The 144,179-nt window shown below is 46.0% G+C and overlaps 1 protein-coding gene and 1 long non-coding RNA gene across 2 annotated transcripts; both read right to left on the bottom strand.

The window, feature by feature from the left end:
* Positions 1 to 24,558: 24,558 nt before the first annotated feature.
* Positions 24,559 to 80,035, bottom strand: LOC141082652 (uncharacterized). The gene is made up of 6 exons (XM_073566603.1): positions 78,938 to 80,035; positions 77,180 to 77,488; positions 72,876 to 72,995; positions 72,627 to 72,658; positions 24,821 to 25,118; positions 24,559 to 24,626 (listed from the first exon to the last, which is right to left on the bottom strand). Exons 1-6 carry the CDS (start codon positions 79,257 to 79,259, stop codon positions 24,559 to 24,561), a joined length of 1,149 nt encoding a protein of 382 aa, XP_073422704.1. The 5' UTR covers positions 79,260 to 80,035.
* Positions 80,036 to 133,274: 53,239 nt separating this feature from the next.
* Positions 133,275 to 135,249, bottom strand: LOC141082718 (uncharacterized). Its single transcript, XR_012230555.1, has 3 exons — positions 135,180 to 135,249; positions 134,703 to 135,038; positions 133,275 to 133,573 (listed from the first exon to the last, which is right to left on the bottom strand). It is a non-coding gene; the product is annotated as an uncharacterized lncRNA (long non-coding RNA).
* Between the last annotated feature and the right edge of the window lie 8,930 nt (positions 135,250 to 144,179).

Consider the following 144,179-nt stretch of genomic DNA (forward strand, 5'->3'; position numbering starts at 1 on the left):
GGTGGCACGTCAACGGGAAAAGGTTGTGCCCCGGTGGCACGCCAACGGGTAAAGGTTGTGCTCCAGTGGCACGCCAACGGGTAAATGGTGTGCTTCGGTGGCACATCAACAGGAAAAGTGTGCTCCGGTGGCACGCCAACGGGTAAAGGTTGTGCTTCGGTGGCACGCCAACGGGTAAAGGTTGTGCTTTGGTGGCACGCCAACGGGTAAAGGGTGTGCTCCGGTGGCACGCCAACTTGAAAAGGATGTGCTCCGGTGGCACGCCAACGGGAAAAGGATGTGCTCCGGTGGCATGCCAACGGGAAAAGGGTGCGCTTCGGTGGCACACCAACGGGGAAAGGATGCGCTTCGGTGGCACGTCAATGGTAAAAGGATGTGCTCCGGTGGCACACCAGTGGCCAAAGAGTGGACCTTGGAGGCAGGATAAAAGTCCAAGATGAGTACCCCAGTGGTATGTAAAAAGTGCACGCCCCATGGCAGAATAAAAAGCCCAAGATTGGTGCCCCGGTGGTAGGCAAGCAGGCCAGAGCACCCCGGTGTCAGGATGAAAAGCCCAAGATGGGCGGCTCCGGTGGTAAGCAAAAATGCCAAGTATTGGGCCCTTCTGGTGGGCCAAGGGACATGGTGTCCTCCGGTAGCACGCCAATGGGAAATTGCTCTGATGGCACAACGGGAAAAGGGTGTGCTCCGGTGGCACGCCAATGTGTGCACCGGTGGCACGCCATCGGGGAAAGGATGTGCTTCGGTGGCACGTCAACGGGAAAAGAATGTGCTCCGATGGCACGTCAACGGGAAAAGGGTGCGCTCATTTGGCACGTCAACGGGAAAAGTTTGTGCTCCGGTGGCACTCCAGTGGGAAAAGGGTGTGCTCCGGTGGCAAGCCCACGGGTAAATGATGTGCTTCGATGGCACGCCAACGGGAAAAAGATGTGCTCCGGTGGCACGTCAATTGGAAAAGGATGTGCTCCGGTGGCACCAACGGGGAAAGGATGTGCTTTGGTGCCACGCCAACGGGAAATGGGTGTGCCACCATGGGAAAAGGGTGTGCATCGGTGGCACGCCAACGGGAAAATGGTGTGCTCCGGTGGCACGCCAACGGGAAAAGGGTGTGCTCCGGTTGCATGCCAACGGGGAAAAGATGTGCTTTGGCCTTTTTGTCTACCACTGGGGCCGTCCATCCTGGGATTTTTAGCTTGCTACTGGGGTGCACTTTTTGCGTACCACCGGGGTACCAATCTTGGACTTTTTATCCTGCCTCCAAGGTTCACGCTTTGGCCATTGGCGTGCCACCGTAGCACATCCTTTTCCCGTTGACGTTCCACCGAAGCACATCCTTTCCCCGATGACGTGCCACCGGAGCCACGCCTCTTGAGCACGCCAAGGGGGAAAGGATGTGCTTCGATGGCACGCCGACGGAGAAAGGTTGCGCGTCGGTGGCAATCAAAACTGCTAAGTATTGGTCCCTTCTGGCGGGCCAGTGGGAGATGGTGTGCTCCGGTGGCACGCCAACGGGAAAAAAAAGATCGGGTGGCACAACAACTGGAAAAAGGTTGCGCTCCGGTGGCACGCCAACGGGGAAAGGATGTGCTACGGTGGCACGTCAACTGGAAAAAGATGTGCTCCGGTGGCACGCCAACGGGAAAAGGATGTGCGCCGATGGCACGCCGACGGAGAAAGGTTGCATGTCGGTGGCAAGTCAACAGGAAAAGGATGTACTCTGTTGGCACGCCAACGGGAAAAGGGTGCGCTCTGCAGGCACGCCAAAGGGAAAAGGATGTGCTCCGGTGACACGTCAACGGGAAAAGGATGTGCTCCGGTGGCACGCCAACAGGGAAAGGATGTGCTCCGGTGGCACATTAATGGGAAAAGGGTGTGCTCCGGTGGCACGACAACAGGTAAAGGGTGTGCTCCGGTGGCACGACAACGGGTAAAGGGTGTGCTCCGGTGGCACGCCAACGGGGAAAGGATGTGCTTCGGTGGCACGCCAAAGGGAAAAGGGTGTGTTCCGATGGCACGCCAATGGCCAAAGAGTGCACCTTGGAGGCAGGATAAAAAGTGCAAGATGTCTACCCCGGTGGTACGTAGAAAGTGCACCCCAGTAGCAAGCTAAAAATCCCAGGATGGAAGGCACCAGTGGTAGGCAAAAAGGACAGACTGTCATCCCAGTGGCGGAATAAAAATCCCAAGTTGGGTGCCCCGATGGAAGGCAAAAATTGCACTCTGGTACCAAGTTAAAATGCCCAGGTGGGGTGAGCCTGGTCATAAGCAACAAGGTCAAAAAATGCACCCTGGTAGCAAGCTAAAAAGTCCAAGATGGGTGCACCGGTGGAAGGCAAGAGGCCAAACGGCACACCCCGGTGGCAGAATAAAAAGCCAATGGGTGCCCTGGTGGTAAGCAAACAGGCGAAACAGCACCCCGGTGTCAGGCTGAAAAGTCCAAAATGGGCGCCTCGGTGGTAAGCAAAACTGCGAAGTATTGGTCCCTTCTGGCGGGCCAGTGGGAGATGGTGTGCTCCGGTAGCACGCCAATGGGAAAAGGGTGTGTTCCGGTGGCACGCCAATGGCCAAAGAGTGCACCTTGGAGGCAGGATAAAAGTCCAAGATGGGTACCCCAGTGGTACGTAAAAAATGCACGCCCCGGTGGCAGAATTAAAAGCCCAAGATTGGTGCCCCGGTGGTAGGCAAGCAGGCCAGAGAGCACCCCGGTGTCAGGCTGAAAAGCCCAAGATGGGCGACTCCGGTGGTAAGCAAAAATGCCAAGTATTGGGCCCTTCTGGTGGGCCAACGGGACATGGTGTGCTCCGGTAGCACGCCAACGGGAAAGTGTGCTCTGGTGGCACAACGGGAAAAGGGTGCGCTCCGGTGGCACGCCAACGGGAAAAGGGTGTGCTACGGTGGCACGCCAATGGGTAAAGCGTGTGCTCCGCTGGCATGCCAACGGTAAAAGGGTGTGCTCCAGTGGCACGCCAACAGAGGATGTGCTTCGGTGGCACAACAATGGGTAAAAGATGTGCTCCGGTGGCACGCCAACGGGAAAAGGGTGTGCTCCGATGGCACGCCAACTGAAAAAGCATGTGCTACGGTGGCACGCCAACGGTAAAATGGTCACAAATCTTGGGCTTTTTATTCTGCCACCGAAGGGTGCACTTTTTATGTACTATTGAGGTCCCCATCTTGGATTTTTTATCTTGCCTCCAAGTTGCACTCTTTGGCCGTTGGCGTGCCCACTGGAACACACCCTTTTCCTGTTGACGTGCTACCGGAGCACACCATCTCCCATTGACCCACCAGAAGGGACCAATACTTGGCAGTTTTGTTTACCACCGAGGCGCCCATTTTGGACTTTTCAGCCTGACACTGGGGTGCTCTCTGGCCTGTTTGCTTACCACCAGGGCATCCATTGGATTTTTATTCTGCCACTGGGGCTTGCCATTTGGCCTCTTGCCTTCCACCGGTCCACCCATCTTGGACTTTTTAGCTTGCTACCAGTGTGCATTTTTTGGGCATTTTGCTTATGACCAGGCTTGCCCCACTTGGGCATTTTAGCTTGGTATTGGAGTGCAGTTTTTGCCTTCCATCGGGGCACCCAACTAGGGCTTTTTATTCCGCCACCGGGATGACTTTGGCATTTTTGCCTACCACTGGGACCGTCCATCCTGGGATTTTCAGCTTGCTACTGGGGTGCACTTTTTGCGTACCACCGGGGTACCCATCTTGGATTTTTTATCCTGCCTCCAAAATGCACTCTTTGACCGTTGGCGTGCCACCGGAACACACCTTTTTCCCATTGACGTGCCACCGAAGCACATCCTTTCCCCGTTGGCGTGCCACCGGAGCCACGCCTCCGGAGCACACCCTTTACCCGTTGGCACGCCAACGGGAAAAGTGTGTGCTCCGGTGGCACGCCAACGGGCAAAGTATGTGCTTCGGTGGGACGTCACCTGGAAAAACATGTGCTCTGGTAGCACGCCAACGGGAAAAGGTTGTGCTCCGGTGGCACACCAATGGAAAATGTGCACCCTGGAGGCAGGCTTAAAATGGGCGGCTTCGGTGGTAAGCCAAAATTCCAAGTATTGGGCCCTTCTGGCGGACCAACGGGATATGGTGTGCTCCGGTAGCACGCCAATGGGAAAGAGTGCTCTGGTGGCACAACAACTGGAAAAGGGTGCGCTCCGGTCGCACGCCAATGGGAAAAGGGTGTGCCCCGGTGGCACACAAACAGGGAAAGGATGTGCTCCGGTAGTACACCAATGGTAAAAGGGTGTGCACCGGTGGCACGCCAGCGGGAAAAGGGTGTGCCACCACGGGAAAAATGGTGTGCTCCGGTGGCATGCCACTGGCCAAAGAGTGCACCTTGGAGGCAGGATAAAAAGGTCCAAAATGGGTACCCCAGTGGTACGTAAAAAGTGCTTGTCCCGGTGGCAGAATAAAAAGCCCAAGATTGGTGCCCCGGTGGTAGGCAAACAGGCCAGAGGGCATCCCGGAGTCAGGCTGAAAAAGCCCAAGATGGGCGGCTCCGGTGGTAAGCAAAAATGCCAAGTATTGGGCCCTTCTGGCGGTCCACCGAGACATGTTCCCCAGTGGTACGTAAAAAGTGCACGCCCCGGTGGCAGAATAAAAAGCCCAAGATTTGTGACCCGCTGATAGACAAACAGGCCAGAGAGCACCCCGGTGTCACACTGAAAAACCCAAGATGGGTGGCTGTGGTGGTAAGCAAAAATGCCAAGTATTGGGCCCTTCTGGCAGTCCAACGAAACATGGTGTGCTCTGGTAGCATGCCAACGAAAAAGGATGCGCTTCGGTGGCACGCCAACAGGGAAAGGATGCGCTTCGGTGGCACGCCAACAGGGAAAGGATGCGCTTCGGTGGCACACCAACAGGTAAAGGGTGTGCTCCGGTGGCACGCCAACGGGAAAAGGGTGTGCTCTGGTGGGATGCCAACGGGGAAAGGATTTGCTTCGGTGGCACGTCAACGGGAAAAGGATGTGCTCTGTTGGCACACCAACGGGAAAATGGTATGCTCCGGTGGCACGCCAACAGGGAAAGGATGTGCTTCGGTGGCACGTCAATGGGAAAAGGATGTGCTTCGGTGGCACGTCAACGGGAAAAGGATGTGTTCTGGTTGCACACCAACGGTAAAAGGGTATGCTCCGTTGGCACAACAACGGGAAAAGGGTGTGCTGCGGTGGCACACCAACGAGGAAAGGATGTGTTTCTGTGGCACGTCAGCGACAAAAGGATGTGCGCCAATGGCCGAAGAGTGCACCTTGGAGGTAGGATGAAAAGTCCAAGATGGGTACCCTGGTGGTACGTAAAAAGTGCACCCCAGTGGCAAGCTAAAAATCCCTGGATGGACAGCACCAGTGGTAGGCAAAAACACCAACCAGTCATTCCGGTGGCGGAATAAAAAGCCTAAGTTGGGTGCCCCGATGCATGGCAAAAATTGCACTCTGGTACCAAGCTAAAATGCCCAGGTGGGGCGAGCCTGGTCATAAGCAAAAAGGCCAAAATATGCACCCTGGTAGCAAGTTAAAAAGTACAAGATGGGTGTACCGGTGGAAGGCAAGATGCCAAACGGCACGCCCTAGTGGCAGAATAAAAAGCCAATGGGTGCCCTGGTGGTAAGCAAACAGGCCAGAGAGCACCCCGGTGTCAGGCTGAAAAGTCCAAAATGGGCGCCTCGTTGGTTTTGTTTTCTGTTTTATTTATTGAGAATTATTGGCAACATGACAGCGATGCAGTCAATCCAACAATGCAGGCGTAATACAGCACAAGTATACAATACAGTGTTCAGAGGACCATGCCGGTCTCAAGAATGGTTATGAAAAAGCTAAAGATTGACCAAGTCTACAGGGATGTAAACACCCACTCCGCCGTCAGAACATCGTTACCATGAAGAACGATCAATTCTTACTTGTTATTAACTCATAAATATACGTTTGGAACAGAACTGGTGCCCCGATGTTCAATTATAAACCTCATGAAACAATTGACTTAGTAGGAACCAAATCAGGGCCTAAAGAAAGGGGTGAAAAAAACCACAGGAGTGTACCAATAGAACAGATGGGGGCGTTAGGGAGTCGAGGGGCGGGGGAAGTTGGTGGGAGGTCCGTAGACACGCTGCTTAAGTTTAAGATTCAAGATGTAGGGTCAGGCGTAATCATAGAAATGAATTTTTCTGATTTCCTGTACGACACCCAAGGAGTCCAGACCTGGGAGAAGGCAGAAAAGCTATGTGTAGAAAGTGCTACCAATTCTTCAGAAAGATAAAGTTGGTCAATTTTAGCTAAACTGGCTCAAGCTTGGAATATTAGACGTATTCCAAAATGTAGGTAGGAGGAGCTTGCCAGCTGTAAGTATGAAGGAGGCCAGTTTAGATATGGCTTTATTATTTGGAACAATTGGAAGATTGAGGAAAACATGTTCCGGTGTGAATTTTATATGGGTACGTACTACCTCATTCAAAACCTGGGATACCGTGTGCCAAACTTTTTGTATGGTGTGACAGGACCACCAGATATGTAGATATGACCCTCTGTCCTTCTCGCATCTCCAACACGAGTCCGCAAGGTGGGAAGCCATTTGTGCAGCATGAGGGGTGTTGTATACCAGTGAGTCAATATTTTATAGCTATTTTCTTGAGCTCTCACAGTGTGAAGGGCCATATGAAAATTTATATATTTGGTTAGTTTGGGAGTCAGAAAGAGTGACCTAACGCTCCTTCCCATCTTCGCACAAAGGCTCTTTTTTGAGAAACTTGCTGTACAAGCAACATATTATAGAGGGCGGAGAAAACTTTTTTCGGGGTTTTTGTTTGGGAGCACAGTGTTTCAAAAGTGGTTAAAGGTCGTGTAATGTCGCCATTTATCATGGCTTGGCGTAGCGACTTCCTTAGAGATTCATAATGTAAGAAGGTATAATTAGACATTGTGGGTAGTGCTTTCATATCTTGAAAGGGTATAATAGTCCCCTCTTTATATAACTGATCCAATAGAGGTGACTTATCTGTTGATGTAGGTTTCACCAATCCCGCTGCCATGACATCCGAAACCTTAGCAAGTGGCGAGGGGGTCGGCGCTAAATAAAATGCCACTGACTTCCAGCATTTAATCGCCGCTCTAGTAAGGAGATTCGGGAAGGTAATTTTAGGTGTCGCTGCAGGAGAGAGGATAACAGAGCGCAGTTGAGTCGGAGCCATCTCCTCTTCAATATTGAGCCAGGGTTTCTCTCCAGTCTTCCTGACTCATTCGACAGTCCTTGATAGGACAGCAGCCAAATAGTAAGTGCGAATATTAGGGGCTCCCATGCCACCTTTCCCTCTGGGCAATGAGAGTGTATGTGAGTTAAGTCTCGGCCTATGTTTATTCCAAATATACTTAAAGATAGAACAATTGATCTGGGCTAGGAACGACCTAGGCAAATCTATAGGCAGCATCTGAAATAGATAGATTAATTTAGGCATGAGGATGCTCTTGATCAGGTTTTTTCTGCCCATCCAAGATAGGTAAGAGGCCCTCCATCTTTTAGTCTGGTCTGCAACTAAACTAAGAAGCGGTTTATAATTTAAATTGAATAAGTCTTTAAAGGACGGACTAATTTTAATACCCAGATACTTTATATAATTGCCCGGCCAGTGGAAGGGGAGTTGTGACTTAAAATCATTTATAGTGCTAGCAGATATATGTATGCCCAGTGCTTCGGATTTAGATGGGTTAATTTTGAAATTAGACAGCCGTATCTCTCTAGAATCCGCATAAGGGCTGGTATGCCTCTGTGGGGACAAGTCATAGTGACAAATCATCAGCAAAGGCCATGGTTTTATGCGTTAAACCCCGTATGGACACCCCCTCTATGTCTTTGCATAAATTTAAAGCTTTGGTAAGCGGCTCCATCACCATTATGAATAATAACTGCGAGAGAGGGCATCCCTGCCTTGTTCCATTATGAATCTCAAATGAGTTGGTAAGGGAGTTATTAAGTTTAATTCTTGCTGTGGGGTGAGAATACATTTGCAATATTGCCGCTACCAGCAGAGGGGGAAAATTAAAGCTAAGAAGGGTTTCCTGCAAGAAGGTCCAATCCACTCTGTCGAATGCTTTTTCCGCGTCTGTGCCTAGTAGCACCAAGGGTATCCTATGGAAATCAGAATATTGCATCAAATGTAGAACTCTACATTTTCCTTGCCCTCTCTACCTCTAATGAAGCCGGAGATCAGTTTAGGTAAATACTCCGCAATGCGCCTCGCGAGCATACTGGCATAGATTTTTAGATCTACATTCAGTAAGGAAATGGAATAAATAGGTAATAGACCTATTAATGTGGAGGCCAGCCAATCAACGATTGTAATGGCCATAAAGAGATGATCAATAATATATATAGTATATCATGATCCACATAGTATGCCAGGACAGTATAGGAAAAACTGCATATTTGATAGAAAATACCCAAAGAAACCAGCAGTCAAAAATCCATAAAATACAATATTTTATTGAATAGTACTAAAAGAGATTGTTTTTGTGGACATACAGTGCATGGAAAAGGAGGAACAGCAAATGTAAAACATAATGGTCAAAGACCAACCACACTGCAGACACAGCACCAGGGGACAGTACTATGCATGATAATAATAATAGGTCAGGGACATATGAAGAATAATGCTATTGTAGCAAGGAGTGTTTTTTAAAAAAACATCACCATATAGCAAGTGCTGCTGCTCTTATATAGACTAAAGAAGTTCCCTGACAGATGGAAAATCACATCATATCTCAACCGATGCTGAAGAGCATCGCAATTAAAATAGCTAATAGCTAGATACATGTACCTGGAAGCAGTGGTGGCAGTGGGGTCGATCCGCTCCCGATGCGCGTTTCGGAGCCAAAGGACTCCTTCCTCAGGAAATGGGTCTGTAGTTACTACAAAGTTCTGGGTCCTTGCCTTCCTTGTAGATTAGAGAAATATGAGCTTCCAGGGATGTCACGGGGTCCTTCTCTGGTATCACACAATCAACAGCAAGCGAAGAGTGAACAATTCCAAGACCTTTATTCAGGCAAAAATACGAAAAGGTCCATATTCAGTCCACCACACAAAGGATAAGATAGTCCAGAATAAGAATGCAGTCCAGTATCAGGATAAAATGTCCAGGGAAACGAGATTCTAAAACTCTAGCACCAGAGGATAAAATGGGCCCTTCTCTCTGAAGTGCTGTCTGAACACGATCTTGTCCACACCGGCACTGACTTGTCCAGCTGCTGTTCTCTCCACCCCCTTCCTTGTCCAGGGGTAGTCAAATCAGTTGGGGTGGTTTCCAGGCCTCCCAGAGGAGAACAAAGGGCCTTAGTGATTAATGCACTACAGAGGGTCATCAAGAGACATACAGTGAGGCTGTAGACTTACAATGTAATAAGAAAAACACTATGAAAATAACTGAAATAGAAAAATAGGAATATACAAAAAATGATATCCACACAACATCACACCATCACAACCCCCCCCCCCCCCCCATAATAAGTGAGCACGCCATGAAGTCTACACAGACCTCTGGCCTGCTCACTTTAGTCCACATTGCTCAGTTATTTATAGTTCCTTGTACAGTGGCAGGGGTAGGTCGGTCTGGGGAGCCTATGGTTGTTGTCGAGACAGTCCATCGGCGTTCTGGTGTTAGCTTTCCCGCTTGTATTGGAGGGAGAAGCTGTAGGGTTGTAAGGACAAGCTCCACCGCAGCAATCTTCCATTGTCCCCTGATACGCGATTCAGCCATGTGAGGGGGTTGTGGTCTGTAACAATTGTAAAGTCTCTGCCATACAAGTAGGGCTGCAATTTTTTTAGCGCCCATACGATGGCAAGGCACTCCTTTTCAATAGTGGCATAGGCAACTTCCCGATCCAGTAGTTTCCGACTGGCAAAAGCAACAGGATGTTCTCCGGCGGCGTTCACTTGGCTAAGTACTGCCCCAATCCCAAAGGTGGATGCATCTGTCTGCACGAGGAACCTGCGTTTATAATCCGGGGCAGCCAAGACAGGAGCAGTACGAGTGCAGTCTTTAATGCTGAAAAGGCATCCTCGCATGCCGTCGTCCACGTCACATTCCTAGGCATGTTCTTGCGGGTCAGGTCGGTTAGGGGCTTGGCCAAGGTGTTGAAGTTAGAAACAAATTTGCGATAGTAACCAGCAGTTCCTAAAAATGCAAGTACCTGCTTTTTAGTCTGGGGTCTACACCAGTTGCTAATGGCTTCCACCTTGGCAGGCTCAGGCCTTAGTGTCCCACCCCCTACTCTATGCCCGAGGTACTGCACCTCAGCCATCCCTATTTGGCACTTATCAGGGCGAATGGTCAGTCCTGCAGTAAGGATACAGTCCAGCACTATGCCCAAGTATTTAAGATGTTCCTCCCAGGTTGTGCTAAAAATGGCAATGTCGTCTAAGTAAGCACAGGCAAAGTCCTGACATTGTTGTAACAGTCGATCCACCAGTCTCTGGAAAGTAGCGGGGGCAGTTTTCATCCCAAAGGGCATTCCCAGGAACTCATAAAGCCCAAATGGAGTAATGAAGGCTGAGCGCTCCCGAGCATCCTCCGTTAGGGGTATCTGCCGGTACCCCTTGCTCAAGTCTAACGTCACAAATTGGGCACTGGCCAGACGATCCAATAGATCATCAATCCTGGGCATGGGATAAGCATCACTCTTGGTGGCATCATTTAGTCATCTGTAATCAATGCAGAATCGTGTTGTACCATCCTTCTTGGGTACCAGGACGACAGGAGAGGCCCAAGAACTGTGAGATGGCTGAGTAACTCCCAGTTGTTTCATCTCCAGTTCGTTCTTTATCATGCCTTGAACAGGATCTGGAACCCGGTAGGCAGCCTGCTGGATGGGGCGTTGTCCGGGGGTATCCACATGGTGGCTGATGAGAGTAGTCTTCCCCGGCTTTGAGGAGAAAGCAGCAGCCCTCGGTCTTAGTATGGCGACAATATCGTCCTTTTGTATATCCGATAAATGGGAGCCCAGGGGCACTTGTTCCAGTGATCCTCCCGATTGGGCAACCTGGAGGACATCTGGGAGATACTCGTCGGCGGTATCACTAGGGGGGTGGCAGACAGCTAGAACAGGCAGAGATCGGTCGTAGTCTTCAGCATGTTAATGTGGACGGTTTTCTGTCGTCGACCACTAGAGTCCAGGGCAATAACATAGTGTCATTAATTTTCTTGACAACCTGATAAGGGCCTTCCCACACTGCTTGAAGCTTGTTGGCAGGAGAAGCAGTAATCATGAGCACTTGCTGTCCTTCCATAAATTCCCCGTTCCTGGCATTACGGTCATACCAGGTTTTTTGTCTGGACTGGGCCATTCGCTGATGTTCTTTAGCGAAGGTAGCTAGCTGGGCGAGACGGTCTCTGAGCTCTAGAACATAGCGAATGATGGGCATTCCGGTATCTGAGATGTCTCCCTCCAAATGTTCTTTCAGAAGAGTGAGAGGCCCACGGACCTTCCGGCTAAACAGTAGTTCGAAGGGAGAGAACCCTGTGGACTCTTGGGGAACCTCCCGATAGGCGAAGAGGAGATGTGGCAGGTACTTTTCCCAGTCTTTTTCAGCGTCAACAAAAGCCCTCAGCATATTTTTTAGGGTTCCATTAAAGTGTTCACATAGTCCGTTGGTCTGCGGGTGGTATGGGGTGGTGCGAATGGCTCGAACACCACAGGTATGCCTTAGGGACTGGACTAGATCTGAAATGAACTGAGTGCCTTGATCCGATAATATTTCACTAGGAAACTCTACCCGGGTAAAGATGGTAACAAGGGCCTCGGCCACCATTACTGCTGTAATACTGGACAGGGCCACAGCTTCAGGATACCTAGTGGCATAGTCCAGCACGGTCAGGATATATTTTTTCCCCGACCTGCTGGGGTGGGCAAGAGGACCTATGATGTTAACGGCTACACGTTGAAATGGTTCCTCAATTATGGGCAGGGATTGCAGGGGTACCTTATGTCGAGCTCCTGGATGCCGCATTCGCTGGCACACATCGCAGGTGCGGCAATAATGGGCTACCGACTGCGAGACGCCCGGCCAGTAAAAACTTTGGGCGAGTCTCTTTTCAGTCCTTTTTCTCCCTTGATGCCCAGCCAAGGGGATATCATGGGCCAGTTGAAGTAGCTGTGCCCTGTACTTCTGAGGGACAATGAGTTGCCTGGTCGTTGTGTCAGGGTTGCCCTGGTCACTGCCCTTTGTTACACGATAATACAGTCCGTTTTCTCAAGTGAAGCCATCCCCATTATCTCCCATGTACCCAGTTTCTGCCTTTCGCCTAAGGGCTGCTAAGGTAGTGTCACCCTCTATTTCTCTCCTAAACTCCTCTCTGTCCCAAGACTCTCCCATTGTAGTAGCAGCAAACGTATTGCTTACCGACTCTGATGCGGTTCGTGGTGGTTGCTCCCCGGTGGGGTCCGGATGACGTAGTGCTTGAAGGGCCTGTAGTCGGGTGACTGCTCCCACAAATTGGCACTGTAACTCCCCAATGTCGTTCCCAAGGAGGATATCTGCAGGAAGGCCTCCCATAACTCCAATCCAACACAGTTTTTCTCCACAACCATAATCCACACGCACAGAAGCTCGCTGTATATATTTGCGGGCACCCCCCGCCAGGACAATGGGAATTCCCGGACCTTGGCAAATTGTCTCGGGTCGAACCACACGGGGGTCAGCGATAGTCAAGAATGCCCCCGTGTCTCTAAATCCTGACACTTTGTATCCATCAATAAAGACATCCTGCAGGTGGCGTTGCCGTTGCTCTGAGTAGCTAAAGGACAGAGGCCGGAGTCCGTACACTCCAGGAGGGGTATCTATGGTGCCGTGGTCAGTGATCCACTCTGGTGGGGATGGTGGTAGCTCTTCCTCAGGTGTGGTGGAATGTACAAGATGCACTGGATGAGGTGGGGCTCCCTCCGAATTCTGGAGGGACAGCCAGACTGCAAATGTCCAGTGTAGTGAAACCTCCACCAGGGGGAGCTGGTGAGGGAAGAGAGGTTACACCCTAAGAGCAGCAACCCTGAGTAACAGCACAGGTAAGGAGAGAGAATAGTCAGACGAACAGAGTCAGAAACTAGCAGGAGCAGACGTACCAGAAAGAGCAGCAATACACGTAGTCAAAATACCAAAGCCGAGAGTCAGAAAGCCAGAACATGAGCACGGGGTCCAAAACGTGAGATGAAATACATGGTCGGGGTACAAGCCAGGGAGTCAGATGCCAGAGAGGGAACGTAACAGCAGAGACGAATACCAAGAGACGGGGTCAGAAATCAGTCCGGGTCATACACGTGAATATCAGTCAAAGGCAGGAGGATCACCAGGGTACAAGGGTCAGCGGCTCTAAACTGCAAGCTTGAGCTATCACTAACACTGGTCAGCAGGCTGTGAGGGATTGAAATAGCCCAGCTAGCTCCAGAATGAGGCTGAGATTAACCCCCGCATGACCAGTCCGGAGTGAAGACAGCAGAAGATAAACTCCGGACTGGACCATGACAGTACCCCCCTCTCAATGGGGGGCCACTGGATCCCCAGGCTTTCCTGGATGACGAGCGTGAAAGGCCCGGACCAACTGATCCGCATGGACTGAACGCGCCGGCACCCATGACCGATCCTCAGGACCGTATCCTTTCCAATGGACCAAGTACTGAAGTGAACGACGGAGCATGCGAGAATCCACCACCTGTTCCACCTCGTACTCGGTCTGCCCATCTACCATAACAGGCGGCGGGTGCGAGAGAGACTCGTCAGAGGAAGTCACCGACGGCTTCAGAAGCGCTTTATGGAACACATTAGGAATCCGTAATGACTGAGGCAACCGCAGGCGAAAAACCACAGGATTAATCACCTCTAGGATCTCATACGGACCAATAAACTTGGGACCCAACTTAGCAGAGGGAATTCTCAACCTTATGTTTTTGGTGGATAACCATACCTTATCCCCCACCTGATAAGTCGGCCCCACTGAGCGTCGTTTATCCGCAAAAAACTTATATTTGCCCTGAGCCTCCCCAATGTTTCTCTGAACCTCCCTCCAAACCTCCTCCAACCGCAAAAAGGCTGAATCAGCCCCTGGACACTCCGAATCTAGTCTGGAGAATTCACCAAAATGAGGGTGAAACCCATAGTTGCAGATGAAAGGAGAAGTACCAGTAGACTGATTGACACGATTATTGAAGGCGAATTCCGCCATCGGTATCACAGAGCACCAATCATCCTGTCTGGATGTGACAAGACACCGCAGGATCTGCTCTAAAGACTGATTGGTCCTTTCCGTCTGACCATTGGTCTCGGGATGGTAGGCCGATGAAAAGGTCAGACTGATAGGCCGATGAAAAGGTCAGACTGATGCCCAGCCTTTTACAAAAAGCTCTCCAGAATTTTGACACGAATTGCACCCCTCTATCAGACACCACACTGACAGGCACACCATGCAACCGAATCACATGCTCAATGAATAGCTTAGATAGAGTCTCAGCATTAGGAAGGCCCGTTAAGGGTACAAAATGTGCTTGTTTACTGAACCTATCCACAACTACCCAGATCACGGTTTTGCCATTAGAGGGTGGGAGATCGGTGATAAAATCCATGGACAGGTGAGTCCACGGTCTATCCGGAATTGGCAGTGGCACCAATTCCCCGGCCGGCCGGTTGTGGGAGGCTTTAGCACGGGCACAAGTTTCACAGGAGGACACAAAACCAGTGACGTCAGAAGTCAACGAGGGCCACCAGAACAGCCTAGTGATGGCTTTACGAGTAGCCGAGATTCCTGGATGCCCACTCAGAGCTGAGTCGTGGAACTCCCGAAGCACCCTTAACCGATACTTGACAGGCACAAAGCTTATTTTCAGGTATGGATGGGGGAGCAAGAGATTGGGCCTCACGAATCTCCTCCAATCTCTGGGACACCAAAGCCACCACCACCCCGCACTGAAGAATGGAGGAAGGAGGCTCCGGAGGCGATACCGGATCTAGGCTGCGAGACAAGGCATCCGCCTTCACATTCTTGGAACCTGGTCTGAAAGTGATGGAAAACTGAAATCGGGGAAAAAAAGTGACCACCTTGCCTGTCTCGGAGTCAGACGTTTGGCGGATTCGATGTAAGACAGATTCTTGTGATCTGTAATGACGGTGATACGATGGACAGCCCCCTCCAAAAAATGCCTCCATTCTTCAAAAGCCAATTTAATGGCCAACAACTCTCGGTTACCCACATCATAATTCCTTTCAGCAGAGGAAAATCTTTTAGAAAAGAAGGCACAGGGTCTTAAGTTTGTTAATGTGGTGGGCCCCTGGGACAACACAGCCCCCACTCCCACCTCAGAGGCATCCACTTCTACGAATGGTTTAGACAAGTAAGGTTGTACCAGTACTGGAGCAGTCATGAATCGTTCTTTTAACAAAGAAAACGCCGCCACAGCTGGAGCTGACCAGTTTTTAAGATCCGCTCCCTTTTGGGTGAGATCAGTGAGGAGTTTGACCACTTGAGAGAACCCCTTGATGAATTTTCTGTAATAATTGGTGAAATCCAGAAATCGCTGAAGACCCTTGAGATCTCTGGGTTGCACCCAATCCACAATGGCCTGTACCTTCCTAGGGTCCATACGAAACCCCTCAGCGGACAGGATGACCCCTAGAAAGGACACTTCTTGAGTAAAAAATGAACACTTCTCCAATTTGGCAAAGAGTGAGTTCTCCCTGAGCCTCTGGAGAACCACATGAAGATGACCCATATGACTTTGTCTATCAGAAGAATATATAAGTATATCGTCAAGATAAACAACTACAAAACGTCCAATAAGATCAGGAAAAAACATGGTTAATGAAATTCTGGAATACCGCTGGTGCGGTAGTCAAACCGAAGGGCATAACCAAATTTTCAAACAGACCCTCAGAGGTGAGAAACGCAGTTTTCCATTCATCCCCCTCCCGCATACGGATGAGATTGTATGCTCCCCTGAGGTCCAACTTAGAGAACCACCTGTCCCCCGACGATTGTACAAATCAGATATCAGTGGGAGAGGGTAAGCGTTTCTTATGGTTATTTTATTCAGTTCTCGAAAATCGAGGCATGGGCGTAAACCACCATCCTTTTTTACAAAAAAGAACCCCGCTGCCACGGGAGAGACCGATGGCCGTATATGCCCTTTACGGAGGCTCTCAGAGATATACTCCTTCATAGCAGCCCGCTCAGGGCCGGAGAGATTGTACAGCCGGGCTTTGGGCAATTTGGCACCGGGAACAAGATCCACGGCACAATCGAATGGGCGGTGTGGTGGTAGAACCTCAGCCTCCTTTTCGGAGAACACATCCTTAAAGCCCTTTAGGTACTCCGGAATACCCTCCAGGTTGACGGATGACATAGACACAGTAGCAAGACAATTTTCAGAACACCCAGGTCCCCATTTAACAATATCCCGGGACCCCCAGTCAATAACTGGGTTATGCCGTTGCAACCAGGGAAACCCTAACACCAGACCAGCAGGGAGGTTATCCAAAACAAAGCATGACATGCGCTCCTGGTGTAGGGCCCCCACCCTGAGGGTAAATTCTTTAGAACTGAAATGGAGACCATCCTTAGTGAGAGGTGTAGAATCAATAGCCACAATTTTTAAGGGAGTCCCCCACCTAACTCCCTAATCTACAGCGAGCCACCAGCTTAGTCAATCAGGTTCAGGGATGACCCACAGTCTACAAGAGCCGAAGTATGGAAAAAGCCATTCTCAACACCAAGTTCCACCTTTAGCAGTACTCTTGAAAAGGAAGAAAAAGGTACCTTAGAGTCTGGGTGACCTCCACGATTATCACCCAGACTCAGCCGCTTGTTAGTCGGAGGACAGGAGGGGCAGTCTTTTTTCCAATGTCCTGGATCTCCGCAGTAAAAACACAATTTTCCATCACGTCGCCGTCTCCTCTCTCCTGGGGGTTGGTGGCTCCCACCTCCATAGGTTTAGATGGAAGCAAAACATCAGGGTTAGCAGGGAAAAACGGAAACCCTCGCTGAGTAACACCTCTTTCCCGCAGTCTCCAATCTATACGGATAGCCTGACTCATAGCCTCAATGAACTGGGAGGTGGATGGAGAGCCAGAGCGTCCTTCAAGCAATCCGACAGTCCCTTCCTGAACAGACATCTCAGTGCAGAGTCGTCCCAGGACACCTCAGTGGACCATCGACGGAATTCGGAGCTGTACCATTCGGCTGAGTGCTTCCCTTGCCCCAGACCCAAAATAGTGTCCTCTGCCACCCTAACACGGTCCGGTTCGTCATAGATAGGTACTTTGAGGCCCTAGGACTTATCTACCGACATCCGTTCAGGGGCAGTAGGGGGCAATGAAAAAGCCCAGGATTGGGGACCCTCCCTAAGTAAGGAGATAACAATCCTCACCCGCTGAGTCTCATCCCCAGACGATCGGGGTCTAAGAGAAAACCATAATCTACAACTCTCCTTGAATATATGAAATTTATCTTTTTCGCCAGAAAATGTGTCAGGAAGTTTAACTGAGGGTTCAGGAGAGTGCAAAATAACATCTACAGTCACCTGGCGGACAAACAATATGAGAGGTGTTTCCCTGCATGGTCTTAATAGTCTCAGTCAATTCTCTCTGTAAGTGGGTCTGAGACATGACATGGGACTGATGATTCACAGAAAAGTCCTGCGCCATCTGCGTCAAACTGGACACTTGATCTGCCAAGTTATGCAGCAGATCCATGGCCAAAGCAAAAAAAATGCAAAATCCCGTTTAAATGTGGGTTAGTGATAATGTAGTGAAACCTCCACCAGGGGGAGCTGGTGAGTGAAGAGAGGTTACACCCTAAGAGCAGCAACCCTGAGTAACAGCACAGGTGCCACAGGTAAGGAGAGAGAATAGTCAGACGAACCGAGTCAGAAACTAGCAGGAGCAGACGTACCAGAAAGAGCAGCAATACACGTAGTCAAAATACCAAAGCCGAGAGTCAGAAATCCAGAACATGAGCACGGGGTCCAAAATGTGAGACGAAATACATGGTCGGGGTACAAGCCAGGGAGTCAGATGCCAGAGAGGGAACATAACAGCAGAGACGAATACCAAGAGACGGGGTCAGAAATCAGTCTGGGTCATACACGTGAATATCAGTCAAAGGCAGGAGGATCACCAGGGTACAAGGGTCAGCGGCTCTAAACTGCAAGCTTGAGCTATCACTAACACTGGTCAGCAGGCTGTGAGGGATTGAAATAGCCCAGCTAGCTCCAGAACGAGGCTGAGGAGATTAACCCCCGCATGACCAGTCCGGAGTGAAGACAGCAGAAGATAAACTCCGGACTGGACCATGACATCCAGGTTGCCCACACCCATAACACCTCTCTGTGATACCCCCAGGTCGTGGACGGAACTGTTGGGGCCTAGGATTGTGAGGCGTGATTGTCATTGGCTTGCGACTAGGTGGAAGGGCAGATATAATTGGAGGGGGACGGGGTGCGGGAGCAGGCCGTGGTTCACTGTCCAGAAGCCTCCTCCATTGCGGCTGGATAGTAAGGGCTTCATCGGCCAGGGCTGCAGCTCTATCCACGGTACACAGCGTGCGCTCCTGGACCCATTCCCGTACCTCTGCAGGGCACTTGGCAAGAAATTGTTCTATAAGGAACGCCTGTATAACATCTTCCACAGTAAAGGCGTTTTCTGCTTCCAGCCATCTCTGACATGCCTTGGACATCTTATGTGCATACATCCTAAACAACCCCCCCTGTGGTGCATGGGAGGTCTCGGAACTTGGCCCTATATGAGTCAGGGGTGATAGCATGGTAATCCAGGATAGTCCGCTTAACAATGTTATAATCCCGATTCCGAGGTGCATCATTGGTTCGGTAAGCCTCCGCCATGCTTCCGTTCAGGAGCCCCACTAACAAACGCATCCAGCTAGAGTGGGGCACCTCCATCACCGCACACTGCTGCTCAAAGTCTTTGAAGAACCCCTCCACATCTCCAGAAGCCTCATCAAATGGCTTAAACTCTGTCCGGGTGATCTGTACAGGCTCCCGGATTGTTTGGGTTACACTCCACATTGTGTTACTCCCTTTTTCAAGCTCCATTGCTTCCTGTCTCCGCTGTGCCCGGCGGGCAGCCTCCTCCTTGTATTCCTGAGAGACGCCGGGGCCCTGAACCGCCATCTCTTCTTCATACCACACCAACCACTGGCTTTTCTGGATGGGGATCCCTGTCTCCAGTGCTCGTCCTTCAGACATCTGGGAGGAGGTGGCCGGGCTAGCGCCCACCAGTAGATCGATTAAGGCCTCTTTAGTCAGTCCCTGGTAGTTCAGGCCAGGTCTCTGGCTCTCCTGTAAACTGCATACAGTCCAATTTCTGTACTCTGGGTGGTTCTCCATTGGGTTACGCTCTGTTGATCCCACTGCTGCCACCAGTTGTCACAGGGTCCTCTGATATCACACAATCAACAGAGCAAGCGAAGAGTGAACAATTCCAAGACCTTTATTCAGGCAAAAATATGAAAAGGTCCATATTCAGTCTACCACACAAAGGATAAGATAGTCCAGAATAAGAATGCAGTCCAGTATCAGGATAAAATGTCCAGGGAAACGAGATTCCAAAACTCTAGCACCAGAGGATAAAATGGGTCCTTCTCTCTCTGAAGTGCTGTCTGAACACGATCCTGTCCACACCGGAACTGACTTGTCCAGCTGCTGTTCTCTCCACCCCCTTCCTTGTCCAGGGGTAGTCAAACCAGTTAGGGCGGTTTCCAGGCCTCCCAGAGGAGAACAAAGGGCCTTAGAGATTAATGCACTACAGGGGGTCATCAAGAGACAGATACAGTGAGGCTGTAGACTTACAATGTAATAAAAACACTATGAAAATAACTGAAATAGAAAAATAGGAATATACAAAAAATGATATCCACATAACATCACACCATCACAAGGGATTGGGGAGGGAAGGAGTTACCTTGGAGTATTTCATTACAAAGATTAAGTAAGAGAGGTTCTAGGGCCTCAGAAAAGGTTTTATAATAGCAGGAATTCCATCGGGGCTGGGGGCCTTCCCTGAGGGACTTCGAAAGAGTGGATCGGACCTCCCCCCGGGTGAAGGGCCTAGTGAGGAATTTTTGTTCTTCTGATGAAAGTTTGTGGAGATTAAGGCTAGCTAAAAAGGACTGCATTTCTGCTTGTTTTCGTAACCGCCATCTCTTCTTCATACCACACCAACCACTGGCTTTTCTGGATGGGGATCCCTGTCTCCAGTGCTCGTCCTTCAGACATCTGGGAGGAGGTGGCCGGGCTAGCGCCCACCAGTAGATCGATTAAGGCCTCTTTAGTCAGTCCCTGGTAGTTCAGGCCAGGTCTCTGGCTCTCCTGTAAACTGCATACAGTCCAATTTCTGTACTCTGGGTGGTTCTCCATTGGGTTACGCTCTGTTGATCCCACTGCTGCCACCAGTTGTCACAGGGTCCTCTGATATCACACAATCAACAGAGCAAGCGAAGAGTGAACAATTCCAAGACCTTTATTCAGGCAAAAATATGAAAAGGTCCATATTCAGTCTACCACACAAAGGATAAGATAGTCCAGAATAAGAATGCAGTCCAGTATCAGGATAAAATGTCCAGGTAAACGAGATTCCAAAACTCTAGCACCAGAGGATAAAATGGGTCCTTCTCTCTCTGAAGTGCTGTCTGAACACGATCCTGTCCACACCAGAACTGACTTGTCCAGCTGCTGTTCTCTCCACCCCCTTCCTTGTCCAGGGGTAGTCAAACCAGTTAGGGCGGTTTCCAGGCCTCCCAGAGGAGAACAAAGGGCCTTAGAGATTAATGCACTACAGGGGGTCATCAAGAGACAGATACAGTGAGGCTGTAGACTTACAATGTAATAAAAACACTATGAAAATAACTGAAATAGAAAAATAGGAATATACAAAAAATGATATCCACATAACATCACACCATCACAAGGGATTGGGGAGGGAAGGAGTTACCTTGGAGTATTTCATTACAAAGATTAAGTAAGAGAGGTTCTAGGGCCTCAGAAAAGGTTTTATAATAGCAGGAATTCCATCGGGGCCGGGGGCCTTCCCTGAGGGACTTCGAAAGAGTGGATCGGACCTCCCCCCGGGTGAAGGGCCTAGTGAGGAATTTTTGTTCTTCTGATGTAAGTTTGTGGAAATTAAGGCTAGCTAAAAAGGACTGCATTTCTGCTTGTTTTCGTAACCTGTCCGCGTCAGATTCATCAGGTTTCAAATTGTAAAGGCTTGAATAATATTTTACGAATTCCTGTGAAATTTGGCCAGTGTCAGATGTTTTACTGCCACTGGAGGTTTTCAGGGAGTGAATAAAAGTCTTAGCTTGTCTAACTTTGATTAATGACATCATAAGTCTAGAGGCCTTATCTCCATGTACATACATACGATTTCTCCAACTAATGTACTGCTTTGCGGACTGCTTATTCAGCAGATCCTTTAGTTGTAAGCGCTTGGCTGTCAGTGCCTCCAGATTCTGACGCAGTAAGGTTCTTTTATGTTGTTTTTCTAAATTAACTATCTCTTCTTAAACAATGTTTTTATTAAAGTTTTTAGTAACAAACATACACATGTATACATACATATGGGAGACATTGCCATAAGTCTCCATGAATAATGCATGTCAGAGAATATATTCACATCTGCCACAACATGTGGTGTGTGATATAGGTAGGGGAACGATAAACAAAAAAACCCCAAAAAAACAGTGTATCATGTTAATAGTACCGGTATGCCATATAGAAGTACATATGAGTCACAAGAAATAGTAAGGAAAAAATTGTAAGATGTTTAAGTTATAAATATATCATCAATTTTTGGTTTCAGTGTTGTCCACATGTTCCATCTATCTCCGAATGCCTTTATTGACAGATTGTTAATATAATATATTTTCTCGTAAGTACAATGTTTGTCAACTAACATAATCAAAGTTATAATATCAGGTGGTTGCATATTGTTCCAACCCTTCGCTATTAAATATGTAGCTGACATTAAGATATGTGCTATTCAGAATTTTTCTTTTTTAAATCTGTGGATGCCTATGAGTAACATAGCCAATATTGGGCATGGGTGAATGTAGCGCTTACATATGAATGAGATCAAGTCAAAAACTCAGCCAAAATGTTCCCAGGGAAGGACATTTCCAGAAGACATGGGACAAATCTGCTGGTGTGCCACAGTTTCTCCAGCATAGGCCCGAGTTGCCGGTTCCAAAGTACTTTAATCTATTAGGGGTAAGATAAAATCTGTGAACAAGTTTAAAGTGAGTTTCTAGGATATTCATACATTTAGTAGCTTTGGTTGCAATTTTTAAGGAGGCTATCCAGTGGGGCATGGATATCTGTTTTTGTAGGGTGACTTCCCACTTCTCAAAATATCCCTTATATGAAAAGGTGTGTTTATTAGTCAGAATAGTGTAGAAAGGTTTTAAAAAAACTTTTATGCCTAGGGGGCGGATTTCTGAAAAAGTTGCATATACTGTGATTAAACATAATAGTTCTACAGTTTTTTTTGTGTTTATTGTATTCCTCTTTGAGTAAAAGATATGACATGTATTCAGTGTTAGGAACCCCAAATTTAAATTTGATCATCTCAAAGGGCATGACTTTGTTGTTTTGTAACAAGTCATCTATATGAGTAATAGAAAATTTAGCCCAGTTATTAAGCAGAGGTCTCCAAGAGGCTCTAATGGGCAACAAATAAGGGATTCTTAGATAATAGGGATAGGTGTTATATTTCTTTTTATATAAATGAGCCCAGCGGACAATTGGATTTCCAATATTTTGTATCTCCCTCTTGTGAAGCAAATAGTAAGAGATATAGAGTAATGGTTCCCCATTAGGCCACGTTCTATGTCTGGCCATTCCAGACCCTCCTGATTTTTAAACCAGAGTTTAGTAAGCTCCGCTACAGTGGCGAAATAGTATGCTTCCAAATCCGGAAGAGCCACCCCTATAATAATCTTTATTTTTTATATAGCACTAACATATTCCGCAGCGCTTTACAGTTTGCACACATTTTCATCACTGTCCCCGATGGGGCTCACAATCTAAATTCCCTATCAGTATGTCATTGGAGTGTGGGAGGAAACCGGAGTGCCCGGAGGAAACCCACGCAAACACGGGGAGAACATACAAACTCCTTGCAGATGTTGTCCTTGGTGGGATTCGAACCACTGAGCCACTGTGCTGCCCTTAAATTAACTATCTCTTCATAAAGATCTTGTATTGCCTTTTTGCGCTGTTTGTTGAGGTGAGAAGCTATAGAAATTAGTTCCCCTCTGACCACTGCTTTGTGAGCCTCCCAATCATTGGAAAGCTCACCTCTGGAGAAACATTATTCTTAAAATAGTCTGTTAGAATGTTTCTGATTCGTTTGTTAGTGTCTGAGGTTAGAAAATGAATCATTTAGCCTCCATGAGCGATACCCGGAATGGGGTTTTGAAGTTGAAAACCGTACTGCAACTATCGAGTGGTCCGAGTGTACTGAGGGAAGAATTTCTGCTTTAAATAGGTTCGGCAACAGAGATCTTGGTAGGAAAATATAATCGATTCTGTGGTAGGAATTATGGGGATGGTAGAAAAAAGTGTAGCTAAGGTCATTAGGGTGCATATGTCGCCACACATCTATTAATGAAAGACTATGCAGGGATTTCTTTGTCCTGATAATATTTTGGTATGAAATCTGACTTTTTTTGTGGACGAGTCCAAGATTGGGTCTAGAGGTATATTAAGGTCCCCTCCAAGAAGTGGTATGCCCTCTAAGAACGAGCGGAATTGATTTAGTTTGGATGTAATCCATTTGATTTGTTTTTTGTTGGGGGCGTATAAGTTGGCAATAGTGACCAAGATTCCTGCCAGTAGGACTTTTATAAAAATATATCTCCCCTCTGGGTCAACCAGTGAGTCAGATAGTAAAAAAGAAGTATTCTTGTCAAATGCAATTGACACCCCTCTAGAACTCTTCTGGGGGCAAGTTGCGTGGTACCACTGGTTGTAATATGAATTATCAAAGGAGGCAAGTTTCTCAATTTGAAAGTGCGTTTCTTGTAAAAGAAGAATATTAAAATTTTCAACCAATTCAGTGTCAGTGCTCTTGGGATAGGTGAATTTAAGCCATGCGTGTTAAAGCTTGCTAATTTTAGAGTACTTTGATTAGCTTCCATATAAATTGAAGTGAGTGTGCGGACCTTTGTTCTGCAGTGTGACTTCACAGGACCAACCCGGGGAGGACGTGGGCAAAAACAAGGGGTAATTGGAGTATAGTGGTATTAAGTTTACTTTAACTGGGGTAGTGCACTGATCAATGCCAGTGCAAATAATAGCATAAACCATGTTGATTTGAGACAATTAACATTCCAAAAGGGGGGGAAGTGATTATGATGACGCCAGTGTCACAGGCCTCATGTATAAACACCTCTTTCCCATCTCTTGGAGCAATGCCTGCCCCCTCACTCACAGTCAAGATATATCAAAGTGGATCGAGCAGGCCCCCCGAGAAAGGAAGCAACAATAAACTGTACTGAGTAGTGCTCTACTCACACATGAGGTCCATGAAATCCGCCATAGATATCGATTGATGCCGCAGTTTGACCTTTCTACCTGAAACGAAAATTAGAACACAAAAAGAATACACAGGTATACAATAAAGTCAAACTAAGCAGCCTCCAGATGACTATCGTTGCTGATCGGCCATATCCAACAGGCAGTTCCCATGTCATGGACAAGTCCTTGTCTTAGGCCATCAGCTCGTCAGTTTTCATCCGGATAAATAGATTTTGGCTTTGCTGCTTTACGCCGGTTTCGAGTGGACTTTGCTGATTGGACCAGATTCCAAGGCTCGGGCCAGGACAGAGGGTGCAGTGAAGGAACTGGATGGTATACCTCTATAGCTGGATACTTTTCCAGAACTATCCCCAGCTCTTTGCACGCCTCTTGGATTTCTGCTGAGTTCCTGGCCTGGATGCGTTTGTCCTTGGAAGTTATTGCAATGCCAAATGGGTACAACCAGCGGTATTGGTATTGGTTATGGCGCAAAGCCTCAGTGAAGGGTTTTATAAGATGTCTCTTATTTAATGTCGATGCTGTTAGGTCCTGAAAGATCAAGATTGGGGAATCCTCAAATGTTATATTTTCTGCTTCCCTTGAACGTCTTATTATTAAATCCTTAGTACGATAATCCAAAAAACGGCAAATGACATCCCGGGGAGGGTCTCCCATTTTGGGTCTTGGTTTTAACGACCTATGTGCCCTTACTATCTCAAATTGTGAGGAGTCGTCTTGAGACAAGTTTAGAAAATATTTCAATCAAGGTTGTGGACAGCGCTTCAGCTAGGACAGCTAGGATGCCCTTTATCCGCAAGTTATTCCTTTCTCTATTCTCATGATCCTCAAGGATAGAATATATTTGGTTGATATGTTCTCCTTGGCTCTGTGAGCAAGCTATAACCTCATTGGTTTGCTGGACTATGGTAGAATTGGATGCCTCGAGCGTGTCCACCCTGTGGCCTATTTGTGAGATTTCTTGCTTAATGACGGATAAGTCTTTGACCGCCGGTTCAAGAGATTTATTAAGTATCCTCTTTATGAAGGATCCAGAGACAGGTTGGTCTTCAAGAGATTTAGTAAGTATCCTCTTTATGAAGGATCTAGAGACAGGTTGGTCTCCCATGCTACCATTGTCCTCCATATCGCTTACTATATCTGATTCAGAGTCGCCTTGAGAGTGCTGATCCATTTGCACTAGAGGTTTGGATTTAGTTGCGGTGGATTTAGTTTGTTTTTAATTAAGGAATTTATTCATATCCACTTGAGTTAGAGAAACTTTAGATCCACAAGAAACTGATGTGGATCTACCAATCTTGACCATCTTTAGACGTTGAAATTCAGCGATATCGGGTAGAAATTTTAGCTACATTCACATTCCCCCCCCGTATAAATTTTCATGAAGGTAGTCACATTTTTAAAGGATGCGCAAGTAGTTAGGTTCGTCCTTTATTTTGAGATAGATGGATGCTAATCTTCAAAGTGACCACTTGGTGTCACTATTATCTCAGCAATGAGTCTGATTCTAAAGAGAGTGTCCTGAATCTTTTTCTGCTTTCCTGGGACCTCTAGTCTGAGAAGAAAAACACTCAGAGTAAAAAAAAACGAGGGATAACTTCAGGACATACAGTGTCCCCTTTCTTCCCCAATCTCCTTTGCCTTTATGGCCTCTCCTGTTTCTCTCCCTTCCTTCCTTCTCCTCCTCCCCTCCTTCAGACCCAGACCCTGTTTTTGATGTCTTCAGTGAATTATATTTTTATTGTATATTTTCTCTCCCTCCTTCCCGTCTCCCCCTCTCTTCAGCCACAACTCTGGGTGCGATTTTATCTCAGAGCCAGTTTGTGCTGTGCTCCCAGCTTCAGCCCCCAGCGTTGCCTCTCCCTGCAATATGGAGCCGGCCAGGGGCTGGAAAAAGACCAGAATGTCACCAACGTCCCCGGGTCTCGCTTGGGTAGCTTCAGATCCCGGTGACATGCAGCCAGGGAAGTCAGGAGCAGGAGAAGAATTCACCACACTCCCCAGCAGATGTATGTAATGAGTGCTGCCGGCCAGTGGCTGTCAGCACATGTGAGGAGGCGAGGGAGGGGTGCAATGTGACGGAGTCAGGCTGCTGTCTCCTGTTCATTGCTCCAATGCCCGGGTTTCTCAGACAACTAATGAGGGGGAAGTGCGGTCACTCAACAGGGATGGGGAGGGGAGGGAAAGTGTCCAACAGTCTCCTCAAACGGTACTTCTGTGACTTTGAATGTCTTTCCTCCACAGCAGCTCACTGTATGAAGATGGCGTCTGTCCTCTTTTCACTGGCACCTGGGACTTGGCCAGCTCTTAAATCTGGGCAGCCGCTTTTCCCTCTTGTACAATTTTAAGCTTCTGGAGGAGCAGGATGGGTTCTGGACACTATTGGTGTTCAATTTATAGCCAAGGGGTCATTTCCCTCTTGATAATCCTTTAGCTTCAGCAGGAGCACCTGGTAGACATGTCTTGTCTCAAGCTCAGCCGGCGCCTCGGTGGTAAGCAAAACTGCCAAGTATTGGGCCCTTCTGGCGGGCCAGTAGGAGATAGTGAGCTCCGGTACCACGCCAACAGGAAACTGTGTGTTCCGGTGGCACGCCAATGGTCAAAGAGTGCACCTTGGAGGCAGGACAAAAACTCTAAGATGGGTACCACAGTGGTACTTAAAAAGTGCACGCCCCGGTGGCAGAATAAAAATCCCAAGATTGGTGCCCCGGTGGTAGGCGAACAGGCTAGAGAGCACCCCGATGTCAGGCTGAAAGATGGGCGGCTCCGGTGGTAAGCAAAAATGCCAAATATTGGGACCTTCTGGCGTGCGAACGGGACATGGTGTGCTCCGGTAGCACGCCAACGGGAAAGAGTGTGCTCTGGTGGCACAACTGGAAAAGGATGTGCTCTGATGGCACACCCAACGGATAAAGGTTGTGCTCCCCGACGGCACGCCAATGGTGGAAGGATGTGCTTCGGTGGCACATCAACGGGAAAAGGATGTGCTTCGGTGGCATGCCAACGGGAAAAGGGTGCGCTCCGGTAGCACGCCAATAGGGAAAGGATGTGCTTCGGTGGCATGTCAACGTGAAAAGGATGGACTCCGGTGGCACGCCAACGGGAAAAGGGTGTGCTCCAGTGGCACGCCAATGGGAAAAGGGTGTGCTCCAGTGGCACGTCAACGGGGAAAGGATGTTTGATGGCACGTCAACGGGAAAAGGATGTGCTCTGGGGGCATGACAATAGGATCAGGGTGTGCTCCGGTGGCACGGGAAAAGGGTGTGCTCCGGTGGCATGCCAGTGGGAAAAGGATGTGCTTCGGTGGCACTTCAACGGGAAAAAGATGTGCTCCAGTGGCACGCCAATGGGAAAAGGGTGTGGTCCGGCGTCACGCCAACGGGGAAAGGATGTGCTTCGGCTAGAGAGCACCCCGATGTCAGGCTGAAAAGCCCAAGATGGGCGGCTCCGGTGGTAAGCAAAAATGCCAAATATTGGGACCTGGCGTGCGAACGGAACATGGTGTGCTCTGGTAGCATGCCAACGGGAAAGAGTGCTCTGGTGGCACAATTGGAAAAGGGTGTGCTCCGATGGCACACCCAACGGATAAAGGGTGTGCTCCCCGATGGCACGCCAACGGTGGAAGGATGTGCTTCGGTGGCACATCAACGGGAAAAGGGTGTGCTCCAGTGGCACGCCAACGGAAAAAGGGTGTGCTCCGGTGGCACGCCAACGGGAAAAGGGTGTGCTCCGGTGGCACGCCATTAGGGAAAGGATGTGCTTCAGCGGCATGCCAACGGGAAAAGGTTGGTCCGGCGTCACGCCAATGGGGAAAGGATGTGCTTCAGTGGCACATCAAAGGGAAAAGGATGTGCTCCGGTGGCCCGCCAACAGGGAAAGGATGTGCTTCGTTGGCACGTCAACGGGAAAAGGATGTGCTTCGTTGGCACGCCAACGGGAAAAGGATGTGTTCCGGTGGCACGTCAACGGGAAAAGAGTGCATCTTGAAGGCAGGATAAAAAGTCCAAGATGGGTACCCCAATGGTACGTACAAAGTGCATGCCCCAGTGGCAGAATAAAAAGCCCAAGATAGGTGCCCCTGTGGTAGGCACCCCGGTGTCAGGCTGAAAAGCTCAAGATGGGCGGCTCCAGTGGTAAGGTAAAATGCCAAGTATTGGGCCCTTCTGGTGGGCAAATGGGACATGGTGTGCTCCGGTAGCACGCCAATGGGAAAGAGTGCTCTGGTGGCACAATGCGAAAAGGGTGTGCTCCGGTGGCACACCAACTGTTAAAGGTTGTGCTTTGGTGGCACGCCAATGGAAAAAGGGTGTGCTCCGGTGGCATGCCAATGGTGAAAGGATGTGCTTCGGTGGCACGTCAATGGGGGAAGGATGTGCTCCGGTGGCACGCCAGCGGGAAAAGGGTGTGCTCCATTGGCACACCAACGGGTAAAGGGTGTGTTCCGGTGGCATGCCAATGGCCAAAGAGTGCACCTTGGAGGCAGGATAAAAGTCCAAGATGGGTACCCCAATGTTAAGTAAAAGTGCACGCCCCGGTTGCAGAATAAAAATCCCAAGATTGGTGCCCTGGAGGTAGGCAAACAGGCCAGAAAGCACCCCGGTGTCAGGCTGAAAAACTCAAGATGGGCGGCTTCGGTGGTAAGGTAAAATGCCAAGTATTGGACCTTTCTGGCGGGCCAACGGGACATGGTGTGCTCCGGTAGCACGCCAACAGGAAAGAGTGCTCTGGTGGCACAACTGGAAAAGGGTGATCCGGTCACACACCCAACGTGCTCCCCGATGGCATGCCAACGGTGGAAGGATGTGCTTCGGTGGCACATCAACGGGAAAAGGATGTGCTCCGGTGGCACGCCAACGGGAAAAGGGTGTGCTCCGGTGGCACGCTAACGGAAAGGATGTGCTTTGGTGGCATGTCAACGGGAAAAGGGTGTGCTCCGGTGGCACGCTAACAGGGAAAGGATGTGCTTCGGTGGCACGCCAACGGGAAAAAGGTGTGCTCCAGTGGCACGCTAGCGGGGAAAAGATGTGCTTCGGTGGCACGCCAACGGGAAAAGGGTGTATTCCGGTGGCACACCAATGGCCAAAGAGTGCACCTTGGAGGCAGGATAAAAAGTCCAAGATGGGTACCCCAGTAGTATGCAAAAAGTGCACCCCAGTAACAAGCTAAAAATCCCAGGATGGACAGCACCAGTGGTAGTCAAAAAGGCCAAACAGTCATCCCGGTGGTGGAATAAAAAGCCCAAGTTGGGTGCCCTGATGGAAGGCAAAAATTGCACTCAGGTACCAAGCTAAACTGCCCAGGTGGGGTGAGCCTGGTCATGAGCCATAAGGCCAAAAAATGCACCCTGGTAGCAAGCTAAAAAGTCCAAGATGGGTGCACCGGTGGAAGGCAAGTGGCCAAATGGCACGACCCAGTGGCAGAATAAAAAGCAAGCAGACTAGAGAGCACCCCGGTGTCATGCTGAAAAGTCCAAAATGGGCGCCTCGGTGGTAAGCAAAACTGCCAAGTATTGGGCCCTTCTGGCGGGCCAATGGGGGCTGGTGTGCACGCCAACGGGAAAAGGGTGTGTTCTGGTGGCACGCCAATGGCCAAAGAGTGCACCTTGGAGGCAGGATAAAAAGTCCAAGCCGGGTACCCCGGGACGTAAAAAGTGCACGCCCGGTGGCAGAATTAAAAGCCCAAGACTGGTGCCCCGGTTGTAGGCAAACAGGCCAGAGAGCACCCCGGTGTCAGGCTGAAAAGACCAAGATGGACGGCTCCGGTGGTAAGCAAAAATGCCAAGTATTGGGCCCTTTTGGCAGGCTAACGTGACATGGTGTGCTCCGGTAGCACGCCAACGGGAAAGAGTGTTCTATGGTGGCACAACTGGAAAAGGGTGTGCTCCGGTGGCACGCCAATGAGTAAAGGGTGTGCTCCGGTGGCACGTCAGTGGGAAAAGGGTGTGCTCCGGTGGCATGCCAATGGGCAAAGAGTGTGCTTTGGTGGCACACCAACGGGTAAAGGGTGTGCTCCGGTGGCACGCCAACGGGGAAAGGATGTGCTTCGGTGGTGCGCCAATGGGAAAAGGGTGTGCTCCGGTGGCATGCCAATGGGTAAGGGATGTGGTTCGGTGGCACGCCAACGGGTAAAGGGTGTGCTCCGGTGGTATGCCAACGGGAAAAAGGTGTGCTCCGGTGGCGCGCCAACGGGGAAAGGATGTGCTTCGGTGGCACGTTAACGGGAAAAAGATGTGCTCTGGTGGCCCCCCACGGGAAAAGGGTGTGCTCCGGTGGCGCGCCAACGGGGAAAGGATGTGCTTCGGTGGCACACCAACGGGAAAAGGGTGTGTTCCGGTGGCACGCCATTGGCCAAAGAGTGCACCTTGGAGGCAGGTTAAAAAGTCGAAGATGGGTACCCCGGTGGTACGTAAAAAGTGCACCCCAGTAGCAAGCTAAAAATCCCTGTATGGACGGCACCAGTGGTAGGCAAAAACGCCAAACAGTAATCCCGGTGGCGGAATAAAAAGCCGAAGTTGGGTGCCCTGATGAAATAATAATAATCTTTATATAGCGCCAACATTTTCCGTAGCGCTTTACAGTTTAGCAGTTTCAAAACAAGTCATAGCTAGCAACGTTAACAATACAATAATTAAAGCAAAATAAGACGACCCTGCTCGTGAGATCTTACAATCTACAATGCGGTGGGGGAGATACAAAGTACAGGTATGTATTTACAATGGTGTATTTAGAATAATGGTCCAACCATCTTGAGGGAGTGGGGGATGGATGGATATAGTGAACGGGCTACTCATGCACACTTACACATAGAATGATTTTGATTAGTGAACGTGATAGGCCGCTCTGAACAAATGTGTTTTGACAGAGCGCCTAAAGCTATGCAAATTGTGGATAGTCCTAATTTCTTGGGGTAGAGCATGCCAGAGGATTGGCGCAGCGCGGGAGAAGTCTTGGAGTCGGGAGTGGGAGGTACGGATTAGTAGAAGAGACAGAAGATTTGGCACTGCTCCTTAACCCCTAAGCAGTTCCATGACTGCTATTCAAGTCCAAAATTACACACCTGGACCGACCGCCAAACTACCGTCCGAACGGGTGCTCAATCCAGAAAAGCAAGCATGTAATCTGATTATGTACAAAAGAGAAAAAAAGTGATGGCACTCACCGTTCTGTCGTGAAAATTCTTTATTGATTAAAAGGCATTGGCACAGGAGGAACGTACAGAGTGGACGATTGCCGTTTCACGCACTTGCACTTCAACGGGTCCTGAGGTTGGAATGCAGGTAGGTGGAAATTTAGAAGCACACACGTGGACGCTGGAATGCAGGTAGGTGGAAATTTAGAAGCACACACATGGACACACCTGATTTCCAACTCATACTCCCCCAATGGAGTGAAACATGTGAACAAATTAATCAAACACAGAATTAAAAACGCAAGTTAAAAAAACCTCTATCATAATAAAATATGGAAATACAAACACTGAGCAGTTCCTACAAAAACACCGCCATATCTATTTTCTCATTTAACCCTAAAGGTCCTGTGGCATTCGTTCGTAGAATCCACTTAGATTCTCTTTGTAAGAGAATTCTATGATGGTTTGCCCCTTGGGTTGGCTGTGATACTTTTTCTACACCTGCGAACCGCAGCGACTTTTTTAACATGCTCTATCAGACAAGGGGCCCCTTTTCCTGAAAATGCTCTCTAAATCTAACATACAATGGACGAATAGTTTTTCCCAAATAATAAACACAAGGAGAGAAGATGACATACACAACGTGAGTTGTTTTACAAGAAATAAAATTCTGGACCTCATGCTGAATTGTTCCAATTTTGAGAGATTTTCCTGTCAATTTAAAGGGGCAGTTCTTGCACTTGTAATTGCCTACAGGACTGTTCAGACCTAGCCATTTTTTTATCACTTTTATATCTGTTACAGACAAGAAGATCTTTCAAGTTTTTACTTCGACGACTCGCAAAGGACCTCTCTTGACAATATCCGTTAAATCCTTGTCCCTCTCTAATAAATACCAATTCTTTCTGATGACACTCCTGATGTAATTGTCCATTGGACTGGAAAAGTGAAACGTTTTTTATTTTTTTCTGCAGCAAGGTTTTTATCTGCAACTGTGTGAGAGGCATTCAAGTTATCAACATGGGACATTGGTGTTATCTAGAACTGCACTAGGATAACCTCTATTCTCAAAGCGTTTTTTCAAAGCCTGTGCTTGTTTTTGATAACCAGCATGTGTGCTGTTAAATCTCTTCAATTTCAGGAATTGTGCATACGTAAGGGAGTTTTTCACATAATATGGATGTGCACTATCAAAATGCAAGAGACTATTAGTGGCAGATGGTTTCCGATAAATTTTTGTGTGCAAGGACCCATCATGTAACAACAAATTAATGTCTAGGAATTTCAGACATTGCCCATTGCGGTCCCCTCTGTTTGTACCAAGTGTCATCAAATTGAAACGCATTGTGGGTGAGGATAAATGACAAACTCTCAAAAATAAAATTCACCATCTCAGGATCTTTTCCTGTGCTGCCAACAATGTGTCTAATAGACTCAACCCCCTGACTATGTGGAATTCTGGTATAAAGGCTCTCAATATCGATCAAGGCCATGCAGAAATTATCCTGCCAATCAAAATCTTTTATGATGTTAATAAAGTCTCTGAAATCTTTAACGTATGGGGGGATTTCTCGGAGTAGAGGGCGTAGCAACCAATCTATGTACTGGGATAGGGGCTCTGTGAGTGACCCTATCCCAGACACGATGGCGTGACCTGGGGGCATGTTTGAGATTTATGCACCTTAGGGATGTGGTACCAGTGAGGTTTTCGTGGAAAATCGGGTATTAACTTCTCCGCTCTTTGTTTTGATAAAACATTCCTCTCCACATATTTGCGCAAAAGAGATAGTAAATTTTCTTTGAACCTATTCGTTGGGTCTAATTTCAATACCAAATATGTTTGGGTATTAAGTAACTGTCTCTTTGCTTCTGCCACATAAAATTCTTTTGTGAGGAGGACATTACCTCCGTTGTCCGCTGAGTGAACTTCAACATCAGACCAACTTTGGATTTCTGTTATTGCTTTTTCCTCTCTTGCAGACAAATTTGGAGAAGAGTGTTGATAAATAACAGCTTCCATGTCCTTAATTACTTGTGCCTCAAAGACATCCACTACATTACCAGGAGAAATTGGTGGCATATAGGTGGATCTACATCCTCCCATAAACGGTAGAACCTTAATTTCTTCCTCATTAATTGTATCCCCTTCTGTTGTATTTAACTCTAACAATTTAATGGCATCATCTCTGATGTCTGCTAAGAAACCCAGAGGACTGATTACACAGGGAACTTCACCTGGGGGGGAAAAATTGTTAGCATTAGTGGAAACAAAAGATGTATTTTTCTTAATGCTTTAAACAGATCAATTTTAAAGTCCAACATATTAAATTCGGTCGGTATACAAAAATTCAATATTTTTTCAAAATCGCTAGGTGCGAGTCACTCAATTCATGATCAGTCAGATTAATGACAGAATTCTCTAGTAAATCACTAGACACTACGGTCTCCAAGAGACCTGTTTTCTCTTTTTCCAATTGCTGCTGGTGCCTTCTCCTCCCTCTGCGCACCCTGCGCCTAAAGGGTTACTGGATGGTGCTTTGCATTGCAGGGTTTCCCTGCTATCAGATGAAATAATCGGATCCTCATTTGCACTCGAGTCACAGTCTGTAGTTAAATAATCCCTCTTGCCTGTTTGCCGTGTCTTGAATTTTCCTTTGAAGTTGTGTTTCTTCTAGGAGCGATTATTGCCTGCCAATGTTTTACCTTTAGGCTACGTTCACACGTCGTGGTTTATTCGTGTTTTCGCGGTGGTTTTAAACGCGCGATTTCGCGGTGAAAACGCAAAAAATAAGCATCCCATGCATTCCTATGGGATTCCGCAATGCTGTGCTAATGCTGCATTTTTTTCCAAGGCAGAATCGCTTCGCGGTAAAAAACGCAGCATGCTCATTAATTTAGCAGAATCGCGGCGATCCTGCACCCATAGGAATGCATTGTTCTGCTTACTTTCCACATGTGGCTGTGCACACCATGCGAAAAGTAAGCAGAACATTTGTGGATGGTACACACGATCCAGAGGAGGGGAGACTCTCCTCGGGGCTGTGGGTACCATATCCCTGTAAAAAATAGAATTAGAATAAAAAATATTGTTATTCTTACCTTTCGGCGTCCCGCGCAGCCTTCCCGCCCCTCTCCACGCTCCCGGTCCCAGTAATCCTTTGTGAGAAGGACGTCGCTATCTCGCGGGAGCATGACGTCGCGCGGTCATTCGCGATGATGTCTCGGGAGCGCGACGTCTCGCGGTCATTCGCGATCATTCGCGATGACGTCGTGGAAGCGCGAATTCTCGCGGTCTAGGAACAACGTAGGAACGCTCCACTGCTACTGTTAGTTGTGTGGTTAAGATCAGGGATCTGCAATCTGCATAGTGACCAGCCTCTCTGGTTTTCTGGGACTTAGCTTTTTGTTGTTCCTCCTCGGTGAGCTTTTTGTTGTTCCTCCTCGGTGACCCATTCATAACACAGAACACAGCACAAACACACTCTGGTCACCACACAATGCCAAGGGTGAAAGTATGACGGGGATGGGAGCGTCCTGAGGCTATAAGAAGCCTCTCCCAGAACCAGGGAGAGGCCACAATCATAGCCCCAGGGTTGCAGGTAAGCCTGCACTGGGATCACAACCTTTAACCCCAGAAATGCCAGTCATCAGCACTGTTTCCAGACATTAACCCCACGTGTGCGAGTCAGACCCGCACTGAGATCATGACAGTACTCCCCTCTCAACGGGGGGCCTCTGGACCCCCAGGCTTGCTCGGGTACTTAGCATGGAAAGCCCGCACCAGGCGATCATGCATCAACCGGGTCGATACGCAGGACCTGTCTTCCAGTCTGTACCCCATCCAATGAACCAGGTACAGTACCAACCGCCGTACCAACCTGGAATCTACGATATGACCAACCTCGTACTCCACCTGCCCCTCGACCAAAACAGGAGGAGCAGCGGACTCGGAGTCTCCCCGGACTGCTTCAGAAGGTTTCAGTAGAGATTTGTGGAAGACATTGGGGATCGAAGGCATAGCCTATACGCCACTGGTTTGATTTTTTTCCACAATCTTGTATGGGCCAATGAATTTGGGCCCCAAATTGGCTGAAGGAAACTTCAACTTAATGTTTCACGTGGAGAGCCAAACCTTGTCTCCAACCTGAAACGTGGGCCCTGGTGTTCGTTTCCTGTCCGCAAAAAACATACCTGTCCTGAGACCTAGATATACTCCGCTGAACTTCTGCCCACATATTCTGTAATCGCTGAACAGAGCCCTCAGCCCCGGGACACCCCGAGTCCATACGAGAAAACTCACCAAAATGAGGACTGAACCCATAATTGATCAAAAAAGGAGTCCAACCCGTGGATTGACTCACCCAACTATTGAAGGCAAATTCAGCCAACGGCAGTGCATCGCACCAGTCATTCTGTCGAGCAGAGGTTAGACACCTGAGGATCTGTTCCAGGGACTGGTTAGTGCGCTCCGTCTGACCATTGATCTCAGGATGGTATGCAGACAAAAAGGACAGGTATCCCTAATTTTTTGCAGAAAGCATGCCAAAACTTAGCCACAAACTGCACACCACGATCAGACACCACATTCAGGGGTACCCCATGCAACCGGATGACATGCTGCACAAACAACCTGGACAACGTCTCAGTTGATGGTAGCGCGGACAGGGGTACAAAATGAGCCTGCTTAGAAAACCTGTCCACCATTACCCATACAACTGTATTAAGATAAAATAAGATAATCCTTTAATCGTCCCACCATGGGGAAATTCAGAGCATTACAGCAGCAAGGCAGGAACAAGTACAGATGCCATTGACAGTAGGTAGGTACATATACGAAAAAAAAAAAGATAACCGGACTATCACAACTTTGGATCTATCAGTTCACTGTTTGGATCGTTCTCCGTTTTGGACAGTGCTGGTTATACAGCCTAACTGCAGCAGGAAGAAAGGACTTTCGATAGCGCTCCCTCTCACATTTAGGATGAAGTAGCCGGTCACTGACAGTACTGCACATCTTTGTCACGGTCTCATGCATGGGATGGGAATCATTCTGCACCATGTAGCTCACCTTGGCCAGTATCCTCCTGTCGCCTACTTCCTGAACTGAATCAAGGGGGCCCTTCTAATCAGTTTGTCCAGCCTATTCCTGTCCGTGGTTGATATGCCACGACTAGAGTTGAGCGAAACGGGTCAAAAAATTTCAAAAGTCGCCGACTTTTGGTAAAGTCGTGTTTCATGAAACGAAACCCGACCCTAGGGTGAGTTCGGCCATGATCTCGGCGACTTTAGCGCCAAAGTCGCGTTTCAAAAGTTTGTTTTCCGCCCTTTTTCAGCCAATCAGGATCCACGGACACTGGACAACGTGATGACATAGGCAGGGGTCACCACCATCTTTGAGAAGGGCATGCAAGTGATTGGCTTGCTTTGGGGGGCGTCACAGGGGGAATAAAAGGGCGTGCACGCCGACCGCCATGTTACTCATGCTGATCTCAGAATAGGGAGAGCTGCTGCTGATTCTGTAGGGAGAGCGTTAGGCAGGGAAGACACCAAAAACTGCTTCTGCTGCTAGCGATTTTGCCTGTACAACACACCAGTCACTGTGTGTGCAGTGCAAGTGGAGGCTATATTTTGCTGGATCAGCTGTGTTTGTTGTTAGGCTGCCTTATAAGGCTTCCTGATGGCTACATTGCTGTTTTCCAACTGCTCTGCAAACTGCTTTTTTAAAAGCAATCCAAATTTTTTTTTTTGTCCTGGTGAGGTACTGAGCGTGCATTTTTTCACACCATACAGCGGTGTACGCTCACACGGTACCGTGTAACGGCTGTTATCACGGCCACAGTGAATATATCTGTGTGACTCTGTAAGAATAAGTCGAGGACATGTTCCGTTCTTACAGACCTCCACCTTATAGTTTTGTCTGTTTTTCAAACAGTTAAGTATATTTGCTGTTTGATCACATTCAAAACTATAGAGAGACAGCGTGTGTCAGTCCGTATACTTAAAAAACACGGAGCTTGACAATTTTACAGACACCGGACAGCGGTGTACGTGCACGCTCCTCTCTCAGTACCGTGTAACGGCTGTTATCACGGCCTCAGTGAAGCTATCTGTGTGTGACGCTGTAAGAATAAGTCGAGGACATGTTCCGTTCTTACAGACCTACACTTTAGGGAAATTCCTATTCTGCCCAATTCTATATACACCTTGTAGTTTGTCATACACTAGCCAATTTCTGCCTGTGACATAGTGGTGTGATATTCACTGGGCCTCACACAATCCAACAGTGTCCACAAGTGTGTTCAGAAATTCTACATCTCCCCTGTCCTATATACACCTTGTACCTTGTTTTACATTACTATATAGTTTTGTGGGATTTTGTGTACATTTTTACCAAAAATGAGGAAGGCTGGTGGAAGAGGCCGTGGAATTGGGCGGGGGTTGCCAGCTGGTAATGATGGTGTTGGTGGTGGATCTGATGGTAGTGGCAAAAGCAAAATAGGACCGAATGCAGGAGGTGTTGAGCCTGCGTCATTGGCTCCACAAGGCCTCGAAGGCTTAGTTTTCTAGGAGTTGGCAAACCGCTTTTAAAACCAGAGCTTCAGGAAAAGTTTTGGCTTACATTGCTGACTCAGCCTCCAGCTCTATCGCCTCCTCTTCTGAAGTTGTAAAAAATAAAAGCACTAAGTCGTCATTGGAGGCTCATGTTCATGAACCACACCTTTCCTTGTGTCCTTCACCCCAACCAAGATTGAAGGATGATGCAGGCCTTACAACTGATTACTCCATGGAGCTGTTTTCACATACCATGCCTGGGTTATCAAGTGAAATGGTGAATTACCCAGGCCAAGATGAATCTGACATGGAGTGCACTGATGCACAGCCACTGATAGATGATTCTGCTGGTACATTCAGTCAGAGCACTACATTGTCCTCGCAGTGTAATGAGCCAGATTCTGACCCTGATTAGACTTAGGTGCCCCTTTCCGCATACTATACCACCATACACGGTGACACAGAGGAAGGTGCACATGACATTGAAGAGGAGGTGATGGATGACCCAGTTGTTGACCCAGATTGGCATCCATTGGGGGAAGAGGGTGCTGCTTCCAATAGCTCAGATGAGGAGCATCCACAGCAGACATCGACATCGCAACAGCTGTTATCTGGCAGGCCCGGAGCACTCCAAAGACAGGTTCCAAACATCAAAAGAGTTGCTGGACAGCTTGTCCAGACGGTCAAAATAGCACAGCGTGCTAGGCCGCAAAATGTCTGCCAAAGTAGGAAGAGTGCAGTGTGGCACTTTTTTGAACAAAATCCTCATGATCAGGCCAAGGTTATCTGTAAGAAGTGCGCAAAGACCTTTAGCTGAGGGAAAAATCTGAAAAATTTGAATACCAGTTGCATGCTTAGACATTTAACCAGCATGCACTTGCAAGCATGGACACAACACCAAACCTCAAGTACCACATGTGCAACTGATCACAAAGAAGGTAGTCAGCAATGCTACATTGTTTCCCCCATTGTAAGCCCACCGGTTAGCACAGCAGCAAATGTTGAGGTGTCGTTGCAAGGCCAAAGCAGTCAGGGAATCCCACTGTTATATCAACGAAAGACTGAATCTAGGCCATCAGAAAGAACACCAACTCCATCACCATCAACCCTCTCTCAGTCCGCCCTGTCCACTGCTAGTTCCACCATATGCAGCTCTCAAGTCCAGCTCACCCTCCCAGAGACTGAGTAGGTCAAGAAAGTACTGTCTCTCATCCGCGTACACTGGGTTTGAACGCCCACATTGCCAAACTAATCTCGTTAGAGATGATGCCCTATCGGTTGGTGGAAAGCGCAGCTTTCCGCGAACTCATGGCCTATGCAGTACCATGCTATGACCTACCCAGTCGCCACTTCTCTCGCAAAGCCATCCCAGCCCTCCACCATCATGTGAAAGACCGCATTGTCCATGCACTCAAGTAGTCAGTGAGTGGAAAGGTGCACCTCACAACAGGTGGATGGTCCAGTCGGCATGGCCAGGGCCATTAAGTGTCCATCACTGCGCACTGGGTTAATGTGGATGCAGGGTCCACGGGACAGCGGTGGTGGGACAGTGCTGCCTAGCCCACGGTGTAGGAAACAGTTGGCTGTAGGCATTCGACCCTCCTCCAGAAGCGAAAGCTCGTCCACAGAGCGCAGTCGTAGGAGCACTCCATCTGCAGCTGCCACTGTTGCACATGAGGTGTCCCCCTATCGAGCAGCTAGTGGAAAGCGTCAGCAGGCTGTGTTGCAGATTATGTGTTTGGGCGACAGACACACCGCGGAGGTGCTGGCCGAGTACTTTCAGCGACAATCTGAGTCATGGCTGGGCAGTATACATCTTGAGGCATGCAAGGTAGTTAGTGATAATGGCCATAATTTTGTGGCAGCCATAGCCCTTTCAAAACTCAGCCACATACCTTGCTTGGCTCACACCTTGAACCTGGTGGTGCAGTGCTTCCTCAACAATTATCCAGAGTTAGCAGCCCTGCTCCAGAAGGTGCGAAGACTGCGCACACATCCGCTGGTCGCCTGTACACTCCATTCGTATGCAGAAGCTGCAGCGATTGCTCCACCTTCCCAACCACTGCCTCATTATCGACATTGCAACAAGGTGGAACTCCACCCTGCACATGGATGAGCGGCTGTGCGAACAGAGGCAGGCCATAATGCATTTGTGGGAGGATTCACGGCCAGGCACTTTGAGAGCAGACATGGAGTTGACAGGTGTGCAGTGGTCGAAGCTGAAAGACCTCTGTAAAGTCCTTCAGTGTTTTGAGGAATGCACACAGCTGGTAAGCGCAGACGACGCCATCCTAAGCATGAGCATCCCACTTATGTGTCTGCTCATGCAAACTTTGACGCACCTTAAGGAGCAGGCGTCTGCAGCCAATGTTGAAGAGGAGGAGGGAATCCTTGATAACATTCAGCCATTGTCTGCTCAGGGACCTCTCCTGGATGAGGTGGAGGAAGAAGAGGATGATGATGGGGATGATTACTTAGGGGAGGAGGATGCATCTCGTGGGGCAAGTGAAAATGTTGGCGTGGCAAGGTCTGGTACAGGGTTTGTGCGTGACTGGAGGGATGTGGATTTGCCAGAAAGTGCTCCAACCAGCACTCGCAGTGCATCATTGACACCGGGAACATTGGCCCACATGTCAGATTATGCCTTGCAGATCCTAAAAAGGGACCCCCGCATTGCCAAAATGATGAACGATGATGTCTACTGGTTGGCCAGCATCCTGGATCCACGCTATAAAGGCAAATTACAAAACATCATGCCATACGAGAACCTTGACCTAATATTGGCTAATAGACAAGCAACTCTGGTAAACCGGTTGGTTGAGGCATTCCCAGCACACAGCAGCGGTGATGGTTCTCACACGAGCCGTACGGGCCGGGGTCAGCTTGGCAGAGGTGTTCGTGGTGCACACAGCAGAAGTGGCGTTGGAGACGGGTTTCATGACAATGTTGTGGACTGATTTTTCAAGTACCGCTCACACAACTGGTAATACTGATTCCAAATGGAAAGTGACAGGAGACAGCAGTTGTCAACTATGGTTACAAACTACTTTTCCTCCCATATCGATGTTCTCCCACACAGGTCATTCCCCTTTGACTATTGGGCCGCTAAACTGGACACCTGGCCTGAATTGGCACAATATGCCTTACAGGAGCTTGCTTGCCCAGCTGCAAGTGTGCTATCGGAAAGATTCTTCAGTGCAGCTGGATCAATCCTGACAGAAAAAAGGACCCGTCTGTCAACCCAAAATGTGGATGATCTAACCTTCATTACAATGAACCAAGTATGGGTTTCCAAGGATTTTGTCCCACCTTCCCTTGATGACACATAGGTTGCCAAAAAAATGGCTTGCTTTGGTCCTATTTCGCCTTTTGCAGCAGCTGAATGTCCCACATCAACTTATGCCACTTTGTAAACCGCCCTAACTGGGCTGCCCCCCCCCATGGCTGGGGTCACCACCTAGCGCACGAAACCGTGCGAGTGCCATTGCCCTGGACAGGTGGGTTGGCCGACTCTTGGGCGTGGGCACTGGCACAGGGTCCCTCATAGTGCAATCAAGTGTCTGACGGTGGTGGTGTACACCCGCCGTCAGACACACCGCCGTACTGAGGGGCCCAGTGCCAGTATCGACGCCCACGAGTGTGCCCCCCTTGCTTGGGCAGGGCCCCAGCATTTGCAATGTTTACCTCTCCCTGCTCCTCCGCTGTGTAGTCTGGGCTGTCAAATCCTTCACTGGGAGTGCCACTACAAATTGAACTGAAAGATGATGGTTAAGATGTAGCTATGCCCTGTCCTGCTGGCTGGGCTCTAGCTCTAGATGATCAATGGCTTCCATTTCTTATGGACGTCGACTCACAATGACATGCAGTGGTGGTTTATCATCAGCTTTCACAGTTTTCCTACTCACAAATGTGTGACATTCCGGCGCACATTTTAAAATGTGCCTTCTCATGCCAATCAAATAGAATCGCCTACGGCCTGTGGCTTCTGTCTTTTGCACTCCAAAGTTACGTGACAGATCATGATAGCCAGTGAGAACCATGTTTACATCGCTCCCTGTGATAAAAATTTGATTGAGATGTGTAACAGTGAAGGAATCAACGGAAGTGCGATACAGCAAGACTTTATTCACAAAAAAATGTTTTCACTGTCTCAACACAAATTAATTGATGGTCAGCATCGCCTATGAGAATTGTGACGGAAGTTTTTACCGTGAATTGTAATTCCTAGATTTCTGCAATCACTAGCCTTTATGTCAGTAATTGTATGCATCTCATTTCCTATTGCGAAGAGGCTGGACTGTATTACTGAGGCAGAAATATATATATTAAGATTTAAAAATAACACCAAAAGTATATAGTTGTGTACGCCTCAAATGCATTTCCTTTTTTCCACTTTTTAGATTGCTGTGTAATCCATACTGAGAACACGGAGATTTTGCATGTTTAAACTATGCTATATATACCTGCTATCCAGTGATAAAGTACCCTTTCTCAACTTTGTACAATCTGGTCAAATCCATACTGGGTCTGAGAACATCTGAGTCTGCCTCCTGATCGATAGACATATATTTTTAATGTGTAAACTAGGCTACATATATAGGTGTTATCCGGTGAAACTACCCTTTATCAACTTTCTACAATGTTGAATCCATACTTGGGCTGAGAACGACTGCCGAGCTGTTAAGCAAGCTACAGCACCTGTGGTTTGGACACGTAATTTTTTCAGGAATGACGGTTAGGCCTAACTCCGGAATCGCGGTTGACCTGAACTTACTGGGAAATCATCGTTCATTCGCGCGGAATAATCTGAATCCCAGATCCCCATCACTAACGGAGTTCAGCAGGTTATCTGCACCTGTAAGCGACAAAAGCTGGTCCTTTCAGTGTAGTGTGCATGCAGCCCTGGACATGTGCGGGAATGCTAGACCTGTTATTGCTCGATCTCACGTGCCAGAGCCTTGCTTATCCCTCTAGTAAGCTTAACGCGTACTGCGGGGGCATGCCGGAGTCTCGGTTGTTAACGAAATAAAGCTGAGAAATCGCTAGCACAACTACAAACACATACCACACCACACACAGAATCGACAAAGCTTTCAAAGTGCATCTTTTCTTTAGGTGGCATGGTTGTGGTTTCCCGGGTGGAGTCCAATTAAGCCACAGGCTCCACTCCTGGTGGTGCCCTTTTGGACATTCCTTTAAGGTTCAGCTTTGCAATCATACTGCCCCCCGGAAAGCAAAAACTTTGCCTTCATGGACGCTGTTTTGAGGTTTGTGGGAATAACGCCGCCCGATCAGCAGTCGGCATATGGGTCGCCCTCCCAGGGCTGTGGGGTACTCGGTACCGGGCCGGTGTCAGTGGGATGTGTCACAGCAGCGGTGACCCGGACGGTGGCCCTGGGCGCCCATGTAAATGGCGTGGTATAATGGTAAAGAGTTTATATAGATAGTTTGATGCCACCTGTGGTGTTCGGCAACATAAATGTTAGGCCGACGCTGCATGCAGATCCTCTGGGACTGATGGTTGTGAGTTCATTTTCCCCTTCATCACTGAGGCCCGAGGAACTCCCTCTTCTGGTAAGGAGAGGTAGTGAGTCTGATTATCAGACACCTGAGATTAATGATGATGACTGGCTGAGTGGAGTCACAGACTGGATATAAGGCTGCTTACGCCCATTTTCCCTGCAGGTGATTTCTCTGTGGTATCCTTGGAGTCCAGTCTGAATTCCTGCTCTGCTAAAGCTAAGTTTTCTTCCTTTTTGCATTTGTGCCTTGCTTTGTTTTTTCTGGATTTCAGCCATTCCCTGCTGGGGTGAGCTGAACTCCTTAGCTCTGTCTCCTGAAAATACCAGAGTGCTGATTTAGTTTTGAAGCTTAGTTGCTTCAGGGCCTTTTTCCATTTCAGCTTGCTGGCCTATGTTTTTGATAGGGTTTTTTGCCGATTGCAGACAGCAGCTTTCCTTTCCTTTCCTGTTTAGATTAGATTGGGCCCCAACGTTTGCTCAGCCTATCTTTCTATCTGTGTCAGTGTTTTTTCATCTTGCTTCACCGTCATTATATGTTGGGGGCTGCCTTTTACTTTGGGGTCTGCTCTGGGGCAGTTTAGATTTCCCTTTCTATCTTTAGGCTATATAGTTCTCCGGCTATGTTCGAGGGTTCTAGGGCACCGTAGGTACCCCCCACGGCTACTGTTAGTTGTGTTGATAGGTTCAGGGGTCTGCAATCGGATAGTTGCCAGCTCCTCTGGTTTTCTGGACGTAGCTTCTATTTTTGTGTCTGCCTCCTACGGTCACTCAATCATAACAGATGGTGTTGTGCAGCAAAGATGGTGAAGCTCCCCACAGGTGGAGCTGGAGTCCCAGGGAAGTGTAGATGTAGTGATGGGGGAAAGGCACAGGCGGTGTAGGTGCGGTACCCAGATGTGGTGCTGGAATAACTGTAGGACACCAGAGCGTGCAGTTCCAAAGCTTTACTCACAGTCTGCGGGTTACACAGATGCCTGCCTCCGTGCTGTGTCCTCCGGGTCAGGACCTCAGCCAACCTCAGGGACCAAAATGGAAAGCTCCCTTCCAACACTCCGCCAACATGTACCTTTCTGAACGTCTCCTTTCTAGCACTTGTGGGGGAAGCACTCACAGGACCGTGGTTCACTGAAGCGCCTCCTAACAGATGTTCCTCAGACTTTACTTGTATGGCAGACAGCTGTAGCCTTTTCCTTCTGGCTCCCACACGTCGATGCTGGGGCCTCCGAGCCTTAGTTGGGTACAGAGCATTTATAGCTGCTACTTCCCCCGGTTTCTGCTGCAGGAACGTCAGTGTCCCTACAAACTCGGAGACCGGAATCGGGACCATGCGCTCCAGCTAGGAGTGAGCCTTAACTCTGCTCATCCTCCAGCTCCCCTTCTCACGTCCACACACTTCCCCTTCCCTGCACAGAGTGCCCTAACTTACCTCCTCCCGACCACAGAGCAGCTCCTCAGCAGTCAGGTTCAGAGGTCTCCCTGCTAGCCTGGAGTGGGAAATGCGTTGTGTGTTGGTTTCACTGCTAGAGAGATCCTTTGTTGCTCACAAGCTTGACAACACACTCCCTAGGAGGAAGGTAATGCCACTGTGGCGACCGTACTCTTGGGGACGCCACAAGTGCCCTGAGGCCCAGCCACTGCTGGATGATGCTGCTGGTACATTGACCCAGACCTCTACATTCCCCTCGCACTCTACACTGCCAGAATCTGACCCAGAGGAAACTCGGGTTCCCCTTCCCACATACTATACCACCTTGCACGGTGACAAAGAGGAAGGTGCAGATGAAAGTGCAGGTTCCTTGAGCAGGTGGGGGTGGCATACTCATGGGCGATGGCACTGGCACAGGGCACCGCATAGTATGCAAAAGTGTCTCTGCCGGTGGGAGGACCTAAACAGCCAAGAGCAGTTAGATGGAAGATGGGGATGACGAGTTCAGAGTAGTGCTGGGATTCCCTAGCAAGGAGACTTATGTAATTGTTTTCAATGTTGGGACAGCAATTTTTGGGGAGCACTATACTCTGGTGAATGATATATGGGGCCCATCATACACTGGAGCATTCCAAAGGTGGACATCAGACACTGGAGCAGCATTTACAGGGCCCATTATACACTAGAGCAGTAGAAATGGAGCATTATTTGGGCCCATAAGACAGTGGAGCTTCATCCATTGGGACCAACATATACTGTAGCATTATGTGGAGCTCATCATATACGGTTTGAAACATATGGGATCAATGATTCCATATGGAGAAATATATGGGCCTCATTACTCTATAGCGCACTAAGCGCTGGCCATAATACTGTATGTAGTTATATACTGTCCGTTTTTGGAGGTATTGGAGAATTTAAAATGGATATCAGTCATGAGATGTAAGAAGTGAAGTATTTTTCATTGTACTATACTGCTATTTCTCTGCCGTTTTGGAGCATCATGAGTTGTGGTATGTGTTAAAGGGGCGCTCTTTGGCCCTGGGCCCACGAAAACCTGGAGCTAGCCCTACCCCCCCACAACTGTAGCCAAATAACCCCCATTTTTCAGTGCGTAACTAGTATTATGAAGTAAATTAAGGTTGACAAGCTTAAGTAATAAGAATTGATGCTTTTGGCATTCAAATGGGCACTGTAGGTGTGTTTCCTGTCCTCTCACTGCCGACTTTAATTCCCCATTGACTTACATTGGGTTTCGTGTTTCGGTCGGACCCCCAACTTTTCCCTATAGTTGGCCGATTTTCATGAAACGAAACTCGACCCTAAAAAACCAAAAGTCGCTCAACTCTAGCCACGACCCCAGCACGCCACACCAAAGAAGATGACTGATGCCACATCAGAGTTGAAGGATGCGAGGAGTACCCCCCTAACTCCGAAGGCTCTCAGCCTTCTGAGCAGATAAAGCCTACTGTGGCCCTTCCTGTACACTGCATCCAAGTGATGGGCCCAGTCAAGCTTATTGAGGATCACACCAAGGTACTTATAGGTGTCGACTATCTCAATGTCATTTCCCTGAATGTTCACCACTACTGGTGGATTTTTTCCATTGCGAAAGTCCACCACTAATTCCTTGGTCTTCCTGGAAATAATCCTAAGGTGGTTCCTCTGACACCACTCCACAAAAGCTTGGTTAGTATCTCTGTACTCTTTCATCTCCTTTGATGAGGCCTACTATTGCAGAGTCATCAGAATACTTCTGCAAGTAGCAGCTAGATGAGTTGCACTTAAAATCTGCAGTGTACAGTGTGAAGAGAAAAGGGGCAAGAACTACCTTGAGGTGCCCCTGTATTGCAGATCACCGTGTCTGATACACTGTCCCAAACCTTTACAAACTGAGGTCGGTTCGTGAGGTAGTTAAGGATCCAGGTGGAGAGTTGGAGGTCCACGCCAACAAGGCCCAGCTTGTCTCAGTAGACCTGGCTGTATGGTATGAAAAGCACTAGAGAAATCGAAGAACATTATTCTCAGTGTTCCCTGGTTTCTCCAGGTGATAGAGAGTCCTATCTAGAAGGTGCATCATCCACACCAATGCCCGGCCTGTAGGCAAACTGGAGAGGGTCCATATCCGAGCTCACTAGTGGACGGAGACGTGTGAGAACCAATCTCTCTAGTACCTTCATCAGGTGTGATGTCAATGCTACAGGTCTATAGTCATTAAGGTCTTTCGGATAAGGTTTCTTCGGAACTGGTACCACACACGATAATTTCCATAGTTGTGGTACTATACCTATTCTCATGCTCATATTGAACAGATATGTAATGATCTCACTCAGCTGGTGTCTGCAGGTTCTGATTAGCCTTGCACTGATGCCGTCAGGACCTGCAGCCTTCAAAACTCCATTACCCTTAGATGGAGGGAGATTGGTAACAAAATACATGGATAAGTGAGTCCATGGTCTTTCGGGCACTGCCAAGGGCATCAGCTCCCCTGCCGGCCGGCTTTGAGAGCTTTTAGAACGAGCGCAGACCCCACAACCAGCAATTAATTTTTTTATGTCCAAACCAAGGGTAGGCCACCGAAAGATCCTAGCCACTGCCAGATGTGTGGCTGAAAGGGTGAGCACTCAGCTTGGATTCATGGAACTCCTGCAAGAGTTTCAGACGAAGTTGCTCTGGGACAAACAACTTCCCCTCTGGCTTTGCCGCCGTGACCCATGACTGGGCCCCCTGAATCTCCCATTCCAATTCAGATAAGACCTCAGCTATCACAACCCCAGGGTGAAGAATGGAGGACGGTGGCTCGGGGCGACACCGGCTGAAAACTGCGCGATAAGGCGTTAGCCTTGACATTCTTAGACAATGGATGAAATGTAATCGTAAACTGAAAACGGGGGAAAAAAAGTGACCAACAGGCCTGTCTGGGCGTTCGTCTTTTAGCAGACTCAATGTATGATAAATTTTTGTGATCCGTGATCACCGTAATGGGGTGACTGGCCCCCTCCAAAAAGTGCCTCCTTTCTTCAAACGCCAATTTGACCGCAAGAAGCTCTCTATTGCCTACGTCGTAATTTATTTCCGCAGCAGAGAACTTCTTGGAAAAGAAAGCACATGGCCTGCGGTTGGTTAGAGTGGCAGGCCCTTGGAACAACATCGCCCCCACCCCCACCTCAGAGGCGTCCACTTCCACGACGAATGGTTTGGACGGATCTGGCTGTACTAACACGGGAGCAGACATAAAGCTTCTTTTCAGGGTCGCAAAGGCCTCTTTTGCGAGCGAGGACCAGTTTCTCACATCTGCATGTTTACCAGTAAGATCTGTGAGTGGTTTGACCACCTGTAAAAACCCCCGAATAAATTTGCGGTAATAATTGGCGAACCCCAAGACGCACTGAAGACCCTTAAGGTCTCAGAGTTGCACCCAATCCGCAATGGCCTGCTCCTTGGGGTCCATGCGAAAACCCTCACAGGACACAATCCCAAAAAAAGACAATTGTTAAACAAAAAACACATTTCTCCAATTTGGCATACAGTTGATTTTCCCTCAGTCTTTGGAGAACGGTTTGTACATGATTCAGATGAGATTGACTGTCGGGAGAGTATATCAGAATAAGTAAATGACAACAAAATGACCAATGAGATCCGAGAATACCACGTTGATGAAATTCTGAAATATGGCTGGGGCATTGGTAAGACCAAACGGCATGACTAAATTTTCAAACAGTCCCTCGGTCATGAGGAACGCGGTTTTCCATTCATCCCCCTCCCGGACCCTTATCAAATTATATGCCCCCCGAAGATCCAGTTTGGAGAACCATTTTGCCCCTGAAAGTTGGTTACACAAATCGGGAATCAATGGAAGGGGGTACGTATTTCGTACAGTAATCTTGTTGAGCTCACGAAAATCGAGGCAGGGACGTAAACCACCATCTTTTTTCTTTTCAAAAAAAACCCTGCCGCCACTGGTGAGACTGAGGGACATATGTGTCCTTTGCGAAGACTCTCATCAATGTAATCTTTCATGGCCAAGCGCTCAGGGCCAGATAAATAAACCCCTTACTGTCTATGGACGTGCACAGTCCGTCATGGCAGGAGGTAACTTTCAGCACCATGACGGACTCTGCACGTCCTGCCTTAGAACTGTTACTGTGTGTAAACACAGTTTCAGTTCAGTGCAGACAGCTGTCTATGACAGCTGAGAGGCACGGCAAGGGGAGCAGGGACCTAGTTAACACCTTCAGTGAACACCATAAAAAAAAACACAAAAAAGTAGCACATTTTACTTTTGCAAAGCGGTATCATCATACCGCTTGGAAAAAGTGCAATAACACGCGATCAAAAAGACGGATATAAATAAACATGGTACCGCTGAAAACGTCATCTTGTCCCGCAAAAAACGAGCCACAATACAGCATCATCAGACGAAAAATAAAAATGTTATAGCTCGCAGAATAAAGTGATGCAAAAATAATTATTTTTTTCTATAAATGTTTTTATTGTGTAAAAAACACCAAAACATAAAAAAAAGATAAATGAGATATCGCTGTAATCGTAGTGACCTGAAGAATAAAGCTGCCTTACTAAGGCAAAGTGACTTGAAATGTGATGTGGTCCCTAAAAAAAATGGTTTTGTAAATTTTGTTGTAAAAATAAGAAATCGCTGGTCAAATTTTAACCCTTATAACGTCCTAACAAAAAAAATTTTTGGTTCCAAAATTGTGCTGATGTAAAGTAGACATGTGGGAAATGTTATTTATTAACTATTTTTTATGACATATCTCTCTGATTTAAGGGCATAAAAACTAAAAGTTTGAAAATTGCAAAATTTTAAAAATTTTCGCAATATTTCCGCTTTTTTCATAAATAAACGCAAGTCATATCCAAGAAATTTTACCATTAACATGAAGTACAATATGTCCTCCTGACGTGGAGGTTGCTCTCCCTGAGTTGAATCACCCTATTACAATTCTCCCTATAAGAAGGAAGAATAAGTAAGAAGTTCATTGAGTCCCTTGGGGTGTACTGTCTGTAGGGAGAAAATCCAAAATGTTTCTCTTTGAAGGATTTGTTTGTCCCAGTCACCACCCCTTTGATTTTTTGGAATCTTTTCAATACCCATGAAACTGACAGCCCTTACATCCCCATTATGGGCCTGATTAATATGGTTAGCCACTGGTGTGTCCCGTTTATTTAGGATGTCTCTATGGTGCTCTCCTATTCTTACTCTGAGCTCTCTCTTTGTTTTACCAATATATTCTAGACCACATCTGCGGGTCATCTTATATACAATTCCTACCGACCTACAATTGATGAATTGATGGATGGAAAATGTCTTTCCTGTGACATTTCTGTGGAATATCTTATCTTGTACGATCGATGTACAATATTTGCAGTTGCCACATTTGAAGCACCCTTTGGGTTGGGTACCAAGCCATGTATAATTGGTGGAGGTATTAGAGGTAAAATGGCTGCGGACCAATCTATTCTTGATAGAGCAACCTTTTCTGTACGTTATTTGTGGAGTTCTAGGTATGATCCCCAGGAGATCCTGGTCCATACGAAGAATTGGCCAGTGTCGTTTAATGATCTCCTTAAGGTCATTGGCTCCATTTGAGTATTTTGTTAGAAACCTAATCATCTCTTCATCTGTATCTTTTGGAGTTGGAATTAACAGATCTTTTCTGTCTCTAGCTATTGAGGTTTTATAAGCCTTTTAAAGGATGTTATCAGGATACCCACGTTCTTGGAACCGGGACCTCAAATCATCAGCTTGCCTTTTGAAATCACTCTGGTTAGAGCAGTTCCTTTTCATCCGTAGGTATTGCCCCTTGGGAATACCTTTTTTTAAGGGGGACTGGATGGCTAGATTCCCATCTTAAAAGAGAATTAGAGGAGGCAGGTTTTCTATAAGTCTTAGTTGTGTCATGATCTCAGTGCGGGTTTGACTCGCACACGTGGGGTTAATGTTTGGAACCAGTGCTGATGACTGGCATTTCTGGGGTTAAAGGTTGTGATCCTGATGCAGGCTTACCTGCACACCTGGGGCTATGATTGTGGCCTCTCCCTGGTTCTGGGGAGGCTTCTTATAGCTTCAGGACGCTCCCATCCCTGTCAGTTATACTCTTGCCCTTGGCATTGTGTGGTGACCCCTGAGTGTGTTAGTGCTGTGTTCTGGTTACTTGATTCTCTGTGTATGACTCGGTCTGCTCTCTGGATATCGCTTTAGATTCTGCCTGGTACCTCCTATGTCTGTTTGGTTTTGATCTCTGCTTGGCCCTGATTATCGGCTCTGTCTCATCCCTGGTACTGTACTGTGATCCTGTGTATGACCTTTGGCTTTGTCTGACCTCCCGTCTGTTTGTCCCTCCTGTACTCCGTTTGCCCGTACTGTTGTTACCTCCATTTTGCCTGACTCTGAGTTGTTGTATGGTGTCCTGTCATATCTGAAAGCAGGACGCTAAGCCACGCCCCCTTGCAGTCACATGACCATAGGTCCCGTGCAAGCGTGCTCATTTTCAGTGTCCGCAGGTCCCGTGCCTCTTTACTTTCCAGCGCTGACTGGACCCTGACACTATTAGCTTGTAGCACGCATTGTCACCTCTGCTTCCCTGCTCCCCAGGTAACTCTTAGCACTGCTTCTGTACTCAGGACACGCGCACTGGCTCTATGAGCAAGTGTAGTGCGGTGTCTCTGACATTATAACTGACCATTTCAGTTTTTTTTTTTGTTTTTTTTCTGAAGAAAAAAAAAAAAAAAAAAAAGTGTGTTATCCTCATGGATCCCATACAACCCTTGGCTGATCAGGTCAAGCACCTGACCCAAATGTTCCATAAGCTCAATGTGGAACAACACACGATGGCCCAGACCCAGCAACAGTTGGTGGTTACTGTGCAGGGGGCTGTCGATGCAGGGGCTTCTGGTGCTGGGGGTAGGGATGTGTCATTAGCGTCCCCCGAATCTCCGGTCAAATTACCAGACCTTTTCTCAGGGGATAAAAAAGAGTTCAGGTCTTTCAGAGATGGATGCAAGCTTTTTTTTTCTCTAAGGCCCCGCTCCTCCGGGGATGAGTTCCAGAGGGTGGGGGTCATTATTTCCCTACTTCGGGGGGCTCCGCAAGCATGGGCTTTCTCTCTGTCTTCCTCTGCTCCTGAACGTATGTCAGTGAACGCATTCTTTGAGGCCCTCGGGCACATTTATGATGAACCTGACCGAGTGCGATTGGCAGAGGACATGTTGATGAGTGTCTGTCAGGGAAAACACTCAGCTGAGTGGTTTTGTTCTGAGTTCCGCCGCTGGGCGGCAGAGGTCTCTTGGAGCGACGCCGCACTCCGAGGACTCTTTCGCAGAGGCTTGTCCGAGTGGCTGCAGGATGCCTTGGCGTTACATCCCCCACCTAACTCTCTCGAGGACGCCATGACCCAGGCCATCCGGATGGACCGCAGGCTGCGGGCCAGAGGGGTGATGCAGGTGGATACTCCATTATTCCCCAGTGGAAAAGAGATTGCCCCTGAGCCCATGGATGTAGGCGCCCTCTCCCTGAAGGATACGGAGAGGAAACGCCGGAAGGACATGCAGTTATGCTTTTACTGCGGTAAAACGGGACATTGGAAAAGGGAGTGCCCGAATTGCCCGTCTTCAAACCCGGTCGGCAGGAAACGACTAGGTCTGGGTAGTCAACGGGGAGGCTGCTCAGACCCTCAGGTACCATTTTCCTCATTTTCTAAAGTAGTACTGCCTGTGGAACTGTTTGTGGATGGTAGTTCTTTTTCCTCTACAGCCTTCGTGGACTGCGGATCATCTATTAATCTTATTGACTCCCAATTGGTCACACACTGCAAGATAGGGACAGTTAGGCTCAAGGTTCCGATCAAGGTGATGGCCATTGACTCATCTCCCCTCACTAAGGAGGGAATTTGCTTTATGTCTGATGTGTTTTCACTCAGAGTGGGCGCTACTCATGTGGAAAAAATAAGTTGTTTTGTGCTGGACAATCTACCTGCAGGGTTGGTGTTGGGCATGCCCTGGTTACAACACCATAACCCAGTTATTAACTGGAAAACGGGGGAGATTGTACAATGGGGGTTTAATGATTTTGAGTTGTATGTTAAATCCGCACTGCTGGTTGAACCTGTTAAATCAGTGTCTGTATCATCTGTCGAGCTGGAAGGTATTCCGGAATGCCTGAAGGACTTCGAAGATGTATTCTCCGAAAGCGAGGCCGAGACGTTACCGCCACATAGACCCTTTGACTGCGCTATTGAGCTGGTCCCGGGGGCTAAATTACCCAAAACCCGTCTGTTTAATTTGTCCGGTCCTGAGCACTTGGCTGTGAAGGAGTACATTACTGAAAGTCTGCGCAAAGGACACATACGTCCTTCAGTCTCACCTGTGGCGGCAGGTTTCTTTTTTGTAAAGAAAAAAGATGGCGGGTTACGTCCCTGTCTCGACTTCCGGGAGCTTAATCAAATTACTGTACGGAATACGTACCCCCTTCCGTTGATTCCCGATTTATGTAACCAACTATCAGGGACAAAGTGGTTTTCTAAACTGGACCTTCGGGGGGCATATAATTTGATAAGGGTCCGTGAGGGGGATGAATGGAAAACCGCGTTCCTCACGACGGAGGGACTATTTGAAAATTTAGTCATGCCGTTTGGTCTTACCAACGCCCCTGCCATATTTCAGAATTTCATCAACGTGGTATTCTCGGATCTCATTGGTCGTTTTGTCGTTATCTACTTAGATGATATTTTGATATATTCCCCCGACAAGTATTCTCATTTGGAACATGTACGAACTGTGCTCCAAAGGCTGAGAGAAAATCATTTGTGTGCCAAATTGGAAAAATGTGTATTCTTTGTACAAGAGTTGTCCTTTTTGGGGTTAATTGTATCCGGTGAGGGTTTTCGCATGGACCCCAAGAAGGTGCAGGCCATTGCGGATTGGGTGCAACCCCGAGATCTTAAGGGTCTTCAGCGCTTCTTGGGGTTCGCCAATTATTACCGCAAATTTATCCGGGGGTTTTCGCAAGTGGTCAAACCTCTCACGGATCTAACATGCAAAGGTGCGGATGTGAGAAATTGGTCCTCGCTCGCAAAAGAGGCCTTTGCGACCCTGAAAAAATGTTTTATGTCTGCTCCTGTGTTAGTGCAGCCAGATCCGTCCAAACCATTCGTCGTGGAAGTGGACGCCTCTGAGGTGGGGGTGGGGGCGGTGTTGTCCCAAGGGCCTGCCACTCTAACCAACCTCAGGCCATGTGCTTTCTTTTCCAAGAAGTTCTCTGCTGCGGAAAGAAATTACGACGTAGGCAATAGAGAGCTTCTTGCGGTCAAATTGGCATTTGAAGAATGGAGGCACTTTTTGGAGGGGGCCAGTCACCCGGTTACGGTGATCACGGATCACAAAAATTTGTCGTACATTGAATCTGCTAAAAGACTAACGCCCAGACAAGCCCATTGGTCACTTTTTTTTTCCCGTTTTCAGTTTACGATTACATTTCGTCCAGGGTCTAAGAATGTCAAGGCTGACGCCTTATCACGCAGTTTTCAGCCGGTGTCGCCCCCTGAGCCACCGTCCTCTATTCTTCACCCTGGGGTTGTGATAGCAGAGGTCTCATCTGAATTGGAACGGGAGATTCAGGGGGCCCAGTCGCAGGCCTCGGCGGCCAAGCCAGAGGGGAAGTTGTTTGTCCCAGAGCAACTTCGCCTGAAGCTCTTGCAGGAGTTCCATGAATCCAAGCTGAGTGCTCACCCTGGTATTTCAGCCACACGTCTGGCGGTGGCTAGGATCTTTTGGTGGCCTACCCTTGGTTCGGACATAAAAAAATTCATTGCTGGTTGTGGGGTCTGCGCTCGTTCTAAAAGCTCTCATAGCCGGCTGGCAGGGGAGCTGATACCCTTGGCAGTGCCCGAGAGGCCATGGACTCACTTGTCCATGGATTTTGTTACCAATCTCCCTCCATCTAAGGGTAATACAGTGGTATGGGTAGTGGTGGACAGGTTTTCTAAGCAGGCTCATTTCGTACCCCTGTCCGCACTACTGTCAGCTGAGACTTTGTCCAGGTTGTTTGTGCAGCATGTGATCCGGTTGCATGGGGTACCCCTGAATGTGGTGTCTGATCGTGGTGTGCAGTTTGTGGCTAAGTTTTGGCGTGCTTTCTGCAAAAAATTAGGTATGTCTCTGTCCTTTTCGTCTGCATACCATCCTGAGAGCAATGGGCAGACGGAGCGCACTAACCAGTCCCTGGAACAGATCCTCAGGTGCCTAACCTCTGCTAGACAGAGTGACTGGTGCGATGCACTGCCGTTGGCTGAATTTGCCTTCAATAGTCGGGTGAGTCAATCCACTGGTAGGTCCCCTTTCTTGATTAACTATGGGTTCAGTCCTCATTTTGGTGAGTTTTCTCGTCTGGATTCGAGGTGCCCCGGGGCTGAGGACTCTGTTCAGCGGTTAAAAGATACATGGGCAGAAGTCCAGCGGCATATATCCAGGTCTCAAGGCAGGTATAAGTTTTTCGCGGACAGGAAACGAACACCTGGTCCCACGTTTCAGGTTGGAGAGAAAGTTTGGCTCTCCACGCGAAACATTAAGTTAAAGATTCCGTCAGCCAAGTTAGGACCCAAATTCATTGGCCCGTACAAGATTGTGGAAAAAATCAATCCAGTGGCGTATAGGCTGTGCCTTCCACCCTATTTCAAGATCCCTAACGTCTTCCACAAATCTCTACTGAAACCTTTTGAAGCAGTCCGGGGAGACTCAGAGTCTGCTGCTTCTCCTGTTTTGGTCGAGGGGCAGGTGGAGTACGAGGTTGGTCTTATCGTAGATTCCAGGTTGGTACGGCGGTCGGTACAGTACCTGGTTCATTGGAAGGGGTATGGACCGGAGGACAGGCCCTGGGTACCGGCCCGGTTGATGAATGCTGATCGCCTGGTACGGGCTTTCCATGCTAAGTTCCCGGGCAAGCCTGGGGGTCCAGAGGCCCCCCGTTGAGAGGGGGGTACTGTCATGATCTCAGTGCGGGTTTGACTCGCACACGTGGGGTTAATGTTTGGAACCAGTGCTGATGACTGGCATTTCTGGGGTTAAAGGTTGTGATCCTGATGCAGGCTTACCTGCACACCTGGGGCTATGATTGTGGCCTCTCCCTGGTTCTGGGGAGGCTTCTTATAGCTTCAGGATGCTCCCATCCCTGTCAGTTATACTTTCGCCCTTGGCATTGTGTGGTGACCCCTGAGTGTGTTAGTGCTGTGTTCTGGTTGCTTGATTCTCTGTGTATGACTCGGTCTGTTCCCTGGATATCGCTTTGGATTCTGCCTGGTACCTCCTATGTCTGTTTGGTTTTGATCTCTGCTTGGCCCTGATTATCCGCTCTGTCTCATCCCTGGTACTGTACTGTGATCCTGTGTATGACCTTTGGCTTTGTCTGACCTCCCGTCTGTGTGTCCCTCCTGTACTCTGTTTGCCCGTACTGTTGTGACCTCCGTTTTGCCTGACTCTGAGTTGTACTGTCATATCTGAAAGCAGGACGCTAAGCCACGCCCCATTGCAGTCACGTGACCATAGGTCCCGTGCAAGCTTGTTCATTGTCAGTGTCCGCAGGTCCCGTGCCTCTTTACTTTCCAGCGCTGACGGGACCCTGACACTATTAGCTTGTAGCACGCATTGTCACCTTTGCTGCCCTGCTCCCCAGGTAACTCTTAGCACTGCTTCTGTACTCAGGACACTCGCACTGGCTCTATGAGCAAGTGTAGTGCGGTGTCTCTGACAAAAATAATTTACAATTATTTTTGAAACTCAAAAATTTAGATCGATCCCCAAAAAATACATCAGGTGTAGGGATCTTTGGTTCAACAGCATGCGAACGAGCAAGGTAGGCGGAAATTCCCCGCACTTCCGCAGCGAGCTGCTCCACACTATCAGACAATTGCTTTATCTCCATTGAGAGAGAAAAAAATTCCTACGGCCTCAGAGATATAGAGGAATGAATATACACACACTTTTTTTTTTTTTTTTTAAACACAATTCTTTCCTGCTATTGAGTACCCTAGGATCTGCGGTATGGCGGGTGATTCTGTTATGATTGAGTCACCGTAGGAGGCAAAAAACAGAAATGCTAGCTAAGTCCAGAAAACCAGAGAAGTTGGCAGCTATCGGATTGCAGACCCCTGAACCTATCAACACAACTAGCAGTAGCCGTGGGGGGTTCCTACGATGCCCTAGACCCCTCGATCACAGCCGGAGAATTAAATAGGCCTAAAGAAAGAAAGGGGAAATCTAAACTGCCCCAGAGCAGACCCCAAAGCAATAGGCAGCCCCCAACATATAATGACGGTGAAGCAGATGAAAATACTAACACAGACAGAAAGATAGACAGATCAAAGAGAGGCCCAGGCTAACTAGATAGAAAAGGACAGGAAGGCTGCTGTCTGCAATCCGTGAAAAACCCTATGAAAATAAGAGCCAACAGACTGACAGTGAAAAAGGCCCTGAAGACGCTAGGCTTCAAAAAAGCTATGTCAGTACTCAGGAATATACTGAAGACAGAGCTACAGGCAAAAGGAGATTCAGCTCACCCCAGCAGGGAATGGCAGAATACTGAAAAGCAAGGAAAACAAACAACAAAACCAAAAGCTAACAGGCAAAACAGAAAACTTAGCTTGAGAGGAGCAGGAATCAGACTGGTGTCCTAGAAGTCCACAGAGAAATCACCCGCAGGGCAGAAGGGCGTCGGCAGCCTTATATCCAGTCCGTGACTCCACTCAGCCAGTCATCCTCATTAGACTCAGGTGCCTGATAATCAGGCTCATTACCTTCCTTTACCAGAATAGGGAGTTCACCAGACCCCAGTGACGAAGGGGAAAATGAACTCACAACATATCGGGTTACTAAGCGCTAAAGTGCTATTGATAGTGCCATATTGTGCGTCACCTTACCCATATAGGGTCCTGAGGAGCCTCTCTGCTGCCCGACGCGTTTCGCCCTGCTGGGCTTCTTCGCACTTTAGTGGTTCCCTGACTATAGATAGTAGGTGAGTGGCTTGATATAATGGGAGTATAGGTAAAAGACTATTACTTTTCTTCACCTTCGTGAAGTGAACAACTCTGGGTTATGTTTTTGCCCTCACTTTTGAATTGATTGGTGACAATGGCACGAGTTGTTCCCAGATGAATTTATAAGTAAAGGTGTGCTGTATACAACGTTTATATAAAATTTGACTCCCATTCCACTCTCCCCTATGTCTTAATTAGGGTGTGACAAATTTTTCTCCCCCTTTCTTTAGGGGTATAATATTGATAGGTGCTCCATACCTTGTACCTGATTTGCCCCTCTAACATGTCTCCACCTTGATATTGACTCATTTTGTATAATATATATTTTTTTGTAAGAAATGTGTAATAAAATTGAATATTTTTTACTGATAAATGTGACTTTGAAAAGTAGTCTTTGTTGGGTTTGTCTGACTCCGATATTCTATGAAGGTTTCCACGTTTATGGGGAGTTACCCATTAATTTTGATGTTCTGAACAACATCACTCTTAGCAGGTATGAGCATAATTGTGTTACGGGTACCTATGCAATGTGATAGAGTTTTGTCTAGGGCGCAACGTCAGGGGTTCAGAAGGCGTAATAAGCTGTGTTTTTTCTGTGGAGATGCCTCTCATATTATTTCTGTCTGCCCTAAATGAGAGAAACGTTTTGCACACACATTTGCTGTGGGTGGTGTATAACCTAAGTTTCTTCTGGCAGTTACTCTGATTTGTGCTCCCTGTCCACATTTTCCACTAAGGCTTTTGTGGATTCAGGAGCGGCTCTGAACCTGATGGACTTGGATTTTGCTAAACGTTGTGGGTTTCCTATGACACCTCTGCGGACACCTATCCCTTTGAGGGGTATTGATGCTACTCCTTTGGCGAAGAATAAACCTCAGTTTTGGACCAAGGTGGTAATGTGGGTCGCCCCAGACCATCAAGAAAATTGCAGATTTTTGGTGTTGCATAATTTGTATGATACCATTGTTCTGTGGTTTCCCTGGTTGCAAATCCATAATCCAGTTTTGGATTGGAAATCTGTGTCTGTGGTGAGTTGGGGTTGTCGGTGTGCTCTTAGTGACACTCCTGTTTTCTCCACCTCTCCCCAGTCGCATGATGCTCCTGACTATTTGGCTGATTTTTATGATGTATTTAGTGAGAATAAGTTTGCGTCTTTGCCTCCTCATAGGAGTTATGACTGTGCAATTGAGCTGAGCCCTGGGTGTAAATTTCCCAAGGGTCGACTTTTCAATTTATCTGTACCCGAGCATGAGGCTATGCGATCTTATATTAAGGAGTCGTTGGAGAAGGGTCATATTAGACCATCCTCTTCACCCTTGGGTGCTGGGTTTTTTTTCGTGGCCAAGAAAGATGGTTCATTAAGGCCTTGTATTGACTATCGTTCCTTCAACAAAATTACTGTTAAATATAAGTATCCGTTACCCCTGATTTCCGATCTATTCTCCAGAGTTAAAGGTGCTTGCTGGTTTACCAAGCTTGACCTCAGGGGGCGTATAATCTTATTTGCATTAAGCATAGGGATGAATGGAAGACGGCGTTTAATACTCCGGACGACATTTTGAGTACCTGGTGATGCCTTTTGGGCTCACTAATGCCCCTTCTGTCTTCCAGTGCTTCATGAATGTTATTTTCCGCGACTTTGTGGATAAATTTTTGATCATCTATCTGGATGATATTTTGATCTTTTCCAGGGATTGGGACTCTCATGTGGAACATGTTCGGACTGTGTTCCGGATTTTGAGGGAGAATTCCCTGTATGTTAAGGGATCGAAATGCCTTTTTGGTGTACAGAGGATTTCATTTTTGGGATTTATTTTGTCTCTATCAACTATTGAAATGGACCCGGCCAAGGTACAGGCCATTTATGACTGGGTTCAGCCCACTTCTTTGAAGGCCCTCCAGAAGTTTTTGGGTTTTGCTAATTTTTATCGTAAATTTATAGCTAATTTTTCTGGTATTGCCAAAACATTGACTGATTTGACTAAGAAGGGTGCTGATGTGCTGAATTGGTCTCCAGAGGCTGTTTCTTCCTTTCAGGAGCTGAAGCGGAGGTTCGCTTCTGCTACGGTTTTGCGGCAACCTGATGTCTCACTCCTGTTTCAGGTAGAGGTGGACGCTTCTGAGATTGGTGCAGGAGCTGTTTTGTCCCAAAAAATCCGGTAACATCTAAAATGAATCCCTGTGCTTTCTTTTCCCGAAAGTTCTCCCCATCTGAACGCAACTATGATGTGTGGAATCGGGAACTGTTAGCCATGAAATGGGCATTTGAGGAGTGAAGACATTGGTTGGAGGGAGCTAGACATCAAGTTGTGGTCCTCACTGACCACAAGAATTTGATTTACCTTGAGTCGGCCAAACGCTTGAATCCTAGACAGGCTAGGTGGGCCTTGTTTTTCACACGTTTTTTGATTTTGTGGTCTCTTTTCTTCCATGCACTAAGAATGTCAAGGCAGACGCCCTCTCTAGGAGTTTCTTTGCTGATTCTTCTATTGTGACCAAGCCTGCTACCATCTTAGGTGAGGGGGTAGTTCTTTCTGCCATCTCGCCCGATTTGAGACGTGCTCTGGAAGAGTTTCAGGAGGACAAACCTGAGCCTTGTCCCATTGGAAAATTGTATGTTCCTGACCAGTGGAGGAAGAGAGTAATGTCTGAAGTTCATTGCTCTGCATTGGCTGGTCATTCCGGTATTTTTGGTACTTGAGATTTGGTGAGTCGGTCTTTTTGGTGGCCCGCCTTATCTCGTGATGTCAGGAATTTTGTACAGTCCTGTGGGACTTGCTCCCGGTCTAAACCTTGTTCTCGCTCTAGTGGGTTGTTGATGCCTTTGCCGGTGCCCAGGAGGCCATGGACCCATATTTTAATGGATTTTATTTCTGATCTGCCTGTCTCCCAGAGAATGACTGTTATCTGGGTGATTTGTGATAGATTCTCTAAGATGGTCCATCTTGTACCACTCCCTAAGTTGCCATCTTCCTCAGAGTTGTTGCTCTTGTTTTTGCAACAAGTGGTTCGCTTGCATGGGATTCCTGAGAACATTGTATCTGACAGAGGAGTTCAGTTTGTCTCTAGATTTTGGAGGACTTTTTGTTCCAAGCTGGGAATTCAGTTGTCCTTCTCCTCTGCATTTCACCCTCAGACCAATGGGCAGATGGAGAGAACAAACCAGACTTTGGAGTCTTATTTGAGATGTTTTATCTCTGCTGATCAGGATGATTGGGTCTCATTTTTGCCCTTGGCCGAATTTGCCTTAAATAATAGAGCTACTTCTGCCACTTTGATGTTACCTTTTTTTTGTAACTTTGGGTTTCATCCTCGATTCTCTTCAGGGCAGGTGGAGTCTTCTGCCTGCCCAGGTGTTGACACTGTGGTGGAGAGAATGCACCAGATTTGGGACCATGTGGTGGATAAGTTGTCTCTCTCCCAGGAAAAGGCCCAGCGGTTTTCCAACCGGCATAGGACCATTGGTCCCCGGTTTAAGGTGCGTGATATGGTTTGGTTGTCATCAAAGAATATCTCTATGAAGGTGGCTTCTCCAAAGTTTAAACCTAGATTTATTGGACCTTACAAGATTTTGGAGATTCTTAATCCGGTCTCTCTTCGATTGGCTCTTCCCGTTACATTTAAGATCCATAACGTGTTTCATAAGTCTCTGTTGAAGAGGTTTGTTCAGCCAGTAGTTCCTGTGGTGGCACCTCCTGACCCTGTATTGGTTGAAGGTAATGTGGAATATGAGGTTGAGAAGATACTGGATTCTCGTCTGGCTAGACGGAGACTCCAGTATTTGGTTAAGTGGAAGGGTTATGGCCAGGAGGATAGTTCTTGGGTCTCTGCATCTGATATTCATGTCCAAAGATTGGTTCGTGCTTTTCATCGGGCCCATCCTGATCGGCCTGGTGGCGTGGATGAGGGTTCGGTAACCCGTCCTCAAGGGGGAGGTACTGTTGTGAGCTCATTTTCTCGTTAACCTTTGATGTCTGATGAACTCCCTCTGCTGGTGAAAGGAGGTGGTGAAACTAATTTGGATGGGAGAGACCTGTCACCTGAACAGGTGGATTGCGATTGGACATCTGGAATCTCTGCGTGGATATAAGGCAGCCGATGCCCTGTAGGGTTGCTGGTGATTTCTCTGCTCTGAGCTCTGGCCTCCAGTTCAGTTCCTGTCTTCTAAAGCTAAGTTTTGCTCTGTTATTGTTCCATGAGATTTTGTCTGATTTGCTTAGTTTTGTGTTCAGCCAGCCCCGGCTGGGGCTTTGCTGAATTTCCATTTTTGTCCCTGATTGGTTAAATCTCTTTTGCTCTGTCTTCAGAATATATCGGAGTGCTGATATAGGGATTTTGAAGTCTAGTGACTTCAGGGCTGTTTTTCCTATCAGACGTGTTGGGACATTTTTGGTAGGGTTTTTGCGGATTGCCGCCAGCATCTTTTCTGTCCTTTCCTATCTAGTTAGTTGGGCCCCATCATTTGCTCTGCCTGTCTTTCTGTCTGTGTGTGTGTTTTCATCTGTTTTCACCGACAATACATGTTGTGGGCTGTCTATTGCTTTGGGGTCTGCTCTGGGGCAGTTTAGATTTCCCCTTTCTTTCTTTAGGCTTATTTAGTTCTCCGGCTGTGAAGAGGCATCTAGGACCACTGTAGGAACGCTCCACGGCTACTGTTAGTTGTTGTGAATAGGATCAGGGGTCTGCAATCCGCTAGGTACCAGTCTCTCCGGTTTTCTGGACTTAGCTTGCATTTTTGTTTTTTCCTCCTCCGGTGACTCATTCATAACAGGAAACATCACTTAGCTTTGCTCTGTTGCGTACGCTCCTAGCAACAGAGCTCACCACCTGCGTGCATCTTCTCCATCCGGATCCATCACCAAAACCGGATCCATCATCATAGTGCAGCCTTGGAGCAGAGTCCACCACCAGTTGCAGCTGCCCAATAAACAGAGTCCCAAGGATGAGTCCAGCTTCTGCCAAAAAGTCTAGCATGCTCGAGTCCAACTTTTCTGCCACGAAGTCAGCCATGCTTGAGTCCAGCTTTCAGCAACCAAGTCCAGCATGCTGAGTGCAACTCTCACCATAGTCGCCACTCCACCAAGCAATGCAAGCACTTCCTGCTGACACCATAAACTGCAACTCCACCACGCCATGCCAGCCCTTCTTGCAGACTCCAACGACGAACTCCACCAATCCATGCCAGCACTCCTTGCAGACTTCATAGCTGACTCAACCCCTCTGGCCGAGCTGCACAGGACTCATGTTCAGCTCCCTCCCTCACCCAGACTTACTTGAAAATGGCTCACAATATCACCAACAACTGATTGTACACCTGACACTCTTTTATAGAGCCTCACACCTGATTTGTAATTATGTGCACTTTAAAACTAAAATGTGATACCACTCACCTCCACCGGGGCAACTTAGAATGAACGACACCACGTGTAATAATTCTAATGGCCACAGGGGGCAATCACACCACTTTGGCACAAGCCAAAGGAAAAAAAGTTCACTTTGTGCATTTAAAACTGTCAGATCCACTTCAGATCATGACATCTCCGATGACCAGATTGGCTTTGTAGGGGGACATCAGGCGGCGGATGGAACGAGGAGAGTTTTGAATTTACTTAAAAGGGCAAATCTATCCAATACTACATCGGCGTTTCTGGCGTTGGATACAGAAAAGGCCTTTGACAGGCTGAATTGGTCTTACCTGGAAGCAACCTTAACTAAATTAGGCTTTAGTCAAGGATTCTTGTCATCGGTCTTTGCATTATATTCTGCCCCAACCGCCAGAATTTATGCTAATAATTGCCTCTCAAACCCGTTCCCCATTTCGAACGGAACAAGACAGGGGTGCTCTTTGTCATCCTTGCTCTTTGCATTAGCAATAGAGCCACTGGCTCAAAAGATCAGATCCAATAAGAATATTGCAGGATTTGATTTCCCCTCCCGTCATTTTAAAATTGGACTATTTGCCGACGCCCTCTTTTTGACCCTACAGGACCACTTGAATTCCATCAGAGCACTTGCTGCAGACTTGGAAATGTTTTCAAGGGCCTCTTATTTCAAGATTAACTCTCACAAGTCGAAATTCTTGACCCTCAACATGACTAAGACGGAAATCTAGGAGCTAAAGAGAAGTACTGAGTTTGCCTGGGAAGATAAAGGGTTAGTTTATCTTGGAATCACCTTAGCTAGTTCTATCCAAGCAACTGTCAAAGCAAATCTAAGTGGGATCCTTGCAACTGTCTCTCAGGATATTTCCTTTTTCAGGCAAATTGAACTCTCTATGTTTGGTAGGGTGATGGTTGTGAAATCCATCATTCTGCCCAAAATACTCTATTTTTTCTGACGCTCTCGATCACTCTCCCATTTCAATCCATGCAAAATTTGCAAAATCTACTAAAATCATTCGTGTGGAATGACAGGAGGCCTAGGGTGTCAGCAGAAACTCTATATAAACATAAGAGCATAGGAGGTATGAGCATGCCTAAAGGTACTGTCACACTTAGCGATGCACTAGCGATCCTGACCAGCGATATGATGCGGTCAGGATCGCTGGTGCATCGCTAAGTGGTCGCTAGTGAGCTGCCACTCAGGCAGATCTCACCAGCGACATAGCAGGGGTCGGGGGTCGCTACTTACCTGTCAGACGAGGTGATCCTGACGTCCTCCACCCGCATCCACACATCGCTCGTCGGCGCCACAGGAAGCCCAGCAGGAAGCGCCCGACGAGAAACGGCCCAGGCCGTTCTCGCGCAATCAGCGATAATCAGCGGGGGAGCCGGTCGGAGGTAAATATCAGACATTGCGATATCGCTAGCAATATCGCTATAACGTCACAAAACCAGTGACGTTACAGCGATATTGCTAGCGATATCGCTTAGTGTGACAAGCCCTTAACTTACATGCATACTACTCGGCCTTATTAATTAAGCAGAGCTGGTATTGGCTCAACAATAAACAAAAAAAATCCGTTTTGGTTTTACCTGGAGAGGTACATAAGTAAATTTGGCTCTCTAAAAAAATTGCTTTTCTATTTCTTGTTTCAAGAGCCTCGAAAGGTATCTTCCCATCCTATTTTCAGTCCCATCATTTCTGCGTGGAGATCACTGATCAAACCATATAAAAAATTTAACAATGTTGAACAGGCCTTGAAGTTTCCGCTTTGTGTAGTGGCTTTAATATTTGACTTGCCTCTCTCAGAAATCTGGACTAATTTAGGTTTTAAAAAAATAAAAAAACATACACAATGGGTCTACTTTTCTCACATTCAGCGAATTAAAAGCCAAATATAATGTCCCTTCCTCTGAATTTATCCCTTTCTTAATGCTGAAAGATAAGGTACAAAAAATCCTATTAGGCAAAGCATTTAATTATGAAATTGTGTCTTCACTGCGGTGCAGCCTAAATAATAAAAATACCTGGATCTTAAGGAATATATACTCCTCTTTCAACAGAGATGAACTCTCTTGCAAGAACATATATTTAACCCCTTCACGACCAATGACGCCACATAGGCGTCATGAAAACTGGTACCAATCTGACCAGTGATGCCTATGTGGCGTCATGACTTTAAAGCCCCCCTGCGGGTCGGGTGACCTAAGTCACTGAAAGGTCACCCAACCCGCAGATACAGGGGGCTTTGTACTTCACCACGGGGGGCGTGGCTTCGCCCCCACGTGGCTATGATCGCTCTGATTGGCTGTTAAAAGTGAAACAGCTAATCAGAGTGATAGTAATATTTCATCAATGAAAATTGATGAAATATTACAATCCAGCCATGTCCGACGCTGCTGTAGCATCGGACATGGCTGGTGACACCCATCCAACCCCCCCCACGGTTAACAGGGGCGATCTACCCCCGCCACTGAATGACAGTGGCGATGTGTCATCAACTGCCCCCCCGCCTTCCCTCCACTCCCCCGCCTTCCGATCGTCCCCCCTCCCACCCCCCGGTACTCACCGAGTGCCACTATGGCTCCCGGTGTCCCGCGGTCCCAGACCATGGGCGCTGCCATATTGGAAAGTGGCGGGCGCAATGCGCCCGCCGGCTGCAATTTCCTTTCATTCATTTTGATCACTGTGATAAACTTTCACAGTGATCAAAATAGAATGAAAAGTAAATAAACCTCCGTTTATCACCCCCATAGGCAGGAACAACTAATAAAATAAGGAAATTATTTTTATTTCTATTTATCCATTAGGGTTAGGGTTGGAACGAGGGTTAGGGTTGGAAAGAGGGTTAGGGTTAGGGTTGGAAATAGGGTTAGGGTTAGGGTTGGAAATAGGGTTAGGGTTGAAATTAGGGTTAGGGTTGGAATTAGGGTTAGGGCGGAATTAGGGTTAGGGTTGGAATTAGGGTTAGGGTTGGAATTAAAGTTAGAATTAGGGTTAGGGTTGGAATTAGGGTTTGGGTTGGAATAAGGGTTAGGCTTGTGGTTAGGGTTATGGTTAGGGTTGGGATTAGGGTTAAGGGTGTGTTGGGGTTAGGGTTATGGTTAGGGTTGGGATTAGAGATGTGTTGGGGTTAGGGCTGTGGTTAGCGGTGTGTTGGGGTTTAGGGTTGAAGTTAGAATTGAGGGGTTTCCACTGTTTAGGCACATCAGCGGGTCTCCAAATGCGACATGGTGCAACCATTGATTCCAGCCAATTTTGCGTTCAAAAAGTCAAACGGTGCTCCCTCCCTTCCAAGCCCTGGCGTCTGCCCAAACAGTGGTTTACCTCAACATATGGGATATCAGCGTACTCAGGAAAAATTGCACAATAACTTTGGGGGTCTAATTTCTCCTGGTATCCTTGGGAAAATAAAAAATTGGGGGCTAAAAAATTATTTTTGTGGAAAATTTTTTTTTTTTAATCTTCACGTCTGCGTTATAAACTTCTGTGAAGCACTTGGGGGTTCAAAGTGCTCACCAGGCATCTAGATAAGTTCCTTGGGGGGGTCTAGTTTCCAAAATGGGGTCACTTGTGGGGGGGTTTCTATTGTTTAGGCACATCAGGGGCTCTGCAAACGTAACGACGACCGCAGACCATTCCATCAAAGTCTGCATTTCAAAACGTCACTACTTCCATTCCAAGCCCTTACGTGTGCCAAATCAATGGTTTCCCCCCATATATGGGGTACCAGCGTACTCAGGACAAACTGGACAACAACTTTTGGGGTCCAATTTATCCTGCTACCCTTGTGAAAAAAAAATTGCTGGCTAAAAATCATTTTTTTTGAGGAAAAAATTTTTTTTTTTATTTTCACGGTTCTGCGTCATAAGCTTCTGTGAAGCACTTGGGGGTTCAAGGTGCTCACCACACATCTAGATAAGTTCTTTGGGGGTCTAGTTTCCAAAATGGGGTCACTTGTGGGGGGTTCCACAGTTTAGGTACATCAGGGGCTCTGCAAATGTAACATGATGCCCGCAGACCATTCCATCAAAGTCAGCATTTCATAATGTCACTACTTCCCTTCCGAGCCCTGACGTGCACCCAAACAGTGTTCCCCACCCACATATCGGGTACCGGCGTACTCAGGACAAACTGGACAACAACTTTTGGGGTCCAATTTATCCTGGTACCCTTGTGAAATTTTTTTTATTTTCACGGGTCTGCGTTATAAACTTTTGTGAAGCACTTGGGGGTTCAAAGTGCTCACTATGCATCTAGATAAGTTACTTAGGGGGTCTAGTTTCCAAAATGGGGTCATTTGTGGGGGAGCTCCAATGTTTAGGTACACAGGGGCTCTCCAAACACGACATGGTGTCCACTAACGATTAAAAGTAACTTGCATTTCAAAAAGTCAAATGGCGCTCCTTCCCTTCTGAGCATTGCCATGCGCCTAAACAGTGGTTCGCCCCCACATATGGGGTACCAGCGTACTCAGGACAAACTGGACAACAACTTTTGTGGTCCAAGTTCTCCTGTTAGCCTTGTGAAAATTAAAAATAGCGTGCTAAATAATTATTTTTGAGGAAAAAAAATTATTTTTTATTTTCACTGCTCTGTGTAAACTTTTGTGAAGCTCTTTGGGGTTCAAAGTGCTCACTACACATCTAGATAAGTTCCATAAGGGGTCTAGTTTCCAAAATGGGGTCACTTGTGGGGGAGCTCCAATGTTTAGGTGCACAGGGGCTCTCCAAACGTGACATGGTGTCCGATAACGATTGGAGCTAATTTTCCATTTAAAAGTTTTTTACAGATCAATTTGTGAAGCACCTGGGGGTTCAAAGTGATCATTATGCATCTAGATAAGTTCCTTGGGGGGGTCTAGTTTCCAAAATGCGGTCACTTGTGGGGGAGCTCCAATGTTTAGGCACACAGGGGCTCTCCAAACGCGACATGGCAACCGCTACCAGCATATTTTCCATTCAAAAAATCAAATGGCGCTCCTTCCCTTCTGAGCCCTGCCGTGCGCCCAAACAGTGGTTTATGACCACATATGAGGTATCGGTGTACTCAGGAGAAATTGCCCAACAAATTTTAGGATCCATTATATCCTGTTGCCCATGTAAAAATGAAAAGATTGATGCTAAAAGAAAATTTTTGTTGAAAAAATTAAAATGTCCATTTTTTGTTGCTTTAGTTCTTGTGAAACACCTGAAGGGTTAATAATCTTCTTCAATGTAGTTTTGAGTAGCTTGAGGGGTGCAGTTTTTAGAATGGTGTCACTTTTGGGTATTTTCTGCCATATAGACCCCTCAAAGTGACTTCAAATGTGAGGTGGTCCCTAAAAAAAATGGTTTTGTAAATTTTGTTGTAAAAATGAGAAATCGCTGGTCAACTTTTAACCCTTATAACTTCCTAACAAAAAATATTTTGTTTCCAAAATTGTGATGATGTAAAGTAAACATGTGGAAAATGTTATTCAGTAACTATTTTGTGTCACATAACTCTCTGGTTTAACAGAATAAAAATTCAAAATTTGAAAATTGCAAAATTTTCTAAATTTTTGCCAAATTTCTGATTTTTTCACAAAAACGCAAAAATTATCGACCTAAATTTACCTCTAACATGAAGCCCAATATGTCACGAAAAAACACTCTCAGAATCGCTAGGATCCGTTGAAGCGTTCCTGAGTTATTACCTCATAAAGGGACACTGGTCAGAATTGCAAAAAATGGCCAGGTCATTAAGGTCAAAATAGGCTTGGTCATGAAGGGGTTAAGGAGATGGGAGACCGACTTTGGGACTGTTGTTCCGATTGAGCAATGGGACATCACCATAAAAAATATGTATAAATCTACCATATCAATGACTCTTCACGAGTCTTATTTCAAACTACTTACCAGGTGGTATCTCACACCTATCAGACTCTCCCACATTAACCAGGCCCACTCCCCCCATTGTTGGGAGAGGATGCGGACAGCAGGGGAATCTTTACCACATCTTTTGGTGTTGCCCGAAACTAAAATGTCTGTGGCTCCAGGTTTCTCATCATATTGACTCCTTTACAGACAATTTTACCCTGACTCCCCAAAAAGCATTGCTTTCTTTGGACTTGGATCAATTACCCTCGTCGGTGAGACAGGTAGTTATTCACATCCTTTCAGTAGTTAAATATAACTTGGCTTACTTTTGGAAGAACCCTCCTAAATTTTCAGATATCCTAGACAAAATCTACCAACATAATGCTATCGAATGGAGGTTTGCAGTTAGTAACAATAATATTCTCGCCTATACTAATAAGTGTAATGTCTGGAACAGTAAATTTGGACGAGTTTAAATTTCTCTCATGCACCTCCTTAAGTGATTGGACTAGACCACCCTCAAGCATCTCCTCCTTAAAGGTACAGCATTATTGTGCCTCTTATTGACATTAGTATTTTGTATACTTATTAATGTATGCTTTGTTACAAGGGTTCTCTATTTTTTATGACCCTTACCCTTCCTATGTGCATTTACCCTTTCCCCCTCCCTTTTTTTTGTTCCCCCTCCCTATCCACCTTCCAGTTTTATAAAAACATTAATAAAAATACTTAAATACAAATACTGAGGTAAAAATCTGACCCAATACTGAGCATATGAATGTGACCTTACAGAAATTAATAAAATAACTAATTCTGAAAGAAAAAAAAATGGACTAGGAGTCTGTCAGTCAATGTGTGATGACACCTGTAACCAGAATCGTGCAATCTGAGAAGATTTCCAATCCAAAAGATTGTGATATGCTAACCACATGACAGACAAGACATTATGTTTTCTTTATGGTGTGCCGGAACAGCAGCCCCTCACAATGACCACCACCCTGGCCACCTCACACATACACACTTATTACGCTTTTTACAATCCGTTCTCTTGAGTAGCATTTATAAGTGTTATGTATTGTTTATGTTGTATAAATTACTGCTTATAGTGCCACTTTTTACCAAATTTTGATTCAAAAAAGGCTTTTTACTTTTCTAAGAATAGCTCTTTCCATTAGTTTGTTTGGACCTAGAGTTCGGGAATTTTCTGTTTGTTTACCAATACAGTATAAGTAAAGACGTCAGCTCAGGGAACAAAACATGGTATATGGAACATGGAAACATGGAAATTGGGAAATGTTAACACAAGCAAAACATTTTTTTACAAGTTTCAACATTTTTTTTCACCAGTTACATAAAACAGCCATACACGTTTAGTATAGTCGTCATCATACTGACCTGGGGAATCATACTGCCAGGTCAGCTTTACCAGTTACCAATAGATTCACAGGATATAGTCCTTCAGCCATGCCAGTTATCTTTGACCACTTTACAAGAGCCTTGAGTGCTGACCCTTACCCGATATCACCCTTGGCTCTTCTATTGTTTAGCAGCTCTCGGCGATGTTACATATGCATCATGCCATAATGATGATGTCAGGCTTGTTAAATAAATGAGGAGCCAGTGATGTCACGAAACAATAGGTGGTTTTCAGCGCTTCCATCAAGTGGGCACTGATTTGGATGATGGACCAGTTGCTGCAAATGAATTCATCACAACTATAGCGACAGCACCAAAAAATTGTGATTTGTGCGATTGTGCCTTCTCCCCTCTACTCACCAGACACTCATATACAATAACACTGGTGATCAGTAGAAGAAGAGGAATACAAAAAATAATGTCAGCTGAGACACAATTTTTGGGTTCAATCAGCATAATCAATGTCGGGTTATCCTTTGGATCACAACTTGATGACACATGCAGAGAACAGAATGTTTAAAAAGAGAAAAATAGTTGTTAAATTAAATATTTTTTATTAGACAATACTTCACAATACATTATTCAATTCTTTTCATTCAGATAATATCTTTGGATTTCACTGTTGAGGTTAATTTTTGAGTCCAGAAAGTTGATTTATATTTAGCTCAGTATAGACTATTTCATTCTGGAGAAAAAAGAAAAACGTAAATTAGTAATCTTGTCTTATATCTTTCAGTTTGATAAAATATTGTGCTAGCTTTAGTACACCCTACTGACTCTGGGCTTGTGTGAAGGCTTATCATGTCCACGTAGAACATCTAGATTTAAACTCTTTAAAATCACAACCATAACTTTAACAAAATATTTAGTTTAGTCCTCATCCAAATTGCTTTGTTCCTAATTTTGTTGGACCCAATACATTTGCAGCAAAAACTCAGTTGCACAATTAAAAATACACGTGCCCCAGTCCAAATCTTGCACATCAGACTCTAGTTACGCCACTTGTGATGAGTGAATTTTTTTTTGTAACCAAATCTGCATAATTTTGCAAAGAAATTTAAGTTGCCATTATTTGCCACAAAATAATTATAAAAAGGATTCCAAAGCCTCTAATTGCCCTGGAAACAATGTGTATATGTTACAGTGTTTGCCAACTAGGTGTCCCTCCCTGTCCATGCCTCACAAACAAAGTGACTCTCCTTTTTCTCTCTCCTTATCAGTTGCAAGTAAATAATTATCTTCTCTTTACACTCTAATCTTCTTCACTGCTGTGCTGTCACCCAATATCTGTATTGTCTATTATGTACTTTATGGCTTTCTCTCCCTATATCTATGGCAACACTGTGAACTGTGATATCCTCTCACTATCCAGATTCACCATAAAATCTCTACTGCATTTCCCATTTTTGCTTTTATACTGACTGATCAAATTAATTCCTTCATCTCTATAAAGAATTTATTTTATGATCACATATTGAGGAATTAGCTAATGAATGCACCATCCTTCCATGACGTGGTTATGTTGACAGCTCCTCTAAGTACTGAATGTTGTTATTCTAGTAGAAGAACCCAAAATGCTTTCATCTTTTGGTCCTTCCCTCTGCTGCAAAATCAGCTTATTAGTATGTGGTTGTCAAATATTAGAGATGGTCCACGACTCAACGTAGTCTCTGTGAAGGCAATAGTTTTGGTGCACTCTTCTATTTTACAGAATATATGATGTTTACCTCAGTTACAGGTTTCTTGGGAGTTTTATTTGCTACAATATAAAAAAAAAAATAATGAATGAAGACAATTTGCAGATAGGGTTAAGTTTAGTTGTGAAATGTATTCCAAGGGGTCTATTAGTTGGTACGTTCGTAAGTATGTTCAAGACTTAATATTCACAAATTCTGCGGAAGGCAAGTTTTGGAAAAATGGATGTCACTGATGGGCAGTAGAAGGCACCTGTTGTGGAAAATTTGTTCCTATGTTACCTGTCAGCTTCAGAGTCCTGCTAAGATGAAGAAGCAAAGTCATCACCAATAAAGTCCCAGCAGTCACCACTGGTATCAGGAAGCTTTGGCATTTCGAGATAACATTTTCACTGAGCTCATCTGTAAAATATCAAAAACATGAAAATTTGAAGATGAAAATTCATTTTTTAAATACAAATACCATTTTTCTTTGTAGATTTTACCTAACATTATCCTCATCAAGTTGAACCAAAACAAACAACATTCTAATATGGTCCTGATTTCATCAACATTCTCTTTAGAGCTCACAATAGGGATGATTTCAACAGCATCAAATGGTTTCAGATATCCAACATTCACAGTCTAAGTACGGTGTGTGGACAAGGTCTCCTGACCTGAACGGTCTCTACAGCATTCGAGTATATAGTATGACACTGTTGAGTTTGAATTAGGAAACACATTGCTAGTCTGAACTTTTTTACTTATACTCATACTGTGAATGTTGGATGTGTGAAATCATACACAGACACATTCGATTAGGAAAAACCTTGATTAGTAAAGTGCAAACATGGTCAGATTCATCCAAATTTTGAATGAAATTATATAATCTTTCTAACATTGGACTTGTAAAGCAAAATAATGTATAAACCAGAAACTTTCTCCACTAAAATTTCCATATCTCATCATTGCTAAATTGCACAGATCCATTCAATCCCACCATCCAACACAACAGACACTCTCACAAGTCACTTATTCATCTGCTCACTCTTTCTATCCTCCTAGTTGTAGAGAGATATCTCTCCCAACCCCGGCCCCCCATGTTATAGCAAGTCAAACCCTCCACATCCTACACTCAGAAACCCCTCTAATCTTATTAATATTCTCTGCATGCCTTCTGTCTCTTTTAATTGTGCCCTTTGGAATTCTCATTCAGTGTGTAATAAACATGACTTCTTCCTTTCTGATTCTCTTAACCTTCTGGCTCTAACTGAAACCTGGATCCAGCAGTCAGACACCACTGCTCCTGCTGCTCTTTCATATAGTGGACTACACTTCTCTCATACCCCAAGATCGAACAACAGAGCAGGTGGAGGTATTGGTCTGCTTCCATCACCCTAATGTACCTTTCAGATTATCCCTGAAGTACCCTCACTTGTCTTCCCTTCTTTTTGAGGTCCATGCTATCAGACTGTACATCCCCTTCTCCATGCGAGTGGCAGTGGTATATCGACCTCCGTACCGCTCCAATCAGTTCCTGGATCACTTTGCTACCTGACTTTTACATTTTCTCTCCTGTGACATCCCCAACCTTGTCTTGGGAGACTTCAACATGCCCATTGCTTTTCCCCTCTTCCCATCTGCTATTCACCTTTTATCTCTAACCTCCTCCTTTGGCCTTTCGCAGCTTACTAACTCTCCTACGCAAGAAGACGGAAATTCCCTTGATCTGGTCTTCTCCTGGCTTTGCTCAGTGGATGATTTCAGAAACTCCCCTCTCCCGCTCTCTGACCACAACCTTCTTTCATTCTCCATCAAGAACTACCAGGCCGCTAAGGTCACCCCCACTGTCCATACTTATAGTAATATAAAGGCCATTAACACCCAGAAACTTATGAAGGACTTGCAGTCATCATTGGCCCCTAGCATTATAATGAAACACTGCAAAGTGCCCTGGATGAAGCTGCACCTCCTATACATAAAACAACTTTGCACAGACGGCAACAACCCTGGTACACGCTGCAAACACGTTTCCTAGAGCAATGCTCCAGGTGCGCCAAACACTTGTGGAGAAAATTCAATCTACCCGAAGATTTCATCCATTATAAGTTTATGTTTTAAAACATACAACACTGCCCTTCACCTCTCCAAACAAACCTATTTCAACACCCTCATCACCTCACTCTCCAATAACCCTAAATGTCTCTTTGACACTTTTCATTCCCTACTCAATCCAAGAGTGCATGTACCAACCACAGATATTCGAACTGACGATCTGGCCAATTACTTCAAAGAAAATATTGACCATATCCGACAGGAAATTTTCTCCCAATCCCCTCATACAATGCACTGTCCTCCTTCTCCTCCTGCGTCTAGCTCACTCTCTGATTTTGGACCAGTCACAGAAGAAGAAGTGATCAGGCTCCTTGCATCTTCTTGCCCTACTACTTGCGCCAGTGACCCTATTCCCTCACATCTCTTCTAGTCCCTTTCCCCTGTGGTCACCAGTCACCTAACAAAAATATTCAACCTCCCTCTCTCTCTCTTCCGGTATCTTTCCCTCCTAATTTTAGCATGCCATCATACATACATTACTTTAAAAAATCCCTCGACCAAAACTGTGCTGCTAACTATAGACCTGTCTCTAATCTTCCCTTTATCTCTAAACTCTTCGAACGCCTTGTCCACTCCAGTCTTATCCGCTATCTCTCAGATAACTCTCTTCTCAACCCTTTTCAATTCGGTTTCTGCTCTTTACACACTACTGAAACTGCCCTCACTAAAGTCTTTAATGATCTACTAACAGCTAAATCTAATGGTCACTATTCCATGCTAATTCTCCTACATGTCTCTGCAGCATTCGACACTGTGGATGACCAGCTCCTCCTCATTATGCTCAGCACCATTGGCCTCAAGGACACTGTTTTCTCCTGGTTCTCCTCCTACCTCTCTGATCTCTCCTTCACTGTATCTTTCTGATCTCTCCTTCACTGTATCTTTTGCTGTCCCCTCCTCCTATCATCTTCCCCTTACTGTTGGGGATCTTCAAGGGTCAGTCCAGGCTCCCTCATTTGCTCCTTGTATACTGCCCCTAATGGACAAACAATCAGTATATTTGGTTTCCAGTTCCATCTCTATGCTGATGACACCCAATTATACACCTCTCCTGACATCACCCCTGCCTTTCTAGAAAACACCTGTGATTGTCTTACCGCTGTCTCCAACGTCTTGTCCTCCCTCTATCTAAAACTAAATCTGCCAAAAACAACTTGTGTTTCCTCCCTCTACTAACCTACCTATGCCTGACATTGCGATTTTCATTTGTGGTTCTGCCATTACTCCCCAGCAAAATTTCTGCTGTCTTGGGGTCATACTTGATTCAGAGCTTTCATTCACCCCTACATCCGATCACTGGCTCGCTCTTGTCATCTGCACCTCAAAAACCTTTCTAGAATTCGACGCTTTCTTACTATCGACTCTGCAAAAACTCATACTGTTTCTCTTATTCAGTCTTGTCTGGATTATTGAAATTCTCTACTAATCGGTCTCCCTCTTACCAAACTCTCCCCTCTCCAATCTGTCTTGAATGCTGCAGCCAGGATCATATTCCTCACCATCCATTACACCGATGCCTCTACCTTGTGCTAGTCATTACACTGGTTACCCATCCACTCCAGAATTCAGTATAAACTTATTACCCTGACCCACAAAGCACTCCACGGCTCAGCGCCACCCTACATCTCCCTCATTTCAGTCTACCACCTTACCCATGCCCTCCATTCTACTAAGGACCTGTGGTTAAGATCCTCAATAATCAGAACCTCTCACTTCCGTCTCCAAGACTTTTCACGTGATGCGCCGATTTTATGGAATGCACTACCCAGGTTAATTTGATTAATTCCCAATACCTACAGTTTTAAGCGTGCACTAAAAATGCATTTCTTCAGACTGGCCTACCACCTCAACACATTAATCTAACTATCCCTGTGTTGACTATTCAAAATTTTTACCATAACCAGGTTCTTTGCATCATGTTCTTGTACGCCTTATGCATTTAATAGCCCTCTGTGTCTGTACTTTTACATATTCTGGCTGACAACTGGTTCATTCAGCATTACATGAAAACCCGATTCCTTACATTATGGCTGGTCCTAACAACGAAAGCAATTGTTACCATTCACCTTTCGTCTCTCCCCTATTTCTTTATAGACTGTAAGTGTAAGCTTGCGAGCAGGGCCCTCAGTCCTCTTAGTATCTGTTGATCTATGTGTTTATTGTTATGCTTAATGTCTATTGTCTGTACAAATCCCCTCTAAAAAGTAAATTGCTGCGGAATATGTTGGTGCTTTAGAAATAAAATTATTATTACTATTGTTTATTATTTAATAGTTACAATTTACAAACTTTTTATCAGTCTACGATCTTGCTAATTTATGGTTTGGGGGATAGATCTTGGTTAAAGTTGGCAGTTATAAAGGTCCCATTATTGCAAGTAATTAGAAATAAACATATTCTAATCATACTATGAGAGGACTTGAAGATTCTAAAATCTTAGCATATTTAGTAATGTGATTTTATGACTTTATTTTTCTTGGATTTGATCTTACCTACATCTTGTACTCTCCAGTGGACACTGAACGAAGAGGTATTGAACCAAGCTTCACAAGTTATTTTTTCCTCATGTTTCCAGTTGTCCTTGTGAAGGGAGACTAAGTTCATTATGGTCCATGTTCCAGTTCCATCTGGTTCTTCTCTAGAGATTATCCGACCCTTGCGATAAATTCCTGATATGTTCCAGTATACATGAACTGTATTATGAGCCGCAAGTACTACACAAGCCAAATGTAAAGACTTAAGATGATTCCATGGGTGGAGATGACCGAGAATATGAACAGAGGTTCTGAAGGTGGATCTGTCTGCAAGTGTGAAATGTGGGCAGCATTGAATAGAGTTTACATTTATATGATTTATACTTTTTTTTTTTTAATAATCTTTTTTTATATAGACTCATTATTTTTGGTCAAATTATGCATTTAGATGTTGATGTAGAAAAATTAAAAAAAGATAAGCATAAGAAGAAAAAGGAGATCAAGAAAACTCAAGAAAATAATTAAGAGGAATAGAAGAACAAGAAGAAGGAGTAAACTTTAGTAAATGTGATCCTGTGTAAAATGGTCACGCAGAAATGTTTACTAAGAAAATTGTATTGTTTCTATATGTGATAAATATTGGTTTTATTGTACATGGATATATTGCTAGTTTAGGTACACATTTGTGTAGGGTCTCACTGCTAATTATTAACCCCTTAGCAAACATGTCTCCTTTTACTTTATAAAATCTTTTACATTTTAGGTGTTCTCTAAAAACAATTAAAAATAGAAATATAAGATTAGAAATATTCACATCCCCCTTTTCAAATTATGTAAATAAAAAAATCTTAAAAAAACAAAACATTTTATTATAGTCCAATCTAACCTAAGATAATATATATCCTGCTAAGTGAACACCAGAAAAATATAAAAATTGCTGTTTTTTGTCTTCTAAAAAACTAAATAAAAGCAATCAGAAAGTCAAAGGAAATCCTGCCAGAATGGTTCCAATAAAAGCTACAGCTTGCAGAATCTCAAAAAAAGTCGTCATATAATTCAACAAAAAAATAAATATACGGCTATAGAAATTTGTTTTCCTCATAATTGTATTGACTTCAGAATACAGCTAAAATGTATATTACTTTGCACAGTGAATTTCGTAAAAAAAATAGAATCCTCAAAAAACAAGGGCAAAATAGATTTTTTTTTATTAATTCCATCCTATTTTTTCTGTTTTTCTAAAATGTTATTCAGAAAATGTAAAAACGCTGCATAAACATTTAAGTCATCCAGAAAAAAAGCAAATACTTGGTTATAGCTCAATGAAAGAAAAAAGGATGCCACTCACCGTTACCAAAAGTAGAAGTCTTTATTTCATGGATAAAAATGCATGGGCTCGGGAGCAATGCAAAGAGTGCGGACCAGTGTGGAGTTTCAATCAGGTGGATTAATTATAAGCAGCGTGCTCAGAATACAACCACAGTCTGAATAAAGTCCAAAAAAGAGAAACAGATTCGGCACCGCTGCACCACCGTGGTCTCTTAAACAAATCTAAAGAGACCCTTCACACACTATATGAACGCCACTTGGTTATGTTGATGGGAAAAAAAAAAAGTTTTGGCCATTAGAACGTAAGACAGAAACAAATTAAAGGAAAACAATGGCCTTTGTTCTAAAAGGATTAAGCACCACACATTTATACAAAAACCTTCCATGTATGTAAATTAATCTACTCCTATAGTTTGACCAGACTATAAGCCCAAGTAGTCATCTTACCTCCAACAATCAGATTTGTTCCATTACCAAATTTCTCTAAACCAAAAGAATAATAATGCACACAATAATAGACTCCACTGTCGTTGGTTTGTACATTATGAATCTCCAGGCTGGCCATGTATTTCTCTTGTTTACAGATATATTTGTGTGTATCACCAGTTGAACATGACATCACATGGACTGGGGCTTCACTGCTTCTCCATTTTCTATGATACCAGGACATTTTAGTTATGGCATCTAAGTCTTCGTTTGACACACAAGTAATGACAGCCATACTATTAACATCCATCAATGCAATGTTCTGTGGCTGATACAAAACCATTTGACCAGCAATCCCTGTAAGAGTAGATACCAGACATTTAATGAGGTGCAAAGATCAATCTTGCCACCTAAGTTCCAGTGAAGAAAAATCTGAATACTTCATTATACCAGACATTTTAGACATTTGCTTGCTTCCAGCTTGTGAGAACAACTTATGGAACACTCTTTTTGTTCCCCATGACTGTGCTCATTGTTATAGGTCCATAAAAGCTTGGTGGGCGAGTTTCAGGTGGAAGAACATAACTGACTACTCAGAGCCTAGACCACAACACTGTTAGAATGAACAAGAAATGAGATTACGAGCCTAGTGCTCTCCAATATCAGAGTCTGATCTCTCAAATGCTCTTCTGGATGAAGGGGCAAATTTTCTCCAAATCTGATGTAATCAACATTTGAAACAGTGGCGTCTTTTTTTAAAATACCAAAAATAGTCAATCTACAACATCATGTTTTCCAGGATTTAGCATCTATAATAAATAATGATAAATTGAGAACATTAAATTTCTTACCTTGAATAAACAGAGTAATATAGACTACAGCCATATCTGGTGCTTTGCACAGTTGTCTGGTACACACTGGATGTTACTCGCTATTATATAGGCATATACTCCCCATTTGTGACCATAGATAGAAATGTTAATAGCTCTGGCTCCTCCTTTCCCACCATGAAAGGCACTGTCAAATACATGCTCAACTCTTCTAAAGCAGAGATTAAAATCTGTACAATGGAAAGAAAAACATCCTGACACTACAGCAAGGATACTTTTTGCAGGTACATCCAGTAACTAACTGTGCATGCTTAATTCTTCTCAACTTCTCCATACGGCCAGCCCTTTAATGGCTCCTGAGCTTCCTCACAGATTTAAATTAAACCATATCTTTAGGACAAATCAAGTAAAGAGGTCTAGCTCTACACAGGACACGCCTACTATCAATCAGTCGATCATGATCAATGGGTTGCCAACCTGTGCTCTTGACAGTATAGCTTCAGTTTCTTACGTATGTCTCATCCCATTGCTGTGTTTAAGCTGGGACCCATGATATTCTCTCACTATCTAGATTCCCCACAAGTTATCTGCGGCATTCCCTGCCTATGCTTTTACACAGGCTATGTTATACCATATGATGTGACAGCAAAAGTGGGAAAAAGGGGAAGGAGATTGTCAGCTCACCCATAGTAGATGCACCTTGTTCAGCAGGCAACTCGCACGGAGCCATCTCAGTCTCAGACGTCAGCCATGTGTGAAGGAAAAAAAAAGAAGGGGATCTTACAACGATGAAACTAGTGAAGCCAATATATAAATGCAAAAAAAAAAACATTATTGGAACTATACAAGGACATAAAAACTGGACATCACCCGACACCTTGATGGGCAAACTGACACATTTCAGCAAACAGCCTTAATCATGGTAATAGCATAAAACGATGGAGGCTGTTTCAGGTGATTCAGAAAAATAAATAATATAATAATACCAATTTTTATTTATATTGCGACATATTCTGCAGCACTTTACAATTAAGCATTGAAATGTACAGACAATAAAAACAATATAGTTAAAACATTTCAACTGTTACAAGAGGAGTGAGGGCCCTACTTCAACGAAGCTTACAATCTATAAGGAAATAGGGGGGCCCATTACATAGAATGTGCTGTTATGTATGGGCCAGCCATCAGTATAATAAATAAGGGTTTTCATAAAAACCTGCATGATCGGGTCATCAGCCAGGATCTGTCTGGGTGCAGCTACCATGCGCATTTGGGTACATGGAGGATATGGACACAGATGAATAGGAAGGAGCAGATTATGATTAACATTTAGGTGGGAACAGGGCAGAGTTAGGTTAGTGAGTTGAGGTGATAGGCTTGTCTAAACAGATGCATTTTTAAGTTTGGCTCCCCAATACTCAGTGCGTAAGTGCAGGATTCCCAGTGTTGTCAACAAAAACCAGGCAACATAATTCAAATTGTGTGGGCAGGGACAACCGTGACTGAATGCAATAAAGCACACCCACTTGACTAAACGAGCAGGTAAAATATAACTATATAATGCACATTGCATCCCTAACTACGCACTGGAGGCACTTTAGATGCTACAAGTGATATGACAGGATCCCTTTAAATTTTGTTTTCACTTTTACTTTACTTTTACTTTACTACCTGTTTTCTGCCTCATGGCTAAACTGTAAGCGTTGGGCACTCAGACTGCCATCCCATGGTGTCTGTTTACCATTACTCATGTTTAGTGATGTCCGCAGATAGCTTAAACTCAACTGGAAAAGAGCACGTTTGAAGGGTCCAGTAGAAGGTTTATTCTCAGCTGAATCCTTGCATTATGCACAGTTACAGTAGGTAAAAAGAGACTTTCCTTGTACAGAGCTGTATAAAACGTGGGTCTCCAAGATGGAGATGGACGCAAAGATGGAGAAGGAGGGAGGGGTTGCAGAAATGAGAGTCACATGCGAGGGGGGAGGAGACATCCTCTAAAAGGGACAGATCTATACACAGCAATGAAAAACAACATAATTAAATGCAGTACTGTCTGCATGATTCTAAATCATGGGACATGACACTCCCATCTGAAATCTTTAGATTTCCTAATGATCCATCTTGACTTGATGTGTTACGATGATGATCAGCGATGTCCTAGAAACCTGGAAGACAAAAATGAAGCACAACATGCAAAAATAAATGTGATGTTCAGGGAATGGACAACGCCCGAGAGTGGACCCTCTGGGTCGCGGATCTGGAGCCCCTGGGTCAAGCGCCAGGTCATGACCGACCCCTATACAGGGATCGTTAGGGGCAAAACCGCAGAGAATAGAACCGCGACAGCCGGTACCAAGAGGGACGGCTCAGGGACAAGGAGGACCAGAGGAGGGCCAGGGACACTGGACAGAGATAAGCGTACCTGAACAGGGTTATAGGGAGAGCAGGAAACCATGCGGCAGCTACTAGAAGGGCCAGCAGGAGTAGCCACAGAAGCAGGGGGAATGCAGATGTGGAGAGCCCAGGAGGAGATATAGGGACGGATAGGCAGAAGGGGAGAGCACCAGGGAACCAGGAGAGCGAGGGACGAAGCAGGACAAGACGGAGGCTGACAGGGAGAAGGCGAGAGGACTATAACCGGAGAACTATAGTAACACTATAGCGGCTAGAACAATGTGTGGATTAGCACACAATCATCAGGCGTCCTCTCTACAGAGCGGCCGCCTGAAATACCTTAGGATCAGGAAGTGGGTAAGCGAGCACCGCCCTCAGCGACGCCCACCACCAGCAGAAGAGGGAGCGCTGGCTCGCGCCCGCGGCCTAAGGGAGGAGCACCGGGACACCGCAGAGCTGGACGCTGGGTGAGAGTGCGCGCTGCAGAGGGAATGCCGGTAAGAAGAGGCAGCAGCGGTTGCCGCCGCAGAAGACGCCAGGGTGGGCACGGCCGCCGATGTTACAATAAACTAACAGTTGTAAGTCCAATTGTTAGAGTGTTAGCGACTCCTGGAGTGGACCCTCTGGGTCGCGGCACCAACCCTCCCAGGGCGAGCTAGCCTAGTGAGGACCACCCCCTATACAGGGAGTGTCAGGAGCAAGCCCCAGGGGATACGATACCACGACTGCTGGCACCAGGCGGCCGGCTCACAGGAGATACGAGACTGTGTGACTGGAGGGTGCAGGATACTAGGGAACACGGGAGAGTACACGGGAGTGCGCTGAGTACAGGGTAGTGCTAGACGGGTACACGTGGGCACATAAGGCGTGTAGCAAGTAACAGAACACAGGAATAGAGTGAATGCCAGGAGGCACGGCGGAGCATGAAGAAACAAGGGTTCAGAGCAAGTGCTAGGAGCACCACAGAATAGCAGACAGCAGAGGACCTGAGAACAGCGCACAGCCAGGCTGGGACACAGCTGACCCAGCCAGGAAGCACAACAATAATCAGGCACCTCCCCTAGGGGGAGGTCGTCTGATATAGCACATGACTACTACTGGTTCCGGGTCAGGACCTAGCCAGAAAGCACATGACCACTAGTGGTTCCGGGTCAGGTCCTCCAATACCATAGAGAGGACCGAGCCCTATACAGCACTGACAGGAGCGCGCAAGCGCAAACGTGGCATGGAGGAGGAGACCCGGGGACGAGAGTTGCGCGTGCGCACCCGACGGGGACCCCTGAGGGACCGCCGTACCGGAGGGAGTGACGTTGAGGCCGAAGCCCCGCCTCCTTGTGAGCGCGGCATAACAGTACCCCCTCCTTTAAGCCCCCTCTCTCTAGAACTGGAAAATAGCACCTTGACACTAGGAGCGGGATCCAGACACTTCCTAACTGTATGAGGACCAATGAGATCCAGAGTCTCAATACGAGAAAATTCGGTCTCCTGCCATACCCTGGAGAACTCCACGGACAGAGAGTCGGAGGCAGGTATCCCCGAGACAGATCGAACCGGCAGAGGCACACAGACATGCTTGGAGGCCGAAATGGTGGTGCAGTCATTGGAAGTCAATTCATCCTTAGGAGGCGAGCAGTCGGAGGATGGTTGCTTGGGAAGTTTCTTGGAACACGATGGGCAAGCAGCCACAAAGTCTTTGACGTCCTGAGCAATAGACGGCCACCAGTAATCGTGGGATAAACGGGAGAGTGTCCTCTTGGCACCAACATGACCGGCAGCCGGGGAAGAATGTCCCCAGGATAACACACCTTTACGGTTACCTTTAGACACAAAGGTCTCCCCTGGACGCTGGGGCGTCAACTTGACGGAAGCCACGGTAATTACCTTGGGACGGTCACTTGACGGAGGTGGAGACTGACTCTCAGCCCCCCTGTTGATAATGTCACAAGTCACAGACCGGTTGCTTGAATGATGTGGAGACTGACTCAGCCTCCTTCTCGACAATGTCACAAGTCACAGACGGAATGCTTGACGGATGTGGAGACTGACTCAGCCTCCTTCTCGACAATGTCACAAGTCACAGACGGAATGCTTGACGGATGTGGAGACTGACTCTCAGCCTCCTTCTCGACAATGTCACAAGTCACAGACGGGATGGTGGACGGTGGACCTATAACCGTCGAAGACGAGCAAGCAGGGTTCTTCGGATGAATGAACAGCAGGCAACTCTTTTGACAGGACGGTCCCCAACGGAGTATATCACCAGATTGCCAGTCCAGGGTCGGCCCATGAATACGTAACCAAGGAAGTCCAAGAAGAAGGGTATGAGGCGAAGTCGGCAATACGTAGAAGGAGATCCGCTCCCGATGACATGTGCCAATCTGCAACTCAACTTCCTCAGTGACCTGGTTAACGGTGTCCTGCAAGGGCTTATCGTCGACCGGAACTACTGACCTAGGAGACTCCAGGGATCTGACAGGGATGCGAAACTTCTTAACTGCCTCGAGACTAATAAAGTTACCCACTGCGCCAGAGTCCACAATAGCTTTCACAGTAAAAGTCTCAAAACCAAAATTCAGGGAGACAGGCACGGTCAGGGGTAGAGAGGAATCACATACACTTGGGGAGACCTCACTTAACAGTCCCAGGCGGAGAGACTTCCCCGGTCTCTTGGGACATGAGCGTAGAAAGTGGGAGGCATCCCCACAATAGAAACAGAGCCCTTGTGCCTGCCTTTTCACACGACGCCGTTGAGCTATCTGGAGGCGATCCACCTGCATAGGCTCAGGTACCGGATCTGCCGCAGATAACTCGGGTGACGGATGAGAAAAACTGCGAGTGGACGAAGAGAGGCGAGAGGACCCTCTCTCTCTGGCTGACTCGCGGGTGCGTTCCTGGAAGCGCAAATCAATGCGTGTCGCGAGAGAGATAAGATCCTCCAAATTGGTAGGGGTATCTCGGCCCGCCAGTTCGTCTTTGATCCGACCGGACAGACCATGCCAAAAGGCCCCTACGAGGGCATCATTATTCCAACCTAGCTCAGAGGACAAAGTGCGAAAACATCGCGTATTGTCCAACCGATAGAGAACCTTGACGAAGATTAAAGAGGGACTCGGTGGTGGAAGCAAGGCGACCCGGCTCATCGAACACCTTACGGAAAGTGTCCAAAAAGATGGAAAGCTGAGCAACGAGCGGGTCATTACGCTCCCAAAGGGGATTCACCCACGCAAGCGCCTTACCCTCTAAGTGAGAAACAAATGCTATTTTAGCACGATCGGTGGGGTAATGCTGCGGCAAAAACTCAAAATGCAAACGACACTGGTTCAAGAATCCGCGACACAACACAGGGTCACCACTATACCGGGGTGGCTTGCATAGGCGCGGAAGTGAGTGTGGAAGCATGGCCTGGGCAGATTGTATGGAAAGGAGCCGATTATCTACCGACGCTATATAGTTGAGAATCTGAGCCTGGGAGTCACGTTGCTGCGCAAGTTCCTGCTGGAGACTAGCCAACTGGGCAGCATTCCCAGGCTCAGAGGACTGAGAGGCAGATAAACCGGACTCCATGGACTTGAGAAATGCCATAATCCTAATCTGGTTTTCCCGGAGGAACGTCAGCTCCTTTTGGACGGAAGCCGCAGTACCAGCGGAGTCCATGGCCTGATTATACTGATAGAGTGTTAGAGTGTTAGCGACTCCTGGAGTGGACCCTCTGGGTCGCGGCACCAACCCTCCCAGGGCGAGCTAGCCTAGTGAGGACCACCCCCTATACAGGGAGTGTCAGGAGCAAGCCCCAGGGGATACGATACCACGACTGCTGGCACCAGGCGGCCGGCTCACAGGAGATACGAGACTGTGTGACTGGAGGGTGCAGGATACTAGGGAACACGGGAGAGTACACGGGAGTGCGCTGAGTACAGGGTAGTGCTAGACGGGTACACGTGGGCACATAAGGCGTGTAGCAAGTAACAGAACACAGGAATAGAGTGAATGCCAGGAGGCACGGCGGAGCATGAAGAAACAAGGGTTCAGAGCAAGTGCTAGGAGCACCACAGAATAGCAAACAGAGCAGAGGACCTGAGAACAGCGCACAGCCAGGCTGGGACACAGCTGACCCAGCCAGGAAGCACAACAATAATCAGGCACCTCCCCTAGGGGGAGGTCGTCTGATATAGCACATGACTACTACTGGTTCCGGGTCAGGACCTAGCCAGAAAGCACATGACCACTAGTGGTTCCGGGTCAGGTCCTCCAATACCATAGAGAGGACCGAGCCCTATACAGCACTGACAGGAGCGCGCAAGCGCAAACGTGGCATGGAGGAGGAGACCCGGGGACGAGAGTTGCGCGTGCGCACCCGACGGGGACCCCTGAGGGACCGCCGTACCGGAGGGAGTGACGTCGGGGCCGAAGCCCCGCCTCCTTGTGAGCGCGGCATAACACCAATTCTTGGTTGATGACGTGAAGTCCTCAACGGATGGATAGTCCAAGTCCATAGGAGAACCTATCTTCAGATTGGGGAAGCCACAACATGCAAACACTTCCACCAACCTAAACAATCCAAAGATGAAAGTTCAAGTTCTTTACAGCAAGAGTGTATGTCGGTATGCTCTCCATCGTGAGCTGTGTCCAGTAGAAATATATTTCATGTGATGCTCTCCTTTGGTAGAAGCAGTACAAGTTCGGTGATTGGGCGAAGGAAAACTCGTGATGAGCCACCTTTAGTTACCTTGACTTCCACATTTCGGGTCTTTCCATTCTCACTGGGTAAAGCCTTGGTGATAAGACCCATTGGCCAGTCATTGCGATGAGCTTCTTTGTCTTTTAGGAGGACGAGGTCTCCTTCTTGAAGGTTAAGTTTTGCCGTCTGCCATTTGTGACGGCCCTGGAGCAGATGTAAGTATTTGGTCTTCCAAAAGTGCCAAGTGACATTAGACAGATGTTGTACCTGCTTCCACTGACATCTGTACATGTCATTATGGTTGAAATTTCCAGGAGGAATTGTGGCTGCTCCAATTTTCTGTGTAAGAAGATTTGCTAGTGTAGATATCATTGGGGCATCAGGGTCTGACAACACTGCTACGAGCAGTCTGGCATTTAATATAACAGACACTTCTGCAATTTCTACTGCCAGTACAGCAGTGCAAAGTTCAAGCCTTGGTACGGAATGTGTGGGTTTCGGGGTTATTTGACCTTACCCAGGATGAAGCCACAATGTACCCTGCTGCTGGATTCTGAGGCTTTCAGATAGGTCACTGCAACTATAGCCTCTGTAGATTCTTCAAAGAAATTTTGGACCTGTCTTTGGACAGCAGTTGAAATGGACATTAAGAAATAGCAATGTGGGACTTGAAGATGTTCTAAGATCTTTAAAGATTTCTTCCATGTTTCCCAGCCTTGTTGTTTATGGGATGGTAGCATAGTGTCCCATTCTGTGTTCTCAGCTGTTAACTGTCTCAACAGTATCTTGCCTTGGATAGAGATATGTGCTAGCAATCCAAGGGGATTGTAAATGCTGTTGAACAGATAAGACTCCTCGTTTGGTGAAAGGCTTATCGCGGGCCGATACCTGGAATGTGAACGTGTCCTGTTTAATGTCCCACAACAGACCCAGACTATGTTGCATGGGAAAAACATTGAAACCCAGATCAAGGTTAGGGATGAGTGAGTAGTGAAGTATTCAGACTCGCTGTACTCGTTACGAGTACCTCCTAATACTCGGGTACTCGTAACGAGTAGCGAGTCCAATGTAAGTCTATGGAAAATGCGATTAATGAGCTGTGTGTATGTGCTGGGCAGGGATTGTGCAAAAACTGTTCTGGGCTGTGTGGGGCTGTGCTGGCCTGTGGGAAGACTATGCCGGGCTGTGCGGGACTGTGCTGGCCTGTGCGAAGACTGTGTCAGGCTGTGCGGGACTGTGCTGGGATTTGCAGGTACTGTGCAGGGACTATGCTGGGCTGTGTGGGACTGTGCTGGGCTGTGCGGGACTGTGCTGGGCTGTGCAGGTACTGTGCGGGACTGTACTGGGCTTTGCAGGTACTGTGCGGGACTGTGCTGGGCTGTAAGAGGCTGTGCTGGGCTGTGCAGGTACTGTGCGAGGACTGCCGGGCTGTGCGGGACTGTGCTGCCTGTGCGGGACTATGCTGGGCTGTGTGGGGTCTGTACGGGGACTGTGCTGAGCTGTGCGGGGACTGTGCTGGACTGTGTGGGGACTGTTATGAATGAGTCACCGAGGAGGAAAAACAAATACAAGCTAAGCCACAGAAAACCATAGAGGTTGGTAACTAAGCGTATTGCAGACCCCTGATCCTATCCACACAACTAGCAGTAACCGTGGAGCGTACCTACGATGATCCTAGACGCCACGTCACAGCCGGAGAACTAAATAAGCCTAAAGCAAGAAAAGGGGAACCAAATCTCATGTGAAAAAATAGCAGAGCACACATAACTTGAGAAGCCAGGTACAGAACTGGAAACCAGAACCTCAGGGCAGGAAAAAAATCACCAGCACAAAATTAGGGAGTCGGCTGTCTTAAATCCAGTCAGAGACTCCTGATGTCCACTCACAGTCCTCCTCCTCAGGTGGCAGGTCTCTGCCATTTAGATCAGCTTCATTACCTACTGTCACCACTAGAGGGAGCCCGGATGAAGAACTCATGACTCCTTTGTCAATACAGCCAGCTCCAGCACCCTCACCAGAAGCCAGAGGTAAACCAGAAAATGAGTTCACAACAGTACCCCCCCTTGAGGAGGGGTCACCGAACCCTCATCCACGCCACCAGGCTGATCAGGATGGGCCCGGTGAAAAGCACAAACCAATCTATCGGCATGAATGTCAGAGGCAGAGACCCAAGAATTGTCCTCCTGGCCATAACCCTTCCACTTGACCAAATACTGGAGTCTCTGTCTAACCAGACAAGAAACCAGTATTTTCTCAACCTCATATTCCACGTTACCTTCAACCAACACAGGGTCAGGAGGTGCCGCCATAGGAACCGCTGGCTCAACAAACCTCTTCAACAGAGACTTATGAAACACGTTATGGATCTTAAACGTAACTGGAAGAGCCAATCGAAAAGAAACTGGGTTAAGAATCTCCAAAATCCTATAAAGTCCAATAAATCTTGGCTTGAACTTTGGAGATGCAACCTTCATAGAGATATTTTTTGACGACAACCAAACCATATCACCCACTTTAAACTGGGGACCAATGGTCCTATTCCGGTTGGAAAACCGCTGGGTCTTTTCTTGAGAGAGGGACAACTTATCCACCACTTGGTCCCAAATCTGCTGCATTCTCTCTACCACAGTGTCAACACCTGGGCAGGCAGAAGATTCCATTTGCCCTGAAGAAAATCGAGGATGAAACCCAAAGTTACAGAAAAAGGGCGACATCAATGTGGCAGAACTAGCTCTATTATTTAGGGCGAATTCAGCCAAGGGCAAAAATGAGACCCAATCATCCTGATCAGCAGATATAAAACATCTCAAATAGGACTCCAAAGTCTGGTTTGTTCTCTCAGTCTGCCCATTGGTCTATGGGTGAAACACAGAGGAGAAGGATAACTGAATTGCCAGCTTGGAACAAAAAGCTTTCCAAAATCTGGAGACAAACTGGACTCCTCTGTCCGACACAATGTTCTCAGGAATCCCATGCAACCGAACCACCTGTTGTAAAAACAAGGGCACCAACTCTGAGGAAGATGGCAGCTTTGGGAGTGGTACAAGATGGACCATTTTAGAAAATCTATCACAAATAATCCAGATAGCAGTCATTCTCTGAGAGACAGGAAGATCAGAAATAAAATCCATTGAGATATGGGTCCATGGCCTCTTGGGCACCGGCAAGGGCATCAACAACCCACTAGAACGAGAACATGGTTTAGACCGGGAACAAGTCCCACAAGACTGCACAAAATTCCTGACATCACGAGATAAGGCAGGCCACCAAAAAGACCGACTCACCAAATCTCTGCTACCAAAAATACCTGGATTACCAGCCAACGCGGAGCAATGAACTTCAGACATCACTCTCTTCCTCCACTGGTCAGGAACATACAATTTTCCCATAGGACAACGCTCAGGTTTGTCCTCCTGAAATTCTTCCAGGGCACGTCTCAAATCGGGCGAGATGGCAGAAAGAACTACTCCCTCACCTAGGATGGTAGTAGGTTTGGTCACAATAGGAGAATCAGCAAAGAAACTCCTAGAAAGGGCATCTGCCTTAACATTCTTACTGTCCGGAAGAAAGGAGACCACAAAATCAAAACGCGTGAAAAACAAGGCCCACCTAGCTTGTCTAGGATTCAAGCATTTGGCCGACTAAAGGTAAATCAAATTCTTGTAGTCAGTGAGGACCACAACTTGATGTCTAGCTCCCTCCAACCAATGTCTCCACTCCTCAAATACCCACTTCATGGCCAACATTTCCTGATTCCCCACATCATAGTTGCGTTCAGATAGGGAGAACTTTCGGGAAAAGAAGGCACAGGGATTCATTTTAGAAGTCACCGGATCTTTTTGGGACAAAACAGCTCCTGCCCCAATCTCCGAAGCATCCACCTCTACCTGAAATGAAAGTGAGACATCAGGTTGCCGTAAAACCGGAGCAGAAGTGAACCTCCGCTTCAGCTCCTGAAATGCCAAAACAGCCTCTGGATACCAATTCAGCACATCAGCGCCCTTCTTGGTCAGATCAGTCAGTGGTTTGGCTGTCATGTCGGACGCTGTTCACACCACAGCGTCCGGCAGGCAGCGGTAGTTCCATCTCCGTCCACTATAGCCTCAGTGGCGCCGGCTTGATTTTACTCAGGTTATCTGGGGTTAATCTAGCTGGAAATCAGGTGGGATGTTTGGTCACGCCCACGGTCTTTAAATAGTCGTGCTGGCCTGTGGGCGTCGCCGATTATAGCTTGTGTTTTGTGCCAAGTGGTTCCGGTCTGGAGTGGAGGTGTTGGAGAGAGAAATTCATAGCTGGTGTCGTATGATCCGTTGTTACCTTTTCGTCTTCCTATATTTGTGCTTTGTTTTGCCCTGTTCACATTATAGTATTGTCCTGTGTGGTTGCGGCGCGGTGTGGTTTGAGTTCTCCCTGTCTGTCATTACTGTGTGGGTTTTGGTGGTTTGACAACTCACTGGGTGGAGGGTGGAGGGTTCAGCTTAGGGCTGAGCAGGAGATAAGGAGAGGCTGGAGGCTCAGGCATTTGCACCTTTAGCAAAAACCCTGGGTTGAGGGTCAGACAGGGTTTTCCCTAGTTTGAGGGACTCCGCAGGGGCCCGGGTTTTGTCAGCCTCCTTCGACCTAAGCCTCGCATAACATTATAATCGGCCCAACATTTTTCCATGGATTCCATGACTTCCATAAACCGCCAGTTGGCGGCGCTGTCCGTACAGGTCACCGAGTTGAAGGGGGCAGTTCAGCAGCAGGGCCTGGTTGTAGCTAATGTGCAGGCGGCTTCTGCTGGTGCAGGTGCAGAGCCTAAGATTCCGCTGCCTGAACGATTTTCTGGGGAACGCAGCAAATTTGTCATCTTTCGGGAGGCCTGCAAGTTATACTTTCGCATGCGCCCGGTCTCCTCAGGTAATGAGGCTCAGCGGGTGGGTCTGGTGTTATCATTACTGAGTGGGGACCCCCAAGCATGGGCGTTTTCCTTACCAGCCAACTCTGCTACATTTCATTCGGTTGAGAATGTTTTTTCAGCACTCGGGCTCATTTATGATGACCCCGACAGATTGGCTTTAGCAGAATCTAAGATCCGCGCCCTCCGTCAGGGGGAACGTATGGCGGAAGACTATTGTTCAGAATTTCGCCGTTGGGCAGTAGACACACAGTGGAACGACCCAGCGCTGCGGAGTCAGTTTATTCATGGGGTCTCAGAAAGAGTTAAACAGGCCCTCCTGATGTATGAGACTCCTGCTTCGTTAGAATCTGCCATGAATTTGGTTATCCGTATTGATCGCCGTTTGCGTCAAGGGGCGCAGGAGACGCTGCCTCTGGGGGAAAGCAGGGGTGCCAGTGTGGTTGCTGCAGATGAGCCCACGGAACCTATGCAAATCGCTGGGGTATCACATGTGCAGCGTCGCGTTCCTGGGTTCAGGAAGCATGGAGCATGTTTTTACTGTGGTAAAAGAGATCATTATGTAAATGCTTGTCCTGTGCTACCAAAGAAAGTCGCACCGGCGGAAAACTGGTAAGCTCAGAGGGTATGGAGGAGGCCCAACTGAGCGTATGCATATCCTCCATGATGGTATCTCAATGTATGCTCCCTGCCAGGGTTATTATTGTGGGCAGAGAGCTACCAATATCAGTGTTTGTGGATAGCGGTTCAGCCACCAATCTCATGGATGAGGAGTTTGCACGCATGGCAGGTTTCAAGATCAAAAAACTCCCTCATCCTATTCGCGTGGTTACCATTAATGCCGCTCCCCTCCCACAGGGGGAGATTACTGAGTTTGTAGCTGAGGTTAAACTCCACATTGGGGTCCTACATTCTGAGTGGGTTACATGTAAGGTACTCAATAATCTCCCAGCACAAATAGTCCTGGGTTTCCCATGGTTGTCTAAGCACAACCCGGTGATTGACTGGAGAACCCAGGACATAGTCCAGTGGAGCAGTTTCTGCCAGGAAAATTGCTTGGCCACATGTGTGTCCGCCGTGAAGTCCAGCCTTCCGGAGGCATTGCTGGATTTTGCGGACGTATTCTCTGAGAGGGGTTGCTCAGAACTACCTCCACATCGAGCCTATGACTGTCAAATTAGGTTAAAACCCGGGGCTAAATTGCCTAAGGCGAGGATGTTTAGTATTTCTGGTCCGGAGAGACAAGCTCTTAAGGACTACATTGCGGAGAGTTTAAGTAAAGGGCACATCCGGCCTTCATCCTCACCTGTATCCTCACCCTTTATTAAGAAGAAAGATGGGGGGTTACGCCCGTGTCTGGATTTCCGGGAGTTAAACCAGATTACGGTCCGTGATCCCTACCCGATGCCTCTGATCCCTGATTTGTTCAACCAGGTGGCTGGTGCGAAGTGGTTTTCCAAACTTGACCTCAGGGGGGCATATAACCTCATAAGGGTCCGTCAGGGGGATGAGTGGAAGATGGCATTTAATACCCCTGAGGGTCATTTTGAAAGCCTAGTTATGCCATTTGGGTTGACAACCGCGCCTGCTGTGTTCCAACATTTCATAAATGATGTATTTGCTCATTTGCTGGGGAAATTTGTGATTGTGTACCTGGATGATATCCTTATTTATTCGAGCGACCAGGACACTCATTTAGAGCATGTCAGGCAGGTGTTACAGCTGCTCCGTGAGAATAAGCTCTATGCTAAGCTTGAAAAATGCGTGTTTTTTGTTCAAGAGTTGCCTTTTTTGGGATATATTGTGTCCGCCGCAGGGTTTAAAATGGATGCCACGAAGGTGCAAGCGGTGCTGCGATGGGAACGGCCTGGTAATCTAAAGGCGCTCCAGCGGTTCCTTGGGTTTGCCAACTATTATAGGAAGTTTATTAAGAATTTCTCTACTATAGCCAAACCGCTCACGGACATGACGAAAAAAGGTACCAATCTCGCTATCTGGTCTGAGGATGCGGTGCGTGCATTTGAGCTTCTGAAGAACCGTTTTGCTTCAGCCCCCATTCTGGTGCAACCGGACGTATCTAAACCTTTTACGGTGGAGGTCGATGCATCTGAGGTGGGAGTGGGGGCAGTACTGTCACAGGGCTCGTCCTTGAGCAATTTGCGTCCATGCGCCTACTTCTCCAAGAAGCTGTCGCCGGCCGAACGGAATTACGACATCGGCAACAGGGAGTTGTTGGCCATCAAATTGGCTTTTGAGGAATGGCGACACTTCTTGGAGGGGGCGGCCCACCAGGTTACAGTCATCACCGACCATAAAAACCTGCTCTATCTGGAGTCAGCCAAGCGTCTGTCTCCCAGGCAGGCTCGCTGGGCATTGTTTTTTACACGTTTTAACTTTCTGGTGACTTACCGTCCTGGGGCGAAAAACACCAAGGCGGATGCCTTGTCCAGGTGTTTTCCGGGGGGTAGAACCTCGGGAAGAGCCGGTACCCATCCTCCAGGAAGGTGTAGTGGTTTCGGCTCTCACGACTGAGGTAGAGGCGGAGATTGCCGAGGCCCAGGAGGAGGTACCACCAGGACTTCCCGCTAATAAGTCGTTCGTACCCCTTCATCTTCGTCTTAAAGTGTTGGGGGAACACCACGACTCGGTCCTGGCCGGTCATCCAGGGGTTAGGGGCACCTTGGAACTGGTATCGTGCCGCTTCTGGTGGCCAAAAATCCGGCAGGATGTGGTTTCCTACGTGACAGCTTGCATCACGTGCGCCAGGGCCAAGTCGCCCAGAACCCGTCCTGCTGGCACTCTACAGCCTCTGGGGATAACTAGTAGGCCATGGACAGAAATCTCCATGGACTTTATCACAGACTTGCCTGCCTCGGCGGGGAACACGGTCATCCTGGTGGTGGTTGATCGATTTTCGAAGATGGCGCATTTTGTGTCGTTGCCTTCCTTGCCCAACGCGAAGACGTTGGCTCAGGTCTTTGTGCAGGAGGTGGTCAGACTGCACGGAGTTCCGTCGGACATAGTGTCTGATAGGGGTACCCAGTTTGTGGCGAAGTTTTGGAAAGCTTTTTGCTCACGATTGGGGATCAAGTTGTCTCATTCGTCGGCGTTTCATCCGCAGTCAAATGGTCAAACTGAGCGCATGAACCAAAATCTGGAGCAGTATTTGCGATGTTTTGTGTCTGACAACCAAGAGGAGTGGTCGACGTTCCTTCCCTTGGCCGAGTTCGCATTAAATAATCACCGCCAAGAATCATCGGGAGAGTCTCCGTTCTTTTGTGTTTATGGGCACCATCCTCAATTTTGTACCTTGCATCAGGGGGGCTCTGGGGGCATCCCAGAGGAGGACCGGTTAGGAGTTCAACTATCATCGGTCTGGAAGAGTGTGAAACAGCGATTGCTGAGCATGAGTGCAAGATACAAACGTGTGGCTGACTCTAGACGCGTGCCAGGTCCGGACCTGTGTGTGGGTGATTGGGTGTGGTTAGCTACTAAAAACATAAAACTCAAAATTCCATCATTGAAATTGGGTCCAAGGTTTATTGGCCCTTTTAAGGTTGCTGCCATCATAAACCCGGTTGCTTTTCGGTTGGAGCTTCCTGCGGTATACAAGATACACAACGTGTTTCACAGGTCTTTATTGAAAAAGGTGGTAGGCTCTGTGGACACGACGCCGATGCCACCTCCAGTCATGGTGGATGGCAATTTAGAGTTTGAAGTCTCCAAAGTGGTGGACTCTCGAGTACTGCGCCGTACTCTTCAGTATTTGGTGCACTGGCGGGGGTATGGTCCGGAGGAGAGGTCTTGGGTTCCAGCCTCAGACATACATGCGGAGCGGCTGGTCAGTTCCTTTCACCGCCGTCATCCGGACAAGCTGGGTCCTATGAGTCTTGAGGGCCCTGGGGTCCCTCGTAGAACACGGGGTACTGTCATGTCGGACGCTGTTCACACCACAGCGTCCGGCAGGCAGCGGTAGTTCCATCTCCGTCCACTATAGCCTCAGTGGCGCCGACTTGATTTTACTCAGGTTATCTGGGGTTAATCTAGCTGGAAATCAGGTGGGATGTTTGGTCACGCCCACGGTCTTTAAATAGTCGTGCTGGCCTGTGGGCGTCGCCGATTATAGCTTGTGTTTTGTGCCAAGTGGTTCCGGTCTGGAGTGGAGGTGTTGGAGAGAGAAATTCATAGCTGGTGTCGTATGATCCGTTGTTACCTTTTCGTCTTCCTATATTTGTGCTTTGTTTTGCCCTGTTCACATTATAGTATTGTCCTGTGTGGTTGCGGCGCGGTGTGGTTTGAGTTCTCCCTGTCTGTCATTACTGTGTGGGTTTTGGTGGTTTGACAACTCACTGGGTGGAGGGTGGAGGGTTCAGCTTAGGGCTGAGCAGGAGATAAGGAGAGGCTGGAGGCTCAGGCATTTGCACCTTTAGCAAAAACCCTGGGTTGAGGGTCAGACAGGGTTTTCCCTAGTTTGAGGGACTCCGCAGGGGCCCGGGTTTTGTCAGCCTCCTTCGACCTAAGCCTCGCATAACATTGGCAATACCAGAAAAATTAGCTATAAAGTTATGATAAAAATTAGCAAAACCCAAAAACTCCTGGAGAGCCTTCAAAGAAGTGGGCTGAACCCAATCATAAATGGCCTGTACCTTGGCCGGGTCCATTTCAATAGTTGACGGAGACAAAATAAATCCCAAAAATGAAATCCTCTGTACACCAAAAAGGCATTTTGATCCCTTAACATACAGGGAATTCTCCCTCAAAATCCGGGACACAGTCCGAACATGTTCCACATGAGAATCCCAATCACTGGAATATATCAGAATATCATACAAATAGATGATCAAAAACTTATCCACAAAGTCCCGGAAAATATAATTCATGAACGAGTGGAACACAGAAGGGGCATTAATGAGCCCAAAAGGAGTATTAAACGCCGTCTTCCATTCATCCGCATGCTTGATGCGAATAAGATTATACGCCCCCCTGAGGTCAAGCTTAGTAAACCAGCAGGCACCTTTAACTCTGGAGAATAAATCAGAAATCAGGGGTAACGGATGCTGATATTTAACCGTAATCTTGTTAAGGGAGCGGTAGTCAATACAAGGCCTTAATGAACCATCTTTCTTAGCCACGAAAAAAAAACCAACACCTAAGGGTGAAGAGGATAGTCTAATATGACCCTTCTCCAACGACTCCTTAATAAAAGATTGCATAGCCTCGTGTTCAGGTACAGATAAGTTGAAAAGCCGACCCTTGGGAAATATACACTCAGGCCTCAACTCAATTGCACAGTCATAACTCCTATGAGGAGGCAGGGACGCAGACTTGCTCTCACTAAATACATCATAAAAATCAGCCAAATAGTCAGGAACATCATGAGACTGGGGAGAGGTGGAGAAAACAGGAGTGTCACCAAGAGCACACTGACAGCCCCAACTCACCAAATACACAGATTTCCAATCCAAAACTGGATTATGGATTTGCAACCAGGGAAAACCCAGAACAATAGTATCATGCGAATTATGCAGTACCAAAAATCTACAATTTTATTGGTGGTCTGGGGCGACCCGCATTATCACCTGGGTCCAAAACTGAGGTTTATTCTCTGCCAAAGGAGTAGCATCAATACCCCTCAAAGGAATAGGCGTCCGCAGAGGTATCATGGGAAAACCACAACATTTAGCAAAATCCAAATCCATCAGATTCAAAGCCGCTCCTGAATCCACAAAAGCCTTGGCGGAAAATGTGGATAAGGAGCAGATCAGAGTAATTGCCAAAAGAAACTTAGGTTGTACGCCACCCTGAGAACAAAGGAGGAAAAACATTTTTTCCAAAATATCAAAAAAACACCATTTGAAAGGTAACTCACCAAACCCTGACTAAAGCACTGGCAGGATGCAGTAGAGCCCCATTGATAAAGGCTGGGGCAGCACAGGTGCATTCCACTGATAAGGACAGCCAGTAACCCTATAAGGTCCGGTTGCCCAGTGGAAAAAAGCACACTAATAAGGCTTGCTTAAGACATAAGTCACACTGATATGTGTGATGCAATGTGTCAGAGCAGCCTATTGATGACGCCCATAATTATAGCAGGCGGGCAGCTCAGCACTATATACATGCATCACACAAAAGACCAAGCCAACATGAAGGGCTCTAACTACATCCTGCAAAAATGATAAAAAGTGCAAAAGATAAATAGATATGGGGTATTAGTTACTATTTTGGCCAAAGCAGATAAGCTCACAACCCAACGTCAAGGGTCCCCAGATATTGTGAGTCCCTAACACTAAATCTAAACTGCGAACAAAGGAAGAAATTTTTTTTTCCAAAATATCAAAAAACCACCATTTGAAAGGTAACTCACCAAACCCTGACTAAAGCACTGGCAGGATGCAGCAGAGCCCCATTTATAAAGGCTGGGGCAGCACAGGTGCATTCCACTGATAAGGACAGCCAGTAACCCTATAAGGTCCGGCTGCCCAGTGGTTTGGTGAGTTATCTTTCAAATGGTGTTTTGTTGTACGCCACCCACAGCAAATGTGTGTGCAAAACGTTTCTCTCGTCTAGGGGAGCCAGAAATAATATGAGAGGCATCTCCACAGAAAAAACACAGCTTATTACGCCTTCTATACTCCTGACGTTGCACCCTAGACAAAACTCTATCACATTGCATAGGTTCAGACATTTGTTGAAAAGGTGGCAACACCTCTCGTGTAGTTTTACGTTCACGTAAACGCCGATCAACTTGAATGGCTAATGACATAGAATCGTCAAGACCAGAGGGAACAGGAAATCCCACCATAATATCTTTTACGGTTTCTGATAAACCCTTGCGAAAGAGAGCTGCCAAGGCACCATCATTCCATGTAGTAAGGACCGCCCACTTTCCGAATTTTTTACAGTATAACTCTGCATAATCCTGACCCTGGTTCAATGCCAATAGGGCTTTCTCAGCTTGATCAATAGCATTAGGTTCATCATATAACAACCCCAAGGCTTGAAAAAATGCATCCACTTTAGTCAGAATAGGATTTTCAGGTGTCAAAGAAAACGCCCAATCCTGGGGATCGCCGCGCAGGAAGGAGATGACAATTTTAACCTGCTGCGCAGAGCTCCCCGATGAGTTAGGCTTCAAGGCAAGAAATACGTTACAATTATTCTTAAAATTCAAAAATTTAGACCGATCCCCAGAAAACACATCAGGAGTAGGGATTTTTGGTTCAACAGCATGTGATTGAGTGAGATAGGCAGAAATTCCCCGCACTTCAGCAGCGAGCTGCTCCACACGATCAGACAATTGCTTAATCTCCATTAAGGAAAAAAAAATCCTCCTATGGCACCAGAGAAAAAGAGGAAAAAATACATATAAAAAAAATAAATTCTGACACCTTTTTTTTTTCCTGCTTTTGAGTACCCTAGAATCTTCGGTATGGCTGGTGATTCTGTTATGAATGAGTCACCGAGGAGGAAAAACAAAAACAAGCTAAGCCACAGAAAACCAGAGCAGTTGGTAACTAAGCGGATTGCAGACCCCTGATCCTATCCACACAACTAGCAGTACCCGTGGAGCATACCTATGATGATCCTAGATGCCACGTCACAGCCAGAGAACTAAATAAGCCTAAAGCATGAAAAGGGGAAATCTAAACTGCCCCGGAGCAGACCCCAAAGCAATAGACAGCCCCCAAACATGCATTGACAGTGAGACAAGATGAAAACACAATTACAGATAGAAAAATAGGCTGAGCAAACGATGGGACCCACACTAACTAGAAAGGACAGGAAAGGAAAGACGCTGTCTGCAATCACGCACAAAACCCTGCCAAAAAAATGTCCAACACTTTCTGATAACAAAAACCCTGAAGTCGCTAGACTTCATTTCCCTATATCAGCACTCTGGTATATTCTGAAGACAGAGCAAAAAGAGACCAATCTGATTAGGGACGAAAAGCAAACTGGCATAAACAGAGACACAAGAATGGAAATTCAGCACAGCCCCAGCAGGGGCTGGCTGACCACAACAACTGAGTAAACCAGACCAAATCTCATGTGAAAAAATAGCAGAGCACACTTAGCTTGAGAAGGCAGGAACAGAACTGGAAACCAGAACCTCAGGGCAGGAAAAAATCACCAGCACAAAATTAGTGAGTCGGCTGTCTTAAATCCAGTCAGAGACTCCTGATGTCCACTCACAGTCCTCCTCAGTTGGCAGGTCTCTGCCATTTAGATCAGCTTCATTACCTACTGTCACCACTAGAGGGAGCCCGGATGAAGAACTCATGACTCCTTTGTCAATACAGCCAGCTCCAGCACCCTCACCAGAAGCCAGAGGTAAACCAGAAAATGAGTTCACAACAGGGGACTGTGCGGGCTGTACCAAAAATTGCGAGGCGAATAGTGAAATACTCGCCAGGATTCGAGTACCACGAGTACAGCATTACTCACCGAGTGCCGAATCCTAACGAGTATACTCGCTCATCCCTAATCAAGATCCTTCAGGCTTGTTGCATGATCTTGGGAAGGGAATGCTTTCATTACCTCCTGATTGTTGGAGATAATCTTGTGCAGTCTGAGGTTTGCTGCAGACAGCATTTCATGTGTTTTGGACAGCAGATTAATTGCTTCTTCACTTCTGGGCAAAGACTTAAGTCTGTCATTAACGTAGAAGTTCCTTTCCACAAATGGACGGGCATCCAATTCATATTCTTTCTCACCTTGTTGGGTTGTCCATCTTGGTCCAGAGAGTGCCACAGCAGGCGAGGGGCTGTTGCAGAAGATGTGTACTGTCATGATCCAGGTTGGATATGACAGGTTTTGAATAAGTAACCTTTTTTTTCCTTTGAGCTGGTTGCTTAGAGTTGTTTTTGCCCCCGGTGGCCATTAGGGTTATTACACAGCGGTGTCTTTTGTTCTAGCTTGCCCCCGGTGGTGGTGAGCGTAATTGCACGGGAATCTCTAACAGGTGTGAGACTCTGGCTGCTAACTATAAAGGTGTGTCAGGTGTTCTCACTCACTGTTGGTGATATTGGTGTTTTCCAACCATCCTTGATGAAGGAAGGAGTTAGAGAGAGTTCCTGGCAGCTCAGTCAGAATCCTGGAGTGGCAGCTATGGTGTCAGCGAGGAGTTCTGTCAAAGCTTGGAGGAGTGGCAGCTATGGTGTCAGCGAGGAGTTCTTGTAAAGCATGGTGGAGTGGCAGCTAAGGTATCAGCGAGGAGTTCTTGCAAAGCTTGGTGGAGTGTCAGCTATGGTGTCAGCAAGGAGTTCTTGCAAAGCTTGATGGAGTGGCAGCTATGGTGAAAGCTGCACTCAGATGCTGGACTCTGTTGCTGGACTCTGTTGCTGGAAAGCTGCACTCAGATGCTGGACTCTGTTGCTGGAAAGCTGCACTGGGATGCTGGACTCTGTTGCTGGAAAGCTGCACTCAGGTGTTGGATCCTGTTCGAGGAAAAGATGCACTCAGGTGTCGGACTCTGTTGCTTGGAGCATTAGCAACAGAGCAAAGGTAAGTGGTGTTTCCCTGTTTGTCACTTTCCTCAATGTGTGCTTTAGCGCAGTGGTGGGATTAGTTTCTGCACCGTCCACTTCACTAGTAAGGGATTGGTTCAGGGCGAGCTAGGAATTTCATGTATCCTGATCGGTGCCCGGTGCGGAACCGGCCTAGGGATCGTTAGGAGTGTAGAGACACTGACTCAGGGGAGTGCAGAAGGTCTCCACGTCCCCGTTCCCTATCGCAGGGCCACCTGTAATTGTTTTCCTGGTTTTCCCCTTTATTCTGAAATTTGCCCTGCTGGAAGCGTAGTATCCAGACATACGTGTACTACTGAAATTCACCTGCTGGAGGCGGTGTATCCGGCTGCACGTCCTATTATTTAAATTCGCCCTGTTGGAGGCGGTGTATCCATGGTCTCGCGTGTCATATAAATTCGCCCTGCTGGAGGTGGTGTGTCCAGTCACACGTGACCATGACATGTACCTTCTTCGGATAATCGTTGTGTATGTCCATGTCCTTGTGCCATAGGAACCTGATGTAGTTTCTACTGTCTTCCCTCAAGATGAAAAGGTGAAACATTTGTTGGATTTCGGCCATTACTGCAACGGGTTCTTGCGCGAAGCGAACCAATACACCTATGAGACTATAATTCAGGTTGGGTCTGGTGAGAGCAGGATATTGAGAGAGATACCTTCATATTAGCACTGGAGTCAAGCACCACTCTGATTTGATTGGGTAGTTGCCAAAGGATGGAAGGTACCAGCATTCTTCCCCTTCCTTTAGTTGTGAAGCAGGCTCTGCATGATCTCTATCAAAGATAGTCTGCATAAAGTCGATTAAATGTTTTTCCATCAATGGTTTCTTCTTTAAAGTGCGTTTTAAAGATGCGAGTCTTGCAGTTGCTTGCTGCAGATTGTTTGGCAACCTTATCCTTGGAGAACGAAAGGGTAAGGGTACTGTCCAGTTGTTGGAGTCATCCTGGGTGGATTCCTTGTCCATGACCTTGATGAATTCTTTGTCCTCTCTTGCTGGTGCCAACTTGTTATCTTCATTTGTAGAATCAAACACTGTTGACCGGAGGTTGTCATCGCAGGACAAGAACATGTTCATGTTGTCATGGGTTTCTCGCTGCCGCTTATAGTCACTCAGTGTTTCTTTTGACCAGTAGTGATGTGGGCATGGTTGACAGTATGTACTGCGAACATTTGGCAACACATGAGTCTTACATGAGCAAATCTTTGTAGGCCTCTTCATCTTATCTATACAGACATTGCCTATGATAACCCAGCCAAGATCAAAGCGTTGAGCAAATGGAGCATCATGCGGTCCATTGATCTGCTGACGTACCTTGTGCAGTCAGAGAATGTCTCTACTGAGTAGGATCAGGATATCTGCACTGTTGTCAAGAGCTGGTATCTTGTTGGCTACCGTTAGAGTTGAGCGAAACGGGTCGAAAAAATTCAAAAGTCGCCGACTTTTGCCAAAGTCGGGTTTCATGAAACGAAACCCGACCCTAGAATGAGGTCGGCCACGAGGTCGGCGACTTACGCGCCAAAGTCGCGTTTCAAAAGTTTGTTTTGCGCTCTTTTTCAGCCAATCAGGATCCACGGACACTGTGGGCAATGTGATGACATAGGCACGGGTCACCACCATCTTTCAGAAGGGCATGCAAGTGATTGGCTTGCTTTGGTGGGCGTCACAGGGGGTATAAAAGGGCGTGCACGCCGACCGCCATCTTACTTCTGCCGATCTTGGTATAGGGAGAGGTTGCTGCTGATTCTGTAGGGAGAGCGTTAGGCAGGGAAGAAGACAAAAAAACTGCTTCTGCTGCTAGCGATTTGGCCTGCACAACACACCAGTCACTGTGTGTGCAGTGCAAGGGGAGGCTATATAGTGGTGTATCAGTGGTGTTGGTTGTTGGGCTGCCTTTTAAGGCTTCCTGACAGGCTGGCATTGCTGTTTACCCACTGCTCCGCAAACTGCTTTTTTAAAAGCAATCCCAATTTTTTTTTTTTGCCCTGCTGAGAAGAAAAAAAAACTGCTTCTGCTGCTAGCAATTTGGCCTGCACAACACACCAGTCACTGTGTGTGCAGTGCAAGGGGAGGCTATATAGTGGTGTATCAGTGGTGTTGGTTGTTGGGCTGCCTTCTAAGGCTTCCTGACAGGCTGGCATTGCTGTTTACCCACTGCTCCGCAAACTGCTTTTTTAAAAGCAATCCAATCTCCCTTATCCTCTAGTCACTTTTGTCACAGCTGTGCCATCGATCCTGTCACATATCGCTCAGATATTCATTGGGCCTCACACAATCCAAAAGTGTCCAGTGTCCAAAAGTGTGTGCAGATATTCAAAATCTCCCTTATCCTCTAGTCACTTTTGTCACAGCAGTGCCATCGATCCTGTCACATAGCGCTCAGATATCAGTGGGCCTCACACAATCCAAAAGTGTCCAGTGTCCAAAAGTGTGTGCAGATATTCAAAATCTCCCTTATCCTCTAGTCACTTTTGTCACAGCAGTGCCATCGAGCCTGTCACATAGCGCTCAGATATCAGTGGGCCTCACACAATCCAAAAGTGTCCAGTGTCCAAAAGTGTGTGCAGATATTCAAAATCTCCCTTATCCTCTAGTCACTTTTGTCACAGCAGTGCCATCGAGCCTGTCACATAGCGCTCAGATATCAGTGGGCCTCACACAATCCAAAAGTGTCCACTGTCCACAAGTGTGTGCAGAAATTCAAAATCTCCCTTATCCTCTAGTCACTTTTGTCACAGCTGTGCCATCGAGCCTGTCACATAGCGCTCAGATATCAGTGGGCCTCACACAATCCAAAAGTGTCCAGTGTCCAAAAGTGTGTGCAGATATTCAAAATCTCCCTTATCCTCTAGTCACTTTTGTCACAGCAGTGCCATCGAGCCTGTCACATAGCGCTCAGATATCAGTGGGCCTCACACAATCCAAAAGTGTCCAATGTCCAAAAGTGTGTGCAGATATTCAAAATCTCCCTTATCCTCTAGTCACTTTTGTCACAGCAGTGCCATCGAGCCTGTCACATAGCGCTCAGATATCAGTGGGCCTCACACAATCCAAAAGTGTCCAGTGTCCAAAAGTGTGTGCAGATATTCAAAATCTCCCTTATCCTCTAGTCACTTTTGTCACAGCAGTGCCATCGAGCCTGTCACATAGCGCTCAGATATCAGTGGGCCTCACACAATCCAAAAGTGTCCACTGTCCACAAGTGTGTGCAGAAATTCAAAATCTCCCTTATCCTCTAGTCACTTTTGTCACAGCTGTGCCATCGAGCCTGTCACATAGCGCTCAGATATCAGTGGGCCTCACACAATCCAAAAGTGTCCAGTGTCCAAAAGTGTGTGCAGATATTCAAAATCTCCCTTATCCTCTAGTCACTTTTGTCACAGCAGTGCCATCGAGCCTGTCACATAGCACTCAGATATCAGTGGGCCTCACACAATCCAAAAGTGTCCAGTGTCCAAAAGTGTGTGCAGATATTCAAAATCTCCCTTATCCTCTAGTCACTTTTGTCACAGCAGTGCCATCGAGCCTGTCACATAGCGCTCAGATATCAGTGGGCCTCACACAATCCAAAAGTGTCCAGTGTCCAAAAGTGTGTGCAGATATTCAAAATCTCCCTTATCCTCTAGTCACTTTTGTCACAGCAGTGCCATCGAGCCTGTCACATAGCGCTCAGATATCAGTGGGCCTCACACAATCCAAAAGTGTCCAGTGTCCAAAAGTGTGTGCAGATATTCAAAATCTCCCTTATCCTCTAGTCACTTTTGTCACAGCAGTGCCATCGAGCCTGTCACATAGCGCTCAGATATCAGTGGGCCTCACACAATCCAAAAGTGTCCAGTGTCCAAAAGTGTGTGCAGATATTCAAAATCTCCCTTATCCTCTAGTCACTTTTGTCACAGCAGTGCCATCGAGCCTGTCACATAGCGCTCAGATATCAGTGGGCCTCACACAATCCAAAAGTGTCCAGTGTCCAAAAGTGTGTGCAGATATTCAAAATCTCCCTTATCCTCTAGTCACTTTTGTCACAGCTGTGCCATCGAGCCTGTCACATAGCGCTCAGATATCAGTGGGCCTCACACAATCCAAAAGTGTCCAGTGTCCAAAAGTGTGTGCAGATATTCAAAATCTCCCTTATCCTCTAGTCACTTTTGTCACAGCAGTGCCATCGAGCCTGTCACATAGCGCTCAGATATCAGTGGGCCTCACACAATCCAAAAGTGTCCAGTGTCCAAAAGTGTGTGCAGATATTCAAAATCTCCCTTATCCTCTAGTCACTTTTGTCACAGCAGTGCCATCGAGCCTTTCACATAGCGCTCAGATATCAGTGGGCCTCACACAATCCAAAAGTGTCCAGTGTCCAAAAGTGTGTGCAGATATTCAAAATCTCCCTTATCCTCTAGTCACTTTTGTCACAGCAGTGCCATCGAGCCTGTCACATAGCGCTCAGATATCAGTGGGCCTCACACAATCCAAAAGTGTCCAGTGTCCAAAAGTGTGTGCAGATATTCAAAATCTCCCTTATCCTCTAGTCACTTTTGTCACAGCAGTGCCATCGAGCCTGTCACATAGCGCTCAGATATCAGTGGGCCTCACACAATCCAAAAGTGTCCAGTGTCCAAAAGTGTGTGCAGATATTCAAAATCTCCCTTATCCTCTAGTCACTTTTGTCACAGCAGTGCCATTGAGCCTGTCACATAGCGCTCAGATATCAGTGGGCCTCACACAATCCAAAAGTGTCCAGTGTCCAAAAGTGTGTGCAGATATTCAAAATCTCCCTTATCCTCTAGTCACTTTTGTCACAGCAGTGCCATCGAGCCTGTCACATAGCGCTCAGATATCAGTGGGCCTCACACAATCCAAAAGTGTCCACTGTCCACAAGTGTGTGCAGAAATTCAAAATCTCCCTTATCCTCTAGTCACTTTTGTCACAGCTGTGCCATCGAGCCTGTCACATAGCGCTCAGATATCAGTGGGCCTCACACAATCCAAAAGTGTCCAGTGTCCAAAAGTGTGTGCAGATATTCAAAATCTCCCTTATCCTCTAGTCACTTTTGTCACAGCAGTGCCATCGAGCCTGTCACATAGCGCTCAGATATCAGTGGGCCTCACACAATCCAAAAGTGTCCAGTGTCCAAAAGTGTGTGCAGATATTCAAAATCTCCCTTATCCTCTAGTCACTTTTGTCACAGCAGTGCCATCGAGCCTTTCACATAGCGCTCAGATATCAGTGGGCCTCACACAATCCAAAAGTGTCCAGTGTCCAAAAGTGTGTGCAGATATTCAAAATCTCCCTTATCCTCTAGTCACTTTTGTCACAGCAGTGCCATCGAGCCTGTCACATAGCGCTCAGATATCCGTGGGCCTCACACAATCCAAAAGTGTCCAGTGTCCAAAAGTGTGTGCAGATATTCAAAATCTCCCTTATCCTCTAGTCACTTTTGTCACAGCAGTGCCATCGAGCCTGTCACATAGCGCTCAGATATCAGTGGGCCTCACACAATCCAAAAGTGTCCAGTGTCCAAAAGTGTGTGCAGATATTCAAAATCTCCCTTATCCTCTAGTCACTTTTGTCACAACAGTGCCATCGAGCCTGTCACATAGCGCTCAGATATCAGTGGGCCTCACACAATCCAAAAGTGTCCATTGTCCAAAAGTGTGTGCAGATATTCAAAATCTCCCTTATCCTCTAGTCACTTTTGTCACAGCAGTGCCATCGAGCCTGTCACATAGCGCTCAGACATCAGTGGGCCTCACACAATCCAAAAGTGTCCAGTGTCCAAAAGTGTGTGCAGATATTCAAAATCTCCCTTATCCTCTAGTCACTTTTGTCACAGCAGTGCCATCGAGCCTGTCACATAGCGCTCAGATATCAGTGGGCCTCACACAATCCAAAAGTGTCCAGTGTCCAAAAGTGTGTGCAGATATTCAAAATCTCCCTTATCCTCTAGTCACTTTTGTCACAGCAGTGCCATCGAGCCTGTCACATAGCGCTCAGATATCAGTGGGCCTCACACAATCCAAAAGTGTCCAGTGTCCAAAAGTGTGCAGATATTCAAAATCTCCCTTATCCTCTAGTCACTTTTGTCACAGCAGTGCCATTGAGCCTGTCACATAGTGCTCAGATATCAGTGGGCCTCACACAATCCAAAAGTGTCCAGTGTCCAAAAGTGTGTGCAGATATTCAAAATCTCCCTTATCCTCTAGTCACTTTTGTCACAGCAGTGCCATCGAGCCTGTCACATAGCGCTCAGATATCAGTGGGCCTCACACAATCCAAAAGTGTCTACTGTCCACAAGTGTGTGCAGAAATTCAAAATCTCCCTTATCCTCTAGTCACTTTTGTCACAGCTGTGCCATCGAGCCTGTCACATAGCGCTCAGATATCAGTGGGCCTCACACAGTCCAAAAGTGTCCAGTGTCCAAAAGTGTGTGCAGATATTCAAAATCTCCCTTATCCTCTAGTCACTTTTGTCACAGCAGTGCCATCGAGCCTGTCACATAGCGCTCAGATATCAGTGGGCCTCACACAATCCAAAAGTGTCCAGTGTCCAAAAGTGTGTGCAGATATTCAAAATCTCCCTTATCCTCTAGTCACTTTTGTCACAGCAGTGCCATCGAGCCTTTCACATAGCGCTCAGATATCAGTGGGCCTCACACAATCCAAAAGTGTCCAGTGTCCAAAAGTGTGTGCAGATATTCAAAATCTCCCTTATCCTCTAGTCACTTTTGTCACAGCAGTGCCATCGAGCCTGTCACATAGCGCTCAGATATCAGTGGGCCTCACACAATCCAAAAGTGTCCAGTGTCCAAAAGTGTGTGCAGATATTCAAAATCTCCCTTATCCTCTAGTCACTTTTGTCACAGCAGTGCCATCGAGCCTGTCACATAGCGCTCAGATATCAGTGGGCCTCACACAATCCAAAAGTGTCCAGTGTCCAAAAGTGTGTGCAGATATTCAAAATCTCCCTTATCCTCTAGTCACTTTTGTCACAGCAGTGCCATCGAGCCTGTCACATAGCGCTCAGACATCAGTGGGCCTCACACAATCCAAAAGTGTCCAGTGTCCAAAAGTGTGTGCAGATATTCAAAATCTCCCTTATCCTCTAGTCACTTTTGTCACAGCAGTGCCATCGAGTCTGTCACATAGCGCTCAGATATCAGTGGGCCTCACACAATCCAAAAGTGTCCAGTGTCCAAAAGTGTGTGCAGATATTCAAAATCTCCCTTATCCTCTAGTCACTTTTGTCACAGCAGTGCCATCGAGCCTGTCACATAGCGCTCAGATATCAGTGGGCCTCACACAATCCAAAAGTGTCCACTGTCCACAAGTGTGTGCAGAAATTCAAAATCTCCCCTGCCCTATAGACACCTTGTACCTTGTTTTACATTACTATATAGTTTGTTGGATTTTGTCTACATTTCTACCAAAAATGAGGAAGGCTGGTGGAAGAGGCCGTGGAATTGGGCGGGGGTTGGCAGCTGGTAATGATGGTGTTGGTGATGGATCTGATGGTAGTGGCAAGAGCAAAATAGGACCGAATGCAGGAGGTGCTGACCCTACGTCATCGTCTGGCTACATAAGGCCTCGAACGCTTAGTTTTCTAGGAGTTGGCAAACCGCTTTTAAAGCCAGAGCATCAGGAAAAAGTTTTGTCTTACATTGCTGACTCAGCCTCCAGCTCTATCGCCTCCTCTTCTTCAGTTGTAAAAAGTAAAAGCACTGAGTCGTCATTGGAGGCTCATGTTCATGAACCACACCTTTCCTTGTGTCCTTCACCCCATCCAAGATTGAAGGATGACGCAGGCCATACTACTGATTACTCCATGGAGCTGTTTTCACATACCATGCCTGGATTATCAAGTGAAATGGTGAATTACCCAGGCCAAGATGAATCTGACATGGAGTGCACTGATGCACAGCCGCTGATGGATGATTCTGCTGGTACATTCACTCAGAGCACTACATTGTCCTCGCAGTGTACAGAGCCAGATTCTGACCCTGATGAGACTCAGGTGCTCCTTCCCGCACACTATACCACCATACACGGTGACACAGAGGAAGGTGCACATGACATAGAAGAGGAGGTGATGGATGACCCAGTTGTTGACCCAGATTGGCATCCATTGGGGGAAGAGGGTGCTGCTTCCAATAGCTCAGATGAGGAGCATCCACAGCAGACATCGACATCGCAACAGCTGTTATCTGGCAGGCCCGGAGCACTCCAAAGACAGGTTCCAAACATCAAAAGAGTTGCTGGACAGCTTGTCCAGAGGGTCAAAAGATCACAGCGTGCTAGGACGCAAAATGTCTGCCAAAGTAGGAAGAGTGCAGTGTGGCACTTTTTTGAACAAAATCCTCATGATCAGGCCAAGGTTATCTGTAAGAAGTGCGCAAAGACCTTTAGCCGAGGGAAAAATCTGAAAAATTTGAATAACAGTTGCATGCTTAGACATTTAACCAGCATGCACTTGCAAGCGTGGACACAACACCAAACCTCAAGTGCCACATGTGCAACTGATCACAACGAAGGTAGTCAGCAACGCTACATTGTTTCCCCCACTGTAAGCCCACCGGTTAGCACAGCAGCAAATGTTGAGGTGTCGTTGCAAGACCACAGCAGTCAGGGAATCCCACTGTTATATCAACGAAATACTGATTCTAGGCCATCAGAAAGAACACCAACTCCATCACCATCATCAACCCTCTCTCAGTCCGCCCTGTCCACCGCTACTTCCACCATATGCAGCTCTCAAGTCCAGCTCACCCTCCCAGACACTATGAGTAGGTCAAGAAAGTACTCAGTCTCTCATCCGCGTACACTGGGTTTGAACGCCCACATTGCCAAACTAATCTCGTTTGAGATGATGCCCTTTCGGTTGGTGGAAAGCACAGCTTTCCGCGAACTCATGGCCTATGCAGTACCACGCTATGACCTACCCAGTCGCCACTTCTCTCGCAAAGCCATCCCAGCCCTCCACCATCATGTGAAAGACCGCATTGTCCATGCACTCAAGCAGTCAGTGAGCGGAGAGGTGCACCTCACAACTGATGCATGGTCCAGTCGGCATGGCCAGGGCCGTTACGTGTCCATCACTGCGCACTGGGTTAATGTGGTGGATGCAGGGTTCACAGGGGACAGCGGTGGTGGGACAGTGCTGCCTAGCCCACGGTATAGGAAACAGTTGGCTGTAGGCGTTCGACCCTCCTCCACCTCCTCCAGAAGCGAAAGCTCGTCCACAGAGCGCAGTCGTACGAGCACTCCATCTGCAGCTGCCACTGTTGCACATGATGTGTCCCCCTATCGAGCAGCTAGTGGAAAGCGTCAGCAGGCTGTGTTGCAGATGATGTGTTTGGGCGACAGACACACCGCCGAGGTGCTGGCCGAGTACTTGAAGCGACAAACTGAGTCATGGCTGGGCAGTGTACATCTTGAAGCAGGCAAGGTAGTTAGTGATAACGGACGTAATTTTGTGGCAGCCATAGCCCTTTCAAAACTCAGCCACATACCTTGCTTGGCTCACACCTTGAACCTGGTGGTGCAGTGCTTCCTCAAAAATTATCCGGAGTTAACAGCCCTGCTCCAGAAGGTGCGAAGACTGTGCGCGCACATCCGCCGGTCGCCTGTACACTCCGTTCGTATGCAGAAGCTGCAGCGATTGCTCCACCTTCCCAACCACCGCCTCATTATCGACATTGCAACAAGGTGGAACTCCACCCTGCACATGGTGGAGCGGCTGTGCGAGCAGAGGCAGGCCATAATGCATTTGTGGGAGGATACACGGCCAGGCACTTTGAGAGCAGACATGGAGTTGACAGGTGTGCAGTGGTCAAAGCTGAAAGACCTTTGTAAAGTCCTTCAGTGTTTTGAGGAATGCACACGGCTGGTAAGCGCAGACGACGCCATCCTAAGCATGAGCATCCCACTTATGCGTCTGCTCATGCAAACTTTGACGCACCTTAAGGAGCAGGCGTCTGCAGCCAATGTTGATGAGGAGGAGGGAATCCTTGATGACATTCAGCCATTGTCTGCTCAGGGACCTCTCCTGGACGAGGTGGAGGAAGAAGAGGAGGAGGAGGAGGATGATGGGGATGATTACTTAGGGGAGGAGGATGCATCTCGTGGGGCAAGTGAAAATGTTGGCGTGGCAAGGTCTGGTACAGGGTTTGTGCGTGACTGGAGGGATGTGGATTTGCCAGAAAGTGCTCCTCCACCCAGCACTCGCAGTGCATCATTGACACCGGGAACATTGGCCCACATGTCAGATTATGCCTTGCGGATCCTAAAAAGGGACCCCCGCATTGCCAAAATGATGAACGATGACGACTACTGGTTGGCCAGCATCCTGGATCCACGCTATAAAGGCAAATTACAAAACATCATGCCACAGGAGAACCTTGACCTAATATTGGCTAATAAACAAGCAACTCTGGTAAATCGGTTGCTTGAGGCATTCCCAGCACACAGCAGCGGTGATGGTTCTCACACGAGCCGTACGGGCCAGGGGCAGCTTGGCAGAGGTGTTCGTGGTGCACACAGCAGAAGTGGCGTTGGAGACAGGGGTTTCATGACAATGTTGTGGACTGATTTTTCAAATACCGCTCACACAACTGGTAATACTGCATCGATGGAAAGTGACAGGAGACAGCAGTTGTCAACTATGGTAACAAACTACTTTTCCTCCCATATCGATGTTCTCCCACACAGGTCATTCCCCTTTGACTATTGGGCCGCTAAACTGGACACCTGGCCTGAATTGGCCCAATATGCCTTACAGGAGCTCGCTTGCCCAGCTGCAAGTGTGCTATCGGAAAGATTCTTCAGTGCAGCTGGATCAATCCTGACAGAAAAAAGGACCCGTCTGTCAACCCAAAATGTGGATGATCTAACCTTTATTAAAATGAACCACGCATGGGTTTCCAAGGATTTTGTCCCACCTTCCCCTGATGACACATAGGGTGACAGAAAAATGGCTTGCTTTGGTCCACCTCTTCCTGGTACTTCACCTATTTCGCCTTTTGCATCAGCTGAATGTCCAACATCAACATATGCCACTTTCTAAAACTCCCTAACTGTGCTGCCTCCCCCCCCATGGCCGGGGTCACCACCTACCGCACGACACCGTGCGAGTGCCGTTGCCCTGGACAGGTGGGTAGGCCGACTCTTGGGCGCGGGCACTGGCACAGGGTCCCTCATAGTGCAATCAAGTGTCTCTGACGGTGGTGGTGCACACCCGCCGTCAGACACACCGATGTACTATGAGGGGCCCAGTGCCAGTACCGACGCCCACGAGTGGGCCCCCCTTCCTTGGGCAGGGCCCCAGCATTTGCAATCTTTACCTCTCCCTGCTCCTCCGCTGTGTAATCTGGGCCGTCAAATCCATACTGTGCCTGACACCGTCTGAGCCTGCCTCCTGAGACATATATTTTGAATGTGTACGCTATCCATACATGTTATCCAGGGATACGGTACCCTTTCTAACCTTTGTGCAATCACGTGTAATCCATACTGGGCCTAACACCGTCTGAGCCTGCCTCATGCTGTATAGACATATATTTTGAATGTGTACGCTATCCATACATGTTATCCGGGGATACGGTACCCTTTCTAACCTTTGTGCAATCACGTGCAATCCATACTGGGCCTAACACCGTCTGAGCCTGCCTCCTGAGACATATATTTTGAATGTGTACGCTATCCATACATGTTATCCAGGGATACGGTACCCTTTCTAACCTTTGTGCAATCACGTGCAATCCATACTGGGCCTAACACCGTCTGAGCCTGCCTCATGCTGTATAGACATATATTTTGAATGTGTACGCTATCCATACATGTTATCCAGGGATACGGTACCCTTTCTAACCTTTGTGCAATCACGTGCAATCCATACTGGGCCTAACACCGTCTGAGCCTGCCTCATGCTGTATAGACATATATTTTGAATGTGTACGCTATCCATACATGTTATCCAGGGATACGGTACCCTTTCTAACCTTTGTGCAATCACGTGCAATCCATACTGGGCCTAACACCGTCTGAGCCTGCCTCATGCTGTATAGACATATATTTTGAATGTGTACGCTATCCATACATGTTATCTGGGGATACGGTACCCTTTCTAACCTTTGTGCAATCACGTGCAATCCATACTGGGCCTAACACCATCTGAGCCTGCCTCCTGAGACATATATTTTGAATGTGTACGCTATCCATACATGTTATCTGGGGATACGGTACCCTTTCTCACCTTTGTGCAATCACGTGTAATCCATACTGGGCGTGAGAATGGCTGGCGAGCTGTTAAGCAAGCTACAGCACCTGTCCAGACAAGTACAGGGATTCCCTAGCGAGGAGACTTATTTGATTGTTTTCAATGTTGGGACAGCAATTTTTGGGGAGCACTATACTCTGGAGAATGATAGATGGGGCCCACCATACACTGGAACATTCCAAAGGTGGACATCAGACACTGGAGCAGCATTTACAGGGCCCATTATACACTAGAGCATTAGAAATGGGGCCCATTATGTTTGGAGCATTATTTGGGCCCATAAGACAGTGGAGCTTCATCCATGGGGACCAACGTATACTGTAGCATTATGTGGAGCTCATCATATACTGTTTCAAACATTATATGGGACCAATGATTCTGTATGGAGAAATAGATGGGCCCCGTCATGAGATGTAAAAAGTGAGGTATTTTTCATTGTACTATACCGCTATTTCTCTGCCGTATCGGAGCATGATGAGTTGTGGTATGTGTTAAAGGGGCGCTCTTTCGCCCAGGGCACATGAAAACCTGGAGCCAGCCCTCCCCCCCCCACAGTTTGTAGCCAAATAACCCCCATTTTTCAGTGCGTAACTTGTATTATGAAGTTAATTAAGGTTGACAAGCTTAAGAAAGAAGAATTGATGCTTTTGGCATTCAAATGGGCACTGTAGGTGTGTTTCCTGTCCTCCTCTCACTGCCGACTTTTATTCCCCATTGACTTACATTGGGTTTCGTGTTTCGGGACGACCCCGACTTTTCCCTATAATCGGACGATCTTGCTCGACCCGACTTTTGGAAAAGTCGGGTTTCACGAAACGAAACGCGACCCTAAAAACCAAAAGTCGCTCAACTCTAGCTACCGTCATTAGATGAGGGTGGTGAAGAGCAGCCTCTGCCGTTGGAATCTCCTCTCTATTGGATGATATCTGGTTGCACTCGACAAGTGTGGGCAGAGGTATCTCTACGTTGTTCTCAAGTGAAGATACTATAAGTCCATTGACTCTTCTCCCAGAGACCTCTGTAACACCACTGCAAGTACCCAAGGTGTAGAGGTAAGCATTTCCCTTTAAATCAAACAAATGAAAGCTCTACCTTGCAAGTGATTGGTTGCTTTGATCTTCCAGGATGACTTACACCCTTGTGCTCTTTTCGGGCTGACCCTTAGGATATGCATTCACCAGGCATATCTTTGCGCATGACTTGTCCCAGAGATGTTTTCCGCAAACTTCTGTGCATGAAGATGATAACTTGGTAGGACTTGCTTTTTCTGTTTCCTCCCCGCCATAGCTTGTGGTAGGTACGGAAGGTGTGAGCTGTGCAGAGTTAGGTTGGGATGGATGGAGTGCTTGCACGTGGTCCTCACTGTCACACTCTAAACACTTAATAAGAATTTTACAGTCCTTAGCAAAGTGTTCAGTAGAAGCGCAACATCTGTAACATACACCAAATGTCTTTAGAAGTTCCTTGCGCTCCTGGAGCGGTTTCTTTCTGAAGCCAATGCACTTCTTTAGGGGATGTGGCTTCTTATGAATAGGACACATAGGATTAGGATCTTCGACCTTGTCCCCTGTGTTGCTATTGTGTGGAGCTGATGTGTGTGTTGGAAGGATGTCGGTCTTTTGCCCTGACACTGGGCCTCCTTGGATTTTCAGGTTAGTATGTGGGCCCTCATACTTAGGAGGGGTTGGACCAGGTTTGCTGGATTCTACATAGGAAAAGCTTGGGTCGGTCTTACGCTCTGCAATATCTTTGATAAAATCATAGAAGAAGGAAAATGGAGTAAAAGAGGCTTGATTGGCTCTTTTGTATTTTGACCCAATAGTGGTCCACTTTTCTTGTATATTGTATGGCAGCTTAGAAACTTTAGGGTTAACGCCCCGAGCAGTATCCAGGTAGCTGAGACCAGGTAGGTGTGTGTCTGCCTTGGCTAACGTGGAGCAGGTTGCTGAGCTCTAGGTATTTTGACCTGTCCTTGCCAGATAATTTGGGGAAATCCTGTAGACGCTTAAACAGTGCATTCTCTATGGCTATGTTCTAGTCTTTCCCATGCAGCCATGAGACCAGCTGCTGGATTGCTGATGTAGATGGATCTGAGCCTCTTGACCCGCTCTGTGAATTGAGGTCCGAGCCACCTGATTACAGATCAAGCTCTTCATCAGTAGTGATGCCAAGGTCACTAATTGCGGCTTTAAAGGAACATTTCCAACCTCTGTAATTTTCAGGCTGGTCGTCGAACCTTGTGAGACTGGTGTTGGTGAGTTCTCGGCATATCATGTTCCTCGCAAAGTCGGACATGTCTGTTCTTTCTGACTTTGGAGAAACATTTGCTTGCTGAGTGATGCTGTTAGTGTGGGTCGTAGCTTCTTGGTTCAAGAACATGAGAAGATATGGAGTGGTGTAGGCATTTAGACCAGCCAACGGTTTGTGGCATATGATCTCTGTTGTATGTGGGGCTGGAACCACACAGTTGTCAGGAGCTTAGTGCCTTGTTGGCATGTTAGGTTGCATGTAGATGTTGGTGTATGGCGTTTGCTGAGGTGTAGGGTAAGGCCATATATTGATGCATGACGGAGGTTTGGATTTGAATATTTGTGGTACATTGGACTGACCTTGAAAGCTGGGAGCTGCAGGCGTATCAACGTCCTGATGCTCTAGAGAGAGGTCGGTGCTGACGGGAATGTTGTTGGTGGTCATGGGTTCATTGGTTTTGCTCAGCACGTAATTTCTTGTGCGCTTAAGTTGGTCTTTCGTGTCGAGTTCGTACGAATTGAGGCTGCCTCCTTGGCTCCCACCTTTAGCTTTGCAATGGCTGCTGCATGTTCATATTCCTTCTGCACGGCTTCTATCTCCACCTCCTCACATGCAATCTCTGCTTCCTTGTGTGCAATCTCTGCTTTCTTGTGTGCAGATTCCATTTCCATCTCTGCTTTCTTTTGAGCAAAAATAGCTTGCACTTTGGTAGATTCGGCTTCAGTACGCGCTCTTATGAACTGCTCACTGAAGGTTGAGTACCTTGTTGAGCTTGACTTGACTGAGTGCTTTGAGCTCCTAGCAGACCTGGATCTGTGCAATGCAGCTTCTGACATCTGTGCGATTTTTGCTTCTGTCTTGTTCACGATGTCACGCACGGTGCTATCTAGTTCGGCATTGAGCTGTTGGAAGACCTGGCTTTCCTCTAATGACTCTGGCGTATTTAATTTCAGTAGAGTTGAGATGCATTTTTGCAAATGTCTTTGTAAGACTGGTATGCAGAGTACAATTGTTGAAGGGCTCCCTCTGGTGGTAACTCGTGAAAGGCATACTGGGAGGTGCTTTTAATGTGACTCTGTAGTCTTTGCCATAAGACGGATATATTACAAGAAGGTTCATGTTTAATGATTTCAAGGTTCTCTATAGCTTTCCTTGAGGGCTTAGCAGAGTGCTTTGGTCTGTCACTGGCTGAGAACGATATTGCAGACCTTCCTTCAGCCATTGTAAAGGGCCCGTCACACACAGCGATCTCGCTAGCGAGATTGCTGATTTTGTGACACATCAGCGATCTCGCCATCGAGATCGCTGTGTGTGACGGGGAGCAGCGACCAACCCCCTGCTGGTTATCGCTTATCGTGCAGCATCGGCCAGGGCCGATTTTCGATCGCTGGTCTCCCGCTGGCCTGCATGCATCGCTGGGTGTGGCAGCGAGAGACCAGCGATCAGCGACACTGGTTTCTAATGTAAACGTCGGGTATGCAGGAGCCGCGGCTCCTGGATACCCGCTGTTTAACTTGGAAACCGGCATACACGCTGGTTTCCAAGGTAAACAGCGGGTATCCAGGAGTCGCGCGGCTCCTAGATACCCGATGTTTACCTTGGAAACCAGCGTGTACACCGATTTCCAAGGTAAACAGCGGGTATCCAGGAGCTGCGGCTCCTGGATACCCGACGTTTACATTAGAAACCAGCGTCCAGCGTCGCTGGTCCTGATCGCTGGGGCTGTCTATGTGACAGCTCACCAGCGATCAGCCTAACGATGTCCCAGCGATCCCATCATGTCGGATCATTGGTGGGATCACTGGGACATCGTTATGTGTAATGGGGCTTAACTCACAGTCAGATAAGATCTGTGTAATATGAGCTGCTACAGTCTGCAGGGTGAAGGCTGGGAAAGGGGCTGGGCTGCACACAGGCTGATACAAGCTGATGGTATCTATATGATGTAAGCAGATCTTCTGATGTCTGTTCTGACTTGTAGAAGCTGGAGACTGACTTTACAGATGTAACTGCAGGAGTCTCTTTTTACTATTCAGCCTCATGACCAAACTATAAGTGTTGGACGCTGAGACTGCCATCCCATGGTGACTGTTTACCGTTACTCACGTTTAGTGATGTCCGCAGATAGCTTAAACTCGACTGGAAAAGAGCACGTTTGAAGGGTCCAGTAGAAGGTTTATTCTCAGCTGAATCCTTGCATAATGCACAGTTACAGTCGGTAAAAAGAGACTTTCCTTGTACAGAGCTGTATAAACGTGTGTCTCCAAGATGGACTCAAGATGGAGAAGAAGGGAGGGGTTACAAAAATGAGAGTCACATGCGAGGGGGGAGCAGACAACCTCTCTATACACAGCAATGAAAAACAACAATATAATTAAATTCAGTCCTGTCTGTATGATTCGAAAGGTACTGTCACACTTAGCGATGCACCAGTGATCCTGACAACGATATGGATTGCTTCTTTACCAGGAAATTTAAGCATATAGTATATCCGATGTCTTGAATTCATGCTGGACGCTCCACAAACAATGAAGGCAGTGTTCCGGCTGGACACGTCTGCTCTGACACTCGTTTGAAAAAAATCTGCCGCCCTATGTTTGTGTGATGTTACCAAAAAACTACAGGCTCTCCTTCTGGAACAAATAATACCGACTGTCCATACATCTCATTCCTGAGGCTCCAATCTCCTTCGTCAGGGAGTAAATTCACAGTAAAGGTACTGTCACACTTAGCGATGCACCAGCGATCCCGACCAGCGATATGACGCGGTCAGGATCGCTGGTACATCGCTAAGTGGTCGCTAGTGAGCTGCCACATAGGCAGATCTCACCAGCAACATCGCTGGGGACGGGGGTCGCTACTTACCTGTCAGACGTGGCGATCCTGCGTCCTCCCGCCCGCCTCCACGCGTCGCTCGTCGCCACAGCAGGAAGCTGACGACGAGAAACATTCCAGGACGTTCTCGTGCGATCAGCGACAGACAGCGGGGAGCCGGTCGGAGGTAAGTATCAGACATAGCGATATCGCTAGCAATATCACTGCTACGTCACGAAACCAGTGACGTTATAGCGATATTGCTAGCGATATCGCCTAGCGTGATAGGCCCTTAAATCATGGGACATGACAATCTACTTTTCATCTATTCATGGAAAAATAGTTTTGATTTTAAGAGAGTGCATTTAATTCTAGAACATAAACTCTAGAAATTAGATGGTAATACTGCCTATAGTTATTACATGATTACAATAGATAAAAGCAAAGATGTTTAAAACTTTTCAGAAAAAAATACCCCAAAAAGCAGGACATAAAATGTGATCAAGAAGCCAGCAATAAGCTATGTGAGAAAATTGGGTGTGATTTTTCTATTTCTATTTTAAGAACCATCCTCTTACTTAAGTTTTTACAACTTAACCAAGTTTGCTGAATGGGAACAGAATGTTGTATAACGTCCAGTTTCAGTGGTTAAACCAAAGTTCACTTGTTGTTTACAGTGGAAAATTTTATTAAAAGAAACCTAAGCTAAGTAAAAACAGAAATTAATAAACTGAAATGTAGATTAAGAAAAAAAAAATTAAATCCTCCATTGCTCATTATGGTAACTAGATGGAGGGCTGATGCTATCGCATCGGGAGGGCAGTAATGTCATGATGGGGGCAGGCTTTTCAGCGTTAAGAATGTCTCCCCCCATGTTCTCACCCACCTATCCACTCTCTCTTTCCCCATGTGCTGATTTCTCCCGTCTGTGCTCTCTTCTTTGACTTGTCTACCCTATGTGCTATCCCCTTGTCTGCTGTCTCTCGACTTCCTATGCTGTGTTCTCCCCTCATGGGCTGTCCCATTTGAGCTGTCTCCCCGCTTTGCTCTGTCTCTCTCACCCCTGTGTCTGACCGTGTACAGAACATACCACAGCTCCTGGGCAGGGGAGGAAGCAATAGACAATACTGACATTACAGCAGGAGATGGCAGAGGATACATTTTGTGAGGTAAAATATTGTATAAAAACAGTCTGTGAAATATTTTACCTCACAAAATAAATCCTCTGTGATCCCCTGCTGTAATGTCAGCATTGTCTTTTGCTTCCTCCCCTGCCCAGGAGATGTGGTATGCTCCGTACGTGGTCAGACACAGACAATTTTTAAAATGAACTTTCGTTCATGGGAAATCCCCTTTAATGTGACCGGGTTCCTCTGCCTGTAGACAGGTCGTGCATCTGCCGCCGGAATCAGCCGAATGATTCACTGCGCCTGGACAGAATTCACACAGGCGCTGTCCGATGGTGTTCTGCTGTTGGTACCGCACAAAAGGCTGTGTGAGTGTGAGTGTGTGTGAGTGTAAGTGTGAGAGTGTGAGTGTGAGTGTATGAGTGTGTGAGTATGAGTGTGTGTGAGTGTGTGGTGCATACGGCATATACCGTAGAGTATGTGTGTGTGGTGCGACGGTGTTCCGCTGGTGGTACCACACTAGAGGCTGTGTGAGTGTGAGTGTGTGAGAGTGTGAATGTGAGTATGAGAGTGTACGAGTCTGCGTGTGTGAGTCTGAGTGTGTGTGAGAGTGTGTGTGTGGTGCGTACAGCGTATAGTGTGTGTGTGTAGTGCGATAGTGTTCCGCTGTTGGTATCGCGCAATAGGTTGGTACCAGCAGCAATTTCCATACTGAGACACCCATCACTTGGGTGTCTCAATATGGCAGTCAGTGAACTTCCTCCGCTTGGAATTCTCGGATACGGTGACATCTGGACAGAACAGGAAATGAAAACATTACAAGGCAATTATATAAATAGATGTAGAATAGGCTATGATTTTGCCTATTGCATATTTTTGACTTCTAGTATTTTTTTTAAATGTATTATAAGAAAGTGAAATATATTTCAAGTCTTATGAGTAAGAACATAGAGTGCTGCTAGTACTCCACAGTATTTTGTGACCATGATGTTATGAGTATGCTGCTCAGCAGTTACTGTACACCATTCCTTAATCCACATTTTAGAGAGGAGCCAATCCTTTTGATGTAAATTTAATTTTTTTTCACTTTACTTATTATGATTTGAAACAGTGAGAAAGAACAGCAATTCCTGAATGGACTAAAAATATATTTTTATTTATTTAAACAAATCTAAAATATACAGTAATGGTCACATAAGTATTCTAATAAATAAAGCACAGGAGGGGATACATAGAAGTAGGAACAGGAAAAAACAGTGGGAACACCTGGATATAGCAAGGCAGTATGTAGATTAAACAGAAATCTCAATTGCCTAATCTTCGAGGAATAATAAATACCAATACAAGGCATCCAAAAATTGGTAAATAAAGTGCATGTGCTGTAAACATAATGAACCACCAAGTAAATTGTACACAATATATATCCCTATATATAGCATAGACCAAGAGCAATAAGGCAGAATGTCACATATTCCAGACCATAAGTCCTATCAATGGAAAAAGGTATAGGCAATACATGAAAAGAATCAAATAAAACAATGCTTATTTACCACAGAGTGTAGATATCCAGGTGCCCACCACACCCGATGCGCGTTTCGCTCTGAAAGCTTCGACCAGGTGCCCTTGATGATGTGATTTTTATTTGGTCTGGGGGCCCACAAGCTCTCAGAATTTTTTATACAAATTAATAAAAATGATTATTTTTTAAAATTTACCTTTGCTATTAGTGCTGTCTATTAATTTTTTAGGTTTAAATATATTTATTGAAAATTCCACCATTCATACTCGCACTTTTCAAAAACCCACAGATGCAAACAGTTACATCCCTATCGACAGCTGCCATTTACTGAGCTGACTTTTGAATGTCCCCAAAAGTTAATCTATGAGAATTCAACGCAACTGCTCCAAAAATCAAGATTTTTAGCAAAAGGCAGAATTATTAGCTAAAAAATTCCTAGATAGGGAGTAAAATATGTTGGACACGGTTAAAAAAGTAGTGGAGACCCAACCTCATCATGACATCCTAAATGGGAGCAAAAAAAAAAAAAATCTAAACGATTTTATTCCTTTCATCATGGATTGCAATTCTAACTCCCACCTTCTGTCTAAAATAGTAAAAAAAACACTGGAATATACTAAAGGATGACGAAATCCTAGGAAATCAGATCCCTACATTTCCCAGGTTTGTATACAAAAAAAGCATGCAACCTGGGAAATAACATTGTTCCTACAGTTCAAACCCATCCTAAAAAACCTCTGTCATTTTTTCAGAAGAATCTGACAGGTTTTTTCCTTGTCGTAAATGCAGCATGTGCAAACAAACAAATACTAAAAAGCAAATAAAGTTCTTTGGAGGAGACAGAGAGTACACTATTCAGGATATTATTACCTGTACCACCCGGGATGTTATATACACCATTAAATGTTCATGCAATAAAACAAATGTAGGACGCACTAAACGCACTGTAAATGTGAGGATCAGTGAACATATCAGAACTATAAAGAAACATTTTTTAGGTCACCCTCTATCCAAGCACTTTCTTGAACATCATTCTGGCTCTGTGCACAATATGGCAGTAAGTTAGAAATCGTCCAGCAACATTGGCGGAAAGGGAACTATATCAAATTAATGTCTGAAAGTTGTTTTTTTTTTTAATTGGATGCTATGATCCCAAAGGGGTTAAACAGCGAGGTCGAACTGTTTGGTTTCTACTAACCTTTATGAGCCCAATATCCAAAAGGCTATTTAAAGCCCCTAGACTACAGATAGGACGATCCCTGAGGAAGGAAACCGGAGTTTCCGAAACGCGTAGACTTAATCGTCATCTGTACACCCTGTACCAGCAAGAGTCACGCGGACACCACGTGTTCCTGATGTCACACAGGTCCTGCACTGTTAGCATACACCAGGAATGCAGGACCTGATCAATGTGTCTGGATCCCTGCTGACCTCTGGAGCAGACACATGGAGCCGCTGTCAGCGGCCAGGGCAGTGCTTCCATATATCCGTCAACTGAGACTGAGACCTCTCTGTTCCACTATTTCATCACAACTTCACTGAGCATACTACCGGGAGTTTACAAACCGCAGGAAAGGTACCTACTCCCTTCTTTTCTTTCAGTATCTCAATTGTTTGAAGACAATCATTAACCATATTTGTGCCATTTAGTATGGTGTTTCCTGACAATATTCAGCAATGAGACAACTACTGGAACATTTTAACCTGGTATCTTTATGATTGTTACTAACATTGGGACTACTTATAGCATGGTTGCTCTAATCTACTTTGAGTCATAAACTTTATATACTTGCCTTATTTGGGACTTAGACTTTTAACATAAGCTGAACACAATAGCTGTGAAAACTTGGTCTGTAGCATATTCTGCATATTCTATATATTTTGTTAAAGCAGACTTAGAACACAGTCCACTTATACAATAAGAGGACATTTTATCCTGTAAAGGACAAGGGGACTAAGCGCAAATATATCTTACTTTTTAACTGTTTTAAGTGACTAGTGTGTGGTTTTGTCTTATTTGCTGCTGGACCTCTGTGTACACCAGTGCCACTGAACCAGATTATTCTCTAAGAAAAGAGATGTACAGTATTTTAGTGCAGCTTGGGCAACTCAAGAAGGGTCTGGCTCATGGTGAAGGAATCAGTGTAATGGTTGGTTTGAAATATTAGTGTGGCTATTGCATACAGGATAGATTGGAGAAGGAAAAAGCAAGTAGCAGTTGTAATGCAGCTGCAGTGCTGTATAGTGCAATGTCCACCAGGGGATTCTGATGAGGAAAGGGAGGTTGCACACACAGCGTAGCACCACTGAGCAGCAGCACAGGTGCCACCAGGTGGCGAAAGAGAGGTCAGATGAGCCGAGTCAGAAATAGTCAGATAAAGAAGAACCAGAGGTCACAGCAATGCACGTGGTCAAATACAAACCAGAAGTCAGAGCCAGACGGGAGCAGAGATAACCGAGACGTGAGACAGTCATACAGGTCAGAAGACAAGCCGGGTTACATACCAAGAGGTACAAGCACAGGGAGCGAACACTAAGTCAAGCGGGGTGGCAAGAATGGAAAGTCATAGGAACAGAGTAAATGGGCATTGGACAAAACACTGTATCAAGGGGTCAGCTGCTCTAGCCTGGGAGCATGAACTATCACTGACATTGGTCTGCAGGCCACAGAAGACTGAAATAGTCATACAGAGCCCAAAATGAGGCAGAGAAGGTTAACCTCCGCATGACCAGACTGGGGATAGAATAACAAGAAACAAACCCAAGCCTGGATCATGACAGCAGTGATTTACAGTTGTCACGGTCACGTGTGGCTGGACACAGCGCCCCCAGCAGGGCGGATTTAGATGACATGCGTGACCCTGGATACACCGCCTCCAGTGGGGCAAATTTAAATAATAAAACGTGCAGCTGGATACGCCGCCTTCAGGCGAATTTAGGTAATACACGTAACACGTAAATCTGGAAACCCCGCCTCCAGTAAGGCGAATTTAAACAATAAGGGAAAACCTGGGTAACAATAATTATGGTGGCCCTGCGATAGGGAACGGGGACATGGAGACCTACTGCACTCCCCTGAGCCAGTGTCTCTGCACTCCTAATGTTCCCTAGGCCGGTTCCGCAGCTGGCGACGATCAGGAACGTAAAAACCCTGACTCGCCCTGCACCTAAACCCTCACTAAGGAATTGGTCGGTGCGGAAACTAATCCCACCACTGCACTAAACATACATAAGGAAAAGTGACAATACAGGGGAACACCACTCAGCTTTGCTCTGTTGCTTACGCTCCCAGCAACAGCCCACCACCTGCGTGCATCTTTTCCTCCAATCGGATCCAACACAATAGTGCAGTCTTGGAGCAAACAGAGTCCACCACCTGCGTGCAGCTGTCCAGAAACAGAGTCCCGCAAATGAGTCCAGCTTTTCTGCCAAGAAGTCCAGCATGCTTTAGTCCAGCTCTCAGCAACAACGTCCAGCATTTTGAGTGCAGCTCACCATAGCTGCCACTCCACCAATACATGCATGAACTCCTTGCTGACACCATAGCTGCGACTCCACCACGCCATACCAGCCCTCCTTGCAGACACCATAGCTGCTACTCCAGGAGTCTCACTGAGCTGCCCGTGACTCTCCTTTAGCTCCATCCTTCACCCAGGCTTGCTTGCAAATGAAGACCTATCACCAACCATGATTGACACATCTGATACTCTTTTATAGAGCAATCACACCTGTTACTTAATCACATGCACAAACTAAGGTAACCAGAGTGCAATGACCCTAATGGTCACCGGGGGGGAAAACTACAACTGAAACCACCACAGTGCAATGACCCTAATGGCCACCGGGGGCAAAACCACCTTTGGCACACAGCTAAAGGAAAAAAGTTTACTTTGTGCATTTAAACTTTCAGATCCAACCTGGATCATGGCAACAGTAATAAAAAACAAAATTGAACAGCTCAACATTAAAAAATGCAATTTTAGAGATGTTTATGAGAATTAGTGCCATGAAAATGAAAGTGATTCAAAGAAAGTCCAACATAACTCTAAGCTAACGAGAGTACTGGCCAAGAGTTAAGGAAGTAATTCAAGTTGGTACAATTTGCATTACCTAGTTTGATGGGCTTGTAAATAATTTGTGGACACTTGACAAGAGCCATGAAAAAAACTCTTACCTGACAATATCTGAGGCTCTTCTTTTCTGGCTTGACACAAAGTCATCATCATGGAAAGACACAGGTGGCATCACATAAGGCCGACTAATCAATGGAAGAGCTCAAGGCTTTTGTCTGATGACCACAAACCACTGTCATAGCTAATGGACTGAGTCTTTCAAATCGATTCACACGAACACAAAAATGGAATTATGAGGTTTAGGTAAGTTTGCATAGGGAGGAAAAACAAAATAAAATTAAATTTTTGAGAAACTTAAGGCCAGATTTATAACTTACATTTTTTAAAGTCATTTATTCGACTCATGGTATTTGTTGATGGTTGCTGAACAATAAAGAAAAAAAGAGTCAAAACTCAACAATTGCCGCTGTTTGATCTGCACATTTCTTTGAAGAAATGCAGTAAAATTGTTGAAAACATTGGATGTCCATGCAAATAGTATCAATTAAAACAAGATGCAAAAAAGAAACCTTTACACAGCTGAATCAATGGAAAATGGATTTTGGAAAATGGTGACACACAAATTTTTTTAGCATTCTGTTTTTATTTTTCACCAATTATGAAGAAAATGTACAAGTTTGGCACCATTGTAATCATACTGATCTGAATAAAACATTATCAGGTTAACTTTACGGCATAGTGAATCCCCCCCCTCTCAAATAACCTCCAAAATTGTTTGGAAATAAAAAATTTTCACAAATAAAACTCACTTGAAATTTTTCTTTTTTTTCAGTTCATTATATGATGAAGTGAGTGAAGTAATGCAAAACTAAAACTATTTCCACAAAAAACAACATCATTGAAAGGATGAGAAGGAAAAAAAAATCTACAAAAATGAAAACTGTCTGCTGCGGGAACGGGGGTTGAGGTTTTCAATCAATTTTTATCCACAAGACAAAATGATTGCTGGGGGCTTGGCTGCAGATTCCCTGATGATCCTAAAAATGGGTGACCCAAAGCCCCTTGTGAATGGAGCAATAGTCAGCATATGCTACCATTTCATTGATACACAGTAAATGAGCAATGGCCACACATGCTCTGTCACGGGGTCCTTCTCTGGTATCACACAATCAACAGAGCAAGCGAAGAGTGAACAATTCCAAGACCTTTATTCAGGCAAAAATACGAAAAGGTCCATATTCAGTCCACCACACAAAGGATAAGATAGTCCAGAATAAGAATGCAGTCCAGTATCAGGATAAAATGTCCAGGGAAATAAGATTCCAAAACTCTAGCACCAGAGGATAAAATGGCTCCTTCTCTCTCTGAAGTGCTGTCTGTACCCCATCCTGTCCACACCGGAACTGACTTGTCCAGCTGCTGTTCTCCCCACCCCCTTCCTTGTCCAGGGGTAGTCAAACAAGTTGGGGCGGTTTCATGGCCTCCCAGAGGAGAACAAAGGGCCTTAGGGATTAATGCACTACAGGGGGTCATCAAGAGACAAATACAGTGAGGCTGTAGACTTACAATGTAATAAGAAAAACATATACTGTATATGGCTTTCAGTGTATAAATTCTGACAACTGTACTTCCGATCGAAGTGTAACAGGATGTTGTGCAGTGTCCAATTTGTATGCTCAAAGTAAAGGTCAAGTTAAGAAAAAGCAAACAACAAAAAAGGAATAAAAGTTTTGCCAGATATTATTACGGTAGTTTGTCACCACAGCTACCGCATCGTCTCTTTGTCCCATCATTGCTGCTTTATGTTGACGTAATATCCTCTGCTGCTTATTATGAAATGTAAAGTAGGTCAAGGCACTGTTTCTTCTTGATTTTGTAGAATTAGTTTTTAAAATAAAATTAAAACGTGAATGCAATGAACAATTTTCAAAAAAGTCTGACAGGAACTAGTAATAGGATCTTGTACTCTTATATAATAAGCTATAGGGGCAGAAGTCTACTGCTGTACTGCCCCTTATTGCAATAATTCACAGTTCAATAAATCAATTTATAAGCAGTTCTCCTCCAAGTCTGGTAACAAAGCAAGACACCCTCTTCTTGGATTGCTTTACAGCACCATTAGGCATTAATTTATTTTTGCTTATCTCATTTTCTCATATGATAGATATTAAATTCCTACTGCCACTTTGCCAATCCATAGGCTAGGTCTTAATTTACTGATAGCTGGGCTTCCAATCACTGGGACTATTCCCAATCCTAAGGATCTGAAATACTATTCCAATACAACAGGCAGGTCAGCACTACAAAATCATTTTCAGGCAGCTTTCATTAACATGTCACAGTGGCTCCCTATTTAGGCAGTTAGTGCTCAGTGTTGATAAAAAGGTCACAGATTAACACGTTATCTTGCAGAAAGTTTAAAAATTAACACAGCCCTTCCCAATCTTCTCAAAAGTACTTCTTTTATTAACTCACATGGCGATCACAACTTACAGACTGGAGCGGGCTCCTTCCTCCTAATATTGCCTGATGGATGTTTCACCTTACTGAGCATGCTTCATCTGGTGTCCCTGAATGAAGTGTTATCAGTAGAGATGGACATATCTGGCAAGATTCAATTTTGCCAAATCTTGTGGATTTTCTTGTGAAATTCAATTCACAGTGAAGTTATTCTTCGTAAATTAAATGTTCCATATTTTGCTCTGAAGTACAGTGGGAAAAAAGTAGTCAGCCACCAATTGTACAAGTTCTCCCATTTAAAAAGATGAGAGAGGCCTGTAATTGACATCATAGGTAGACCTCAACTATGAGAGTCAAAATGAGAAAATAAATCCAGAAAATCACCTTGTCTGACTTGGCAAAATTTATTTTGCAAATTATGGTGGAAAATAGGTATTTGGTCACCTAAAAACATGCAAGATTTCTGGCTCTCACAGGCCTGTAATTTCTTCTTTAAGAGGCTCCTCTGTCCTCCACACATTACCTGTAGTAATGGCACTTGTTTAAACTTGTTAGTCCACAACCTCAAACAGTCACACTCCAAACTCCACTATGGTGAAGACCAAGGACAAAGGACACCAAAAACAAAATTGTAGCCCTGCAAAAAGTTAGGAAGACTGAATCTTCAATAGGCAAGCAGCTTGGTGTGATGGAATCAACTGTGGGAGCAATAATAAGAAAATGGAAGACATACAAGACCACTGATAATCTCCTTTGATCTGGGGTTCCATGCAAGATATCACCCCGTGGGGTCAAAATGATCACAAGAACAGTGTGCAAAAATCCCAGAACCACACGGGGGACCCAGTGAATGACTTGCATTGAGCTGGACCACCATAACAAAGGTTAACATCAGTAACACACTACACCGCCAGTGACTCAGATCCTGCAGTTCCATATCTGGCAAGATTCAATTTTGCCAAATCTTGTGGATTTTCTTGTGAAATTCAATTCACAGTGAAGATATTCTTCGTAAATTAAATGTTCCTTATTTTGCTCTGAGGTACAGTGGGAAAAAAGTATTTAGTCAGCCACCAATTGTACAAGTTCTCCCATTTAAAAAGATGAGAGAGGCCTGTAATTGACATCATAGGTAGACCTCAACTATGAGAGTCAAAATGAGAAAATAAATCCAGAAAAATCACCTTGTCTGACTTGGCAAAATTTATTTTGCAAATTATGGTGGAAAATAGGTATTTGGTCACCTAAAAACATGCAAGATTTCTGGCTCTCACAGACCTGTAATTTCTTCTTTAAGCGGCTCCTCTGTCCTCCACACATTACCTGTAGTAATGGCACCTGTTTAAACTTGTTAGTCCACAACCTCAAACAGTCACACTCCAAACTCCACTATGGTGAAGACCAAGGACAAAGGACACCAGAAACAAAACTGCAGCCCTGCACAAGGCTGGGAAGACAGAATCTGTAAAAGGCAAGCAGCTTGGTGTGATGGAATCAACTGTGGGAGCAATAATAAGAAAATGGAAGACATACAAGACCACTGATAATCTCCTTTGATCTGGGGTTCCATGCAAGATATCACCCTGTGGGGTCAAAATGATCACAAGAACGGTGAGCAAAAGTCCCAGAACCACACGGGGGACCCAGTGAATGACTTGCATAGAGCTGGACCACCATAACAAAGGTTACCATCAGTAACACACTACGCCGCCAGTGACTCAGATCCTGCAGTTCCAGATGCGTCACCCCCTCCTGCTTAAGCCAGTACATGTCTGGGCCTGTCTGAAGTTTGCTAGAGCACACTTAGATTATTCAGAAGAGTATTGGGAGAATGTCATATGGTCTGATGAAACCAAGGTAGAACTGTTTGGTAGAATCAAAACTTGTTTTTGGAGGAGACAGAATTCTGAGTTGCATCCAAAGAACACCATACCTACTGTCACGCAATGGAGTGGCAACATCATGCTTTGGGGCTGTTTATCTACAAAGGGACCAGGACGACTGATCCATGTACATAAAAGAATGAATGGGGCTATATATCATGAGATTTTGAGTGCAAACCTCCTTCCATCAGCAAGGGCATTGAAGATGAAACGTGGATGGGTCTTTCAGCATGATAATGATCCTAAGAACACCATCAGGGCAACGAAGGAGTGGCTTCGTAAGAAGCATATGAAGGTCCTGGAGTCGCCTAGCCAGTCTCCAGATCTCAACTCCTTAGAAAACCTTTGGAGGTATTTGAAAGTCTCTGTTGTCCAGCAACAGGCCCAAAACATCACTGCTGTAGAGGAGATATGCATGGCGGAATGGGCCAACATACCACCAAACAGTGTGTGCCAACCTTGTGAAGACTTACAGAAAACATTTGACATCTGTCATTGCCAACAAAGGATATATAACAAAATATTGAGATTAAATTTTGTTAATGACCAAATACTTATTTTCCACCATAATTTGCAAAATAAATCTTGACAAATCAGACAAGGTGATTTTCTGCATTTGCTTTCTCATTTTGACTCTCATAGTTGTGGTCTACCTATGATGTCAATTGCAGACCTCTCATATCTTTTTAAGTGAGAGAACTTGCACAATTGGTGGCTGACTAAATACTTTTTTCCCCACTGTATTTTCAGACTACACAGCATAATTAATGTAGAAAAAAAGATGTTTGCAAGGCTTCTTTCCCATCATAATCCACAATTTGGTTGTCTTCACTCTACTACATGACTTCTGGCAGCAAACAGGTTTAAGATGTACTTGAACTTCATAAGATGTGTGCCACGACCTTAAGATGCTTAGTGATCTTTGAGGTCTGATCGCGGCTGGAAATCCTGATGTAGAGTGAAAACACCTGAGATATGGAGCATTACAGTGAAAAAATAGGACCAGATGATGGGCAGAGAGCAGCAGGGCAGCGGGACAGGTGAGTGGCAAAATGAGAATTATCTGTTTTTGGTTTTTTTCCCTTTACCGGACTACTGCTGTTCAGCAAAATCACTGCCAACTGGATTCCGTTTTTCTGAATTTAAACAAATTGAATTGGAGAAAAATTCATATTCTGGAGGATATATATTTTGTAAGATTCAAGTAGAATTAAGTTCCACTTGAATAAATTTGCCCATCTCTAATCATCAGTAATGGGAAAACAGCAATCGTGCCATATTAGAATGAAGGATCCCGCTCTATCCCACATGTTGTAATCTCTGTGTGGAGTAATATTAGAATCTCCAAAATACTGGACTTGGTTACCTTCAACAGTATCATTAACAATAGGCTAATATCAGAGCCTCATTCTTGGGATTAGCATTGGTCCCTGCGGTCAGATCAGCAGTAATCAGCTATGGATGCTGGGGATAAATTATATTTTGCTTAGTTTGAAATGAACCTTTGATACATTATCTTGTTATTTTTATTATAGGACCATATGAACAAGGATTCTTCAGGCTACTAGAAACTTGAAGGCATCTTAGAGGACAGTCCATGCTAGAGACAACTGCTGAGAGTAAATGGCTAGGCCAAAGATATAGTATCATATGAACAAGGATTCTTCATACTTCCAAAGTTCTTAGGGCATCTTAGATCACAGCCTACGGAAGAAAACTGCCAAGGTTAAACAACTAGACCACCACATGTGATAGTTAGTACCCAATTTATTTTTATTACAATAAGTATTGTTTTTGTGATATACTCAACTTTTGTACTTCTACTTTACTGTTGTTTTCCCAAATTTTTTGCATAAACACTAGTAACATTTTTTGACTGTTATAGGAAATCAGCAGATCAGGCATAGTGTAGATACAAAGAGCAGCTCCAGCTCGAGGAATTTCAGCACAAGCACGTACTGCATACAGTACTATTAATAGTCACCACTCCTTTGAATGGGCCTTATGCAATTCTAGTTATCTTGATATTTTAGCTACCGCTACATTAGGTTAAAATCTATGTCTCCTCTTACTTAATGAGTAAATTTGCTGGATCCAGCCAGTTTTAATGCTAATGTGCTCCTCCGTTGCAGGAGAGTGCACAGTTTGGGTAAATGGCTCAACCATGACAATGTCTCAAACTGTAAATCATTCAGAGTGCACCATTTACTGTACATATAGCCAGGAGACAGGGGAACAGTGTGATCCTAAAGATAAGTCCTCAAATGATCCCATTAAAAAAATTGTTGACATTGGGGTGGTTTAATTCTAAAAACTTTCTTGGACACTTTGGTTGTAGGCCATGCCGTACTATAGTAGGTTTTATTGTGCTGGCTTTATGAGCTTCAACGAGGAAATGTCATAATGATTTTTTTCTAAGATACTCCTCCATTTGCTATAAACTCATGCCCCTAAAACTAGTGATCAGAAAAAAGAAGGGAATACAACCCAGGTAAGATAAAATGCTTAATCTTTATTTGGGTCATGGATGAAACGAAGCACACAAGAGTGCCAATTTTTTTTTTTTTAAATTGTGTAATTTCAAGGTTTAGGCTGTTGTTAAAATCCAATATTCATATTCAGCTCTGAATAGACAATTTCATCCTAAAAAATAAGAACGAATATCAATTATTGAGTGTTATCATCCGTTTCAGTATAATACAACATATTGGTTTTAGTGCACCCTACTAACATTATGACCTTATGTATCAATTTTACTACATTTAGTTATTCTTTTTTCAAAATTGAAATAATGTCAAATGTTGTTCATTAATTATATAAAAAAGGCCATGGTAAGCAAAGAACCTAGAGTAAATAAAGCTTTTGTGAAGGCAATAGGCTTAGTTCCGAACTTTTGTTTTAATTTTATTAGATATTCACCTCTATCCCAGTATTCTTACTCATTGAGCTTTGCGTTTTATTACCTGAAATACAAAAACTATTTTGATTAGGCTATGATACGCTTATAATTTTTGGGGTAGTTTTTGTGTGATCCGCACTATTTCATCAGCCCTCAATTATATGTTTGTTACCTGGGATCTTAAGAATTTTCATGAAATGAATAGACAACATCAATGCCAACAAAGTCCCCGAAATCACCACCGGTATTAGGAAGCTTTTACATGATGTGTAAAAAAATCCCTGGGGTTCACCTGTAAAGTAATATTAGACACAGGACATGAAGTCAACACTTGATATTTCCAAAGATCTTTGATGGCTCAGAAAATTTTTTTAACTAATCCATCACTGCTCTTAACCTTAGATCCTAGTGTAATAATGGTCCTTACATTTTCCACTGGTATTAGGAAGCTTTGACATTTAGAGGCCAAATATCCTGGAATATGGTCAGACATAGGATGTTACATATTAGAGTGACTTGAGGTTTCTATAGAACCAGACTTATCTAAACTCATCATCGTGCTCCTTAGACTTGGACTCGGACACTTAGTGTCAATTTAGGTTTTTGGAGGAAGGTTCCTAATTTCCTATCTATATATATAAATATATACTGTATATATATATATATATATATATATATATATATATATATATATATTCATTCATGCCAACTCACTTCTAGATGTTATTGTTACCTTGACCAGGTATTTTCCAGTGGACACTGATAGCAGACAATTGTAACCAAACTTCACAGGTCACCCTCTCCTTCTCACTCCAGTTGTCCTTGGGAAGGGAGATGAAGTTCATCACAGTCCATGTCCTATCTGGTTCTTCTCTAGAGATTATTCGTCCCTTGTGATATGTTCCTGAGATGTTCCAGTATAAGTGGACTGTACTATGAGTTGTAAGTACTACACAAGCCAGATGTAAAGAGCTATAAGGATGCCAAAGGTGGAGCTGGTCAAGAATATGAACTGAGCTTCTGGAGGTGGATCTGTCTATAAATGGCAAATGGAGACATCAAAAAATAAAGACTCTAATATTTAGATGATTTCTACAGACATATTAGCATTTTCTTTAACTGTAGCAGAAACAAAGTAGTCAATGGGCTCAGATTTTGTGTTATGTTATGAAACAAAGATGATAATAAAAATGGACAATAAATATAAAGATATAATATGGAGGATGGAGAGATGAAGGAAGAGGAATAGAAAGGGGGAGGAGGAAGACGAGAAAGAAAATAAGTTGTTGAATAGTGAAAATGGGAAGAAAACAGAATAGAAGCAAGATAGGAAGAAAGACGCAGGAGGAAAAGAAACAAAAGAAATAGAAAGGACAGAAAATAAATTGTGGAATATGGAGGATGGGAGTAAAAAAGAGTAGATGCAAGGAAAAGAAATAGAAAGAGAAGAAAAAGAAGAGAGAATGAAGTCTAGAAGGAAAAGAAAAAGTTGCAGAATATTGATAATAAGAAGGCAGGGGAGTTGGAGTAGAAGAAGACAGAGTCTATGAAATGAGATAAGACTAAAAGTCCTAAAAGTAGGAAAATCTAAAGAGTGAAAAGGAACAGAAAAGGTATGGAAAGAAAAGGAGCAGAATTAGGTTGAGAATAATAATAATGGAATAAAAGAAGGAGAAAGAGAAAGAAGAAGCAAAAAAATGTTTATAAAATGGGTCACCAAGAAAGATGGTCACTATACACTAAAAAAAATGTTCCATATGACAAAAAAGTGCAAGGTAAAAATCAACTCAGATATACTGAATTTATCTGCAGACACATAGGACTCCCAGACTCATAGACTATTCATTATTTCTAGCAGGACAAAATAAATGCAAAAACCTGTAGACTGAACCTGCACATGGTTGGAAGAGAGGACTTCTGTAGTTGGAAATTTCAGAAAATTTTTCTCTACTGAACTAACCAGATGCTTTTATGCATTTAAATATTTATCAGGAGTCAAAGATAAGAAAAGATGAAAAGGATGTACCACATAATACAAATATAAACTGCAAAGTTATACCAGGTTTATTAAATAGGTCAGGACTAAACTGCTCAGAATCTCAGTCACTAGGACTGTCATGAATAAACATTTTTCCATTTTCCCAAAGTAATCTATATTTTCTTACCTCCAACATTCAGATTTGTTCCATTTCCAAATTTTAGTAAAAATTGAGTGTAATAATAGACACAGAAAAAAACTCCAGTGTCATTGGTTTGTACGTTGTATATCTCCAGACTGGCCGAGTATTTCTCATCCTTACATACAAATTTATGTGCATCATTATCCCTTGTACATGACTTCACCCGAACCGGGGCTTCACTACTTCTCCACTTTCTATGATACCAGGAGAACTTCAACCCTATGAATTTTTCACTTGGCACACAAGTGATGACAGCCGTGCCATTAACATCCTCGGATACAAAGTTCTGGGGTTGATAAAGAACCATTTCACCAGTGATCCCTGTAAGAGAAGATGTTTAATATGATGCATCAATCCTACTCGGAGATTGTGCAAATCAATCTTCGCAAATCTACATTTATCTCTTTTTCTAGTCTATATCAGATTTGAATTTCTTAAAGTTAGGAAAATTTGGTTTCTTACCTTGAATAAATAGAAATATGAAGACAACCCCCATATTTGCTGCTCATCATGGAGATCCAGTGTACACTGGATATTACTGTACATTACATAGTGACATGCTGTTTATATATGACCATACAGAGGAATCTAGAGAGCTCTGTCTCCTCCCACTTCACCACGAAAAAGAATGCCATACACGGAAACATCACAGAAAGACATTAAAAAAAAATCTACATTGGAAACTTAAATCCTGATATCAATAATAAACATTTTTTGTCTCTTCCTTAAAGTTGAAAGAACATTCTAATGGCACTGCTATGGGGTACATATAATGGGCCGAAAAACGGTAATTTTTTTTGGGGGGGAGTTAAATGCATAAACCCCCAAAAAACAGATCTTTGTAAAATTTATATTAGGGGTTTATTGAGAAGTGTGTCCAACATGTGATGTATGACATGTTAAAGGCCTTGCACACTGCTGGACAACACTTGCTTAATTACCAGTAGTTTACAACCCCTTTTATTTTTTTCTACTGCATATGGAAACATTAAATATATAACATATTATTGTTTTGCTGCTTTTGCAAAAAAAGCATTAAAAATCATTTGTTTTTGTACCTCCAGAAGTTTAATAATTTTCCATTGACCAGCCTGTATAATATTATTTTTTTTAGGATATGTTGATGTTTTCAGTGCTACCATTTTGGAGTAAATACAACATTTTAATGATATTTCATTCATTTTTTTAGGCAACCAGGAAAAAAAGGCAATTCTGACACTTTTTAATACAGTGCATGTTTTTTAATCATTTATCTTTTATTAAACTTTTTTCTAAGTTTTCCCCTTTACTATGTAATTACTTGAGCACTTGTATAATAAATAGAGATGAGCAACTTTGCCTTTTTTAGGGTTGAGTCGGGTTTCATGAAACCCGACTTTCTCAAAAGTCGAGTCGAACGAAATCGGCCGACTATCGGGAAAAGTCAAAGGTCCGACTGAAACACGAAATCCAATGCAAGTCAATGGGGAAGCAAAGTCGGCAGGGAGTGGAGGACAGTAAACACACCTACATGCCAGACCCCGGACGCTTCACATGTCATCTCATTGCCCACAGTGTATGTCCTTGCTCAGTGGCTGAAAAAGTCACGTGCAAGCATTCTGGGAAATCCGACTTTGGCGCTCGTTTTGCCGACCGCATGGCCGACTTCACACTGTGGTCGGGTTTTGGTCAGCGAAACCCGACTTTGCCATAAGTCGGCGACTTATGAATCTGGCCGACCTGTTTCGCTCAACTCTAATAATAAACTATAACACATCTGTACTGAATTGTATAACGTCTGTCAGCATATAAAAATCTAATAGAAGACCTGGCATGTCAGACCTTCATTAGAACCCTAGATATTGTAATAAAACATCAATACCCTGTGATCACATTGTACCACTGCACTGACTCTCTTCTTCTGTTTTACTCCTTAGCTGCTGCTGTCCTGAATAACTATGGCCTATAAACGAGTAGTCTGTAGGAATTCTAGTTTTCTTCAGGCCTATCAGATTTGGCTATGCAACTCAACTATATGTATGAATTATTTCCAGCACCATAAAATACCACGATCATCAGACAGCTAACTGGATGACTAAAGAAAAGCTCTAGCAAACGTTTGCTCAACAAAATCTCTAATAATAGTAATTTTATTTATATATTATCAACAGGAGTAGTGCGAATTCTTCTAGCAAGCTACAATCTGTAAGGAAATAGGGGGACATAACAGGTAAAAAGTGCTTGTCATGTATGGTCCAGGTATCATTATAATTAACTAGATGAAGAGCCTGGCATTGCCCGGGCATAGTAAGTAACTGTGGTTATAGCAAATTATAATTCCGGGTTTATTCTCTGCTTGTATATTGCCCGCTCTCGTCTCTGATCCTGGGTATATTCCCCGCTTTCGTCTTTGACCCCATGTATATTCCAGGCTTTTGTCTCTGATCCCGGGTACATCCCCCACTCTCGTCTCTGATCCCAGGTATATTCCCGGCTTTTGTCTGTGATCCCGTGCATATTCCCCAGTCTCGTCTCTGATCCCGGGTATATTCCCCGCTTTTAACTCTGATCCTGGGTACATTCCTAGCTCTTGTTTCTGATCCCGGGTATATTCACGGCTCTCGTCTCTGATCCTGGCTCTCGTCTCTGATCCCGGGTATATTTCCCCCCTCTCATCTCTGATCACCCTCTCGTCACTGATCCTAGGTATATTCCCCGCTGTCGTCCCTGATCTCAAGTATATTGCTCGCTGTCTTCTATGATCCTGGGTATATTCCCGGCTCTCGTCTCTGATCCCAGGTATATTGCCTGCTCTCGTCAGGGAAAAAACTACAACTCCTGAAAACCCTCACGGTGGCAGCCATGTTGGGGGCATAGAGTGCGGATTGCCGATGATGTTAGTGTTTATGTTGCTCCTCTTCCAGCGTAGACTGACAGCGGGGGCTCAGCCTGTGTGTGATGGGGTTCTTCTTTCCTCCTTCCTGCCAGGCTAGCAGCTGGTGCAGAGATGCAATCCTGGCTCCGGAGAGTTTCTGGGCTTTATGTGCCAATCAGCACATTGGCGGCAGCGAGCAGTGCAGACAGAGTGAAACTCCAGAGAGGGTTCTTCTCTTCCCTGGCTGAATTCTCGGTAGATGTGAGATCCTGGGCAGCTAAAGGACCTGTGATGATGTCATGACCAAGTAATCAGTCACGTGCTTGGGAATAGGAGTCAGACGCAGGGCTGTGCTGGTGCTGAAGTAGAAGTATCAGCTCGTGTCACAGAGCAGGGTGTTATATCACATCACTTGGGGGGGAGTATAGTAACCCCATATACATGGGATAAGAAGGTCCCTGCAGCAGAGCTGTGTGTGCCATGTACTGTATGTGAGGCCAAGCTGTGTGTCACAACTGTTGCCAGGTGGGCTCTTTACCTGTGGCTATGCAGAGTGGGCAGGGCTTTGTGGAGTGGGTGGGGCTTGATACATACACACACACACACACACTCAGCTTTATATACTGTATGTAGATAGATAGGGAAATTCAAATAAGCTGCATGATCCAGTCATCTGCCAGAATCTGTCTGAATACAGTTACCAAGTGGTATTTGGTGCATGGAGGATATGGGACACATGATTTGGAGAAATCAGATTCTGAGGATAATTTAGAATAAGAGAACATGGAAGAGTTAGGTTAGTGAAATGTGGTGAAAGGTCTGTCTGAAATTAAGTGTTTTTAAAGCACTTTTAAAAATGTGAGGTATTAATCAGACCATCCAGGGTAGTGCATTCCGGAAAACTGGTGCAGCAGGAGAGAAGTCTTGGAAATGGAATTGGGAGGTTTGTATTATTGAGGATGTTAGTCTTAGGTCAGTTGCAGAACACATAACATGAGTAGGGTGATAGACAGATATGAGGAAGGAGATACAAAGTGGGGCAGAACTGTGAAGAGCTTTGTGATTAAGAGAGATAAGTTTATATTGGAATCTGTAGTGGATGAGTAACCAATGTTGAGCTGGATGTTCGTCGATTTAAACCGAACTGTAGTCCAAAGTTCGGTTTCTGCATCAGAACTTGACCCCGAACTTGAAGTCAATGGGGATTGGGCTGCAATATTAAACAAATTGGGGGTAAGAGCAGGACAATTGCCCTGCAAACAAATGTGGATAGGAAAATGACTTAAAATAACATAAAAAATAATAAATTAATAATCTTGAATCAGGAGGCGGATGTCCAAGTGGAGGAAATAGGAGGAGGAGGTGGAGGTGGATGTAGCGGTGGAGGTGGAAGAGGTGGAGGAGGAGGTAACCAACACTGTTTTAAGTTAGTATTTTTTTTCTTTGTTTTTTTGCTTTATACTTTTATTTATGCTTTTGTTTTGTTTTATTTGAGGAGGCTCCAAATCATTGCAAATGACAAATAGAATGAGCAAACTGTCATGGAGTATAAACAATGGCTAGGTACTGCTTCTTCTTGCTTCTCTAGTGAGTCAAATGTATGAACAAGTACTGTGGGATCCATTCCTGGTTCATTTTAATGAATGTGAGCTTGCCCATGGTGGCTGTGGACAGGTGAATGCATTTGGTTGTGATCACACTCCCTGCCATGCTAAACTCATGCTCCAACAGTACATTTCCTTAAGGGCAGGCCATGTGTCCAATTTGGAGACCCAGAAATTAAATGGTGTATACCCATCAGTATGTGGAGATGTGTGGACATTAGTGATGAGCGAGTGTATTCGTTGCTATTGGCTGTTCACACAGATAATACGGTATTCGGGTTACTCTTTACATTGCAAGTATTTGTGTACTCGCATCACTATTTTTGGATGTCCCGCCCTGCAGTTTTGGTGCCTACTTTGCAGCCACTAAGAATGCTGGGCTTCTTAACAAATCACAGTAATGCTGCAGACATCTTGGTTGTGGCATTACTGTAATTGTCTAGTCTCCCAGTGTCATAGGGTTTATTGAAGCCCTGCCGCCGCCATTTTGCAAACATTGCACCTGGAGCCTGCGTTCTACAAGGATAGGGAGAGATCGCTCAGCTGCTAAGGAGAGTCTTTAGGCCTAATGATAACACAAAAGCCCTTTTTAGGGCTACCTGCAGTGTATACTAGGTCACTGTAGAGTAGGGAGAGAGAGATACTCGAGCAGGGACAGTTTAAAGGAGTCGGTCACTAGCTCCATAATGCCACCAAAAAAATAGCTCTTTTCATAGCTGAAGACACACAACAAATTCAGAGTACTGGGAGGGAGAGATTGTGTATTAGGTAGGGAGAGGTTAAAATGTTCTTCCAGCGTCCATCTTAAAACAGCTTTTATTAGAGGCAAAGCAATATTTTTCCAGCACACAGAGTACTAGCATTTAGTGCTGCCTTTTTTTAAGGCACCCGTCTATTTTCCCTGCTATTTTTGTGGTCACAGATTTCCTTCTGCTATCCACATTAGTCCATTTAAAAAGGCGTTAAGTGCCCTTTTTGGGGTCAGAGTCTGGCTTCTGCTGTCCACATTAGTCCACTTAAAAAGGTGTTAAATGCCCAACGCAAAGCAGTAGTCCAAACATTTCCTACTGCCTGCTACCAAGCACGCACCAGACCATTTTCCCTGCTGTTTTTGAGATCACAGCCTGGCTTTTGTTGTCCACTTTAGTCCTCTTAAAAAGGCATTAAGTGCCCAACGCAAAGCAGTAGTCCAAACATTTTCTACTGCCTGCTGCCAAGCACGCACCAGATATTTTCCCCGCTGTTTTTGTGGTCAAAGCCTGCCTTTTGCTGTCCACATTAGTCCACTAGTGACCTACTCAAAGCAGTAGTCCAAACATTTTCTACTGCCTGTTACCAAGCACACACCTGGCCATGTTCCCCACTATTTTGCCCGGTGTTCCATCCCTGTGTTACACAAGTACGTGTAAAACAATCTGAACTGTGCTCTCACCAGCGCCGTAACCAGGAATGTCCACCTAGCAACAGACACTTTGACAAGTTGTTGCAGACAGGGCCGATACATTTCTGTCATGGCACGCTGGGTGAACCTGGTGGAGGGTGGGATGAGGGCGCAAACTGGAATATCACACATCCTACCAACGCCAAGAATAGTGGGCCAAAATTCTGTCAGGGTTTCCGCCTCTTCATATTCCACTTCCTCTCTCCCCTCCTGCTACTCATCCTCTGCTGAAGTACCCTCTCCATCACTGCCAAGCCGGGACTTGTACAGCAGCGCATTGGCAAAGTGGCACCACAGTGTGCTGAAGCTGATGTTTAGGTCATAAACCACACACTGTAGCAGAGCTGTGGCAAGCTTTAAAACAATAGTCCAATCAGTGGTTCGCCCTGCTGCACCTCCAACCCGATCTGGTTGTCTGCGATAATGAGTGTAACCTGGTGGCGGCTTTAAATGTCGGCAAGCTGATACTGGTGCCATGCATGACTCACGTGCTGTACCTAGTTGTTCATAAATTTCTGAAAAATTACCCTGCCTTGCCATACCTACTTGAGAAGGTACACCATATTAGGGCCCATTTCCGCCATTCCTCTACTGCTTTACTGGTTTTACAGTGCTGCAAAAGTGCTTGAATTTGCCAAGTCACCGACTCATTTGCGACCTGCGCAAGCGGTGGAACTCAACCTATCATATGTTGGTGAAGATTAGTGAGCAGCAGAGGGCAGTAGCTGAATACCAGCTTCAACATGTGAGTCAGATTGAGAGTCAGCCACCACACATAACTGTCGAGTGGTTGTGGATCGCTGACATTTGTGAGGTTCTTGAGAACTTTGAGCACTGCACCAACCTTGTGAGTGGTGATCAGGCTATTATCAGCGTAACCATCCTGCTGCTGTGTCTCTTGAAACATTCACTGCATAATCTAAAAGAGGAAGCTTTGAGTGCCCAGCATGTGGGAATGGAGTCAGATTTCACAATAGGTGATATACCCAGCCCAGCCCAGCCCATATTCTGAGACAATATTGGGTGATGAGGAGAAAGATGAGAAGGATGAGGAGGGAGAGGACTTGTTTTTCTGTGCTACCAAGGAGACTGTTAATGCTACAGAGGGGACACTCAACCCAAATTTCATTTCTGTGCAGCCTGGATGGGCTGGAGAGGAGGTGGTGGAGGAGGAGGCGAGTCAGCATGAGGAGAGGAAGGGTACTGTTCTTACTGTTGGGGACACATAACATTTACCTTTTTGCAGCTTAGCTCACATGGCACAGTTCATGTGCAAGTGTCTGTGGCAACACTCTCGCATGATACACATTTTATCCAACAACTAATGCTGGTTGACCACCTTTCTCAATCCACAGTATAAGGAGAAATTTCCTTCTCTCCTTTTGGAGTCACCAAAGAGTTTTACAATGGAATCGTTCAAGAGGGCCATTGTAGATCAGTTGCTGAAAACATCGCCCTCAGACATTGTTGGTGGCAGAGGTGGCGCCTGTTTTCAACACCAAGGGATAATGGGGAGAGACACGGACACCAGGTCCAACAAAGGTGGGTTAAAAATGTGCACAAATTGGGCAATTTTCAATAAACCAGCACAACAGCAAGGGTTATCTGTGCCAGTAACAATGCCAAGGAGGGAGAAATTGCAGAACATGGTCAAGTGGTCATTTCTGACGCTTCAGTTCCCTTTAATTATTGGGTATCCAAGCTGAAAACTCGGCCCAACCTCTATTTATATGCCTTGGAGGTGCTGGCCTGCCCGGTTGTTAGTGTGATCTCAGAGCATGTTTTCAGTTCCAGCAGGTTAATCATCACTGATAGGTGCAAACGCCTCTCCATGGAAAATGCAGACAGACTTACTCTTATTAAATTCAACAAGGACTGGATATCTCCACAGTTTCCAGTCCCTCCTGAAAACAGCAAGCCAACCTAAGTTCACCAAAAATACTGATTCATGATACTGCTGTTAACGTCAAACCTTCCCATAAAAACCCGTTTCCTTCCTTCGTCAACCATTATCACTAGAGTTGAGCGAAACGGGTCGAAAAATTTCAAAAGTCGCCGACTTTTGGTAAAGTCGTGTTTCATGCAACGAAACCCGACCCTAGGGTGAGGTCGGCCACGAGCTCGGCGACTTTAGCGCCAAAGTCGCGTTTCAAAAGTTTGTTTTCCGCCCTTTTTCAGCCAATCAGGATCCACGGACACTGTGGGCAACGTGATGACATAGGCAGGGGTCACCACCATCTTTGAGAAGGGCATGCAAGTGATTGGCTTGCTTTGGGGGGCATCACAGGGGGTATAAAAGGGCGTGCACGCCGACCGCCATGTTACTCATGCTGATCTCAGAATAGGGAGAGCTGCTGCTGCTGCTGATTCTGTAGGGAGAGCGTTAGGCAGGGAAGAAGACACCAAAAACTGCTTCTGCTGCTAGCGATTTTGCCTGTACAACACACCAGTCACTGTGTGTGCAGTGCAAGTGGAGGCTATATTTTGCTGGATCAGCTGTGTTGGTTGTTAGGCTGCCTTATAAGGCTTCCTGATAGCTGCATTGCTGTTTTCCCACTGCTCTGCAAACTGCTTTTTTAAAAGCAATCCAAATTTTTTTTTTTGTCCTGGTGAGGTACTGAGCGTTAGAGTTGAGCGAAACGGGTCGAAAAATTTCAAAAGTCGCCGACTTTTGGCAAAGTCGGGTTTCATGAAACGAAACCCGACCCTAGGATGAGGTCGGCCATGAGGTCAGCGACTTACGCGCCAAAGTCGCGTTTCAAAAGTTTGTTTTGCGCTCTTTTTCAGCCAATCAGGATCCACGGACACTGTGGGCAACGTGATGACATAGGCAGGGGTCACCACCATCTTTCAGAAGGGCATGCAAGTGATTGGCTTGCTTTGGTGGGCGTCACAGGGGTTATAAAAGGGCGTGCACGCCGACCGCCTTCTTACTTCTGCCGATCTTAGCATAGGGAGAGGTTGCTGCTGCTGATTCTGTAGGGAGAGCGTTAGGCAGGGAAGAAGAAAAAAAAACTGCTTCTGCTGCTAGCGATTTTGCCTGTACAACACACCAGTCACTGTGTGTGCAGTGCAAGGGGAGGCTATATTGTGGTGGATCAGCGGTGTTGGTTGTTAGGCTGCCTTCTAAGGCTTCCTGACAGCTGCATTGCTGTTTACCCACTGCTCTGCAAACTGCTTTTATAAAAGCAATCCCAATTTTTTTTTTTGTCCTGCTGAGATACTGAGCGTGCATTTTTTCACACCATACAGCGGTGTACGCTCCTCACACAGTACCGTGTAACGGCTGTTATCACAGCCACAGTGAAGCTATCTGTGTGTCACTCTGTGAGAATAAGTCGAGGACATGTTCCGTTCTTACAGACCTGCACCTTCTAGTTTTGTCTAGCTTTCAAACAGTTAAATATATTTGCTGTTTGATCACATTCAAAACTATAGAGAGACAGCGTGTGTCAGTCCGTATACTTAAAAAACACGGAGCTTGACAATTTTACGTACACCGGACAGCCGTGTACGTGCACGCTCCTCTCAGTACCGTGTAACCGCTGTTATCACGGCCACAG

Source organism: Dendrobates tinctorius, unplaced genomic scaffold, assembly GCF_039654945.1.
Source record: "Dendrobates tinctorius isolate UK_male_01 unplaced genomic scaffold, ASM3965494v1 ptg000019l, whole genome shotgun sequence".
NCBI classification, from domain to species: domain Eukaryota; kingdom Metazoa; phylum Chordata; class Amphibia; order Anura; family Dendrobatidae; genus Dendrobates; species Dendrobates tinctorius.

Bases quoted from the DNA above. Each gene is read 5' to 3' on its own strand.
- LOC141082652 (XM_073566603.1), bottom strand. From the start codon at position 79,259: ATGGTTTTGTATCAGCCACAGAACATTGCATTGATGGATGTTAATAGT. The intron at 72,996-77,179 runs GTAAGATCAAAT...GATATTTTACAG, and splicing joins CTGGAGAGTACAAGATGTAG to ATGAGCTCAGTGAAAATGTT. The intron at 72,659-72,875 runs GTAACATAGGAA...TTTATATTGTAG, and splicing joins CAGGACTCTGAAGCTGACAG to CAAATAAAACTCCCAAGAAA.